General features: G+C 66.3%; 5 protein-coding genes across 8 annotated transcripts; 2 read left to right on the top strand and 3 right to left on the bottom strand.

Moving 5' to 3' along the window:
* Positions 1–1,069: 1,069 nt before the first annotated feature.
* IGFN1 (immunoglobulin like and fibronectin type III domain containing 1) lies at positions 1,070–25,807 on the top strand (the record flags this gene model as incomplete). Its single annotated transcript, XM_081114505.1, has 26 exons — positions 1,070–1,079; positions 2,474–2,521; positions 3,125–3,238; positions 3,905–4,044; positions 4,823–4,922; positions 5,408–5,452; positions 5,919–5,964; positions 6,379–6,550; positions 8,353–8,466; positions 9,555–9,723; positions 10,297–10,569; positions 12,718–13,292; positions 13,935–14,029; positions 14,765–15,936; positions 16,408–16,532; positions 17,396–17,537; positions 17,980–18,279; positions 18,843–19,142; positions 19,453–19,626; positions 20,837–20,965; positions 21,543–21,845; positions 21,956–22,044; positions 22,568–22,763; positions 22,879–23,178; positions 23,986–24,312; positions 25,342–25,807. The coding sequence occupies 26 exons, from the start codon at positions 1,070–1,072 to the stop codon at positions 25,353–25,355; spliced, it is 5,472 nt and encodes a 1,823-aa protein (XP_080970631.1). The 3' UTR covers positions 25,356–25,807.
* Positions 25,808–40,429: 14,622 nt separating this feature from the next.
* On the top strand, positions 40,430–65,864 carry PKP1 (plakophilin 1; the record flags this gene model as incomplete). The annotated part of the gene is made up of 14 exons (XM_081114556.1): positions 40,430–40,631; positions 48,038–48,138; positions 55,995–56,386; positions 57,186–57,330; positions 58,040–58,247; positions 59,160–59,337; positions 60,353–60,467; positions 61,166–61,321; positions 61,714–61,890; positions 62,089–62,242; positions 62,714–62,900; positions 63,537–63,621; positions 64,011–64,116; positions 64,329–65,864. The coding sequence occupies 13 exons, from the start codon at positions 40,430–40,432 to the stop codon at positions 64,083–64,085; spliced, it is 2,175 nt and encodes a 724-aa protein (XP_080970682.1). The 3' UTR covers positions 64,086–64,116; positions 64,329–65,864.
* A 3,175-nt stretch (positions 65,865–69,039) lies between these two features.
* TNNT2 (troponin T2, cardiac type) lies at positions 69,040–78,881 on the bottom strand. Of its 4 annotated transcripts, none has more exons than XM_081114539.1 (13): positions 78,658–78,881; positions 77,162–77,224; positions 76,309–76,413; positions 75,691–75,726; positions 75,062–75,095; positions 74,104–74,164; positions 73,760–73,876; positions 72,712–72,789; positions 72,379–72,489; positions 70,489–70,598; positions 69,726–69,816; positions 69,506–69,546; positions 69,040–69,278 (listed from the first exon to the last, which is right to left on the bottom strand). In XM_081114539.1, exons 6-13 carry the CDS (start codon positions 74,155–74,157, stop codon positions 69,233–69,235), a joined length of 648 nt encoding a protein of 215 aa, XP_080970665.1. In that variant the 5' UTR covers positions 74,158–74,164; positions 75,062–75,095; positions 75,691–75,726; positions 76,309–76,413; positions 77,162–77,224; positions 78,658–78,881; the 3' UTR covers positions 69,040–69,232. The 4 variants fall into 4 exon arrangements, with proteins under 4 accessions (XP_080970665.1, XP_080970666.1, XP_080970668.1 ...); XM_081114540.1 differs by having other exon boundaries at positions 77,162–77,228; positions 78,658–78,700; XM_081114542.1 differs by lacking the exon at positions 78,658–78,881 and having other exon boundaries at positions 77,175–77,782.
* A 1,615-nt stretch (positions 78,882–80,496) lies between these two features.
* LAD1 (ladinin 1) lies at positions 80,497–91,528 on the bottom strand (the record flags this gene model as incomplete). The annotated part of the gene is made up of 10 exons (XM_081114504.1): positions 80,497–81,003; positions 81,412–81,486; positions 81,732–81,818; positions 82,320–82,463; positions 82,574–82,637; positions 84,577–84,620; positions 85,161–85,271; positions 85,663–86,683; positions 87,745–87,894; positions 91,494–91,528. The coding sequence occupies 10 exons, from the start codon at positions 91,526–91,528 to the stop codon at positions 80,998–81,000; spliced, it is 1,737 nt and encodes a 578-aa protein (XP_080970630.1). The 3' UTR covers positions 80,497–80,997.
* A 4,406-nt stretch (positions 91,529–95,934) lies between these two features.
* On the bottom strand, positions 95,935–100,152 carry TNNI1 (troponin I1, slow skeletal type). The gene is made up of 6 exons (XM_081114526.1): positions 100,129–100,152; positions 99,275–99,406; positions 98,901–98,990; positions 97,930–98,106; positions 96,911–97,020; positions 95,935–96,189 (listed from the first exon to the last, which is right to left on the bottom strand). Exons 1-5 carry the CDS (start codon positions 100,135–100,137, stop codon positions 96,913–96,915), a joined length of 516 nt encoding a protein of 171 aa, XP_080970652.1. The 5' UTR covers positions 100,138–100,152; the 3' UTR covers positions 95,935–96,189; positions 96,911–96,912.
* Between the last annotated feature and the right edge of the window lie 1,820 nt (positions 100,153–101,972).

The following is a 101,972-nucleotide window of genomic DNA, read 5'->3' as shown; positions in this document are numbered from 1 at the left end:
ATCGCTGACCTCCGGGAGGGGGGGCCCTACGCCTGGGGGGCCTTGTCCTGCCAAGCCCGGCTGGAGGAGGAGGAGGAGGAGGAGGAGGAGGAGGAGGAGGAGGAGGAGGAGGAGGGAGGCGGGGCCAGTGGGAGGGGCCGAGGAAGCCCAAAACGGCTGGCCGGCCGTTGGTGACCTACATCTGCCCCAGCCCTGCCTGTCCACCTCAGTCCCTGCAGAGCCCCAGGCCGGCGCGGCAGCTGGACGCAGGGGAGGAGGACGTGGAGGAGGAGGAGGAGGCGGACCGGAGGCAGGAGGCCAGCTGTGCGCACAGGTGAGTGGGTCCTGCCCATCTAGGTGCCCCGCTGGGGTGGGGGCTGGACACCGAGGCGGACGCCTGAGTGCTCGCTAGCTTGTCCCCTGGCGAAGGGGCGGGCAGAGGGCAGGAGGTTCGCCCGGGGACATCCCCTGGCGACCAGTCACGCCCCGGGGTGCGTGGTCCCCCTTCCGGGCAGCGGTCCGGTCTGGGTGCTCCCCTCCGGGCTCCCCGTGGCTTAGGGCGCGAAACGGGGAGCAGGTTAAAGGTCGGGCGAGCTGTCCAGCATGAGGAACCGGGGTCGGACTCGGGACATCTCCACGCGGCCGAGGGCCCCCAGCTGAGGAAGCAGAGGCCGCGGGAACCTGGGTCCGAGGGCTGAAGCCGCCGGGCGAGGGCAGGGGGCGGAGGGAGGGCCGTGGGTCCCGGTCCCGGGGCAGAAGCCTCATTGGGGGGCTGGAATGTGGACATGAGGGTTCATCCCCCCCCCAAACGGTCCACTGGCTCCAACCAGCCAGCCAAGCTCTCGCCCATGTGGCCTTGACCTTGCACCAAGTCTGGCTTCTTCCTGAAGAGAAGGGGGCTCCCCAGGGTGACCCGGCTTCACGTGGGAACCCCCCCGATCCCGTGCGTAGGGCTCGGCGCCTCGCTCCTTGTCGGCTGCGCCCTAGAAGCGGGGAAGGGGGGGTGGCGAGCGGCTGGGGGGGGGCAGCTGGGAGCCGGGGCTGGGTTAGCACCAGCTCTTCACGGTGACTAACGGCCAGGCTGGTGGCGATGATGACAGGTGAGGGAGGTGACAGCTAGGAGACCCGGGCTCCAGGGTGGGGTCCCGGCCGGGGGCCAGGTGGCCCTCGCAGGCGGGGGTGGGACGGGGCCCGGCTGCCAGCTTGGCAGCCGCCCTCCGCCCTGGCGCTCCCTCGTGACTCCCCGCCCGCCCGCGGCTCACACGGTGGTGGTGGCCCTGTGACCGGGCCAGCTCACCCTGGCGCACCGCGGCATTCCTGCGTGTCGGGGCCGGCGAGGCAGCGGGTGGGCAGCTGTGAAAGGGAATGGGCCGCGTGTGCAGGAATGTGCCGTGTCAGGCCGGCCCACCCCCAGGACAGGGCTCCCGGCAGGAAACGGCATCTGGGGAACGGAACGCTGTGGCCACCGAGCAGGGACAGCCCCGTCGGGGGGCGGGACCGCTGGGGAACCCTTTCAAGACGGCCCCTTCCCTCCATTCAGGGGTCTCTCCCGGCCCAGAGCCTGTGCCCTCTCCCGGGGGGCACTTCCCCGCGGCCACGATGGACCGGACCGAGCGAGAGGAAGCTGGGGGGACGGGTGGTGGGAAGAGGCTGGGGGCACCTGTCCTCCTGACGTGATACCTCGCCGGCCTCGGGGGGCAGACGGATTCACGGGGACCAGGGCCTGGGGGCAGACAAGTGGGGGGCTTCCTGCAGGCCTGGCCCTCGACGGGCTGAGCCCAGAAGGGCTGAAGGCGGGAGGGAGGGGCTGCCGGGCCCCCTGGGAAGCCTGTGTGTGTCCCTGAGAACGTCACGCCCAAGGTCAAGGCCGCCAGCCCGGCCCGTGTGGCTCAGTGGTTGAGCATCGACCTTGGACCCAAGAGGTCGAGGTTCAACTCCTGGTCAGGACACAGGCCCGGGTGCGGACTCGATCCTCAGGAGGCAGCCGGCCCATGATTCTCTCTCATCATGGATGTTTCTCTCTCTCTCTCTCCCCTCCTCTTCCCCCTCCACCCCCACACCTGCTTCCTCTCGGAAATCAATAAAAGTATATTTTTTAAAAAAAGTCGAGGGAACCAGGCTGTCGGAGCAGGAAAACCCTGGAAGCCGGGGGCTTGGGCTCCTGAGGCTTGAGGAGGGGCCTCGCCCTGGGCTTCCCCCCGGGGGCCAGGCCACCGCACGGGGTGAGAGCTCAGCCCACCTGTCTCCCGTGCCTGGGCCACTGGGCAGCATAGGAGCCCCCCAGCCTCCGGGAGATGGGTGTCGCCAGGGCCAGGGACCTGCAGGAAACCCATCGGCAGCGTTCGTTGGGGTTGGACAAGCTTCTGGGGGCAGCGGCAACTGGACCCGGGTCCCCCCAGATACGGGCCGGTGCCCTGATGCTGTGGGGGGAGGGCGGGGGGGAGACGTGCCGACCGCCTGCCCGCCCAGAACCAATTCCTCCTCCTGTTCCCAGGACCCATCGCCCGCCACCCTCAGAAGCCCGGGAGCCAGACCATGGCAGGTGAGGGGCGGGGCGGGCGGGGCTCAGGGCCCTGGGAGCTCACCTGTGCCCACAGTTCCACTTGGGGTTTTGAGTTGTTTTCCTGAATAAAGGGTCCCCCTGGCCGGTGTGGCTCAGTGGTGGAGCATCAGACCGTGAACAGGAGGTCACGGTTGGATTCCCGGTCAAGGGCACACGCCCGCGTTGCACGGGATCCCCAGTGGGGGGCGTGCAGGAGGCAGCCGACCCATGATTCTCTCATCATGGATGTTCCTCTCTCTCCCTCTCCCTTCCTCCCTGAAATCAATACAAATATATTCTGAAAAGATAAAAAATTAAAGGGTTCAGAGCCCCGCCCCCATGCTCCCCCACCTCCCCATGCAGGTCCTGCTTCCCGGCCAGGTGCACCTCCCCCTCTCCTTCTCCAGCTTCTCCCAGGGACACTCCCGGGGGCTCCCCAGGGGTCCCCTAAAAAAGTCAGACGTGCCTCCCACAGGCTGGAGCTGCGCGTCTGTCCCGCCCAGCACGGGGCCAGGGAGCCTGTCCGCCATCCGTTCTCCCCTGTGGGGAGGGCCCCTCACGAAGGGGGGCGCAGGCCCATCTCCCTGTCTCCCGTGTCCACAGGGAAGTCGGTCAAGAAGCACGGGGTGACCACCCGGCAGCTGGTGGACGAGGTCCCCGAGGGGTGCAGCCTGCCCGACTTCGAGCAGAAGCCGGTCACCATGGCGCTGGCCGAGGGTGAGGCCCGGTGTCGGGGGGGGGGGCCCTGAGGGAACCCCGCTCCCGCCTCCAGCGTGCACAGCCCCCGTCCCCAAGTCCTCACCAGCCAGGCCACATCTGCCTGCACTGGGGAGGGGAAGGGGGGGCCTGCCTGGGTCCCCAGAAGGCGATGTAAGGGTCTAGGGAATGGACACTGGGTGGGGGCGAGCAGAGGGGGCCTTGGGGGAGAGCTGCCCCAGCTTGGGGTCTCCCTGAGGCCCAGGCCCCGTGTCTCAGGACCAGCGCCTCCGGGCACCCAAGAGCTACCCCTTCCTGTGGCTGTCCCTCCCGCTCAGAGAGTGACACGGACCCACAAAAAGACCCACCCCCCCAGACTTGGGAGAGTCCTTCAGGCCCAAGAAAAGGTCCTTCCCTCCCGGGCCCTGTTCACTCACCGTGGCCTTCAAGGCCCCCCGGCTCTTGCCAGGCGGGGACCGGGCACCCAGGACTGGGCATGGGGACTGGGCACTGGGAGCCTGCTCGTGCCCTTGAGTCGGGGACGTTGGCCAGGCCCCCTTCCTGACACGGGGTGCGGGGGGCGGGCGGGATGCCTGGAGCCTTGAGGGTAGCACACAGCAGGCAGCTGGATAAAGCAACCGTCCTGTCCCCCCCCCCCCCCGCCCCCCGCCCGCTGCTCTGGCACAGGGAGAAACGCCGTCCTGCGGGCCGTGGTCTGCGGGGAGCCCGTGCCCCAGGTGCGCTGGCAGAGCAGCCAGGGGGACCTCAGCAACTCCAGCAAGTACCAGCTGCTCTCCGCCCCGGGCAGCAGGGAGCACGCGCTGCAGGTGAGAACCACCCCCCGTCTCCTTCGGCCCCTCCAGGGGCTCCCCGGCCTCCCCCGCACCCCCAGTCCCCAGAGGAGGCTGCGTCCACTCAACTCCCTGCGTCCAGGAGGCCGGACTGGGCTCTGAGGCTCCAGGTGGCCGGAGGCAGGTGTGGGCCGGGCAGGCTCGCAGTACCTCCCCCGACCACCTGGGGGCGCTGTGACCGACGCATGAGGAAAGCTATGGAGTCAGGTGGCCCGGTGACAAGCCCAGGGGCACCCCGTCTTTGATTGACAAGCTACTTTCTTTTTTCTTTTTCTTTTTTAAATATATTCTTATTGATTTCAGAGAGGAAGGGAGAGGGAGAGAGAGAGACAAAAACATCCGTGATGAGAGAGCATCATGGATCGGCCGCCTCCTGCACGCCCCACTCTGGGGATCCAGCCCGCAACCCGGGCCTGTGCCCTGACCGGGAATTGAACCCTGACCTCCTGGTTCCTAGGTGGACGCTCAACCCCTGAGCCACGCCGGCCGGGCAATTTGGATCTTTATAACATCGTTCGTGGGCCGTACGCAATGATCCGCTTAAAAGCCAGCCTGCCCTGCGTGGTCAAATACTTAACGAGCTCACGTCTAATGCCTTGGCGGGGCCAGACCCAATGATTTCTCGGGCCTCATATGGCCCTCGGGCCGACGTTCCCCACCCCTGGGGGGGCCTAGCCCACAGCCAGGCCGAGTAACAGGGGAGGGGGAGTGCCAGCCCCCCACCCCCCATCCCCATGCTTGGCACCCCCTGCAGATCAACAAGCTGACAGGCGAGGACACGGACAAGTACTACTGCGTCGCCGTGAACCCGTACGGAGAGGCCGTGTGCTCCGCACGGCTCACCGTCATCGAAGGTGGGGTCCCCCCCCCGCACCCCGCCTGCCTCATCGGTGCTCAGGCCCTTGGGGTGCCCAAGAGGAGTCAGAGGCCTCGCTGTTGGGGAGATGGGGGAAAGGGGGGGCGTAAGTGATGGAGACGGGGGTTGTGAATGGCTGCAGGTCCAGCCACACAGCTGGTTGGCAAAGTGGGGCCTCACCCTGAGATGGCAGCTCTCAGGGGAGGAGAGAGCAGCTGCCCCTCAGATGGGGCTCAGCTGTGGCCCCAGGGGTCCCTGGCCCCTGAGGGAGGGGTCCCCCTGAGGCTCTGGGGTATCCACGTGTCTGACGGGCAGGCCCTCCATCCCGCTCATCCCAGCTGCTGGGCTGTCCCCACGCCTCAGGGGATGGGGAGGGGGGTCGGGACCCTGGCCGGTGCTCAGCCGTCTTGGGGAGACCATCAATGTGTCTGGCTTCTCCCCTCCCTGCCCACATGGACTCCCCGCTCCTCCCCGACGGTGCAGTTGGCTTTCGGAAGAAGCGGAAGAGAAACACGGAACCCCAGGAGGGTAGGTCGAAGGATTATCCTTGGGGCTTTTGGGGGGTGGGCTATTCCTTGCCTGGCGCCCCCCCCCACTTGCCTGGGCCCCCCACAGAGGCCATAAGGGTCCAGTCCACAGGAGGGTGCCTTTTGATCTTTTAAAAATATAGATTTTTTTTTATTGATATCAGAGAGGAAGGGAGAGGGGGAGAGAGAGAGAAACATCAATGAAGAAAGAATCATGGATCGGCTGCCTCCAGCTCGCCCCCTCCTGGGGATGGAGCCCGCACCCGGACATGTGTCCTGACGGGGAATCAAACCGTGACCTCCTGGTTCACTGGCCATCACTCAACCACTGAGCCACACGGGCCGGGCCACGTGAGGGCCCCTTTCCACAGCTCCGTGTTGTTGGCCACGGACCACACGGCCTCCGCCCATCCCCTCCTCACCCGCCCGCTCCCTGGGGGCGGGGCCTCATTGCCTTCCTTTTGCAGACCTCAGTAAGGAGCTGATGGACTTGCGGAGGACGCTGAGGAAAAGGTGGGTGTGGGGGTCCGTGCGGGGGGGGGTCCCCATCCCCAGCTGCCTCCATGAGCACTTGGGGCTCAGCCCTCGCTCAGCCCTGAGCAGGGGCAGGGCGGCTGGACCGCAGGTAAGGTGGGAAGAGGGATGCTCACTGGTGGGCACACGGGGTGCCCTTCTGCCACTTCTGAGCTCCCCTCTGGGGCCTGGTTGGCTCGTTGGGGCGACGGGGTGGTCCGCCAGGAGAGTGCGTTTAAAGCAATAGGACCATTGCCCCCAAAGGCATCTCGCGGGATCCTCCCAGGAAGCTGGAGAGGTGGTGGGTCCCAGGCCCCAGTCTGTGTGTCCCTTTCCCGGGGTGCAGGGAGGGCCCCTGGGGGTGTCCGCTCCTGAGGCTCCCCTGGCCTCTGACCCGCCGGCCCTGCTCCCCAGCGCCCCGCCTCCCAAGAAGAAGATGGACCCCGAGCAGGTGTGGCAGCTGCTGATGTCGGCCGACCGGAAGGACTATGAGCGGCTGTGCATCCAGTACGGCATCGCGGACTTCCGCGGCATGCTGCGCAAGCTGGAGAAGATGCGCCGGGAGCGCGACGACAGGATGGCGCAGGTACCCCCGTGGGGCCCCCGGAGCTGGGCCTGCAGCCCGGCCGCCCGCCCTCACCGAGCCCTCCCTGCGGCATCTGGCCAGGGACCCAGGTTTCCGAGCCTACGTCCTGGCCTTGGACCTGCCCCGATACTAACTCTGGGCTTTGGAGAAGTGAGGGCTGCTGTGTCTTGGTTTCCTTGCTGGTAACGGGGGTGTTAGGGTCACAGGTACCTCACAGGGCTGTGGAGAGGGGGTGCGAGAGGGGGCGCTGGACACACCTGGCTGAGTGCCCGACACATAGCAAGGGTTTCCTGGGAGCCATCACCACCATCACCATCATCACCACCACCACCATCACCACCACCAATATCACCACCACCATCATCACCACCACCAATATCACCAGCATCACCAGCATCATCATCAATATCAACACCACCATCATCACCACCATCACAATCACCATAATCATTGTACCCTCACCATTATCACCACCATCATCATCACCACCACCATCATCACCATCATCAACATCACCACCACCATCATCATCACCATCACAACCATCATCACCATCATAACCACCATCATCACCATCACCACCATCACCAACACCATTACCACCATCACCAATATCACTACCATCACCATCGCCATCACCACCATCACTGTCATCATCACCACCACCATCATAACCATCACCACCATCACCATCACCAATATCACTACCATCACCATCATCACCACCATCACCATCACCAATATCACTACCACCACCATTATCACCGCCATCACCATCATCACCACCATCACCATCACCGCCATCACCATCATCACTACCATCACCACCACCATCATCACCACCAATATCACCATCACCATCATCACCATCATCACTACCATCACCATCGCCATCACCACCATCACCATCACCAATATCACCACCATCACCATCATCACTACCATCACCACCACCATCATCACCACCAATATCACCATCACCATCATCACCATCATCACTACCATCACCATCGCCATCACCACCATCACCATCACCAATATCACCACCATCACCATCATCACTACCATCACCACCACCATCATCACCACCAATATCACCATCACCATCATCACCATCATCACTACCATCACCATCGCCATCACCACCATCACCATCACCAATATCACCATCATCACCACCATCACCATCACCGCCATCACCATCATCACCACCATCACTGTCACCATCACCATCACCATTTTCCCTCACCATCACAGACCTTGGGGGCCTGTCTTATTCCCAAAGGCTTCCCGTGCAGGGAATTTTAGTTCCCATCGGCGCGCTCATTCCGGCATTTACAACCTGTTCAGGAAGCTCTTTCCCGAGTCGAACCTACCTGGAGTCCAAACCTAATGTTTCCTCTGGAAACACAAAACACGTAGCTTTCATCCTCCAGAAAATGGCCTTTGATCAGACCTCCCGCCTGGGGCCTCAGCTCGCTTTCCTCCACGCTCTCTCACCTGCTTCAACACCGGACCCAGCACAGGGCTTTCCCCCCAGGAGGTGCTCAGCTCACTTTTATTAGATGGATCCACTGATGAACACCAAGCCCTTCTGTGTCCTCGGCGCCCCGGACACCTGGGTCCCTTCTTGCTCCCCTCCCCAACCTGCTGTCGAATCTCGGAGAAGTCCCTGCTCCACGGGGCTCACGCCTCCCCCCTGCGAAGCGGGACATGCTTGTTTGCCTGGGATTTGGGGGGCCCGGGGCCTGAGGGGTTGCAGTGCCCTGAAGAGAGCTCCCCGGTGGGTCTGTCTCCCCTAGTACGTCAACGCCGTCTCCAACACGAAACAGATGAAGGTCACCAAGGAGGGGGTGGCGTTCTTTGAACTGGACCTGGACCTCAAGGACCCCGAGAGCAATGTCTACCTGTACAAGGTGTGGCTGGGGGGCCGCTGGCAGGGGTCTGCGGGTCCTGGGGGCAGGGACTGTGGGTTTCCTGCCCCCCGCCAGGAATAGCTGAGCGCACAGGTGTGAGCCCCGTGTCCCCTGGAGTTCCTGCTTGGAGTCGGGTCCGACCTTGGTGTAGACTCTTACTCTCATGGAACCACTGGGTTCTCCAGCCAGGACACGGCTCAGTGGATAGAGCGTCGGCCTGCGGACTGAAGGGTCCCGGGTTCGATTCCAGTCAAAGGCCACACGCCCGGGTTTCGGGCTCGATCCCCAGTAGGGGGCGTGCAGGAGGCAGCCGATCCATGATTCTCTCTCGCCGCTCCAACGGCGGAGCCAGACGGCCAGGGCAGCTCTACCTCGTTCTAACGTCCATTGTATTATCTACTTACTCGTGGCCCGGTGCACGGATTCGTGCGCATCGAAGATCCGTGCGGTAATTACATCGCTGCAAAAAACTACATGTCAAAGCAGTACATAGAATGCAGTATTATAAAATCAAAATACAAAATATTTTAATATCGCTCTTTGCCAGCGAGAGCTTTACATGGATCGCACATGCGCGAGTCAACGTTTATTTTAAATTGCCAGCGCACGTCATGTGTGCCGGCCGGCCGGTCGGACGGACGGTTGGACGGTCGGACAGTCGGTTACTTAGCCTTTTATATAGATAGATGGTGCTTAGTGTCTCCCCCATAGAACTTCAGCTCCCTGGGAGCAGGGACCCTGGTCTGTTTTATCCCCTGATGGTCCGTCCCAAGCCCCTAAAACAGTGCCCGGCCCCCCGTGGGCACCTAAGTGTTAGGTGATTCTCCAGCAGGTAATTTGCCCTGTGGCCCGAGTCACGCACCTTCGTGGACGGTTTAATCCCTCCCGGCCTGCTCTGCACGACCCCCCCTCCCCCCGGCCCCCGGCTCTCCCCCTGCCCCAGCCCCTTTAAGTCCCGGGAATATGTCGTCCGGGCCAGTGCCTGGGCCCGTGGGAGACAAGTGCCGGCTGCTGCCAGGGTGGGGGCGGGACAGGAGGTCGTGGGGACCCGCGGAGGCCCTGAACCCCCTCTTCCTCTCCTGCCGCAGGACGGGGAGATGGTCCCCTACAGCTCCGAGAGCCAGGCCAAGCGCAGCGTGCGGCGGCTGGGCAAACATTACCACTTCCAGATCCAGGACCTGTGGCCGGAGGACGCCGGCCTCTACCAGGTCAAGGTGGAGGACGCCGAGGTCTTCTCCACGGAGCTGGAGGCCAGCGGTGAGCGGGCCTGCGGGAGCCGGGGCGGGCGGGTCGGGGGGGCCACGGCGGCGCCACGGGCGGGGGAGCTGAACGGGACGATGATCGCGGGGTGGGGACCACACATCCGAGGTCGGTATTCTCTCTCTCTCTCTCTCTCTCTCTCTCTGTTAATAAATTTTTATTGATGTCAGAGAGGAAGGGAGAGGGAGAGAGAAACATCACTGATGAGAGAGAATCATTGACAAGCTGCCTCCTGCACGCCCCCGACTGGGGTCCGAGCCCGCAACCCAGGCCTGTGCCCTGCCCGGGAATTGAACCTGGGACCCTCCAGTGCACAAGCCGATGCTCTAGCCACTGACCCACACTGGCCAGGTCCCATCTTTCTGTTCACAGGCTAATGGGAACCCCTCTGACCCACACGGGGGTGCCAGGGGACCCTCTGAGATGACGTGTGTGTGTGTGTGTGTGTGTGTGTGTGTGTGTCTGAGCCGCCTGGGTTTCCGACGGCCGGCCGCACCCGGGCGGGGCGGTCACACCTGCCACAGGGCGGGCGGGCGGGCGGGCTGACAGCCCCGTTCCCGCTCCCCCCAGCCATCCCGCCCCGTGTGCTGGTCCCGCTGTCCGAGGCCCGCTGCGAGGAGCGGGGCGACGCCGTGTTCGCGTGCACGCTGTCCAACCCCTGCCCCCAGGCCGCCTGGCACTTCAAGCACCAGCCGCTGCAGCCCAGCGACAAGTACGAGGCGTCCGTGTCCCCCGACGGGCTGACCCACCAGCTGGTGGTGAGGGGGGCCCGGCTCTCGGACATGGGCCCCTACTCCCTGGACACCGGGCTCCACGTCTCCAGCGCCTGGCTGGTGGTTGAAAGTGAGTGGACCCTCCCCCACCTCCATCGCGGGGGGTGGGGCGGGGGGACGTCAGGCCCAGGAGGGCACCGGGGGCGGGCGGGGATGTGCCGCCACCCACTGCGGTTGGGCCCTTCCCAGCCAGCCAGCCCCTCTCAGCTGCCTCTGGGCCTTGGGGTGACTCAGTGGCCCTGGGGGCCCAGGTTCGGTGGACGAGGAGCCCCTGGATGAGGCCATAGAACACCTGTGACCCGCCCCCTCCCAGGGGTTTGGGGTTCCAGGGGGTCCCAGGGGACGGTAAACTGGACAGGAGACGGTAAAATGGTTAAGGCCCCAGCAGGGCAAGTAGGTCTTTTATTTTTTTATTATCTCTGAAAACTGGTCAAATGCCATGAAACTCTTTTTTTATTGATGTCAGAGAGGAAGGGAGAGGGAGCGAGAGAGAGAAACATCCACGATGAGAGAGAGTCGCTGATCGGCTGCCTCTCTCACGCCTCCTACTGGGGATCGAGCCCGCAACCCGGGCATGTGACCTTGACCGGGAATCGAACCCGGGACCCTTCGGTCCGCAGGCCGAGGCTCTATCCACTGAGCCACGCCGGCCAGGGCCACGTAGGTCTTTTAACAAACTACGCCGCGGCTCTGCCTCCTGACAGTTTGATAAGCAAGTGACTCCGGCTCCTGCATTTCCCCCCCAAATCCTCGGGGGCCACTCGGCTGTGGGGGTGGGTGCGGGGCTGGGAGCAGGGGTGGCGCGTCCCCATCACTGCCTGGCCCACCGGGCTCCCTGCTCCGACGGGCAGCCGGTCCCTCTGCCAGGACCTGGGGGTCAGGACAAGCAGGGGTGTGGGGACTGCTGACCGTCGGCCCCCGTTAACAGCCTCCTCTCTCTCTCTCTCTCTCTCTCTCTCTCTCTCTCTCTCTCTCTCTCTCTCTCTCTCTCTCTCGGTGGCGTCCACAGCTGGGCAGGATCAAGGCCCTCTGACCACCAGCGCTGACCACCAAGCTCAGGGGCAAGGAGCCCCGGCCTCAGACGCCGAAGGGTCCAGGCGGGCCAGCGGCCAGCGGGGGGTTCCCAGAGAGCGGGGGGGCGCCCCCGGGGGGGCCGGGCGGGATCCTGGGCGCCAGCTCCCAGCCGGCCTGGACGGAGGTGGCCTTGGTGGGCACAGCTACCCCTCGATGGGGGGCGAGGGGGCAGCCGGGGCCGCCTGGGGCCCGGGGCAGGCGGGGAAGGGCTTTCTGGAAGCGGACAGATTCACGGCCACTGTTTCCGGGGACAACCAGCTCGACGGGGAGGGGGGCTGGGACACGAGCCTCCCGGGGGGGCCCCAGTCCCAGGGAGAAGGCACGGGGTCAGGGCTGGGCCTCACGGGAGGTCACGAGCTCGACGGTGGCAGAGACGGCGATGGGGACAGAGGCGGCGGGCCGATGGGGGGCTGGGGGGCGGGAGGACTGGGGGGCCGTGGGGAAGGACAGGAGGACAGTGGGGACAGCAGGGGACAGCTCTGGGGTGCTCAGCTGGGACCCGGGACAGGCAAGGGGGCCCTGCAGGGGCCGCGGTCGGGCCCTGAGGGGTCGGGGGCAGAAGGGGAAGGCATGGAGAGCTTCCTGCAGGGGGAGAGCCTGGGCGGGGGCAGGGGTGAGGATGCTCTGAGCCGGGAAAGGGGGAGCGGAGCGGCCTGGGGCGCCGGGGGCAGCGGGGCCGGCCTGGGGGGGTCTGGGGACGGCAGTGTGGCCGGAGGTCCTGGGGCCCTGGGGTCCCCCAGCTCCGAGGCAGGCAGAGGCCCTGGGTCCTGGGGCTCCGGGGGACGGGGTGATGAGGACTCCGTGGACGCCAGGGGTCTCGGGGGACCATGGCTGTCTCCAGGACAGATGCCCGCAGGCCAGGGCTCCCAGGGCCCCGTGATACCTGGGGGCCAAGACCCCCTCTGGGGGCGCGGGGGTCCTGAGGGTTCGAGGCAGGAGGGAGGCCCAGGAGGTCCCGGGGGCTGGGGAGGAGAGGGCCAGGGGCCAGGGCCTTGGGGTGACATGGGGTCCAGCCTCAGCCAGGCAGGGGCCCACCCTGGGCCTGGAGGAGGGAGAGGGGGTGTGGGTGGTACCCAGGCGCCCGGGCTGATGGGGTCTGGCCAGGGGGGCGATGGCAGCAGCCACGGGCTTATGGGGGCTCCAGGCCGGGGTGCTCAGGGGCCCTGGGGCACCCAGGGAGGCGCGGAGGGAGCAGGAGGCCCAGGGGCCACGGGGTCTGGACCGGATTTCTGGAACGGGGCTCAGAGCTCCAGAGAAGGGGGGCCCAGAGGTGAGGGGGGTGCCGAGGCTGGCTTAGTGGGGTCCCGGTACGGCGACGGCTCGGGGTATTTCAGGGGAACAGGCCCTGGAAGTGGGGCTGGTTCCGGCGATGGCTCGTGGGCGCCGGGAGAGGCGGGCTCTGCGTGGGGTGTTGGGGCGCCTGGGGGGGCAGAGGCTGAGGAGGGGGGCGCTTACAGGGGCGGCTCAGGCGGCCCTGGGGGAGGGGGAGGGGAGGAGGCTGGGGTGCGTCCCGAAACCTGGGGCGCCACATCCGGAGGCCCCGGGGAGGCCAGCCCTGGGGGCAGGCGACGTCCCAGCGGTGGCCTTGGGACCTCCGCTACCGTGGGGGCCGGAGGGGAGGGGCATGTGGGAGCAGATCGAGGGGCGAAGGGGGCTCCTGGAGGAGGCTGGGCAGATGGCTTTGGGGGTCCCGGCGCCACGGAGCCAGGCTCTCTGAGGGCGGGGGGCGGAGGGGGCGGAGAGGGCGGTTGGGAGGGGACCCGGGGCCTTGGCTGGGACCAGTCCGGGCACCCCAAGGCCCAGGGTCCTGGCAGCGGGCCGGGTTCTGACCGGGGTCACAGGGATGGACCGGGGATTCTGGGGCCTCATCACCATGGAGGCGGAGGGTCAGGGGGGCCTGGGTCTGGGGGGATGGGGCCAGCAGGTGAGGCGGGCTTTAGAGACGGCTCAGGGGGGCTTGGTGGCATGGGGTCAGGGGCCCAGGCAGGTCATAGGGATGGGATTGGGGGTGTTGGGGGGATGGGGTCAGGGGGCCAGGCAGGTTATAGGGATGGGATTGGGGGTGTTGGGGGGATGGGGTCAGGGAGCGAGGCAGGTTATAGGGATGGGATTGGGGGTGTTGGGGGGATGGGGTCAGGGGCCCAGGCAGGTTATAGGGATGGGATTGGGGGTGTTGGGGGGATGGGGTCAGGGGCCCAGGCAGGTCATAGGGATGGTTTGGGGGCTCCTGGGGGGATGGGGTCAGGGAGCGAGGCAGGTTATAGGGATGGGATTGGGGGTGTTGGGGGGATGGGGTCAGGGGCCCAGGCAGGTCATAGGGATGGGATTGGGGGTGTTGGGGGGATGGGGTCAGGGGCCCAGGCAGGTCATAGGGATGGGATTGGGGGTGTTGGGGGGATGGGGTCAGGGGCCCAGGCAGGTTATAAGGATGGGATTGGGGGTGTTGGGGAGATGGGGTCAGGGGCCCAGGCAGGTCATAGGGATGGGACTGGGGGTGTTGGGGGGATGGGGTCAGGGGCCCAGGCAGGTCATAGGGATGGGATTGGGGGTGTTGGAGGGATGGGGTCAGGGGCCCAGGCAGGTTATAAGGACGGGATTGGGGGTGTTGGAGGGATGGGGTCAGAGAGTGAGGCAGGCCACAGGGATGGGATTGGGGGTTTGGGGGGGATGGGGTCAGGGAGTGAGGCAGGTCATAGGGATGGTTTGGGAGCTCCTGGGGGGATGGGGTCAGGGGCCCAGGCAGGTCATAGGGATGGTTTGGGGGCTCCTGGGGGAGTGGGATCAGGGGCCCAGGCAAGTCATAGGGATGGGATTGGGGGTGTTGGGGGGATGGGATCAGGGGCCCAGGCAGGTCATAGGGATGGGATTGGGGGTGTTGGGGGGATGGGATCAGGGGCCCAGGCAGGTCATAGGGATGGTTTGGGGGCTCCTGGGGGAGTGGGATCAGGGGCCCAAGCAGGTCCTAAGGATGGTTTCGGGGGGCCCGGGGGAGTGGGGTCAGGGCTTGAGGCAGGTCACAGGGGAGGCCCCGAAGGGTCTGGGGAAACCGGGCTGGGGGGTGGCCCCGGGCGCCGTGGGTCAGCAGGCGCTCTGGCCTCAGCGGGACAGGAGGGGGGACCCAAAGGCCGAGAAGCCGGGGGGCCTGGGGCGGGGTCCGGGGCGGCCTCAGAGGGGCCTTACGGTGGCCCCAGCTCCGAGGGGGCCAGGGCACCGGAGCTGGTGAACGGGGCTGGCCCTGGGGTGGGCTCGGGGTTGCCCGGGGCGGTGGGCGCCGGCGGCTCTGCCTCCTCAGGGGCCCCAGGGGCTCCCGGGGACAGAGGGGCCCCCAGCGGGAAGGGCGGGTCTGCAGGTCAGGCCGGGGGCGTGGGGGCTCCTGGCTGCCTTGATGGTCCGGGGGCCGTGGAGGGCGAGGCCTGGGCAGGGGCAGGGGCACTGGGATCCAGGCGGGAAAAGGGCTCCGGGAACGCAGGGGCAGGGGCGGGGACAGCAGACAGGGGTGGAGCCGCTGTCCAGGGGGGACCAGGGCCTCAGGGCGTGGGGGACCCCCTGCTGGGAGGTGGGGGGGTGGCGGCCGCCTCGGGGACAGGCACAGGCGAGGCCCAGGACGGAGGCCGGAGACCCGGGCAGAGGGGCAAGTCCGCGTCGGCATCTGCCGATGGGCCGGGGGTTAGCCGAGCTCGGGCCCCAGGCCGGGGAGACCAGGGTTTTGACGGAGGCCGTGCAGGAGCCGGGAGCCAGCCCCCCGGCTCCGGGGTGGACGATGCCGCTTTCGGGGGGACCCAGGAATCGGGGGGACCCAGGGACCGGGCAGGGGCTGCCGGCCCGGGAGAGGCCGGTGGGAGGCAGGGCCCGGGGGTGCGGGACAGCAGAGGCTCAGGGGCCGGAAGCCGCCGGCCCGCTGGCCCCCGGGACGTGGACGGAGCCGGGAGCGGCCTGGATGGCCCCCTGGGCAGCAAAGACTCTGGAGACAGACCCACGGACGTCGGGGGCCCGGGGGCCCCGCCGGGCAGAGGACGGAGAGGAGGAAGGGGGCCCCTGGGGGCTGAGGCTGACAAGGCCCCGACGGAGGACGAGGCCCCGCGGGGGAGCAGGTCCCGCACGCGGGCGGGGGCCACGGCTGGAGGCGCGGAGAGGCGGGCGCAGGAGGAGGCCGGAGGCCGGGGGCCGCGGCCCGGAGCAGAGGACGGAGCAGAGGACACGGGGAGCTCCGGGGAGACCCCGCGTGAGGACGGGAGCCGAGCGGGCAGCAGGAGAGGCGGCGCGGAGGGCAGGCCGGGCGGCGGGGGCCACGGGCAGGACGCCCCCCGGAGCCCGCGAGGCAGACACAAGATCGGCACCGGCTGCTTCTGCGAAGAAGCCCGAGGTAGGTGCCCAGCCCGGCTGGCTCCCGCGGGGACCCTGCCCGCCAGGCGCCCGCTTCTCCCAGGTCCGCCTCCAGCGCCAGGCATCTGTCCCTGCCGGTGCCCCCCAATTTGGGGGCATCTCCTCCCGGGCCAGGAAGCAGCCGCCTCCTCCTTGTGCAGGTGGGATCCGGGCCAAGGGGCTTCGGGGTCCCCCCCACCCCGGGCATCCGTCCGGACACACGATGTCAAAGCCCAGGGCAGTCCGACTCACGCTGGGGGTCCCCCAGGCTGTGGGCCTCCCGTCTCTGTGACTCGGGGGCCCTCCATCCACCCTGCACCCCAGATGCCCAGCTGAGAAGAGCGGGGGCGTTGGGCAGAGGGCAGTTGGCAGGACCCGGGGGCCCCCAGGGGCCATGCAGGCCAGGGCCTAGGAGGCTGGGCCGTGGGGGGTCCCTGGGTGACGGCCCCAGCCTCTGTGTGTGTCTCTCCAGCCCCCCAGGGCCACTTCTCCCGGGAGCTGGCTGACACGGAAGCGCGGCTGGGGGAGGCCGCCACCCTCTCCTGTACCCTCAGCCGGGACCTGGGACCGGGCGCCTGGTTTAAGGATGGAGTCCAGGTACTGCCCGCCCCCCACCACCCCCGCCACCCCCAGCCGGGGGCAGGGCCAGAGGGAAAGCAGAGAGCAGGCCAGGCCCACGCGTCCTTCTTCGTCTTCTGAATGCACCTGGGAGCTTAGCCCACCGCCCAGTGTGTTCACAACACGCAGGATTGCAGACCCACTGTGCGCCCCGACCCCTGCCCCCCACGCGCCCTGCTCTCAGCCGCCCCCAGTGCGGTTTCTGTCCCAACAACGCCTGTTGAACTCGACGTGTCCTTTCGTTTAAAATAGTTTTTAAATTGATTTCGGAGAGGAAGGGAGAGAGAGAGAGAGAAACATCAATGATGAGAGAGTCATGGATCGGCTGCCTCCTGCACGCCCCCTCGTGGGGATCGAGCCGGCAACCCGGGCCTGTGCCCTTGATCAGAATCGAACCCGGGACCCTTCAGTCCGCAGGCTGACGCTCTATCCACTGAGCCACACCGACTAGGGTTCAACGTGTCCTTTAAGGCCACGTACAAAAGCCACTTTGTCCGCCTCACCAGGCAAGACCCCTTGGCCCCGGGATGACCTCTGAGCTCTGGGGAGGGAGCGTGTCCTGGGGCTTCAGAGCTCAGGCCTCTGGTTTCACCTCTCACGTGGGCTGATGACGGGACCTCCTGCGAGAGGCTGTAGGGACCACTCAAGGAGGTGGCGGCTCACGGGGTGTGAGCACGTGGCTGGCCCAGGACCACGTTCGATGCTGGCCTGCCCGTCAGGGTGGCTCCTGCGATTGCATTGGTGACGGCCCCCGGGGTGGGGTGGGGGACGGGGGACGCCCGGAGGAGCCTGGGGGCGGGAGGAGGGGGGGCTGACCGGCTCAGCTGCTGGCCTCTTTGCAGCTCAGCGCCCAGGACGGACTCGTCTTCGAGCAGGAGGGCCTGGTGCGCAGGCTGCTCATTGCCCACGCGCAGGGCACCCACGCCGGGAGGTACAGCTTCGTGGCCGGCGACCAGAAGAGCGAGGCCACCCTGACCGTCCGAGGTGAGGCCCTGCCCGCCCCTGCCCGCCTGGCGGTCAGCGCCGGGCGATACGCAAGCACCCGAGGGTGAGGCTGGTCTGCAGCCGGTGTCCAGCCCACCCTCCATCTGAGAAGATGGTTGTATTTTCTTTATTAATTAACATATTTTTAATTGATTTCAGAGAAAGGACAGGAAAGGGAGAGAGAGAGAAACAGGAATGATGAGGGAGAATTCATGGATTGATCGGCTGCCTCCTGCAGCCCCCTACTGAGGGCCGAGCCCACCACCTGGGCATGTGCCCTTGACCGGAATCGAACCCGGGACCCTTCTGCTGCAGACAACCCCCCCATTAGCCCTCAGGTTCCTCACTCTTAGCCCAGACTTCTGTCTCTGAGCCCTGCTATGCCCCCCCCTGGCTCCTGGAGCCCCGGTCTCCTTGCCCCCTTGCCCTGTGTCACCCCTAGATCCGCCCGTCATCGCTCCGGACGTGATGGAGAGGCTGCAGGAGCCGCTGGTGGTCAAGGCGGGGAAGCCGCTGAGCGTGAAGATCGCCTTCGAGAGCCGCCTCCCGGTGCAGGCGGCCTGGACCAAGGACGGGGCCGCGGTGGACGGCGCGGGGGGCCGAGGGGCGCAGGTGGCCCTGGGCGACGGCTTCGCGCGGCTGTGCGTCCCCAGCGCCAGCAGGAGGGACAGCGGCCAGTACAGCGTGACGCTGCGCAGCCAGGGCGGCTCCGTGCAGGCCGGGCTCACCCTGCACGTCATAGGTGCCTGCCCAGCCTCCCCCAGGCCCGGGGCCCCGGCGCTGACCCTCCCGCCCCCCAGCCCGCTGGCTGTTTAAGATCAAAGCAGCTGCCCCCCCCCGCCCGTTCCTTCCGCAGCCTGGGGGGGGAGCCCTAGACCTGAGGAGGGCTCTCCATGGCACCTCCCTGGGCATGTGCATTCATATGTGTGAGCGTGTGCATATATGCGTGTGCATGCATATGGCGTGTGTGCACATGTGAGTGTGCATATATGCGTGCGCACATATGCATGTGACATGTGTGTGCAAACATAGGTGCGCACATGTGCATATGGTGTGTGCATACTTGTGTATGTGTGTGTGACTACATACACACATGTGTGGCTGTGTATGTGTGTGGCTGTGTGTGTGTGTGTACATGTGTCTGTGTTGGGGTAGAGACCAGGGACACCTCTAGATCCTACCTGGGCTTCTCTGGGGGTTCCCCCCAACAGCAGGCTTATTTGCTGACCGGGGTGGGGGGTACAGCAGGCTCCCCCCCAGCTCTCCTCACGCCCCTTCTCTTCCTGCTCCTCCCCCGGGTCCCAGACAAGCCCCAGCCGCCCCAGGGCCCCCTGGAGGTGCAGGACTGCCGGGGGGCTGGCGTCTGCCTCCGCTGGGGGCCCCCCCGGGACGACGGGGGCCGGGCCGTGGAGCACTACGTGGTGGAGCGGCGGCAGGCCGGCCGGAGCACGTGGCTGAAGGTGGGCGAGCCCCCCGCCGACGCCACCAGCTTCACGGACGCGCAGGTGGAGCAGGGCAAGAAGTACGCCTTCCGCGTGCGGGCGGTGACCTCCGAGGGGCCCGGCGAGGCCCTGGAGTCGGAGGAGGTGCTGGTGGCTCCCGAGGGTAAGAGGACGGACGTAGGGGGGTGGGGGGGGCTCGGGCCAGGCTGGGGGCCGTCTCGGGCTCCCCACTGTGCCGGGGGGGGGGGAGGGACTGTGCAGGGTCGTGAGTCCTCGGCGGGCACCGTGGAGGCGCCCCCTCCCCGTGTCACTCAGGATCCGGAACAAGATGTGGGGTCTCCTCCCAGCCAGGGCTCTGCGGACGCAAGGGACCCTCATGCGAGCCCGGGTGGGGGGCCTCGTGCCCCCCCAGACGCCCCACTGGCCCCCTGATCCTTCCTAAGCCTCCGCTGACCCTCCTCCTCCGCCCCCAGCGCGCCCCGGGCCCCCCTCGGCCCCCGCCATCCTGTCCGCCTCCAGCCAGAGCATCACCCTGAGCTGGACGGCGCCCCGAGGCCCCGGCAGCGCCCACATCCTGGGCTACCTGGTCGACAAGCGCAAGAAGGGAAGCAACACGTGGGCGGCCGTGACCGAGCAGCCGGTGCCTGGTGAGCGGCCCCCCCTCGGCCTCCACGGTCCCCCGGGCGCCCCCTGGCTCCGAGGTCCTGGGGTGACATCGGGCCAGATGGGCCCCGAGCCGTGGGTCTCCCCGGGGGGTGTCTGCCCCTGGGGACGCGGGGAGAAGGTGGGGAGGGGCGTCCAGGGTGAGGGGGGCAGAGACGCTGCTCAGCACCCACGGCACCAGGACGGCCCCCTCTGCCCGCACCCCCCCCCCCTCAACAAGGAATCGTGTGGCTACAGTGTCCATAGCTCAGAGGGGAGACCCGGGCTGGGGGGCATCTTGGGGTGGAAGCCATTAGCCTGTCCACCCCTGTCCACCCTTGACCTTGGGCAGCTCACCCCCTGCCCAGGTCTGAGCGTCTCATCCACAGGGGAGAGGTTTAGCCCGGCCGGCGTGGCTCAGGGGCTGAGCACCGACCTAGGAACCAGGAGGTCAGGGTTCGATTCCCGGTCGGGGCACAGGCCCGGGTTGCGGGCTCCATCCCCAGTGTGGGGCATGCAGGAGGCGGCCGATCCATGATTCTCTCTCATCACTGATGCTTCTCTCTCTCCCTCTCCCTTCCTCTCTAAGATCAATAAAAATACTAGGTGTACCGGTTAGTAATGCGGGTTTTGTCATCAAAGAAAACACGGTAATTTCAAGAGAAACATCAGAAGTGCTTTGTTCAAAGTCACGCCCATCACTAGCTACACATTTCCCCCGTCTTTCGGGTCATTTGTGGAGACCGTCCCAGTAGAACTTTTCTTGTTTTGAGGCAGACCATTCAGAGACCCCATTTCCCACGTCTTCGCACGTTTTGAAGGGCTGCTCAGAAAGTGCGGGTGCCGTCGGTCGGGACGAGTGGTCACCTGAGGGAGCAATACAGCCACATAGCACACACATCAAATCGCATACATGTCCACACGTGTGTAACCCCTCTATTGAGAAAAGCCCGCATCATTCGCCGGTGCACCTAGTATAGTAACACAAACAAACAAAGATAACAGGTGAAGGCGCTTGCCCATGGCCACCCGGCCAGCCAGTGGCAAGGATCGGGGGCCTGACCCCTGAGCAGCGCCCGCTGCGCCTTGGCGAGGTCTGGGTCACCCCCGCGGGCTGGAGGGCAGGCCCGTGTGGGGCCCCGGGACGCCCAGGCACTGTCCGTGTCCCATCGCCTGGTCCCGCCCCCCATGGCGCCAACGTGCGGTCTCTCGCAGAGCGGAGGTGGACCGTGACGGACCTGCGGCCCGACTGCCAGTACGAGTTCCGGGTCACGGCCGTGGCTCCCGCCGGCCCCGGGCAGCCTGGGCCCCCCTCGGACCCCGTCTTCGCTCGGGACCCCATGAGTAAGTGAGACGGCAGCCCTCATGGGAGGAGGGGGGTGGAGGGGAGCCGGGGGCAGCTCTGAAGCCGGGGGACAGGAGAGGAGGCTGCGGGTCAGGGACCGTCGGAAGGGAATGGCCAGGCCCGGCCAGTGTGGCTCAGTGGTTGAGCGTCGACCTGTGAACCAGGAGGTCAGGGTTCGATTCCCGGTCGGGGCACAGGCCCGGGTTGCAGGAGGCAGCCGATCCATGATTCTCTCTCATCATGGACGTTTCTGTCTCCCTCTCCCTTCCTCTCTGAAATCAATACAAATATATTAAATTTAAAAAGAAAAGGCCTCGCTGAGAGGCCTGGGAAATGCAGATCTAGATGCTTCCGTGAGAGGCAGTGGTGGCGAGCAGCTCAGAGCTCAGGACAAAGACATACAGGATTCTCGTCTCTGGGATCCTGGGGATGGAGAAGTCACCCGCGGAAGTCCCAGGTGGCAGGAATCATGGGGATGGTTGGGGGGCGGGGGGCAGGTTGCTGAGTGAGTGGAGTAATCAGGGGAGGCTCCCTGGAGGAGGTGCCACGCCTCACGCCCCCCCGGTGCTCGGCCAGGACCCCCCGGGCCCGTGAGGGACCTGCAGGTCACGGACACGTCGCACACCAGCATCAGCCTGCGCTGGGCCCCGCCGGACACTCAGGACGCGGACGAGGCGCAGGGATACGTGGTGGAGCTGTGCCCCTCGGACAGCCTGGAGTGGGCCCCGTGCCACGCGGGCACCGTGCCCGGCACCACCTACACGGCCAAGGGGCTGCGGCCCCGGGAGGGCTACTTCGTGCGGGTCGTCGCCGTGAACGACGGGGGCCGTGGCCAGCCCGCCGCCCTGGACGTGGTGGTGCAGGCCATGCCCACCCAAGGTGAGCGCCCCTCCCTCCGCGCCCCCCCCCACCCGCCGCTCCCCTGCCCGCCTGGCTGGTGACCGTGACCGGACAGCAGAGGGGGTGACGGGCCGTCACGTGTGTTGCAGTCAGTCCCAGGTTCCTCGTGGACTCCAGCGCCACGGACACCCTGGTGGTCCGAGTGGGGGACACCATCCGTGTGCCCGTTCGCTTCGAGGTCAGTGTCTTTGCCGAACGGGGTGGGGAGGGGCCGTTGCCAGCGACCGAGGGAGCCAGGCTCGGCCCTCGGTGCCCTTCTGACCGGGGCTGGCGCTGGGCCTCAGGCCACAGGGAGGGAGGGAGGCCTTAGCCAGTTTGGCTCAGTGGGTAGAGCCTCGGCCTGCGGACCAAAGGGTCCCGGGTTCGATTCCAGTCAAGGGCACGGACCTCGGTTGCAGGCTCCTCCCCAGTGCGGGCCCTGGTCGGGGCGCGTGCAGGAGGCCACCCGTCCATGTGTTTCTATCACATCGATGTTTCTCTCGGTCTCTCCCTCTCTCTTCCATTCTCCCTAAAATTCCATGGAATAATGTCCTCGGGGGAGGATGAACAACCCAAAAAAGGAAGTTAGGGGTCTCCTCGAGGGCCCAGCCCCGCCCACACCCCTCCCAGCCCCCTCTCTGCCCCAGGTCCCCGCAGGCCCTGCCCACAGGCCATGGACACCCCGGAACGATCCCTTCCCACGCTCCCCTCTCGTCCCCCAGGCGGCCCCGCTGCCCGAGGTGACCTGGCTGAAGGACGGCCTGCCGCTGTCGCCACGGAGCGTGACGTCCACCAAGGACGGCCTCACCCAGCTCCTGGTGCCCGTGGCCGGCCTCTCGGACAGCGGCCTCTACTGCGTGGTGCTGAGGGGCCCACAGGGGCAGGAGGCCACCCACACCTTCGCCCTCCGGGTGGCAGGTGAGGCTCCCGGGCCCCAGGCCCCAGCTGTGCGCCCCCCCACATACACCTGGCTGTGCGGGGACCGCACCCCAACCCCCCCACCGGCTCGTTCTTTATTTTTCTATGAAAACAGCAAGGCCGCAGGCGCCGGGGCCGGTCCACCTGCAGGAGAACGTGCCGGGGACGGTGACGGCCGAGTGGGAGCCGTCGCCGGACGAGGCCCGGGGCGTCCCGCTGCACTACGCGGTGCTGATGCGCTCCGCCGCCCACGGGCCCTGGCGCGAGGTGGCCGACCGCGTGCACACCACCCGCTTCACCTTCCTGGGCGTCGTCCCCGGCCACGAGTACCACTTCCGCGTGGTGGCCAAGAACGAGCTGGGCGCCAGCGAGCCCTCGGACGCCAGCCAGCCCTGGTGCCTCCCGCGGCTGCGAGGTGAGCCCCACGTGCACACGGCACCATCCGGGGGCCCCGGGCAGCTGGGGGTGGGGTCTCCGTGTGTCGCCGGACCCGGAGTCCAGCGGGCGGCCTGGAGCTGTGGCTGCCCCTCTCCTGGCCGCCCCCTGCCCCCCAGGCACCGGGTCCTCTGAGTCCCTGGCTCGGGGTGGGGGTCCCACCTCCGTGGGGAGAACGCAGGGGCTGTGGGTGCCTGGGAAGCCAGATGCCCTCGGGGGGCAGGCAGTGAGGTGAGCGGCTCTCGGAAAACCCAGCCAACCAGAGGAGACCTTCGATGCAGCCCCCTGGTGTCAAAAGCAATGATGGAATCGGGCGGATTTTCTACAGTTGAGACATGCCCAGAAGGTTCCACCCCAAAAAGCCAGGCTATGCTGGCTTGCCACGCGTTCTCCTGTGACTTGCTCTGTGTCCCCAGTGGACCCGTGTTAGCTCGCGGTTAAAAGAATAAAAAATCCCTCCTGCAGCCGGCGTGGCTCCTATGAGCCAGGAGGTCAGGGTTCGATTCCCGGTCAGGGCACAGGCCTGGATTGCGGGCTCGATCCCCAGTGGGGGGCGTGCCGGAGGCAGCCGATCCATGATCCTCTCTCATCATGGATGTGTCTCTCTCTCTCTCTCCCTCTCCCTTCCTCCCTGAAATCAATTAAAATATTGGTTTCTTTTTAATTAAAAAAAATAAAATAAAAGCATGAGGCAAGCCTGGGGCCCGCTTTGCAGGAAGGACACGCCTGTCCCCCGCCGCCTGCCCCCCTCTGAGCCCCCCGTCTGTCCCCGCTGCTTCCCTTCCAGACAAGGTCCCGGCGAAGCCGGCCAGCTACCGGGAGCCGGACCGCAGCCAGAAGCCCTGGTTCCTGGTGGGCCTGCGCTCGCACCTGCTCCCCGCGGGCTGCGAGTGCTGCATGAGCTGCGCCGTGCGGGGCTGCCCGCCGCCCCGCGTCACCTGGTTCCGGAACGGCGAGAGCCTGGAGGGCCGCCGCGGCGCGTACAGCACCGACACGCTGGGCGTGTGCTCCCTGGTCATCCCGGGCGTGGGCCCCGAGGACAGCGGCCTGTACAAGGCGGTGGCCGAGAACGCGCTGGGCCAGGCCGTCAGCACGGCCACCCTCCTCGTCACAGGTACCCGCCGGCCTGGCCGAGGCTGGGAGAGGGGAGGGGCGGGAGGCCGGGGGGTGGCCAGCTGCCTGCAGGGGTCCCCCGGGGGTGGCTGGCCGCCGTGGACTCGGCCTGGGACCCGGCCCTCGCTGGCCCCCCACGGCCCCCGGTCGGCGGGTCTGTAAGGTGGTCTTTGGGCCGTGTTGTGGATGAGCGATGCTTGGCGTCGGCAGAGAGAGAGAGAGAGAGAGGCTTTGCGTGGTGTGTGCCCCGCAAACATGCCCACATTCGGCGTCGGTGCCCGAAGCCATGGCGGCTCTCTCGCTGGTAAACCTCTTCATGGTGACGCAGATCACCTAGGTTACAAAGAAAACATTTCTCGCCCTGGCCGGTGTGGTTCAGTGGGCAGAGCGTCGGCCCGCGGACTGGAGGGTCCGGGGTTCGATTCCAGTCAAGGGCACGGACCTGGGTGGCAGGTTCCCCGGCCCTGGTCCGGGCGCGTGCAGGAGGCAAACGATCGATGTCTCTCTCACACCGATGTTTCTCTCTGTCTCTCCCTCTCTCTTCCACTCTCTCTAAAAATCAACGGAAAAAATATCCTCGGGTGAGGATGAACAAAACACACACACACACACACACACAATTTCTCCCCAGTAATCTCGTAGTTTGAACATCTCATAGTTTGAACAGCCAAATCAATAACCCTAAACACTTCTAATTATTCAGAATTTTCCTTGGTACAAAAATGGTCCCTTCAGCTCCGGCCCAGGCACCCCCTCCCCCCTGCGCCCTCTGTGCCAGGCACTCAGGGGGCCCCTCAGCAGCCCCACTGACAGAGGTGCCTCCTGTCTGGGTGCTGAGGGCGGCCCGGGGCCCGGGAAGGACTGGCCTGAGCTCAGAGAGCACCTTGTGGTTCTGGATTCGAACCCACGACCCCCGTGGCAGAGCCCAGGCCTAACCCCTTTGCTGTAGGAGCATCCCACTTAGCGGGTGGGGGGCAAGGGTGCTGCCCCTCGGGGACCAGCTGGATGCCCTGGTGTCCGTGCCTTGCAGATCCCAGCTCCTAGCCCGCCTCACCCTCGATGGCCCTGCCCGGCCACCCAGCCACGGAGGACAGACGCCGCCCGCCACGCCGGCCGGGGAGCCAGTCCTGAGGGTCGGACGGAGGAGGGTGGCACCGGAGCCTAGGGGGGGCTTCTGGGAGGTTCCCCCAGGAAAGAGGAGGAACGGGGGACACCCAGCCTCCGGCCCCACCCACAGGCTGACCGACAGGCTGAAAGCGAACTCCCCCTTCCCCCTGCTGCTTCCTTCTCCCCCCCCCCCAAAACACCCCCAGGGGAGCCGCCTGCAGGGGGGAGGCCGGGCCCTGGGAGGGAAGAGCTGGGCCGCTGCGACCCCAGGGAGGGGACAGGAAGGAGGTCCCAGGTCCTGGGTGGGCACAGGGCCCGGAGGGCACGTGGGGGGCTGGGGGGGCTGCTGTCTGTGCTTTAACTCATTAAAACATTGGGCGACCAGCTGCCGATGGCCTGGAGGTGTGTTTGGAGGGAGGCTCCCAGCAGAGCCTGGAGACGGGGCTGTGTGTGGGGGGAGGTAGTGGGGGGTTCTGGGTTGTGGAAAGAAGGGGGTCACGAGGCCAGCACAGTCCAGGGGGGAGGGGGGCCCTCGTCCTGAGTGTGTCTCCTGTGGGTCAGTGTCTCCAGGGCACTCGGGCCGTGCTGGGCCGGGGTCCCCCCACATGCATGTGAGGATGCACCCCAGCTGTGAGCTCTCCTGTCCCAGCGAGACTCCTGCCCTCAGAGGGGCAGAGGGCCAGGGTCCAGGGGGCCCAGGGGTCCGGGGGGCCGGGGGGAGGGCGGCAGGGGACAGAGCCTTTGAGTCCCATCCCCCCAGTCAACCAGCCTGCCGTTCCAGACCTGACCACCAGGTGGCGCCGCAGGCCCTGCAGTGGCTAGGAAGGTGGCAGGCGTGAACTATGGGCCCAGTCCCGGGCTGTCCGGCCCCCCTGTCTCCCCCAGGTCTCTCGGGGGGGACCTGTCTGCTGGGCAGAGGAGCCCTGGACGGGCCTGGAGGAGGGACCTGTGTGGCCGCCTCCCTCCCACCCTCGGGGGCCTCAGCCTGGCCAGACCCTCAGCCCGGGGGCTCCTGGAGGTGGGGCCTGGAGCTCGGGGTGTCACTGAGAGAGCCCTCAGCGGGGAGGTCCGGAGGCAGGACCCTTGGGGCCTGGGGGGCCTGGACCGCCTTGGTGTTTGGGTCCTGGGTGGGGGCAGGGGCGGGGCCACCAGGCCCTGACTGACAGGTCGTCTCCTGCTCGGCTCTCTGACATCCTCAGCAGCTCGGACACCCTCCTCCGACCTGCTGGACCTGGAGGCCAGCCCCCCCTCCCCCAGCAGCCCTCCCCTCTCCTTCCTGAGACAAAGCTGGGGTCCCTGAGGTCAAGGAGTGGTGTGGGGGTGCAGCCAAAGTGACCCCCTCAAGGATGGCCCCGCGGTGGCCACGGAGGAGTGAACTGGCCGGTGCAAGAGACGCCGAGGCCGGACGGGGCCAGGGGCTCAGACCCGGCCGGGTGTCGCCGCTGGACAGCGGACGGGCCTCTCTCCCGCCCCCCTGTGCCCACCTCCCGGGCGCGGGCAGGCCGGCCGGGCGGGACGACCGACCGCAGGGCGCGGCCGGGCTGCTGACAGCCTGGGTGTCCCGGGACGCGGTGTCCTGGGTGAGGTGCTGGGATTGGGGCGCAGGCTGGGGAGGGTGGGGCCCCCAGGGGCCGGGGACAAGCTGACATTTGGCTGCTGCTGATGCAGGAGCAGGGATGGGTGCGCCCTGGGCCCTCCTGCCAGCCCCCCGCCCCCCCCCCGAGGGTAGCCTGCCCCCCCAAACCCACAAAGCCCCTGCTCTGCAGCCCACCCCGACTGTCCCCTGTGGAGCCTTCCTCCCCTGGGGTCGCCCTGAAACTCAGCCTGTCCCTCCGTCCCGTCCCCTCCGCTCCCAGCCCCATAACAGTTCCCACCCCCAGGGGCCTGTTCTCCAGGCTGGGGGTCTCCAGGGCGCCCTCCGGGGCCTTGAGGGGGAAGCACAGTGTCCCTAAGGCAGGACCCCACCCCACCCGCCTGCCTGGGGCTGTCCCTCCTCAGGGGACCCCCTGGGACCAGGGCCGAGGGAGGAGCAGGTCTGACGCCCTCAGGGCAGGGGACTGGGTGCCCCCTCCACCCTGCTGTCCCGTCCAGCTTGGCCGCAGCCTCGGCCAGGACGGACCCTCCCGGCCCAAACGCTGGGGTGACACGGGGGCTGGACCGGGTGCCATGGGGGCAGCAGGCCTGGCCTTCGCTCCAGGAGGGGGAGGGGGGGTGAAGGGCGGGGGGGGGGGGCAGGGCGGGGGGTGGGGGAGGGGAGCCTGCAGGCTCAGGCGTGCCCTCCCTCGGCCTCGCCTCCGAGCCTCCTGGGGAGGGCAGGTCCCCGTTCTGCTGAGCTGCCAGTTTCACTCTCCTGGGAGCCTGTGCATATGCGTGTGCTCATGCGCATGTGTATGTGTGCGCACACGTGTGTACGTGTATGTGCATTGTGTGTATGCGTGCGTGCGTGTGCGTATGTGTGTGTACGTACGTGCATGTGCATTGTGTGAGTGTGTGTGTGTGCGCACATGTGTGTGTGCGTGTGTGCGTGTGTGTATGTGTGTGTACGTAAGTGCATGTGCATTGTGTGAGTGTGTGTGTGCGTGTGTGTTGGCGAGGCTGCTGGCATCACCTGCCCCTGAGGCTGGGCTGCCTGGGACCCCGCTTCCCCTCTGGTGGGGAGATGCGGGCCTCCCCCTGGGTCTGGGGGCGCTGGGCTCGTCCGTTCCTGGTTGGCGGCCCGTCGTCGGCCCATCCGGGAGGTTGCAGGGGGTTAGAAAGGGCAGGGAGGACTCAGGCCGGGTGGGGGGCCCCTCCTCTGGTGCAGGTGAGCCCGGTGTGGCTTTGCTGTTCCCCCAGGGCCTCAGCTGGGGGACCCCCTCTGCCTGCCAGGCCCGTGCCGTCCATTAGGTGCCAGGCCCCGGGGGGCGGGGGTTTGCAGGGTCTGAGGCCTGAGGAGAGCGCTGGGTTCGTGCAGCGCTCACGGGGGCTTCCCCCACCCCGGGGCCCTGGAGGCCGCGGGTTACGGTGGCAGCTGGCCCAGCCTGGAGAGCCTGCTGTTGCCCTGGCAGCCCCGCCCCTGCCCCCCACTGCCCTCCCACCCCCCCCACCCCCCGCCTGCGTCAGGGGAGCTGTCCGCGCTTGCACTGGCTTCCCAAGCGATGAGGCAGCACCCCACCCGCCCCACGCCGCCCGGGCTCACACCCTGTCATTCCGGCGGCCCAGCCCCTGCCGGGCTCCAGAGACCCCCCCTCAGGTCCCGTGGCGCCCCCCCCATGTCCCCAGCAGGCAGTGCCCTTGGAGGAGGGGGGCCGGGGGGCAGAGGGACTGGCCGGAGGGAAGGGGAGCTGCAGGTGGACGAACCCTCCGTGGGTCTGTGCTCAGCTCACGCCAGGCCCCGAGGGTGGGGCTGAGGACAGGGACCGGGAGGCAGCAAGCCCGGCCGGGGGTGGGGGGGTGGGGGGGCTGGTGTGGCCTGTGCCGGGCAGATTCTGGTAAAAATGTGCACACGGTGGGGGGGGGGCAGCCTTGTCACTCCCCCGGCCGCTGCTGGGACAGGAGCCACCCACACCCGGTCCCTATGGCTGCCCGCGCTCCCAATTCCCGCCCTCCGCTCTCTCCCTGGTCGACGTGCGGCCACTGAGGCACGTTTTATTTCCATTTTTTAAAACATATGTTTGTTGATTTCAGAGCGGCAGGGAGAGGGAGAGAGAGATGGAAAGATCAAAGATAAAAGTCGTGGATCAGCTGCCTCCTGCACGACGCCCCCTGCTGGGGGGGTGAGCCCGCAACCCGGGCACGTGCCCCGACCGGAATCGAACCCGGGACCCTTCAGTCCGCAGGCCACGCTCTATCCACTGAGCCACACCGGCCAGGGCTGTTTGCCGCCCTCCAAGCCCCTCTTCCCTCCAGTCCCTCCCGCCTCTGTGTCTTCTCCTCGCGTCAGATGCGGTGGTTTCGAGGGTTCCTGCCGTTCTATTTTTAGCCTCAGGTGTTGCTGTTTCTCAACGTTTTATTAGACGGAGCGACTGCATCTCATTCTCCCTTTGTTTCCCTGAGCGGCCACCTCCCTCCGTCTCGCGCGGTTCTGTTATGATCCGGCCCGGATTCCCACGGCGGGAGCAGGGGAGGCGGGCGAGGGGCCGGCTACCGAATCCTCAAGCTTCGTTCTTCCTCCCGGCCGGGCCCTGCCCGCCTCCCGGCCCCGGGGCCCCGCGGGCGTCTTCCTAGCTGCTGCGCTGTTGCTTTTTCGTGTGACGGATGCCGACACCAGCAGCTCTGTCCGCACCCTCTGTGCGCGCTGGTCCCAGGCAGGTGAGTCACACCTGCTCGCCATTGTTCCCGGGATTGCCTCACGCATGGCGAGCCTGCCCTCCGCCCGGGGCGTCCCAGGGACGGGGCCCTGCTTCATCCCCGGGCCCCTGTGTGCGGCTGGGCCCAGCCCTGCGTCCGTCCACCCTACAGCCCCCAAGTGGCCCCCAAGTGGCCGCCAAGGGTGGGCTGGGCTTGGAAGAGGTTAGAAAGGGCAGGGTTAGAAGTGAGAGAAGGGGTCGGGATGACCCAAAAGGGTTGAAATCGGGGCCCCAGCTGGTGCGGCTCAGTGGTTGAGCGTCAGACTGCGGACTGCAGGGTCTCGGGTTCGATTCTCGGTCAGGGCACGTGCCTGGGTTGCAGGCTCACTGCCCAGCAGGGGGCGTGCAGGAGGCAGCCGATCCATGATTCTCTCTCATCATGGATGTTTCTCTCTCTCTCCCTCTCCCTTCCTCTCTGAAATCAATACAAATATATATTTTTTAAAAATAATTGAAAACAGGGACTCGGACAGGGACCCCCATGTTGCCAGCAGGGTTGTTGACGGGAATCTAAAGGTGGGAGCCACCGGGCAGCCCTCCATGGGTCAGAGGGCAGACACGGCGAGTTCTGTGCGAACAACAGCACGTCGCCCAGCCGTGGAGGGGAAGGCGCGTGGACACGGCCACGGTCCACGGGATCCTGGGAGCCACTGTGCTCCGTGGAATGGGCCAGCCCCCAAAGGACACATGTGGTTCCACGTATGGAACCCGGAACAGCCCAATTCTGAGGGACGGGGTGCGGTGGGGGGCGCCCGCGGTGGGGAGGACACCCCCTGGGGGTCTGTAATGGGGTGCAGTGTCTGTCTGGGAAGATGCCAGCGTTCTGGGGATGATGATGGTGGCGATGGTTGCACGACCGTGGGAAGGCGCTTAATGCCTTATTTTTCTTTTTTCGCTAATCCTCACCCGAGGATATTTTTCTATTGAATTTTTTTAGCGAGAGTGGAAGGGAGGGGGAGAGACAGAGAGAAAGAAACATCGACTGGGGTTGCCTCCCGCACGAGCCCCGACCAGGGATGGAGCCTGCAACCCAGGTACGTGCCCTTGGCCGGAATCGAACCCAGGACCCTTCAGTCCGCAGGTTGATGCTCTCTCCACGGAGCCACACCGGCCAGGGCTGCTTAACGCCTTCCAACTGGACACTTGAAAGTGGTGAAAATGGCCCATGTTTGCCCCGGCCTGGTGGCTCAGTTGGTTGGAGCGTCATCCAGTGCAGCAGGAAAGTTTGGGGTTCGATTCCCGGTCAGGGCACATGCCGAGGTTTCAGGGGGCAACTGGTCAATGTTTCTCTCTCTCTCATCAATAAACATACCCACAGGTGAGGATTTTTTTTAAAAAGACAAATGTTATGCGTTATGCCCTGGCCAGTTTGGCTCAGTGGATAGAGCGGCGGCCTGCAGACGGAAGGGTCCCGGGTTTGATTCCGGTCAAGGCCACACACCCGGGTTGCGGGCTCGATCCCCAGTGTGGGGCGTGCAGGAGGCAGCCGATCCATGATTCTCTCTCATCATGGATGTTTCTCTCTCTCTCTCTCTCTCTCTCTCTCCCTCCCTCCCTCCCTCCCTCTCGTTTCCTCTCTGAAATCAATAAAAATATATTGTAAATAAAATAAAATAAAAACAAAGAGGCCCATGGGTGTGTGTTTTATAAACATGACGCGTCCACCAAGCTAACCCTTCAGACCTGGAAACGCAGCCGGAGACCGAGGCTTGGAGCAGGGAGGGGGCCCGGTTCAGACGGGACGAGGCTGGGCACCTGGGGTCCCTCAGGGCCCCTCTCGGGTGGCCCCGGCTCTGGGCGCCCCGGGCTGCTGCCGGGGGCCAGTCTGGGTGACTCAGGCCCCTCCCCCTGTTAGGCCGGTGATGACAGTGAACTTCGTACAAACAGCAATTAGGGTAATTGTTCTGTTTGGACGTGACCGGATTTCATGGCGCGGTGGGACCGGCCCCCGGCAGCCTCTTTGGGGGGGACGCTCACCCTGCGAGGGGCCCGTGGTGGGGGAGAGGGCGGGGTGCTGGGGGCAGGGGGCACAGCGGGGGGACGTCCCCGTCCTGGAGGTCTGGAGGCTCCGAGTGTCCCCCACCCCCCACCAGGATCCAGCAGGCACCCTGCCTTCCACCACAGACCTCGTCGCCATGGAGACAGACGGCTCCCGCCAAACCCAACTGATTTCCCAAGGGAAATGCAGCTCGGATCCCTGGATCCCAGCCCACGGGTCTCCCTCCTGCTGAGCCTGAGCTCAGGCGGGGAGCTCACAGGCTCCCCAGGCCGCACTCTCTCGGGGCAGCTGCCCGTCCCGCCTCTGGGATGGTAGGACCGAGGGGGAGCTGAGCCGCCAACGTGCTGGGTGACTCTGGACAAGTTGCTTGCCCTCTCTGGGCCTCCGTTTCCCGCCTTGTAACACGAGGGGCTGGGGCCGGCGCTCGAAGCCAGTGCCTCTCACACCTTCATGTGGGTGCATCCCCCGGGCACCGGGGAGGTGCTGGGGCACCAGCCTGGGGCGGGGCTGAGGCCCCATTTCTAAGAACCTGCTGCTTCCGGGGCTGCGGTCTGAGGGCCAGGCTCAGGGCCGCGTCTCAGGGCCGGTCGCCCACCCCGACCGTCAGCGGCCACCGGCTCCTCGTGCCCGCCCGCCACGGGGGCGAACGCCAGGCCCCGTGGAAATGCCGCGTTTCGGAAACATCGCCAGCCACGTGGAAGGCCTGCTGTCTGGAGCGCAGGCCGTGGGCCAGGCCTCTCCCCAGCACGGGGCGCGGGCATTTCTCTGAGCCTCCGACGTGGGGGTGACAGAGCCCCCCTCGGGCCCGTTGTGAGAATTCAACCCAGTAAGGTCGCAGAGCGGACAGTGGGCCACCCTCCTCCTCCCGGCCGCTATCCCACCCCCAGGGCGGACGGTGCGGGGTGGCGGCCCCTTCCACCCTCACCTGCTTCCTCCTTCTCTTCCTGGGAGTCCGGCCGTCCAGGCCACCGTACAGAGGCCTCTCCCTCCCTCCCCAGGGGGCTCAGAGCTAATGGGGGAGCCAGGGGGGCCTCAGAGCTAATGGGGGAGCCAGGGGGGGGTGCCGGGGGGGGGGGGAGTCCAGCCTTCCAGGCCACTGTACAGAGGCCTCTCCCTCCCTCCCCAGGGGGCTCAGAGCTAATGGGGGAGCCAGGGGGGCCTCAGAGCTAATGGGGGAGCCAGGGGGGCCTCAGAGCTAATGGGGGAGCCAGGGGGGCCTCAGAGCTAATGGGGGAGCCAGAGGGGGTGCCGGGGGGGGTGGAGTCCAGCCTTCCAGGCCACCGTACAGAGGCCTCTCCCTCCCTCCCCAGGGGGCTCAGAGCTAATGGGGGAGCCAGGGGGGCCTCAGAGCTAATGGGGGAGCCAGGGGGGGTGCCGGGGGGGGGGGAGTCCAGCCTTCCAGGCCACTGTACAGAGGCCTCTCCCTCCCTCCCCAGGGGGCTCAGAGCTAATGGGGGAGCCAGGGGGGCCTCAGAGCTAATGGGGGAGCCAGAGGGGGTGCCGGGGGGGGGGTGGAGTCCAGCCTTCCAGGCCACCGTACAGAGTCCTCTCCCTTCATCCCCCAGGGGGCTCAGAGCTAATGGGGGAGCCAGGGGGGCCTCAGAGCTAATGGGGGTGCCAGGGGGGGGTCTCAGACCAATGAGGGAGCCAGGAGACTGATTGATGGGTTGACCGTCACCCGGTCCAGTCCTCCCCCTGGCCGGGGCCTTGGTTAACCCATCTAGGAGCAGGGTGCGGGGCCTCGCAAGCTCCCATCATCCCCCCCGCCCCCCACCGCCCCGAGCTCCCAGGACAAAAGGCCCGCAGACGGACAATGTCCACTGTGTCTCCTGGCCGAGGGATGGCCGCCCGGCGGCACCTGCCGAGACCGCGTTCATTGAGAAGGAATGACAATGAGAGTGACCCGTCGTCAGAGGCCGGGCCGACGTCCTGGCTTCGTAAATTCCTGCCTGGAGGGTGACGTCACTGTGGCCACTTCCTTTCCCACGGCCGCCAGCGGGCCCTGCCTGGTGCGTGTCTGAGGGGCTGTGTCATCCTGGCGTGCGCCCGGCAGCCCCGGTCCCGCCCCCTGAGCCACACGCCGGTGGGTTCGCTGAGAGCGGCCCCGGCTCCTGCGAGGCTCCTGGCGGTTTTGGGGGTCGTGGTCCTCTTTCCCGGGGGGCCCACAGCCTCAGCCCCGGGGGTTCCGGCCGGGGCTCCGGGCAGGGGCCACGCTCCCCGGCGTCGGCGTCCAGCCTGGTCTCCCTCCCCGTGGCTCGCCCGCCTCAGGCCTCCCGCCTGCTGCGAGGACGCTCCCGTGGGATCGAGGGATCGAGGGCAGCCCCCCACCCGCTGATCTCGACTTGAGCCCTCGGGGCTGCAGGGACCTTCTCCCAAATATGGGCACACACACAGGTCGGGGCTGGACCACGGACAGCTCCTGGGGGGCGGCCACCACGCGGCTCCCACGTGTCCTTCCCGAGACCATGCCCGTTAGCGGCTCCCTCCACCCAGAAACGTCAGGTGGTGTGTGCGTGTAGTATGTCATGTGAGGTGTGTGATGTATGTTGTGTGTGATGTATGTTGTGTGTGTGTGTGGTATGTAGTGTATGTGATCTGTGGTGTGTATGTCATGTGTGTGGTATATGTCATATGTGTATGTGGCGTGTGGTGTGTAGTATATGTCACGTGTGGGTGTGTATGTGATGTGTGGTGTGTGTACGTGGTGTGTGTATGTGGTGTGTGGTGTGTAGTATATGTGATGTGTGGTGTGTGTATGTGGTGTGTGTATGTGGTGTGTGTATGTGGTGTGTGTATGTGGTGTGTGGTGTGTAGTATATGTCATGTGTGGGGTGTGTATGTGGTGTGTGTGGTGTGCGGTGTCATGGAACCTCCTCCCCCCCCCCCCCAGTTCCTCACAGCTCTTTGTGGAAATGGGCCCAGGCCCAGCCCAAAGCCCCGCCCACCGAGCGCAGCCCTGGAGGGGCCCGGCCCACCCGGTGATGGGCGCTCCCCATAGGAGGGCACCGGGGCCGGGCTGCCATGGAGGCCCTGGCGGGCGATGGGGCAACGCAGACGGGAGGGAGGCGCTGCCACTCAGCAGCTTCTTAGCCCGGCCCCGGCCTTGGGGCGTCTTGGCTCCCCGTCTGTGCCCATCCAAGGCCTGGCAGGCGGCCGGCGCAGCAGCTCAGAACAGAAACACCGTCCGGGATGCCAGCTGCCCTGGGTGTGGCTGCCCCGTCTGCCGGCGCGGGTGGGTGACTCATCAAATTACCACCAGGCCATACAGGGCCGGGGCTGGGGTGCGCAGGTGACCGAGAGGCGGAGAGGCCGAGAGCGCAGGAGCCTGCTCAGCTCTTTGGGGTGCACACCGCACGCTCCTGCCGGCTCTGCGGCCCCCCCGGCCTTCCCCTGGGCCCCGCTCCACCTCCTCCAGGAAGCCCTCGGGGATTTCTCTCCCGCCTGACTGCCCCTCAAGCCTCAAGCCTGTCACTGGCTCTCCACCCTCATCCTCCCCCAAGGGAGAGGGTACCCATGCCCCCTCGAAAGGCCTTGTCCCTGTGCCTCTTGGTGCTCAGTTCATCTTCTGACTAATCGGGGGCCCAACCAGTGGTCTGTGAGCCCCCGGCCCCGCCCCTGAGGTTCTGAAGTGCCCAAGGGCAGTCCTGCTGGTGGACGGCTGGCCTGGGCTGGGGCAGGAGGAGAGGCCGCTGGGGAACTGGCCCAGGGGGGCGGGCAGCGAGGAGACTCGGGGGTGCTGCTGGAGCGAGGGAGTTCTTTTGTTTTTTGTTGTTTTTTTAAAATATATGTTTACTGATTTCAGAGAGGAAGGGAGAGGGGGACAGAGAGAGAAACATCCGTGATGAGAATCATGGATCCGCTGCCCCCTGCACGCCCCGCACTGGGGATGGAGCCCCCAAACCGGGCCTGTGCCCGGATCGGGAATCGAACCCTGACCTCCTGGTTCCTAGGTCAACGCTCACCCACTGAGCCACGCCGGCCGGGCTGGAGCGAGGACGTTCTGTCTGTTATAAGCTCCCACAGTGCACCCAGCACCAGGCTAGACACTTAACATGTTTTTAAATATATACGTACGGCCGCAGCACCACAGCGAGGTGTTACTAAGCTGACAAGTGAGGCGCGCAGGCACAGAGAGGGTAAGCAGCTCGCTCCCGGCCACACAGCCAGCCGTGGGAGAGCTGGGCCCACGCCCGCTCTCGTTTTCCCGGCCACCGCCCTGGGAAGGCCCTGGCGTCCGAGCCCGAGAGCCATCAGGTCCCACCGAGAGCTGGAGGCTCCCACCGGGGGGGCGGGGACAGGCGGAAAGGCAGGTCCCAGGTATGCCCGCGTCCAGAGGGCAGAACTGGAATTTTGGGTTGGCGGAGGGGCGGGGCGCCGAGTGCTGAGGCAGCCGGTTGGGATGGGGCTGGGCTGCTGCCCTGCTATGCATCACTGTCCCTGGCCGCCCCACCCAGCCCGCCCAGCGAGACCAGAATGTCAGCTCGGGGAGAGTCCTGGCCTGTCGGAGGCCTGGTGCACTCCCTGGCCTCGCCCCATCGCCGGCCCAGCCCGGCCCAGCCCGGCCCAGCCCGGCCCGCCTTGGGCTCATCCAGGTCCCGGTGTCTGGGCCAGGCCCCACCTCTTTGCTCTCTCTCCGCCCGCTGCCAGCCTTGCCCATCGGCTCCCAGAGCAGAGCAGGCTGGTGCGAGTGGGCCCGGGCCCCTCGAGTCCCAGCCCTCAGGCACGGGGGGCCACAAGGTCATGAGCGCTGAGCTGCCAACCCAGGTGCCTGCCCGGAGCTTGGGGCAGGGCCTCCGTAGGTCACTCCTCCATTTCCTGTTCCCCATCCAGGGCTGGGAGCCGCTCTGTGGCCCTCCGGACCCTCCAGGCACCGTGGCCCCAGCCCTGGGGACATAAGGTCCCAGCAGGCGTCAGGCTGGGAGTCTCGTCCATTCCTGCCCCGGTGCCTGGAGGGCAGCGAGGGTCAGAGGTCGCCATACATCCTTGGGAAGGTGACTTCCCTGATGGGCTCCCCGGAGGGGAGCAGGCCAGGGCAGGGGGCGAACGGATTCCGGCTTCCTGATGTGAATTCCCCGTAGGAAGTGAGCGGGCAGACTCCCCCTGCGCCCGGGGAGGCCCCGAGATAGGGGGGGAGGCGGGTCGTGCATTCCTAGGGTGTCCCACCAACAGGAGACGGGACACAGGTCATTGGGGACACTGGCCTTCAGAAAAGCGAGGGCGGAACCAGGACGCCCCACTCGTCCGAGTGACCTCGAAGAGCCAGCCAGCGCCACGCCCAGTCGTGGGGGCCCAGCACATGCGGGCCTTTGTCAATCTGTCGAAGGAACCTCAGTGTCCACGTGGAGCAGACACGTCTGCAGAAACCGAACTCCGGCCCGGCCGGCGGGGCTCAGCGGTTGAGCGTCGACCTCTGAACCAGGAGGTCACGGTTCGATTCCCGGTCAGGGCACAGGCCCGGGTTGTGGGCTCGATCCCCAGTGGGGGGCGTGCAGGAGGCAGAAGGCCCATGATTCTCTCTCATCATGGATGCTTCTCTCTCCTTCTCCTTCCTCTCTGACATCAATAAGAATGTATAACCAAACGTCATACCTGGAGACAATTTTCAAGGAAACCCGCGTCAGCATCCAGGGCCTACGTGTGGCCTGTATAGCCGCACGGGCCGGTCCAGGCACCTCCTCCAGGGCCCTTCTCTAGAGACGTCGGTACCATGCGCTGCGGCCGGCATGTCAGGTTTCAGAGAGGCCGGGGGCGTGACACCATGGCCCTGGATTCTCACGTGCTGGCCGGTGGACTTTATGGTTCTCTGGGGCCCTTACGTAACTGTGAGCACAAGGCACTTTAGTGCCCGTTTTATGGGCCGTTTATAAGGGAGGCGGGGGCGTGGAGAGGAAGACGGTGGCCGGGGAGTCCCCAGGGCTGATGAGGCGGCAGCCACGTGCCAGCTGGCGACCCCAGGCGGGCCACCTCCTCTCCCCCGCGGGGGGCCGGGCGGGTGGTGTCCAGGGCTCCGGGGACCCTGGGGGTCCAGGGCCGGCAGCCGCGTCTCACATGCTAAGGTGATGCCGGAGGCTCCCGGGCCTTGGGCTTCTGTATCTGGGACGTCCCGACGGTCACATCTCCGGTTTATTGGGCGCTGGGCTCTCGGCACCCGGCCCTCAATTAGGAAACTATTTCTATTGGACACTATAACGTGCTTTACGATGCTCTGCCCAGCACGTGGCTGCCGGGAATGCCTCCTGGGGAGACGCAGGGCTCCCCGCATGAGCACCCACTTCCCGGGAGGCGAGCGCGTGACCGCACGTGGTTCCCGAGACAGCCCCTGGGGCTGCTCCCGCCTTCCTCTGCAGGTGACGAGGGGAACCTCAAAGGTCAGTGTGAGCCCAGCCTGTGTGGCTCAGTGGACAGAGCGTTGGCCTGCGGACCGAAGGGTCCGGGGTTCAATTTGTAGTCAAGGGCACCTGCCCGGGTTGCAGGCTCCATCCCCAGTAGGGGGCGTGCAGGAGGCAGCTGATCAATCATTCTCTCCCCTCATTGACATTTCTCTTTCTCCGTCTCCCTTCCTCTCTGAAATCATTAAAAATATATTTAAAGAAATAAATAGCCCGGCGGGCGTGGCTCAGTGGTTGAGCGTTGACCTCTGAACCAGGAGGTCACAGTCTGATTCCCCATCGGGACACACGCCCGGGTTGTGGGCTTGATCCCCAGTGGGGGGCGTGCAGGAGGTAGCTGATCCATGATTCTCTCTCATCATGGATGTTTCTCTCTCTCTCTCCCTCTCCCTTCCTCTCTGACATCATTAAAAATATATTTAAAATCCTATATCATAAAGAGCTAATATGCTCATTAGACCGAACAGCCGGGCGACCTTCGGACAAAGCTGGGGCTGTGAGGGCCGAGCCTTTGCACTAATTTCACGCCAGGGCCTCTGGGAAATAAACAAAAGGCGAGTGTGAGAGCTGTGAGCAGTGGCCACCAATGACAGCATGAACCCGAAACCTCGGGAGCCGGCGGGCTGCACGATGCCACGGCTCGGACCGACGTCCGCAGGGAGAGTCCCGGCTCACCACGGAGTCCGAGTCCGGGCGACGCGCTCGGGGTCCTGTGTGTAAGGAGGCCAGGCCGGGCCTGAGGCCTTTTACGAAAATCTCCATCATCGTCGTTAAAAGAGGCCTCAGCTCCTGTCACCCACCCCATCAGCTCGCGGGGGCCCCCTGGGCCTGCGGGTGGTGCTCCAGAAGGAGTCTCACCACACGCGTGTCCCAGGCGTGAGCGTGGGAGAACCCGCACCAGAGCCCTGGCTTCAGGGGCCCATCCTGGGGGCGTGTTAGGGGCGCGGCCGACTGGGGTCGGGGTAGGGTTCACACTGGACTGCACTTACCTTAGCCGTCGGCCACTCAGAAGTAATTTTTAAAATATGTTTTCATGGATGTCAGAGAGGAAGGGAGAGGGAGAGAAACGTCCATGATGAGAGAGGATCATGGATCGGCTGCCTCCTGCACGCCCCCCACTGGGGATCGAGTCCCAAACCCGGCATGTGCCCTGACCAGGAATCGAACCCCAACGTCCTGGTTCACAGGTCGACGCTCATCCACTGAGCCACGCCAGCTGGTCAAAAAGTATTTATTTATTTTATTTTGGGTAATCCTCACCTGAGGATATTTTCCGATTGATTTTTAGGGAGAGAGGAAGAGAGAGGGAGAGACAGAGAGAAACATCGATATGAGAGACACACATCGATGGGTTGCCTCCTGCACGTGCCCTCCACCAGGGCCCTGGCCAGGGACCAACCTGCAACCCAGGTCCGTGCCCTCGACCGGATTCGAACCCGGGACCCTTTGGTCTGCAGGCCGGCGCTCTATCCACTGAACCACACCGGCCAGGACCAAGCGCATTGTTTTAATCGAGCCCCTCCTGTGTGCCAGGCTCCACTTTTCGGGGCTGAGTCTGGCGCTTCCAACGGATCCACGCGTGCTTTGCGGGGGCGGGTGGGTCCCCACGCGAGACAGGTGCCCCGTTTCAGGCCTCATGCCCCACCCCACTCTCCGCGGGGAACGGCGTGTCCCACAGGAGCGCTTGGGACCCGGCACGCACGCGCTTCTGCCTCCAGCCGGGAGCCCTCGCCCGCCGGGGCCCCGCCTGGACCTGGGGCGCGGAGGGGGCTGGGCCGCGCGGGCCACGTCCAGGACCAGGAGCCGCCAGACCATCTCCTGGCCCCAGGGCCCGCGCTGAGCACAGAGTTTCTCCCTGAGCGGGAGGAACGGGGCCGGGCCGACGAGGGGCGGCTCCCGGGAACTCACCCGCGCGTGGAGGGTGGAGGGGGCAGGGGGTGGAGAGGACGGGCCCGGTCCCACGCGCAGGAGCGCCCTGCCCCCCAGGAGCGCGGCTCGGACGGCACGGGCTCGGACGGCGCAGTGGGCGGCGCGGGCGGGGGCGGTATATCTGGCGGAGGGCGGGCCCGGCCAGAGCCCGGAGCTGCACCAGCCGCGCGGAGGCGCCAGGAGCAGTCGGAGCAGCCGCGCGCACGCACCGCACCGAGTCTATGGGCGCCGGGAGCCGCTGAGCGCCGCCAGCCCGCCGCCGCCCCGCGCGCCTCCCGCCCGCACCTCGCGCCGCCCGCCTCCCGCCTCCCGCCTCCCGCCTCCCGCACGCCCGGCCCGGCCCGCGCCCCCGCCGCCGCCGCCGCCATGAACCACTCGCCGCTCAAGACCGCGCTGGCCTACGAGTGCTTCCCCAACCAGGACCACTCGACGCTGGCGCTGCCCTCGGACCAGAAGATGAAGACGGGCACGTCGGGCAAGCAGCGCGTGCAGGAGCAGGTGATGATGACGGTCCGGCGGCAGAAGTCCAAGTCCTCGCAGTCGTCCACGCTGACCCACTCCAACCGAGGTACCGGCTCGTGCGCTCGAGCGCGCGCGGGGCAGGGGAGGGAGGGGGGGAGTGCGCGCGCCCCTGGCAGGAGGCCGCGACGGCGCGCACGGCCCCGGGGGGCGCAGGGGGACCAGGGAGTGTGGCTGAGGCTGGGGCTAAGCCGGGTGCAAACCCAGAGCTCCCCGACCTGTCCCGACGACGACGGGGCGGTGGAGGGGGGGGGGGGCGGGGAGCAGCGGCCCCCTCCTTCCGGGCCCCCGACGGCTTTCTCCCCCCCTCCCCCCGCAACCCTGCTCCTTTCCTGCCTCGGCTCCCCCAGGGGCTGCGGCCGCTGGGTTCTCCCTCACCGGGGGTCCCCCCATCCTTTTTGGGCGGCGCAGGAACGGGGCAGCCAGCGCCCAGGCGGGTGGGATCCGGTCCAGGCGGGGCAGCGCGTGGATTCCAGGGAGCCAGGGTGTCGCCAGAACCGAATGGGGGACAGGAGAGGCGCTGCGGGGCGGGGACAGGCTCTTGTTGCCGCAGCAGCAGTTTAGCGGGCACCCCCGCCCCCCACTGTGCTCCCTGGGGGGGGGTGTCCAGGCAGATCTGGGGACCAGAAGCGGGTCTGGGGACGCCCTCTTCCCCTGGGAGCCAACGGGAACCCCCGTTTCCCACGATTCTCCCTACTGCCCTCAGCTTGGCTCATGGTGAAGAGGAGGGACCCAGGTTGGCAATTGGGGGTCCCCCTGGGCCCCTGGCTGAGCCCTCATGGGGGCGCGTGTCTGCTCAATCTGGGTGCTCGTTTGACCAGGCAGCCCTCCCCATCCCCAAAGTGCCCAGACTGGGTGAGGGGGAGAGGGTAGGGTCCCCCGAAACTCAAGGAGGGAGATACAGTGTATCTGATGGGAGGGAGATACAATGTCTCTGACGGGAGGGAGATACAATGTCTCTGACGGGATGGAGATACAATGTCTCTGACGGGAGGGAGATACAATGTATCTGACGCGAGGGAAGTACAGTATCTGACGGCGCTTGTGGAGAAACTTCAGGCCAAATGCTTTCATACAAAGAATCACACACCAGTTCGTGAGCCTTTGGTTTTTTTAGTAAAAATTGAGTCCAATGGGAATAAAGACGAAGGACCGAAAACCAGGATGTGAGGACGGGGCCCAGGCCTCACGGGAGAGAGGGTGCTGGTGAACAGGGGCCGGGGGAGGGAAGTGACTACAACCCCTTCCCCCAGGTCACTGCCCGCTGCTGGCTTCTGTCCTCTCACTGTCCTGTTGGAGGGAGAGAAGTGGCTGGCTGAGGGCCCCCCAGGACCCCAGATCCTCAGCCCCGGGCTGGGCCCCTGGCTCCTCTCCTGCGACCTCCGCCGGCCTCCGCTCAAGGTCACGCGGCTTCCAGAGCCTCTGTCTCCTCCTTTAGTGGGTGCCCCGCTAGCTGCTCACTCGAAGGTTTGGGGTAACAAAGGCCCCATTTCTGGCCTCGGCCCAGTCACAGCTGCGGCCAATCTGCTCCGGTCCCTGCACCAGGCTCACCTGTCCCCCTTCCCCTTTGGCCTCAGCTCCGGGCTCGCAGCCCCAGAAAACCCTCAAGGCAGCCCCGGTGCCCAAACCCTCCCCTTCCCACCATCACGGGGTCCCCCAGAGGCCTTCGGCCAGGGAGGGCTGACCCTGGTGGCTCATGGGTACCTCTCCATACACGGGGCTCCCGGGCCTGCCCCTGCTGCAGGTGTGTCCCGGGCCCCCACCTGCGGCCAGGTTCCCACAGGGGCCAGGCCCAGGCGGCATCGGCACTGGCATCAGCTTCGGGGCTGGGAGAGGCGGTGAGGTCAGCCGAGCTGGTGCGTCTGGTTGAGCGGCTTTGTTTCATCAGCTCGCTGTCCGCCCCGTCAGCTCCACCCCAGCCTCCCCTGCTCATCCCAGGCTGCTGGCTTCTCTCCCTCTTCCTCGAGCTCCTTTCTATCCCGGGCACCCGCTCTGGCGCCTGGGAGGGGGGCTTGGCGGCGGTGAAGGGCCACACTCCCCCCAGGACATGTCCCAGGTCCCGCTGGACAGACTGGGATCCTGATTCTGTGTGATCCATGAGATTCTCCAGCCCCTGGGGCCCATCAGGGATCTCCTAGTGAAGAATTCGGGGGCCCCCCGCTCCTAGCACCCGGGGAGCATCTCAAGGGAACCCACAGTTCTCTCTGTCTTGTCCCTGGAGGGGAGCGCTGGGGAAGGAGCCTGGGCCCAAGGGCCTGTCCATCAGGGCCTCCCAGAAACTCACCCCCGAGCCGCAGTGGGGGGGAGGGTCTAGGGCCTGGAGACCCCCCGGAAGGAGGCTGCTCAGAGCCTGTCAGCCTGGGGGGCTCTTCCCCTGAACTGGCCCAGAGTGTTGGGGACAGGGGATGTGGTGCCCACAGGGATCTCGGCCGGAGCCCTGGCCTGCAGAGATGGGCTCTCCCTGCAGGGGTGCTGACCAGGGGCTGGTGGGGGGTTAAGGAGACACTTGTCCACACGGGGGTTCTTGGTGGCTTTTGAAGCTTCCCCAGATCCCATCTGACCCGACCCCAAGCCCCGCTGCTGCTCCCGGGGAGATGGGGGGGCCCTAACCCCGTAGCGCCATTCGCCAGGCGTGTCTCCTGCTGCTGGGACAGCTGGGACTTTTACCTTCAGCCTCGGGCCTCCCTTCTCCCACCTCCAAAGGCAGACCCGTCCCTCTCCCTGGGCAGATGGGGGTGGGGCCGCAGACTGGGGGTGCCGTCTCCCTGTCAGTCACAGGGCACAGGGACTTGAGGCCTCCTGGGGGCAGGCTCGGGCTAGGCCCCCACTCCCCCAGGCCCAGGGGGGGCCCTCCCGGACCCCAGACCGTGCCCAGACAGCCCGTGTGGGGCCGTGTTTTCGGGACCGAGGCTGGGGCGGGGGCTGGTAAGAGGCAGTTGTGCCTTAGCTTGCTCGGCGGCGAACCACTAATTAAACTTCAAATGAACCAATTTTGGCTTCTTTACCGCGAATCTTGGCTCGAAGTGGAGTTTGAACCAGAATTTCCGCCGGCCTGTCGCAACGCATGCAGCAACGCGGGCATTCCAGGGGCTCACACGGCAACCGCCGCTGCCCTGGCTCGGCTCATTGGCGGAGAGTTTTTTATAAACACACACACACACACACACACACACACACAAACAATTCTCTCCGCACCCACAAAACTGTGAATCCCCACCAGCAGTCGTCCTAACTGTGCAACCTGGGAGCCACTCCTGGGATGGGCACGACACCCAGAAGGTGTGTGATGGCCTCATGTGGCCTTATCTGTAGGTACATCACACGCACATGCACACACACGTGTGCACATACACACACATGCACATGCACACACGCGTGCACATGCACATGCACACACACGCATGCACACACACGGCATGTACAGGAGCCACGCTCCAAGGAGCCCTGGAGCCGCTGGGCAGTGGGCAGTGGGCAGTGCGCAGGGATTCTGCCGCGGGGTTTGCCGTGCCCAGAGCTGGGCGGGGTCACCTCGGGGAGGTGCAGCGTTTGAAACGTGGGGAGAGCGCTGGGCTGGGAAGGAGAGAGACAGGGAGACGGCGCAGGTGGGGTGGGTGTGCCGCCTGGGGAGCTGGGGGTGAAGGATGAGTCACCTCGGCAGAAGCCCGCCTGTCCCCACGGGAGGACGAATCCATGTGCCCTAGCGAGGCAGGCAGCCGACGCACCCTGCAAGCTTCTGCAGGTGAGAAGGCCTGGCGGCTCCCAGGGTGCAGGGCTGGGCCTCCCCAGGGGCCGGTTTCCGATTGGCTGGGGCCAGGTGCAGGGTGTGGGCACAGCAGCTGATGCACTAGGGAGGCACCGCCCCCTGAGACACTTGCTGTTGGACCTGGGGTTCCGGGGGGCGAGGCCACCTGGGGATGGTGCACAGGTCGGGGGGCAGCCAGGTTCCCCGAGGAGCGCCACCCTTTGCCAGGGGCGTGTCCACCCATCTGGAGAGACAGTGGGATGGGGAGGGTCACCTGGAAGGCGGGGTGACTCCCTGGCCACCCCTGGACCAGGAACCCCACCTCAAGGAGGCGACCTCGGCTCTAGAGCTGCGCTCAGCTGCTCTCTCTCTCTTCCTGGTTTCCCTGACCAGCCAGCAGGGGGCCTGGGGGCCTTCCCTGGGAGGGCTGGGCAGGGGCACCACCCTCACCATGCCCCGTACAGAGAAGACCATCGGCCCCGGGTGACGGGATCGGGGTGAGGTAGTCAAGGAGGGCTTCATGGAGGTGGTGAGCTCTAGAGAAGCTGGGGACCGGGCGGAGGGGTGAGAGCGGTCGCACCCGCCCCCTTATTCTCATGGAGAAGCCCCATGCCTGGCTGTTGAACTAATTTCGAGGCTAATACTTACCAGCCAGACCCCCCATCCGCCCCCCCACACCCCCAGGCTCAGGAAGGAGAAAAGTCGCTTTCTGTTGTGCGAGCAGCTCTCGTGCAAACAGAGCTCACCTCCCGCCTGCGCCCTCTGACCCCAAGGCCCACCGCCAGGCGTGAGCCCAGGTGCGCACGGCTCTGGCCTCCTCCCTCCCTCACAGCCTTGGGCCGGCGTGATGGCAGCCCCGTTCCCGCAGGGAAGGCGAGCCAAGCATCTCCGGCGGGAGTCAGGTGTCTCCCCCCAAATCCATTTTTTTTATATATTTTTATTGATTTCAGAGAGGAAAGGAGAGGGAGAGAGAAACACCAGTGATGAGAGAGAATCATGGATCGGCTGCCTCCTGCACGCCCCCTACTGGTTGGGGATGGGCATGTGCCCTGACCCTGAATCGAACCGTGACCTCTTGGTTCCTAGGTCGACCCTCAACGGCAGAGCCACGCCAGCTGAGCTGACCCCCAAATTCAGGACCCTTAGGCCTTGGCCCGACCGGAAGTGAGAGTTACATGCCCACCCCTGTCACCCCTGGAGAGGGGGGCTGGCATTCCAGGGCTGGCCTCGTCCCCCCCACTCGCACCCCCGCCTCCACGGCAGAGAACGCCCACCAGCCGCAGGAGAAGAGCGTGAGAGGGAGGCGCAGGCGCCGCTGCGAGGGAGGGACGCTCCCCCATGTCCGAGGGGTGGTGACCTCACCGCTGACAGGTCCGTCTGGAGACGGGCGGAGGCCGTGGGAGCCTGCGCTCCCCGCGGGAGGCCTCCTGGGGCCCCGGGACTGTCCGTCACCACCCAGAGTTTCCATCCGGGAGCCGCTGGCTGACCCACGCCTGCCCTTTGGCGAGAACTGCCTGTGCGTAGGCAACAGCCAGGTGCACGGGGCCTGCCAAGCCGGGCAGGGAGTCAGGTGCGCGGACGGAGGGAGGAGATGGGACGGGCCATGCGCCTGGCCCCCTGGACGCCTGGCCGCAGCCCCTCCCAGGCCCCTCCTGACAGAGGCCTCCTTTATAGGGGGGGAGGGGCAGATTCTGGAGAAAGGGGGGCAGCAAGCCACCCCCACTCAGCAAGGGGCTCGCCGTGAGTCGGGGCCCCCAGGACGAGCTGTGGACTCGGGGACGGGCGGCCCGGGGAGACCAAGGCCGGCGGCCAGGAGGCTGTGGGTCGCGTAGTGAGGGCGCCTCCTTCGTGTGCTGAACCCTGACCCTGGAGAGGAGAAGCCGGCGTCCCTGGAGGCCAGCGGGCACGTGCCACTGTAATCACCCCCTCGGGCCCCGGAGCCCTGAGGGCCTTGGGGTGCACAGAGGGCACCCCTTTTTATGGAGGAGGAAGCTGAGGCCCACGTGGCTCATTGCCCAAAGGCCGGAGACCAACCAGTGTGAAGGCCTCCCGGCTCCTGGGGCCGAGAATGGCCAGTGGATCGGCTGTGATCGGGGAACGGGGTCAGGGGTCAGTGTCCTGGCCTCTGAGGTTGGGGGGGGGGGGCAGGTGGCATTGCACAGAGGAGGTGGCACCAGGCAGGAGCACTTGACACCTTTTTTTTAAAAATTTTTTGTTTATTGATTTCAGAGAGGAAGGGAGGAGGAGAGAGAGAGAGAAACATCCATGATGAGAGAGGATCATGGACCGGCTGCCTCCTGCACGCCCCCCACACTGGGGATGGGGCCCGCAACCCGGGCCTGTGCCCTGACCGGGAATCGAACCCTGACCTGCTGGTTCCTAGGTTGACGCTGAACCACTGAGCCACACTGGCCGGGCCACCTGCCACCCTCTGAGGCTGCTCCCCCTACTCTCGCTCATGGTGCAACCCCCCCTCCTCCTCCTTCACCCCTCCCCAAGGCTTGGGAGTCTGAGTGGGGGTGGCAGGTGGGGTTGGGGCTCACCACGTACCAGGTGAGCCTCCAGCAAGCCCCGCCCCCTAGACAGAGCCTCGAGGCTGCCGCCCCGGCCGACCCCTGAGGAAGACGGGGGGCCACCCCCCTAGGAGGCTCTCAGAGGCCCCTGAGACCGTCACTGGACTAGACGGGGGCCCAGTCTTGCTCTGGATGTCGGGGTCACGGGCGCCCCTCGCACGGCAGCATTGGGAGCGGGACTCTGGGCGGGGTGCGACTTGGGCCCAGACGGCAGAGGAGGCAGAGGTGGCCGTGGTCGGTCAGGACAGGCCTCCTGGGGGAGGACACCTTGAACTTGGCTCTGAACTGGTGAGGCCGATGGTGGAGGCCGATGGTGGAGGCGGAGGAGAAACAGCAGACAAGGCGTGGGAGCAGGGTCCCCACCTGTCGCTGTGAGCCTGTCTCAAGGACCGTAGGGGCTGTCCTTCAGGCTCCCCGCCCCGGCCCCTGCCATCTGGTGAAGGGGCGAGGAGAGAAGGGGACCCCCCAGGAACCCCAACCCCACGCTGCTCCGCGATGCAAAGCCATCTGCCGCTAATGACACCGCCGCCCGAGAAGCCTGTCATTGCGGGGCTCGGGGCTCACAAAACAGTAATTAATCCTCACCCCCCTCTCCGGCCAGGGATGCAGGAAGGGGCGGGAGGTCCCCCGAGGGGCCGGGTGGAGGGCGGAGCCAGCGTCCTGCCCCCAGGTGGACTCCAACCTGCAGAGGCTGCTCTGCGGCCCTGACCTTGAGCTCCGGCCGGCATGTCCCTCTCCCGCGGGCCCTCCCCGAGCCGGAGGCTCATCCTTCTGGGACGCGGGGTCCTGATCCCCTGGAATGGGACGGCGCTGCTCCAGGGCCCCCCGGGCCAGCTGTTGGCCTGTAGGTGTCAGCCGACGCCACCGGAGAGCCCCAGGGGCCCCAGGAGGGGGTCGCCCGAGACTCTCTGTCCCAGCTGCTGTCTGCAGGCCCTGGCTGGGGGGGAGGGGGAGGAGGAGGAGGAGGGGGAGGAGGGGGAGGGGGAGGACAGCACAGGCCCCTCTGGTCCCTGCCTCTCCCACGAGGTGCAGACCTGGCCCCCTCGGCGGGCGTCTGGCCCTGGATGGAGGCGATGCCCGACAAGGAGGGTGGGGAGGAGCCTGGCCAGCCACACGGTCCTAACCCCTGCCTTCCCTCAGGTTCCATGTATGACGGCCTGGCTGACAATTACAACTACGGCACCGCCAACCGGAGCTACTACTCCAAGCTGCAGGCGGGCAGCGGCTCCTGGGGCTACCCGGTAAGGAGCTCAGGGGCGCCGAGTGTCTGCGGGGGGTGGGGGGTCGTCTAGGGTGCAGGAAACCGCACGGATGCAGAGGGGGGACCCCCGGCTCTGAGCAGCAGGGCCCTTGGCGCATCTCCTGTCTGGGCTGAGGGGATGTTTCTGAGTGCAATTCTTCAAAAGCATCAAGAAAATATCTTTATTTTTTAAAATCCTCACCCACGGATATTTTTCCATTGGTTTTTGTCAGAGTGGAAGGGAAGGAGGGAGGGAGGGAGGGAGGGAGGGAGAGAGAGAAACGTGGATGTGAGAGAGACACAGGGATGGGCTGCCTCCTGCACAGACCCCCAAACGGGGCTGGGGATCGAACCTGCAACCCAGGTACATGCCCTTGACCGGGAATCGAACCCGGGACCACTTCGGTACAGGGGCCGGCGCTCTGACCACCGAGCCACACCAGCCACGGCCGCAGGGGGCTCTTCATCCCCCCCTTGTGTGGGCTCCTTGGATATTTCCGAATGTCTCCAAGGAGAAACGTTCTTTAAAAGCGTCCGCCAAAGGTCCCTTTTTCGAGTCCGCTTGGCAGCGTCTGATTGGGTCGCACGGCGGATGTGAGCTCTCTGGGGTGCGTTTGTGGTTGGAGCGAGACCTAAGGTTTTGTTGTTGCTCAGTTGACACAGGTAGAGATGATTTTAGATCCTGTCCTCCCAGCCCAGGGGTCCTCGAACTACGGCCCGCGGGCCACATGCAAATACAAATACTGTATTTGTTCCCGTTTTGTTTTTTTACTTCAAAATAAGATATGTGCAGTGTGCATAGGAATCTGTTCATAGTTTTTTTTTAAAACTATACTCCGGCCCTCCAACAGTCTGAGGGACGGTGAACTGGCCCCCTGTTTAAAAAGTTTAAGGACCCCTGTCCCAGCCCCTTGCCGTCTTCCCACATTTCTATGGCTTCCGTTGATGTCGATTTCAACAAGTCTGTACTGTTGTTGGAAAACTCCTTTTCGAGGCCCTGGAAGCATCGTGCGGGCGGGAGTGGAGGCTGATTTCCGTGGGGGGCTGGGCCCCGTCTGCGAGGGGCTCATGGCCCAGTGACATCACCCCCTGGTTGCCGGGTCCTGGGCAGGAGAGACGGCGGAGGTGGGGGTGTTTATGAGCCAGGAGTCCTCTTGTTGTCAGCGTGTTCCTTCCTCCTGAGCTTCTCGTTGGGGCTCATTGAGGAGGCCTGGTGTTTGGTGTGTGTTTGTTTGTTTGTTTGTTTTTGCTGAGGGACTAAAGGGAACACGAACCAGGATCTGCTGCAAACCCAGGTCCCTCCGTCCCTTTTTTCTGATTCTTTTTTTTAAAATATATTTTATTGATTTTTTACAGAGAGGAAGGGAGAGAGATAGAGAGTTAGAAACATCGATGAGAGAGAAACATCGATCAGCTGCCTCCTGCACACCCCCTACTGGGGATGTGCCCGCAACCCAGGTACATGCCCTTGACCGGAATCGAACCCGGGACCCTTCAGTCCGCAGGCCGACGCTCTATCCACTGAGCCACACCGGTTTCGGCAGCTGATTCTTAATGTCAGTTGATACCCTGGGTGCAGCGTGAGTCCAGGGGACAGACCCTAAGGGGACGGGGGGTCAGGCCCAGGTGTGAATCCAGAGCTTTGACACAGAGCAGCGACCAGCCAGACAGGTGGGGTCGGCGAGAGCCAGGAGGGCGGGGCGCTGGGTGGGACCCGCAGGCAGGCGAGGGGAACAATCTCGCGGATGCTGACGATGCAGGTGGTACCGGGAGGCTCTTCCCTGCTGGGAGACTCCAGATAAACCGCCCGACGCCTCTGGGTGCTGCCCTCCCATCTGGGAAACGGGGGGCGGGGCCACCGGGAGCCGACGTCACTCACAGGTTGATACATTGTTGCAGCCGGCGCTGCGTGTAGCCGACTTGGTTACAAGCAGGAAACTTTGTAACCAGGCGCCGTGGGCATCGCCCTTGGCCCACCGTGAGCATTGGCTCCAGCTCACCGGCTCCCAGTGCACCCCCCCTTCCCCCCATGTTCTGACCACCAGGGAAAATCCCTTCTCTTTCCCGCACCCCAAGGCCCACCCTCCTGCCCCTCCCTCCTTGGCAGGGCCTCAGACATGACTCACGCCAGGGCACCTGCCGGGGCACGTCCTGTCTCCTCTCAGCTCTGCGGAGGCTCTGGGAACGGCAGGGAGCTGCGTGCACACGGGGCTTTGGCCAGGGAGGGCCGAGGAGGAGGAGGAAACGGAGTCATGCCTATTGGAGCCAGGCCCGCCGGCAGATGAGCGAGGGCTGGGCAAGGGGGGGCGGGGAGCAGCAGGGAGAAGGAGAGCAGGGGGAAAGGGAACAGAGGTTGGGGCCCAGCGGGTCCCCTGCCTGGGGACCTCCTGGCCGAGATCGGACACACACAGGGGCCGTGGGACCCCCCTCCCACCCCTCAGTGGGAGGGAGAGAGGCAGGCCTCCCTCCCCTTCTCTTTGCAGAGAGCCAGTGTGGCCCCATCCAGCAACCACCTGACTGAGCACCATCCCCGCCCCCCCAGGCTGACCTCCTCCCGGCTCACCCCCCTCAGCTCCGAACGCCCTTGCCAGATGTGCCCGTGGCTCCTCGGGCCACGCCTGGCGGGCCTCTGCCTGCTCCCGGGGTCCAGGGGAAGGAATTGAGGGGCCACAGCTCCCCCCCCGACCCCCCGCAGGCCTGGCTCCGGCTCCCAGAGCGAGCGAGGGAACGATGGGTGTGTGTGCCAACTCCGTGTCCCCGTGCCAGCCGTGACTCACTGCCACCCGCCCCGGGAGATAGGAGGGTCCCAGGGGGGCCCCAGGCGCTCCCCCAACAAGAACAGACGGCATCGCACTTGCCGAGGGACAGGACGTGCCTGAGAGCGAGGAGTCGGGAGCTGCAGGGACGGGCCGCGCCCAGGCCCCGCACCCACCCCACCCCACCCACCCCCACTCCCACCCCCACCCAGAAAGCACAGCCGGCTCCCAGCCTGTCCTCACAGACACCTGGCTGAGCCCAGGACACTCCCTGTATTTAAACTGTGGCAGAATCCAGCGGCAGGCGTCTCTGGCTGGGGTGCCCCCCAGGGATGAGCCCCCTCCGTAAGCTCCTGCCCTTCGGGGTGGTCGGCCTCCGGGGCAGAAGCGCCTGCTGCCCAGGGCCCGGCTGCGTGGGAGGGGCTCCCATTCGTGCTGATTTCCCTGCGTCTCAGAGGCCTGAGGTCCCTCCTCCAGGCCGAGGGGTGGGTGAGGCCTGTGTGCAGACCAGCTCCTTGCGGTCCTGACGTCCCATAGCCTGTGTCCTTGCTCAGAGAAGTCGGAGAATACAGCCCCGGCCGGTGTGGCTCAGTGGGTAGAGCGTCAGCCTGCAGACCAAAGGGTCCCGGGTTCGATTCCGGTCCAGGGCACGTACCTGGGTTGCAGGCTCCTCCCCGGCCTGGGCCCTGGTCGGGGCGCGTGCAGGAGGCAACGCATCGATGTGTTTCTCTCACATCGATGTTTCTATCTGTCTTTCCCTCTCCCACTCTCTCTAAAAATCAGTGGAGAAATATCCTGGGGTGAGGATTCACAGATAAAAAAATAGAAAATAAATGGTGGTGGGACCAGATGACCCCCGAGCCTTGCCCTGCCCCAGCCCAGCGCCAGGCCCACCCTGCTCCTGGCCACAGGGGAGTCTGCCCAGGAGGAGACAGGGACAGGCACCCCCACACCCCACCCCTCACCCCACCCCCAACGCCAAAGTCCCACCTTTGGTGACTCAGGCCGTGGCTCCCACGCTCCCTCCCTCTGCTGAGCCAGCAGGCTCCCTGCCCCCCTCCCCCCCAACCCCAGCGCCCAGCCCTGGGCCTCGAGTGCCCCCTCCCAGCAGCCTTTGCTGAGAAAGGGCCTGTGCTGTCCAGACCCCTGGTGAGGGTGGGGCAGAGCTGCCCGCCACCTGCCCGGTCCCCCTGCCACCGCTGACTGCCCAACCCTGACCCCAATCCCAGGAGGGTCCACGAGGCGCTGAGGGGGTCAGCGGACAGTAGATCCCGCCCCCGGGCGCTCCCAGGCCAGACCCCTCTCTCGCGAGAGCCCTCCCCGGGCCTGAGGGGCACGAGGCCGCCTGGCACTGCGTGGCACCGTGTGCAGGGCTCCCTGGGAAGGGTGATGGAGGTGGCCTGCCGGGCGTTGCTGGGTGTGCCGGCCGGGAGGAGCAGGGCGCGCCCCGGAGAGCCGGTCGGGCCGGCCTCACCTGGCTGGTTTCACACGGGCTCATGGCCGGGACCAAGGCCTTTTCATCCCGGCAGGCCCAGCACGTCCCTGGCTCCCAAGGGGTCGGGCAGCTTCGGTCTGGTCAGCCACGGCCCCCCAGCTGCTGCCGCCCGGGCAAGGGCACGGGAGGCTCATGGACCCCGACAGCTGGCCCCATGCTGGGCCCCCCACCGCCTGGCTTGTCCCCAGAGAGAACACCCCGCCCCCCCCATCAGCTCCTGGAGCGGCCCGAGGCGCCTTGGTGCCCACAGTGGCCCCGGGCACCCCGTGCCAACCGCAGCCGAGTCTCCACCTGGCACAGATGCCCTCACATCGATGTTTCTCTCTCTGTCTTTCCCCCTCTCTCCCACGCTCTCTAAATTCAGTGGGAGAACATCCTCGGGAAGGAAGGAAGAAATGCAGGCTGGGAGCGGAGGGCGGCAGGATGGGGGGCCGTCCGAGCAGAAGCGGGGCTCCTGGGCCGGGGGCTGGGAGGGGCGCGTGTGGTGTCCGCGGCAGAGACACTGCGGGCTCCCGGGCGGACTCCGGCTAGCGACGCTTAGTCTGAGGAGGGTCAAGGTTGGCACCCCCCGGCAGGCGCCAGGCCTGCAGACAGGGCGGGGCTGCGGAGGCCCCGGATCTGGGCCTGGGCCGTGGAGACCCATGAGCCGGGCTCAGCCTGGGCACGGGAGTGGAAAGGGGGCGTCGGAAGATCCCCAGATGGGGGGACACGAGAAGCCGCCCCTTCCCTCCCGCCCGGGGGTCCCTGTCCCGGCCGATGGCCTCGGGTGCTGATTGGGGGCCTCAGACGGGAGGGCAGGGGGGCTGTGCTCAGCCCTGTGAGGCCCCGGGCTGACGCGAGCCCTGCTTGGCTTCGGTCTGGTCACCCCGTAGAACTGTCCCCTCGCCCACAAAACAGTGGGGGTGGGGGGAGCTCTGGGAGGGAAAGGAAAGGAGGGAAAGGAAGCCAGGCTGGCCAATGTGGCTCAGTGGCTGAGCACCGACCTATGAGCCAGGAGGTCAGGGTTCCATTCCCCATCAGGGCACATGCCCGGGTTGTGGGCTCGATCCCCCGGAGGGGGTGGGGGGGCGTGCAGGAGGCGGCCGATCCATGATCCTCTCTCATCACTGACGTTTCTGTGTCTGTCTCCCTCTCCCTTCCTCTCTGACATCAATAACATTATATGTTTTTTAAAAGAAAGAAAGAAGGAAAAGGAAGAGAGACGCGGGCTGGGGAGCTCCCGGGGGGGTAAGGGCGGGAGGAGGGCGGAAGCTGGGTGAGCCCCAGCGCCCCGTCATTAGCAGAAAAGGGGGCAGCACGGGGCCTGGGGCGGGAGAGACCCTGGGCTCCCCCTTGGAGGACAGGCAAGGTGTCGCCTCCCCAAGAGCCCCATGGTCTCCTGGGGGGAGGAACACCTCCCGGGCGCCCCCTGCTGTCCAGCCCAGTCCTCTCTGTGATGGAGGGGTCGGCTGCACCCCCAGGAAGTCAGGTTCTTGCCTTTGGAATGTTCTATGACCATCGCAGCTGCGGCTGGAGGTTCCCAGGGAGGCCGGAGAGACCCAGACAGGGGGGTGTGTATTCAGAAGAGGCTTGGCCAGCAGATCGCTATCTGTGTGTGTGTGTGGGGGGGGGGGGTGCCTGGGAGCCAGCTCTCCTATCTGCTGGGCCAGGTGTGCATTCCCGCCGATGGGAATGGAGGGGGCATCCTCGTTGTCGCGGTGACTGGGAGGCACTCCTGGCTTTCGGGGCCCCGGGGCTGCCAGGCTCCGGTCCCTGCACAGAGGAGGATTGTCCTCCCGGGATGCCAGCCGCGCCCACGCCGTTCCTCCGGGTGCCAGCTGGCTGGACCACGTGCCTCTGCTTTTATGCAACTACGAGGCCTTACCTGTGGCCCTGGGGGGAGGCCCCCAGTGCGGACCCCTTGCCTGGGCTGTCCTGGCTTCGGGGTTCACCCCCCTCTTGTGCCCACCTGGCAGCCCCTCTGGGGGGGCGGGGCTTTGGCTGTCAAACCTTCAGCCGGGTCCTGGGGGCTGCCGGCCTGTCCCCATTGTGGGCGTCAGCGGGACACGGATGTGCACCACCCTACGTGCTCCACGGACATTTGCTGGCTGGGTCCTCCGGGGGCACAGCGATTGTCCCACCAGCTTTACAGACGGGGAAACTGAGGCTCCTGGGTGTCCGTGACTGGCCGGAGGCTGCCCACCGGGCCAGGGGCCCAGAAAGTGCGGCTCCAGAGCCTCCCCACTGCCCATGTCTCAGCCCAGTGAGCCCGAGGGCTGTGCCTGGAGCCCGCGGTGGCCGCGCCATGTGACTCAGATAGAAAAGGGAGAACGGGCCGGCCTGCGTGGCTCGGGGGTTGAGGGTCGACCTATGAACCAGGAGGTCACGGTTCGATTCCCGGGTTTCGGGCTCCGTCACCAGTAGGGGGCGGGCAGGAGGCAGTTGATTGATGTTTCTCTCCCGCTCTCCCCCTTCCTCTCTGAAATCATTAAAATTATGTGTTTTTAAGAGAGAGAGAGGGGGTGGGAGGAAGGAGAGCAGTCACAGGCGCTAGCTGGGACACAGGCCGTCTGTACAGGGAGGGCTGGGCCACCCCAGACAGTACCGCCCACCTGCCCCAGGCACAGGGGAGCTGGGTGGGGTTCCCAGAAATGGGTGAGGCTGCTGGAATGTGGCTGGTGGGAGGCTGGGAAGTGCAGTCCACAGGGGTGTCCCCCCAGGCCCCTGGGGACCCACCAGTACCCCTCCCCATGGCCTGGCTGCCCCTACTCCTCCCCAGCCGGGAAAGCTGAGCCCCAGAGCCCCTTTGTGAGGCTCCCCCCGTGGGGTCCCAGGGGCACTGGGTCTGCACCAGGATGAGCGCCCGAGTCCTCGTCAGGTGACAGATGACGGCGGGCGTGTCCTGTGGGGAGAACAAGGCGCTCCTGTCCCTTTTCCATCTAAGGCTGCGGCTTGGGAGTCACTGGCTTTCCCTGGGAGAGTGGATGCGAGGGGGCGGGGCCGAACTGCATAGTTGGCGCGTTATCTGCAAGGTGTGCAGTCAGGCCGTCTGGGCGCTCACCACGCTGCCCCCTCCCCAGCCCCCTGCCCCCTGCCCCCTGCCCGTCCCTGCTCACTTCCCTCCCAACCCCCGCACCCCAGCTCCCCCAGGGCAGGAGGGTTGGACCCAGTGTGGGGAGAAGCCCGCCCCTGCTTCGGGGCACAGCTGGGTGCGTGGGTGGCATTGGCGAGCGCCATGGCCCAGGCCCAGATGGCGGTGGCACCGTCGGCTCTAGGCACAGCCCCCAGGCTCCAGGGCTGAGACCTGGGCAGCGGGGAGGGGGGGTGGCTCTGGACCAGTGGGCAGCCTGGGCATGTGTCCTGACGGGGATTCAAACCCCGACCTCCTGGTTCATAGGTCGGCGCTCAACCGCTGAGCCACCCCGGCCGGACTCGAGTCTGTTCTTTAAAATGATGGTCACGGCCGCTAAACTGGTTTCATCATCCATAATGGGCGGCAGCCTCGAGTTTGAGAAATAATATGTCGGACGCCGGGTCAGGCTCCCGGGCCTCACACCCTGTGGGGCGCCGCGAGCATCGCTTGGGGCCGGGGGACCCTGCCCTGAGCCGCCCCCCTCTCTCGGCCAGCTCTACAATGGGACCCTCAAGCGGGAAGCCGACAACCGGCGCTTCAGCTCCTACAGCCAGATGGAGGGCTGGGGCCGCCAGTACCCCCGGGGCGCCTGCCACACGGGCGCGGGCAGCGACATCTGCTTCCTGCAGAAGATCAAGGCCAGCCGCAGCGAGCCCGACCTCTGCTGCGACCCGCGGGGCACCCTGCGCAAGGGCACGCTGGGCGCCAAGGGCCACAAGACGGCCCAGAGCCGCTACAGCTTCTACAGCACCTGCAGCGGCCAGAAGCCCGCCAAGAAGTGCCCGGTGCGCCCGCCCTCCTGCGCCTCCAAGCAGGACCCGGTGTGCGTCCCGCCCATCTCCTGCAACAAGGACATGTCCTTCGGCCACTCGCGGGCCAGCTCCAAGTGAGTGCGGCTGGGCGGGGGCGGGGCCTCGGCGGGGGGCGGGGCCTGGGCCAGAGAGGAGAAGGATGGAGATGGCGATGGGGCCTTGGCTGGGGGCGGGGCCTGGGCTGGGGGCGGGGCCTGGGCCAGAGAGGAGAAGGATGGAGATGGCGATGGGGCCTTGGCTGGGGGCGGGGCCTGGGCTGGGGGCGGGGCCTGGGCCAGAGAGGAGAAGGATGGAGATGGCGATGGGGCCTTGGCTGGGGGCGGGGCCTGTGCCAGAGAGGAGAGGGATGGAGATGGGGATGGGGCCTTGGCTGGGGGCGGGGCCTGGGCTGGGGGCGGGGCCTGTGCCAGAGAGGAGCAGATGGGGAGGGACAGGGTTGGCTGGGGGGGCGGGGCCTGGGGCTGACAGGGGCGTGATCTGAGCTGGTGAGGGTGGTGTCTGGGTGGTAGGCGGGGCTTTGGTGGGGCGTGGTCTGCGCTGGGAAAGGAAGGGGCCAGGGAGGTACAGGATGGTGGTCATCCCCTGGCCCCTCAGGGATGCTCACGGAGCCTCCCCCAGGGTGACCCTTTTCCCTCCCCTGGAGGAGCTGTTGCACAGAGATGTCCCCAGGTGGGCTTGTCCCCAGGTGGGCTTGTCCCCAGCTGGGCCTTGTCCTCAGCTGGGCCTTGTCCCCAGGTGGGCTTGTCCCCAGGTGGGCCTTGCCCTGGCTCTCTCCAGGGCAGGTGTAGCTGTGCCAGCTTGGGTGTGCAAAGATGACGTCCCAACCCCTGCCCCAGGGCCCCTGTAACCCACCCCCACGGCCACTCCCCACAGGATCTGCAGTGAGGACATTGAGTGCAGCGGGCTGACCATCCCCAAGGCCGTGCAGTACCTGTGCTCCCAGGATGAGAAGTACCAGGCCATCGGGGCCTACTACATCCAGCACACCTGCTTCCAGGATGAGTCGGCCAAGCAGCAGGTACCTGGCTGCACACTATGCCCCCCCCCCCCGCCCCTGCCCCCACTCCCACCATTGGTCTGGGCAGGGCCTGGCTGGCATCCGCCTGAGCCTGCATTTACAGATGGGGGGCGGGGGGCACGGTCGGCTCCCTCCCACCCTGCCCAGCTGCCTGGGGCAAGCAGTGTGCTTGGCATTGCCCAAGGTCAGAGCTTGGGCAACTTGACCTTCTGTGCAGAGCAAAGTCTTCCGTTGCATGGACCTTTCCCATCTGGTCTTCACCACCGAACCCCAGGGGAGGAAATGGGGCTCAGACAGGAGGGGGCCCCCCTGAGTGTGTCTGCCAGGAGGTGGGGGCGTCAGGATCTGAGTTCCCGTCTTTTTTTTTTTTTAATATATTTTTATTGATTTCAGAGAGGAAGGGAGAGGGAGAGAGAGATAGAAACACCAATGATGAGCGAGCATCATGGATCGGCTGCCTCCCGCACGCCCCCCACTAAGGATCGAGCCTGCAGCCGGGGCCTGTGCCCTGACCGGGAATCGAACCCTGACCTCCTGGTTCCTAGGTCGATGCTCAGCCACTGAGCCACACCGGCCAGGCTCAGTCCCCGTCTTGGCTCCTGGTCTGGCCCGTTCCCATTGGGCCACACCGCGCGTGCATGGGGGCTGGCGTGCAGGTCTCCGAAGGGAAGGTAGGGCCTGTGGTCTGAGCCGCCTCCCTGTCCCCCAGGTCTATCAGCTGAGCGGCATCGGCAAGCTGGTGGACCTCCTCCGCAGCCCCAACCAGAACGTGCAGCAGGCCGCGGCCGGGGCCCTGCGTAACCTGGTGTTCCGGAGCGCCACCAACAAGCTGGAGACCCGCAGGCAGGGCGGGATCCGGGAGGCCGTCAGCCTCCTGAGGACCACCCGGAGCACGGAGATCCAGAAACAGCTGACGGGTAGGCAGCCTGGCCACGGGGGTGGAGGGCAGGGCGGCTGGGCGGGTCGTCCCCCAGGGCGGGGCCACCCACAGGTGCAGGCTGCTGTCCTGGGCACCCTTAGCGCCAGCTGTGGCCGGGCTCCTGGGGGCCGATGGTGACCCTGGGCATGGTGCATGCTCGCAGGGGTCCAGGCCTCCGGAGGATCATGGGCAAGGGGTGGAAGGTTGCTGTCCAGGCAGGACCCCCCTCCAGCAGGCCTGGGGGTTTCTAGGCGACAGGGTCAGGGGCCAATAGGTCTCCAACATCTCATCTCCCCCGTGTCCAAAAATACGTGCTGACACAGAGGGCCGGGCCCAGAAACCCGTCACTACGCAGCCTCGATTGGACAGGGAATGTGAGACCATGTGGGACAGGGATGCGTCTTCCTGGAATGACTCTCAGGTAGAAAACATAGACCAGTGGGAGACTCTGAGTGTTATGATTCCGATTGAAAACCACCCATCAATGGATTTTCTTGTTGTTGTTGTTTTAAACATTTTTATTGATTTCTGAGAGGAAGGGAGAGGGAGCCAGCGAGAGAAACATCAATGATGAGAGAGAATCATCACTCGACTGCCTCCTGCACACCCCCTACTGGGGACTGAGTCAGCAACTCGGGCCTGTGCCCTGACCGGGAATCGAACCCTGAGCTCCCGGTTCATAGGTCGACGCTCAACCACGGAGCCACGCCGGCCGGCTGATCCGTGGTTTTGGATCACCGTCCCTGTGCGTTAATTTTGAGCTTCACAGAAAGCTCGGGAAACGATGGGACCGGAGATTTGATTGACCAAGTCTAGCTGCATGGGACAGTGCAGTAGGCTCGTTGGCCAGAACAGGCTGAGGGGGCCCCCCTGAGCCGGCTTGTGACGGGGCCACTGTCCCCACCCCCAGGGCTGCTCTGGAACCTGTCCTCCACGGACGAGCTGAAGGAGGAGCTGATCTCGGACGCCCTGCCCGTGCTGGCCGACCGCGTCATCATCCCCTTCTCCGGCTGGGGCGACGGCAACAGCAACCTGTCCCGGGAGCTGGTGGACCCCGAGGTCTTCTTCAACGCCACCGGCTGCCTGAGGTGAGAGCAGAGGGCATCCGCCCGCCTACCTGGGGCCCTGGGGTTCAGCCGCACACCCTGCCCCCCTCCCTCCCCCGGGCAGCTCCAACTCAGCCAAGACTCACTGGGCCAGGGCACAGCCGCACCACCCCTGGCCTCGGGGGCCGGCTCCGGGGCTCGGCCACCTCCCCACTTTCCTCGCCTTCTCTGAGGGACCCCGGCCGACACGGGCAGGCATCTCAGAGCGGGAACACTGGGTCTGCCCATCCAAACGGGCCCTCCCTCCTCGGCCCCTGGAAAAATGCGTCTCTTGTCCCATCTTGAAGAGCCTGCTTTTAGACAAAAGTCTATCCCAGCTGCTCATGAGTCACCTCCGGGCTGCGGGCAAAAACCCTCCCCGACGTTCATCATTGGCATGAAGTTGGCGCTTCTTGGCCTCCGTGGGGTGTGGCGAGGCCCCTTGGGGCGCTGGGGGGCGGGGCCTCACTTCCCCACAGCTTTAGGAGCTGGGAGTGGGTGCCAGGCGGGGCGGGGCGGGCGTGGTGGAGCAGATTCCTTAAGGGGGGTCACACCTGCTCCCAGGGGGTTGTCTCCCCCAAGCCCTGGGGGCCCTCACAGGCTGGGGTGCCGTTGGCAAGGGGCTCTGGGTCTCAGCTCCCCCCCGGCCCCCCAGCCAGCCGCCCGGGAGCAGAGGCTGGAGATGAAAGACCAGCCCAGGCTGCGGGGAGGGACCTCTGGCTCCCTCCCCAGATGAGCACCCGCCCCCCAGCGCCCCCAGAAAGAGATGGGCAGGCAGGCAGGGCTCCATCCAGCCCCTGGTCCACCGGTGCCCGGGACCACAAGAGCCACGGATACGCGGGACCGTCGGGCTGGTGGACTCCGTGGGCGGACAGAGAGGTGGAAAGGGCCTCGCCGCCAGAGCCGGCCCCTCGGCTTCTCCTTCCCTCCTCCCTCCTCCCTCCGCTCCCCTGTCCTCTCTGGGCGCCCCTGACCAAGCCTCCTGCAGGCGCCCACCACCCCCTTCTCGGTCCCTCAGGAACCTCAGCTCGGCCGACGCGGGCCGGCAGACCATGCGCAACTACGCGGGGCTCATCGACGCCCTCATGGCCTACGTCCAGAACTGTGTGGCCGCCAGCCGCTGCGACGACAAGGTGAGGGCGCGGCCCCGGGGGCACCACCGTCGGAAGGGACAGCAGGGCCTGTGGACAGAACCTGTGCTGGGCTGCTCAGCCTGGTCCCAGTGGGCATCTTGCTTTTTTATCTATCTATCTATCTATCATCTAACTATCTAAATACCTATCTATCTATCTATCTATATCTATACCTATCTGTCTACCTACCTATCTATCTATATTTTTTTTATTGATTTCAGAGAGGAAGGGAGAGAGAGAGAGAAACATCCATGATGACAGAGAATCATGGATCGGCTGCCTCCTGCACGCCCCCTACTGGTTGGGGATGGAGCCCACAACCCAGGCGTGTGCCCTGACCGGGAATCAAACCAGTGACCTCCTGGTTCATGGATTGACCGGGCTCGGTGGCTTTTGAACCTACAGATGCCAGGACAGCTCCCATAGCCCTTCTGACCCCGGGCACGTTGGCCGGAGCAGTAGACACACGCCTCTGTCTGCTGCCCTACTAGGTGCTGGGCCCCTGGACAGGCACCTTCCACGTGCAACCTTCCCAATAGCCCAGAGCAGGTGACGTCAGCCCCATTTTACAGCCGGGGAGACTGAGGCTCCCAGAGCCAGTCTGAGCAGCCAGAAGGGGAGACAGGCAGCAACCCCCCTTGGGCCTCGAGCCCGGGCAGCACCCACCGCGGCTCAGGCCCACGCTCTGTCGCCCCCAGTCCGTGGAGAACTGCATGTGTGTCCTCCACAACCTCTCGTACCGCCTGGACGCCGAGGTGCCCACCCGCTACCGCCAGCTGGAGTACAACGCCCGCAACGCCTACACCGAGAAGTCCTCCACCGGCTGCTTCAGCAACAAGAGCGACAAGATGATGGTGAGGGGCCCGGGGCCCTCACTGTTGTTACATTTTTTTAATTGATGTCAGAGAGGAAGGGAGAGGGGGAGGGAGAGAGAGGAGCATCCATGAGGAGAGAGCAGCATGGAACGGCTGCCTCCTGCACGCCCCGCGCTGGGGCTCGATCCCGCAACCCGGGCATGTGCCCTGACCGGGAATCGAACCCTGACCTCCTGGTTCATTGGTCGACGCTCACCCACTGAGCCACACCAGCCGGGCCTCCCTCACTCTTTCTCGTGGCCCCAGTGAGGGAAGGGGCCCTGGGTGGGCGCCAGGGCGGGAACCAGGCCCTGAGGCAGGGGGAGCCGGGGTGGGGGTAGCTTGGGTTCCGTCCCTGCAGAGGCGCCTGCTGACCTGCCCTTGGTCCCCAGAACAACAACTACGACTGCCCCCTCCCCGAGGAGGAGACCAACCCCAAGGGCAGCAGCTGGCTGTACCACTCGGACGCCATCCGCACCTACCTGAACCTCATGGGCAAGAGCAAGAAGGACGCCACCCTGGAGGCCTGTGCGGGGGCCCTGCAGAACCTGACGGCCAGCAAGGGGCTGGTGAGGAGGCCCCTGCCCTCCCTGCCCCCTGGCCTCAGCCCCCTGCAGGCTGCTCCCTGCCCCTCCCCCCCCACCCCTCCATCCTGAGTCCCGTGCAGGAGAGGAAGGGCCAGGCCTCTCCTTGGGGTCCCCCACCCCCTCCTCCTCAGCCCTGGGGCCCCGGGAGCTCAGGCCGGCCTCTCTGGGTCCTCTGTCCAGATGTCCAGCGGCATGAGCCAGCTGATCGGCCTCAAGGAGAAAGGGCTGCCGCAGATCGCGCGCCTGCTGCAGTCGGGCAACTCGGATGTGGTGCGCTCCGGCGCCTCCCTGCTGAGCAACATGTCGCGCCACCCGGCGCTGCACCGAGCCATGGGTGAGCAACCCCCGACAGCCAGGCCCCCCCCCCAGCCAGGCCGCCCCCACAGCCAGGCTGCCCCCGCCCTCCACAGCCAGGCCCCCCCACAGCCAGGCCCCCCCACAGCCAGGCCCCCCCCCACAGCCAGGCCCCCGCCCAGCCAGGCCGCCCCCACAGCCAGGCTGCCCCCGCCCTCCACAGCCAGGCCCCCCCCCACAACCAGCCCCCCCCCGACAGCCAGGCCCACCCCCCACAGCCAGGCCTCCCCCCCGACAGCCAGGCCGCCCCCCGCCCCCCACTCTCCGGGGCCACTGGAAGGTCACCTTCTACCCGCCTCCCGGGGCAAGCCTCCAGGAGGGACGCTTGGAGGTGGGAAGGAAGGGGCCGGTCACCTGGGGTGGACAGCAGGTGTGGGAGGCCCCACCCGGGTCCCCAGCCCCCCTCTCCCTTAGTCCCCTGACCGCCCCCGCCCGCCCCCCTTCTCTCCAGGGAACCAAGTGTTCCCCGAGGTGACCCGGCTGCTGACCAGCCACACGGGCAACACCAGCAACTCGGAGGACATCCTGTCCTCGGCCTGCTACACCGTGCGGAACCTGATGGCCTCGCAGCCGCACATGGCCAAGCAGTTCTTCTCCAGCAGCATGATCAACAACGTCATCAACCTGTGTCGCAGCAGGTGCGCCGGGGGACCCACCCGCCCCCCACCCCTCCCCCTGCCCCGCCCCCAGCCTTCCGGAGCTCAGGGTCCAGCAGCCGGGCCCCAGGGCAGCGCCTTCTCGGCCGGGGTCACCCGGGGACACCGCATCCTCAGAGGGTCAGGCCAGCAGGAGGCAGGGGCTGGGCGGGAGCCTTCTTCATTTTTTTTTTTCCAAATATATTTTTATTGATTTCCGAGAGGAATGAGAGAGAATCATGGATCGGCTGCCTCCTGCATGCCCCCGACTGGGGTCGAGCCCGCAACCCGGGCCTGTGCCCTGACCGGGAATCGAACCCTGACCTCCTGGTTCACGGGTGGACGCTCCACCACCGAGCCACGCCGGCCGGGCTGTGTGGGAGCTTTATTCTCTCTCCTCCCAGCACAAGGGCCGGGGTGGGGACTCGAACGGAGGTCCCCGGGGAGAACCGTGGGGGCAGCTCCAGGGGGCAGGGGCGGCGGGGTGGAGTGACAGCCGGATGCCGAGCGCAGCTCCTCTCTGGTGCTCCCTGGGGTGGGTCCCCCGTGTCTCCAAGACCCAGAGGTGAGGGTGGGAGGGAGGGGGCTGACCGCGTGTCCCCCGGAGCCTCGACCACAACACACTTCCCGCCTGCGCAGTGCCTCCCCCAAGGCCGCCGAGGCCGCCCGGCTGCTCCTGTCTGACATGTGGTCCAGCAAGGAACTGCAGAACGTCCTCCGACAGGTAAGGCCGCCCCCCTGCGGGCCGGGCGCCCCGGAAGCCCTGGGTCCGATGGCTGATGTCCCAGTGACCTCTGAGGTCACCCTGGCCCGGCTGGTGGGTGGGGAGGAAGTGGTGGCCGAGGGTGCACCTGCCGCCGCAGTTTGGCTCAGAAAGAAGGGAGACGGAGGGTGTGGAATGACGCCTGTGTGACGACCGGGTCCGGCATCTCTGCAGAGACGGAGGGAGGGGGCGGAGCAGGGCGGGGAGGGGGGGTGTGGGGGGGGCGGTGAGACGGGAGGACGGGGTCTCAGAGGCCCGAGAGCCTCCAGGTGGGGCGGGAGAGGAGGCGGGCGAGCAGGCCTGCGGGGGCACGGACGCGGGGCCCACACGTTGCTGTCCGCCCTCTGCAGCAAGGCTTCGACAGGAACATGCTGGGAGCCTTGGGCGGAGTCAACAGCCTCCGGAACTTCACCTCCCGGTTCTGAGAGGGGCTGCCCGAGCAGGCTCGGCTCGCAGGTGAGGCTCAGCCCTGCCCCCGGGTCAGGGGGGCCCTGGGACCCCTGTGGCCTTGGCCAGTCTCAGGGCGAGGGGCCGGCCCCGAGCTCCCCGAGCATCCTCACCGGGGTGCCCCTGCCCTTACCGGGGTGCCCCTGCCCTCACCGGGGTGCCCCTGCCCTCATGGGGGTGCCCCTGCCCTCACCGCCTGCCACGACCTCCTCCCTTTGCAGAAACGACACGACCCCGCGGAGGAGACCTCGGCCTGGCCGGAGGGTTGTTCTGCCACCTGTGCAGTATTTGGAAAAGTTCAAGCAACCGAGAGCAAAACCTGAAAACTGTGGAAGACGGAGAGATTTTTAGATTCTTTTTTTTCCCCTTGGCAATGGGGGCTGGGGAGGGTTGGGGGGGGGCCTTTCTTGAGTTAAGAGCTTTTTCCCATGTCCATACTTCCTTTGCTGAGAAATGGTATATATATATATGTATAACGTAAGTGTGTGTGCACGCGTGTGTGTGCATGGGTGCGTGTGTGCACGTGTGTGTGGGTGCGTGCACGTGTGTGTGTGTGTGTGTGTGTGTGAGCCTATGGGCTTGGCCGTGAACCACAGGTGCTAGGCAGCTGTTGATGCAGCTCAAAGGCGGAGGAGGCTCTCCTGTGTCTTACCCTGTGCTTTGTGGGTGCCCCCGGGCTTCCCCCCAGGGCCCTGCAGGGGGACCGTCCCCCAGGGGCAGCCCTCCCCCCTCTGGAGGCAGCTTGGCAGGAAGGAGGGGGGCTGGGTGTTGAGGCCCGTGGGTCTCATGGGTCAGTCTGGGTGCCTGACAAGGCCACCGACCCGCAGAGCCACGGGGCTGGGCTGGGCGGGGGCGGGGCCTGGGCCGCGGAGAGGGCAGCCACACCTGGTTCGCCGTGTGGGGTCCCTCCTAGGGGAGTGGGGCTCGGGGAGAGGGGGTCCCGTGTCCGTGGGCTCAGCCTGTGAGTGTCATCCTAGTCTCCAGGGGCAGGCAAGGCACCAGCTGCCGGAGGAAGACGGGAATGCGGGGCTGGGAGCCACGGGCTGGCCAGGGAGTGACCGGCTGTTTGCCCTTCATCTGCCCTGTGGGGAGGGGCCGGACAGGGGCCATTTCAAACTCCCAGGAGGTGCCTGGGAGACTCAAGTGAGGGCGGGTGTGGGGTTTGGGACACACGGAGGAACGGCAAAATAGACCAGCAACGGGACTGTCCCATCAGGCCGCTGGCAAGCCCCCGCCTTGGCCAGAGCCGCCGCCCCCCGTCTCCTGGGCCCCAGCCGGCCTGACTCCACCCGAATGAGACAGAAGAGACCCGTCCGGGGCTCCGGCACCCCCAAGACCCCACCTCAGGTGCATTTCAGATGGGAAACCGCAGGGCCTCCTGGGAAGAGCTGGCTGGACACAGGCCCCCGTGTGCTGTGGCCGGAGCGGACCTCAGGGGCCAGGGGGCCAGGGGGCCCAGGTGTTCCTGCCCCAGCCCCCGCCTTGCTGGCCCCCCGTGGGGCCTCAGGCAGGAAGTCCCTGCGGCCCATGTCCTTCTCTGGGCCCTAGCCCGCGGAGCCTGGCGCGGAGGTGGGACGGCTGGGGTGGCAGCAGCCAGGCTGTGGGAGGGGCGGGGGTGCTGGGAGCTGTCTGGCGCCCGGTCCCCTGCTCCGTGTTGGTGTGAGAGCTCCGCACTGGCCTGGCCGGGCCCCGTTCGCCTGTGTGATACGCTATGTATTTGCTTTTTTGAAATCAATAAATCGCTGGCATTTCTGTGACCTTTCCAAGCAGTGGATTATTGGGGGGGGGGGGCCCTCTTACTGACCCCGAGCCAGGCAAGGCCCGAGAGTGCCCCTGTAGGGATGGGGATGCCCCCACACACACACCTGCTCCGTGTCCGGGGTCCACAGGTCCCCCCCGGGAGGCCGGTATCACCCCGACCTTCCAGACGAGGGAGCAGGGCCCAGGGAGGGAGCAGCATGCCCGCGTCACCCAGCCAGTGGCCGTGCAGGGCGCCTGCCGGAAAACAAGCTTCCAGGGTCCAAGGCACCCCAGTTCCTAAACGAGGACACGGGGACCCAGAGGCAGGAAGTGATCTGCCCAGTCCTGGCCGGGGTGGCTCCATGGATGGAGCCTGGGCCTGTGGACCGGACGGAAGGGTCCCGGGTTCTATTCCCGGCCAGGCCGCCTGCCCAGGTTTCCCGGCTGGATCCCCAGTGGGGGGCGTGCAGGAGGCAGCCGGTCAGGAGTCTCTCTCATCATGGATGTTTCTCTCTCTCCCTCTCCCTTGCTCTCTGAAATCAATAAAAATTAAAAATATAAAGTTCTGCACGAGGCCCCGGGTTCAATCCCCAGCACCTCCACCAAAAAATAAATAAAATAAAATAAAAAAAATAAAGTTCTAATATCTTTAAAGAAAGAAAAAACGCCGGCCAGCTCCCACTTTCCTGCAGCGAGAATTCTCAGCGGTCGCCCCGCCCCCAGTCTGGCCCCGCCCCCAGTCTGGCCCCGCCCCCTCGCGGCCCCTCTCCTCCCCGGGTTCCCGCACACCCTGCGCCGACCAGGCTCGGCATGTCCCGGATGTCCCGGAGGCGTCGCGCCCGTAGAAGCCCGTGTCCTGCCCGGCCCCGCCCTGCCCGATCCCCGAGGCCGCGAACCTGTGCCTCCTCCCCGGCCCGTGGAGGCCGAGACCCGCCTGAAGGTGGGGCTCCCACGGGCTGTGCTGCGCGCAGGGGACTCGGGTGCAGAATCCCGGGGTCCTAAGTGGATCGGACCTGGGATGCTCGCGGCCTTCCTCCCTCTCACCAACCCGGTCCACTGACCCCGTGCAAGACCCGTTCCCCCGCCAGGACCCGCCCCTGACCCCGTCCAAGACCCGCCCATCGACCCATGCAAGACCCGCCCCCACCCCGTCCAAGACCCGCCCCTGACCCCGTCCAAGACCCGCCCCCACCCGTCCAAGACCCGCCCCCTGACCTCGTGCAGGACCCGCCCACTGCGGGGGATGCCCTGCTGTCAGCGAGTGCGGGGAAGGGGGCCGGGGTCTGTGGATGAACAGGCAGGGGGTCCCGCCCCAAGAAGCACCCGGTCTGGCCCGCGAGAAGGTGAGAAGGAGGCCTGTGTTCATTAGCAAGTTGTTTTATTTTTTATTTTTTAAAAAATATATTTTTGTTGATGTCAGAGAGGAAGGGAGAGGAAGAGAGAGAGAGAAACATCCATGATGAGAGATAATCATGGATGGGCTGCCTCCTGCACGCCCCCTACTGGGGGATCGAGCCCACAACCTGGGGGCATGTGCCCTGATGGGGAATCGAACCCGGGACTCTGGAGGCCAAGGCTCTATCCACTGAGCCAAACCAGCGAGGGCTCAATGTCTTATAAGATGTGCTTTTCCTTGTTTCTACCAGATACCCATTTAACTTGGTAGAAAGTGTATCAAGCAAATTAAAAAACAAATAAACACGTAATCAGAACAATCAGGACCCTACACTATGACCTCAGAGGTCACCTCCCCTCTCCTAGCCTTGGTTTACTTGTGTGTGAAATGGGTTGTGTCTGCAAGGCCCTGACTCTGCTGTGGTTAGAGGATGTGTGTAAGGTACTCAGTGCAACGCCGGGCGCACAGTAGGGCAAGGGCGCACAGTAGGGCTACTTGGTGGCAGATATGGGGCCGGAAGGGTCCCTGTGTCAAGTTCAGGGGGGAAGAACTCCTCTTGTCCTTTACCCCCAGCAGCAACCAAGTGACCTCCTGCCTCGTGCGTCCCCGCGGCCGGCTCCTCTGGGAAGTTGGCAGGGGAGGGCTGGGTGGGGACGGGACAGGGGTGAGGCCGCTTGTACTCAGCAGGTCTCTCTGATCCCCATCAGTCAGAACGGCGTCAGCACAATCTCATCCCGGAGCCGCCCTGGGGACCGCACCACCTCCCACCGCCCTCCATCCAGGTTCCTGAAAAGCAGTCATAGAACTCCACGCCCCCCCACCCCCCCACCCCCCGCCTTCAGCTTTGCACTGCCCCGGCCTGATTTACCGGGGAAGCTGCTTTGGGATTAGGGTGTGGGGAAGGTGTGGCTGGTGTGGCCAGGGCCTGAGCGCAGGGCCACGGGCAGGGTGCCCAGGGGTGCCCGCCCCCGTGTGGAGACAGTCCTCTCAGTGGCCAGCAGTTTGCACCCCCACAGCTGCTGGGCTAGGGGCTGGGGGCCGGAACCCGGGAGGAGCCAGTGGACGGGGACAGGAGGGAGGGCAGGCTGGCGGGGCACCCAGACCTGGTTTCTGGATGTATTGCCCGTGGAAGCCATGGACACTCAGAGGGCCCCCCAAAGACTTCTTGGGAGATCCAGGACTCGAGCAGCCCTCGGGGACGGGAGAGGTAGGATTCCAGGGAGGGGAGGAGGGGCTTTCTGGGTTAGGGAACAGCAGGGACACGGACTCCGTGGGCTGCCCTGTCCTCCAGCCAACCCCCACCCACCCTGGGACAGGACACCCAGCCCCCCCCCCCCCCCCCCCGCCCAGGGAGGGACCTGCCCCACCCTCTCCAGAAACCGGCTATGGAGTCAGGGGTGGGGCCGCCTGGGAGTGGATGCTGCCACCTGGGTCCTGCCCTGGCACCGACGGGGCAGCCACGGGCGGGACTTGACTCTCTCTGGACCCCTTTTCCTCTAGAGCCCTCGGTCGTGCCCCCCCAACCCCAGCCGACCAGGTGAGACAGGGAAAGTGACGGACGCCCTAGGGCCTAGCCGGTTTGGTTCAGTGGGCAGAGCGTCTACCTGTGGATTGAAGCATCTAATTCGAGAGCACGTGATAGAGGCAACCAATCGATGTGTCTCTCACATCGATGTTTCTCTCTCTTCCATTCTCTCTCCAAAATCAATGGGAAAATATCCTCAGGTGAGGACTACCAAAAACACACACGAATAAAATAAAATAAAATAAAATAAAATGAAAGAAAGAGACGGCAATGGCAGTGGGTGGGCGGTGGCTTTATTCCTGGCGTGGTGTGGGCATGTGGGTTGCCCCCGTGTGTGGCGGTGGCCAGCTGGGCCCTCCCGGTGTCCAGACAGAACCTGCTCCCCACCCGGCCCCGTGCCAGGAGGGCCCAGGAGCCGGGGGCCTGCAGGGCGGGCAGGACGCGGCCAGGAGCGGGTCTGGGCCTCACTTCCAGCGCCCTGTGACCTTGGCTTTCCCCCGGGTCTTGGAGCTGAGGGAGAAGCAGGGCCCAGTCGGAGGGGACACAGGCCGGGCAGGAGGCCTCCCCAGGGTGGGTGCTGAGAGTGGGAGGGGCAGCCTGGGTGGGCAGTGGCCAAGGGGGAGGGGACAGGGAGGCCCTGGAGGCCAGAGGAGGGGGCCTGGGCGCTGGAGGAGGCCACCAGGCCGAAGCCGAGAGGGAGGAGGCTGGGCAAGGGGAGGCCCCACCCAGAGACTCACACTTTCTGGTTGTCATTGATTCTGTTTCGGAGCACGTTGATCTGTAGGAGGCGTGGGAAAGGCCGAGTCACGTGGGAGCTCATGTGGCTCACGTCCCAGGTGGCTGGGGTGTGGGGGAGTGGGAGGGGGCGGGGAGAAGGGGTCCCAGCCCAGCAGCAGGGTGGACCCGCTCCAACCAGGGGGGCCGGGCTGGGGAGGGGCGCGGCGGGCAGGGGCTCACTTCGTATTTCTGCTGCTTGAACTTCTCCTGCAGGTCGAACTTCTCAGCCTCCAGGTTGTAGATGCATTGCCACAGCTCCTTGGCCTTCTCCCTGCAGAGGAGAGGGTGGGGGGCCAGAGTGGGGGTTGGGGGGCTGAGGACAGCAAGGACAGGCTCCTCATCTGCCTTCACCTCATCCTGACCCTGTCCCCAGGGTCTCAGACTGGCTTCCCACCTACCCACCTGCCCACCCGTCCACCCACCCACCCGCCCACCTGCCCACCTGCCCACTGCCCACCTGCCCATCTGCTCACCTGCCCACCTGCCCGCTGCCCACCTGCCCACCTGCTCACCTGCCCACCTGCCCACCTGCCCACCCGCCCACCTGCTCGCCTGCCCACCTGCCCACCTGCCCACCAGCCCATCGGGCTCAGCACGGGCCCAGAGAGCAGGTACCCAGTGCTCAGGTCTGCGGCTGCCAAGACCAGGTCCTGAGGACACGGGGGGAAGGGAGAAGCCCTCTCTCCTTGTGGAGCATCTAGTTCGACCCCCTCCCCACCCCCTGAGCGCAGAGGGCAAGGTGCGCCCCGACAGGTGAGCTGCTGTTCAGCCCGCAAAGCCCGGCGAGGAGTCGGCTGCACCTGCTGCCGCCAGTCCCACCCAACGCGCCCCGGGGAGAACGTGTGGGGCGGCAGCGACCCCTGGTGGCAGCGGCGAGCACGCGCCCTTGCCGGCGCCCGCGCGGTGCGCATGCGCGCGGCCCCAGGCCCCGGGCCCCGCCCACCTGAGCTGATCTTCATTCAGGTGGTCGATGGCCAGCACCTTCCTCCGCTCGGCCAGGATCTTCTTCTTCTTTTCCCGCTCCGTCTGCCTCTTCCCGCTTTTCCGCTCCGTCTGAGGGGGTGGCAAGCAGGGGACCGGGCGTTCGCTGGAGGGCACCCCTCCCCCCTTTACCCAGCCCCCCTCCCCCAACCCCAACCCCAAACCCAGGGGGGGACCACTTGCTCATCCTCTTCCCACAACACCCGGCCCATCGCTGCCCGGATCCCCCGGGGAAACAGGCCCGTCTTCCTTGGCCGCCCACCCAGTCCCATCGCCATGACCCTCCCTCCAGGGAGCCCCCAAAACTAAGAGGAGGTTTGGTACCCACCTGCGCCTGCTAAACCAGGGAACCATGACAGACAGACCCAGAGAGAGAGGCGGAGAAGGTGGGACAGAGACAGAGAGAGGGCAGGCAGGAGGCGGAGGACGGACGGACGGACGGACGGACCAGGCAGAGAGAGAGACGGGGACAGGGAGAAGGTGACTCAGACGCGCCCCCTGGGGGCGACCTCGGTCACCAGGACGGAGGCGGGGCGGGGGTGGGGGGTGGGGGCAGGGCTGGTCTGAGAGCAGGGCAGCCAGAGTTTGGCCGCGGGGTCACTGCGGGGCCGAGCGGGGTGGCTGGCCTGGTTCTGAGCTGGGGACCGAGACAGTCCTGTTGGCCATTGCCCTCCTCCCATGAGGACGGGCGTGGGGCGTGGAGGTCAGGCATCGAGGGCGAGCTTCCAGGAATAAGCCACCTCCCCAGCGTGGACCCCCTTGACCTCCGAGCAGCGGGACACCATGTTAAGCCCATTTTACAGACGAGGAAACTGAGGCCCCACACAGCTGTCTCCAACCAGAGCCTCCAACTGGAGCTGAGTCTGGGCACAGGGCTCCGCCCGCTGTGTCCAGCCCGCGTGGTCTGGGGGGGGCGGGGTGAGGGAGGAGAGGAGGCTCCTGGGAGGCGATGAGGGGGACACAGAGGGGCAGCCAGCTATCCCAGTCTCGCCCGCAGCCCCGATCCCAGCAGGCCCCTCCCAGGGAAGCCGCCACCTGAGGCGGCTGGAGGGCTGGAGGCTGCAGCCTCACCCACAGCAGCTGGGAGGTTCCCCCCGGACCCCTGGACCCTCAGATCCCTCAGCCCCCAGGACCACCGCTGCCCCGCCCACCGCCGTGCTGCCACGCCCATCTTCTGGATGCCCCGCCCACCTCCCGAATGCCCCGCCCACCTTCCGGATGCCCTGCCTGCCTCCTGGATGCCCTGCCCACCTTCTGGATGCCCTGCCTGCCTCCCGGATGCCCCGCCCACCTCCCGGATGCCCCGCCCGCCTTCTGGATGACCCGCCCACCTCCCGGGTGCCCCGCCCGCCTCCCGGATGCCCCGCCCACCTCCCGGATGCCCTGCCTGCCTCCCGGATGGCCCCGCCCACCTTCTGGATGCCCCGCCCACCTCCCGGGTGCCCCGCCCGCCTCCCGGATGCCCTGCCTGCCTCCTGGATGCCCTGCCCACCTTCTGGATGCCCTGCCTGCCTCCCGGATGCCCCGCCCACCTCCCGGATGCCCCGCCCGCCTTCTGGATGCCCCGCCCACCTCCCGGATGCCCCGCCCGCCTTCTGGATGACCCGCCCACCTCCCGGGTGCCCCGCCCGCCTCCCGGATGCCCCGCCCACCTCCCGGATGCCCTGCCTGCCTCCTGGATGCCCTGCCCACCTTCTGGATGCTCTGCCTGCCTCCGGATGCCCTGCCCACCTCCCGGGTGCCCCGCCCGCCTTCTGGATGACCCGCCCACCTTCTGGATGCCCTGCCTGCCTCCTGGATGCCCCGCCCACCTCCCGGATGCCCTGCCTGCCTCCCGGATGGCCCCGCCCACCTTCTGGATGTAGCCCCCGAAGTGCATCATGTTGGAAAGCGCCTTCTTCTTACGGGCCTCGTCCTCCGCGCGCCTGCGGTTCTCCTCCTCCTCCCGCCGGGCTCGCTCCTCCTGGTGCAGGGAGTGGGGGGCAGCCGTTAGGGGCGGGGCTGGACCTGGCCCGCGGGGGTGGGAGAGCTTGGGTGGGTGAGTGAATGAATGAATGAATGAGACTGACTCCTGCGCGGAGGCCCCATCGCTGGTGGGGGGGGGGGGCGGGGGCAGGTAGCGGGGCGGGGGGACGGGGCGGGGTGCCTCCCGGGGCCGGGGTGCCTCCCGGGCCGGGTCACTCACCGCCAGGCGGTTCTGCCGCTCCTTCTCCCGCTCGCTCCGGATACGCTGCTGCTCCGCCCGCTCCGCCCTGCGCTTCTCCTGGGGAGAGAGGCCGAGGCCGCCCCGTGTGCGCGTGCGCGCGTGCGCGTGCGCGTGGGGAGGAGGGGGGAGGGGAGGCAGCACAGGAACCCACGGGACGTCCCCCTGAGCCTGGGTCCGGCCGGCCCAGGGACACCTGGCCAGGTGGGCAGCGCTCAGCCCAGTCCTGCCTCCATGCGGCCGGGCCCGCCCCCCACGTGCAGGTGACCCCGCCGAGGAGCACCCAGCGCGGGACCGGCCTGGATGATCTGAAACAGGACAGGTAGGGCTCTGTCTCCCCTGAGTGAGACCCCTCCCCGCCCTGGCCAGGCTCTGTGCTCGGATGGACGGCCAGGCCCCCGCTCCCAGCCACAGCAGCTGGTCCGTGCGGAGAAAAAACAACCAGCCGGCCCGTGTGGCTCAGTGGTTGAGCCTTGACCTAGGAACCAGGAGGGAGGGTTCGATTTCCGGTCAGGGCACATGCCCGGGTTGCGGGCTCGATCCTCAGTGTGGGGCATGCAGGAGGCAGACGATCCATGATTCTCCCTCATTGTGGATGCTTCTCTCTCTCTCTCTCTCTTCCTCTCCTTTCCTCTCAGAAATCAATAATAAAAAGAAATTTAAAAATTTCAAATACCCCCACTCCACAGTGATGTAATGGCAGGGTATCCCTGAGTCACCACACCTTCACTGCCCTGCAGGGGAGTCGTGCCCAACGGGAGGGAGGCAGGGCCAGGACAACAGGCACTGACCAGTCCCCCCAAAGCCGGGCCCCTGGCTGCTCTCGGCTCCAGCCCCCAAGGAGTGACTGTCCAGGCTGCTGGGGGATAGGATGGGGCCCCAGGAAGCCAGGGTGCGGGTTTCCTAAGGAAGAGTCCTCTCCCAGCAGGTGAGGGGCTTCCCGGAGGACTGCCTGGAGGAGGCGAGGCCTAGCTGGAGGCGTGCGCACAGGGAAGGGCCTCGGGAGCCCGGGTGGGAGGCGGGCACCTACGATCCTGTCTTTGAGCGAGACGAGCTCCTCCTCCTCCTTCTTCCTGTTCTCGAAGTGAGCCTCGATCAGCGTCTGCAGCTCGTTCAGGTCCTTCTCGATGCGCTTCCGGTGGATGTCCTGCCGGACAGGGCTCCAGGGTGGGCGGGCGGGCACACCGCCCTCCTCCCTGCCCAAGGCTACTGGCAGGGCCTGGGCCCGCGCCCAGGGCAATGCCAGCCTGGCCCGGCTGGACCCCACCCCGTGCCGTCTCCTCTCAGCCCACAGGAGTCAGGGGGCCTCCCTCTCTCCTGAGGGCCACGCCCACCACCCCTGCTCGGGCCTGCCCACCCCGCTGCCCCACTCACGTCGAAGTCCACCCTCTCTCCGTCGGGGATCTTGGGCGGCACCAGGTTGGGCATGAAGGGCCTGTCAGGGAGAAGGAGGATCGGTGAGCGCCAAGCGCCCCCGTGGGAGGGGCTGGGTCCTGGGGCAGGCCAGCCCCGGCCCCTGCAGAGCGTGGCCACCTCTGGGTCACAGCGGGCTCGGCACCCGGAGCACCCACGGCTCTCACAGGTCATTTCTCTCCGTCCTCTCTGTCCGGCGAATCCCAGGTGGGAGCCCTGCGGCTCCGAGAGGCAGTGACCGGCTCAGAGCCAGGCTCCAGGAAGTGGAGAAGGGGCGACGGGCTTACCTGACTCCAGGTCTCTGTGGGGTACCCCACAGACTTGCCCAGGAGCCCAGGAGGCCTGCGGTTTGGCCCCTGGGTCACACACACACACACACACACACACACACACACACACACATGCTGTGATGAAAAGGCCCCGGGGGCCCTGGCCAGGTTGGCTCAGTGGATAGAGCGTCGACCCGTGGACTGAAGGGTCCGGGTTCGATTCCGGTCAAGGGCACGTACCTGGGTTGCAGGTTCCCCGGCCCTGGTCGGGGTGCGTACAGGAGGCAACCCATCGATGTGTCTCTCTCACATCCATGTTTCTCTCTCTCTCACTCTCTCTTCCTCTCTCTCTAAAGATCAGTGGGGAAATGTCCTCGGGTGACTAACCAAAAAGGCCTGGGGGTCTAGTCCTCATTCCCCCGTCGCCCACAGGTCTGTGTGGGGCTGTGGACACGCAGGTGGCCGGGGAGGGAATGGGCTGGACGCAGGACGGAGCTGGGGAGTCGGAGCCGGGCCCGTCAGTCTGTCCCCCTGAGCCGGGAGGTGTCCCCAGTGAGCGTGCCTGCCACCCCCGGCCCATGCCCACCGCGCCCCCCACCCCCCCGCTGGCCCTCTGCTCCCGGGGCCTCCCACAGGCACGTCCTGCTCACCTGGGCTTGGGTTTGGACTCCCCGACGGGGCCATCTGCAGAGAGACGGGCACAGCCAGGGGTCAGGGGGCCCCGGATCCGGGCCCAGCTCTGTCCCGAGGGGGTGGGGACCCAGGGCCTCCGTTTCCCCGTCCCCTCCAGCCCGGGACTCCCAGTCCCAGGAGCATTGGGGAGAATGAAGGCCCCGTGGGCTGCAGACCCCACATGCCCTCTGGAGCCCCTGGGGGCGGGATTCTGAGTCCCTGCTGGCTGCCCCTCCCCCGGGGGCGTGGCTGCGACCACAGCAGTGACCACCACGTGGACGGCGAGGTCTTGGGGTTTTGCCCACGGACCCCGCACCCTGTGAGTGATTAGCCTGAGCTCCAGCACCTCGTGTGTGGCCGTGACAGCGGGGAACCCTGCGCACCGTGGGGACAGGACACTGGTCTCCCCCCTCCACCCCCCGCTCCCCCCAAGGCAGTGTCTCTGGATTGAGGGGCAGAGGGTGGAGCCTAGCAGCCCAAACCCGCATGGGCACCAAGTCTGTCCAGTCCCCGTGGGCCCTCCCCCCCCTCCCTGGGATCCGCCTCCCTCAACGGGCAGGGTCCCCCCACCACCCCAAACCTCTCGCCTATGCCCAACCGCCCTCACCTTCAGCCTCTTTCACTCCCTCCTCTTGTCTGTCGTCTAAACAGAAGGAGAAACGTCAACCAAGTTCCGGTTCTAAGCTCAGGGGCCCCCTGCCGAGAGCCCCCCACAGACAGGACATGACCCAGTGCGCCTGCTGAGTTCCAGGGTCACGGAGCTGTATGTTCACACACATGCACACATGCACGCGCACGCAGTCATGCATACTCACACGTGCACACATATATGCACACACGGCTATACGTGCACAGTCACACACATGTACACAACCTCCGCACGTACACACATGCACTCACACATGCACACAACCACACATATATGCACATACATCTGAGCACACGTGCACAGCCACATGCACATACACAGCCCACACATACTTTCACATACGTGTGCACACATGTGCACACACATGCACACCGAGAGACATGTGCCCTGGGCCTGGCCTCCGCCCGACACAGAATGCGCTCGTGGTCCCAGCTCCTCCGTGGACAACTGACCGCTGAACCCCAGCCCAGATGGAGGCGCAGCCACACGGGCTGGACAGCACGTCTGGTGGGTCTTTCCGGCCACAGGAGTGGCTGCAGGCTCTGCCCCCACCCCGCGCCCTCCCCAGAGCCCCACCGTCTGCGTTGGTCTCGGCCTCCGCCTCGCCCTCAGCCTCGCCCTCAGCCTTCTCCTCCGTTGCCGCCTCCTCCGCTGCCTCCTCTTCTGCGACCTCTTCCTGCTCTGAAGCGACAGGCAAGCAACAGGCACGGTGAGCGCCAGGCCCCGCCTGCTCCTGCAGCCCCGGACCCGAGGGGGGCGCGTGGGGGACCAGGAGCCAGGAGCCGCAAGCTCGGACCCGGTGTTTCCTTCAATAGCGCAGCCATTCATCAGGCCACGGCCCTGCTGCAGCCGAGTGGATGGCCCACAACCTGCAAAAGTCCCTCCCGCCTGTGCGCCGGGCAGAGGGCGGCCAAGGTCAGGGCGGCCAAGGTCAGGGCGGCCAAAGTCAGGGCTGACCCTGTGTAGGGGGAAGGGCTTCGCTCAGCTGAGAGGGGGGGACAGGGACAGGGACAGGGACAGGGACAGGCTGCCCAGGAAATCTCGGCTCCTGGGGTTCCCCCTGCCCCCCTCCATCAACCCAAGCCCCGTACCTTCCACGGCTTCCTCTGCTCGGACACGGCCACAGCCGCAAGAAAGGGGACAAGAGGCGGGTCAGTTTCAAATCAGGCGGCCTCCACCCGCCCGAATGAGGGTGCAGGTGTGCGCTTACCTTCCTGCTCCCTGCAGGGTGGAGGGACACGGTCAGGAATGTGAGCACGCACACACACTCTCACACACTCTCACACGCACTCACACGCACACCCATCCTCCTGCTCCCAGGGCGACTCCAAGGGTAGGTGGAAGGGGCAGCACAGGGACAGGTGGGAGAGGGCAGGTGGGACAGGGCAGGTGGGACAGGGCAGGTGGGACAGGGACAGGGCGAGGGGACAGGATGCTCTGGCCCTCACCCCTCGTACTCCTCCACCTCTTCTGCGTCAGACATGGCCTCTCTCTCCCTCCGAAAGAGAAAGATGTCAGTGTGGGCCAAGGGGGGACCCGGCTTCCTCAGCTCAGCCCCCTCCTCGGTCCGGGGACCCGCCTGGCGGCCGTCACAGCGTCCACATCCTAAGGGTGACCTGCAGCATCGCTGCCCAGATGTTACCGCCGGGGACCCTGCAAAGCCACCCTGCAGCGGCCTCGTTTCTCACAAATGCTTGTCCTTGGGATGACTGACTGTCGGAGAGGGGTCCCCAGGTCCGGTGAGGAGCCTGTGGCCCACAGCACTGCCCGCACCCAGGGGAGCAGCCGGACCGGTGGCTTAGAGCTGGGGAGGCTGCTGGGCGGAGTTTATCCCCTTAGGGAGGGGGTTGTGCACGGCCAGCCTGGAGCACGGGATCTCAGCTCCCCTCTCCTCTCCTGCCCCACCTCCCACCTGCTTGGAGCCACTGGCCCTAGGGTGCAGAGGAGGAGGGAGCCCTCCCCGCTCCTGGGAGCCCCACCCGGCTCCCCAAAATAGCATGCCAGCCCCCGGAAGGTGGGGGAGGGCTCTCAGACCAGGCCCGTTGGCCCCAGGCCAGACTGAAGAAGAGGTTGGGGCAGGCTGAGCTGGGGGCTCCAGCTTGGGAGGCAATCAAAACCCTGCCCCCCCTCCCCCCCGCCCCTAGCAGGTGTGATAATGTCCCAAAACAGCTTCTCCTCCCACCTGCCCCCTCTCCCCAACTGCTCCCACAGCCCAGAGATCAGGGTCCACTGGCCATGAGGTCCAAATGCGGGTTTTGAAAACCGGGTTTTTGCTGTGGGACCTTAGTTCAGCCCCTTAACCTCTCTGGGCCTCCATCGACCCCTCTGTGAAACGGATGAGCTTCCAGTTCTAATCCCGCAGAACGGCTGAGCTTCTGAGGAATGTAGCCCTTGTCCCCGACGCAGCTGGGACATCCCTCCCTGCAGCTGTCAGCCCCCAGGGGAGCCAGGGGACAGGGCATGGGCGGGGGAAGCTGGGGGCGGAAGGGAGGGGCAGGGGGCAACTTGATCCCCGCAAATGCCCCTTCTCCCCAGAGGATGCGTCAGAGGAGGGACTCCCTGGGCCTGGAATGTGGTTGAAATTCCTGACCCTCCTGGCAGCCCTTCCCCCAAATATTTTCTCCGCCGGCCGGCCGGAGCAGGAGGAGCTGAAAAATCAAGGGGATATTTCTCTGTGGGCGCTTTGGGGGGACGAGGGGAGCCAGGCTCGGGAGTGACCCTCTAACCACGAGCTGGGCTCACACCCCGTGAAATGACCTCCCAGCCGGGCTCTCCGGGGCCTGGCCCCTCGTGGAGGGAACATGGAGCTCCGTCCACTCCCACAGTCCCCAGAGCGGACGCAGGCAGAGCCGGGCGGAGCGGCCAGGACGCGGGCCCGTGCCCTCCACGCTTCCCCCGCCTCAGCGCCTCCCCCCGCCGTCTTACCTCCTCACAGGAGCTGAATGAGGTGCCTACTCAGCCGGGCAGGGACTGGGCGAGGGCAGGGCAGGCAGGGCTTTAAGCAGCGGGGGTGTCGGGGGGCTGGGCCTCCAGAGCCAAGCCTCACGGTGAGGAATGTGCGGGGAGGGGGGCCGGGGGGTGTTGGGGGCTCTGCTGGCAGGTGCCGGGAAGGCTGACGGCCGTGTGCTCAGCACCATATAAGCCCATGTGATGGTCCAGCTGCAGATACGCTATTTAAAACCGGGACAGAGCTGCAGGGGACAGAAGCCAGCTGTCCCTCCTGACAACCTGATAGAGCCGGTGCCAGAGGCCGGGCCGGGGCTGGGGGCCGGTGGGGGCAGGGCTGGGAGCAGGAGGCCACCCCCATCACACTCCTGAGTGCCCCTGGGCCACGGCGACCTCGAGGCCACAGGCTGCGGCCCCGTGCGGACATCTGTCTGCAAAGCGGGTCTCCATGGCCCCAAGCCCCCGGGCAGGGACCCACAGGAGGTCAGACGGGGAGAACGGACTTGCAGGAGTGGGTGATGGCTCCGGGACAGGCGCTGGCTGCGTGGGGACCACTGCTCACCCTCTAGGGCAGCGGTTCTCAACCTGTGGGTCGCGACCCCTTTGGCGGTCGAACGGCCCTTTCACAGGGGTCGCCTAAGACCATCTTGCAGATCAGATATTTACATGATGATTCATCACAGTAGCCACATGACAGTGATGAAGTCGCCACGAAAATAATGTTATGGTTGGGTCACAACATGAGGAGCTGTATTGAAAGGGCCAGGAGGTTGAGAACCACGGCTCTAGGGGTTTAAAATGAAGCTGCCGGCCGTGTAGCTCAAGAGGTCAGGGTTCGATTCACAGTCGGGGCACAGGCCCGGGTTGTGGGCTGGATCCCCAGGGTGGGTGGGGTGTGCAGGAGGCAGCCGGTCCATGACGCTCTCTCATCATTGATGTCTCTCCCTCTCCCTTCTTCTCTCAAATCAGTAAATACCTATTTTAAAATAATAAATAAAATGAAGCTGTGATCTGCTGAGCCTGCTGGACGCTGAGACCCGGGGGCTCTGCCGTCTGCTGGTGGCGTCTGTCGCAGCCCAAGCACGGTGCCCGGGGGGGGGGGGGGGCAGGGCCCCCTGAGCCACCAGAACGAGCGGCTGGAGGAAACCACGTCTCCCGGCAGCCGAGCCGGCTCTCCCCTGGGCCTCGGACTCCTGCAGGCCCGTCCCAACTCCGAAGCAGGGCCTCGTCCGGACCAGGCTCCTCCTCCCGGTGCCCCGAGCCCTGACCCCTCGGCCCCCAGATCTTTTTTAAAATATTTTTATTGAATAAACTAGTAGGTTGGTTTGGCCGAGGTTCTCAGATGGCTCAGGACCTCCAAGCTTCCAGGGGCCGCGATGCTGGGGGATTGGAAGTTGGGAGAGTGTGTTTGAGGGGGGCGGGCCGTTCCGCCCCCTGGAATCACGACGTAGGACAACAGGATGTAACCCACCTTCGTGTGAGGAAAAGAGGGGGTGCTAGGAAAACGATGATGGACGCCCCCCCCAGCCAGTATAATCCACACACACCCTCCCCCCGCACACACACACACCCCCACACACACCAACACCCCCATATCCCCACACTCCCCCACATACATACCCCTCCCTTCCCACACACCACATACAAATACATACCACACACACACACACCACATACACACACACCACCCCCCACGCACGCATGCACACACACACACACAGACACACACACACACACACGCACCCCGTGCAGACGCCGCCGTAAGAAAGCAGAGCCCCCAGGGCGGGTCGATGGCTGGAAGGCGCTCAGTCACTGACCCTGAGAGTGAATGAGTTTATCAATCTTTCCTGAGAACAAGGCGGGGGGGGGGGGGGGCACAGAGAGGCCTGAGCTCTGCAGGGGTGAGGGCGGGCGAGGCGGGCAGGAGCACGAGGAAGGCCCAGCAGCTGGGACTCAGCCAAGGGGTGGGGGCCCAGGGGAGGTGGGGAGACCCCTGCCGGGGCGGATGGGACAGGTGGCCCTGGCAGGAGCTGGAGACGGACACGCGTGTGGACGGGACTCAGGCCAGGGCACTGGCAAGAGCCCGCGGTGCCGGGCTGACTTGGGTCGGGGCGCTGCTGTGCCCGCAGGGGGACGAGACGGAGCCTGGGCACACCCGCCCCGGGGCTGCCTGGGAAGGAGCTGCCGGAGCCCCGGACGTGCCACCTGCCGGGCCCAGGTCCAGAGGCAGAAAAGGGTCGGCAACGGGGGAGGGGAGGGCGCGGCTGGGGAGGCAGGGCCTGGCGTGAGGGAGGCAGGACTTACAGCTGCCTGGCGGCCTCACACCTGCGGGACAGAGAGCTGTCAGAGCAGACCCACAGACAAGGGGAGGGTCCTGGGCTGGGAGGGAGTGGGGGGGTCTGCACAGGAAGGCAGCCCTCTGCCCAAGCCCCTCCCCCCCATCCCCGCACCCACACCCACACCCACCTCCCCCCCCCCGGCCCAGCCCCCTAGTCTGTGGGGCTGAAGGGGCGCAGCTCACAGGGCTAAGGGGGTGCAGCCAGCTGGGCCTCGATCAGGGCTCGAGGTTGGGGCACCCCAGCCTGACAGCAGGACCAGGGCATTCTGGGTACTCGGACTGGGCCACTGCAGGCCAGTTCATGGGTGCGGGCGCAGGGCGGACACGGGGCGGGCGCGGGGCGGGTGTGGGGTGTCTCCGGGCAGGTGTGGGGCGCCCCCCTCCGCTGCCCTCACCTCGGCATCCAGGGTGGAGCCCGCTCTCTTCGCCAACTGGGTCCGCTTGGTGGCTGCCGCCTCTTTCTTCGCCTCCTGGTTGGGGGCATCGGGGAGGGGCCCAGGGACTAAGGGGCCTGCGGGGGGCTCGGGCCCTCAGCCCTTCCCTCTTCCAGCCCCGCCCCTTCTCTCTGCTGCCCCCCGACCCACAGGCCTCTGCCCAGCCCTCCCCAGCCCCACCGTCCACTCCTGGGAAACCCCCTTCATGCCCGGGGTCCCCCTGATCCCCGTCCTTCCACCACCCAAGGGCCCATGGTCAGGGGCCAGGCAGGGCCCGGTACCTGGGGGTCCTGCTCCCCCGACTCCTGGGTCCTGCTGATCCACAGGTTGAGCCGTGAGGTGACCACCCCCGAGAGCTTCAGATTCTCCTGAGAGAGGGGCTCCGTCAGGGCTGGGGGGGGGGGGTCAGGGGGGCACAGGACAGAGCCCCCCACGTCCCCTGCAGCGCCCCGTAGACCTGAGGGCCCCTGCCCCACCCCCACCCCCACCCACCGGGAGCCGCGGGGACCTGGGCTCAGGACCCAAAGGGTGACTCAGGTCAACGGCAGCCTCGGCCCAAATGGACACATGCAGCCCGGCCCGTGGCTCAGTGGTGAGCGTCGACCTAGGAACCAGGAGGTCAGGGTTCGATTCCCGGTCGGGGCCCAGGCCCGGGTTGTGGGCTCAGTCCCCAGTGTGGGGCGTGGAGGAGGCAGCCGGTCCCTGATCCTCTCTCATCATGGATGTTTCTCTCTCTCTCTCCCTCTCCTTTGTCTCTGAAATCAATAGAAACATCTATTTGTTTAAATGGACATTTGGAAACACGGCGTTTGGACCAGTGCCCGGCCCAAGGCCGTGGGTGTGGGGTCCTCAGGGCCCGCGCCCCTCACCTTGCGGCTGGAGGCGGGCTCTGGTCGGCTGGGGCCCTGGCCCGCCAGCTCCTTCTCGAAGAGGTGACGTCTGCTGGCCACGCCCACGGGCGCCACGAAGACCTCGGTGCGGGAGGAGCCGGGGGACTTGACGGACACTGACCTCTGGGGAGAGAAAACACAGGCTGACCCAGGAGGCGGCGGGAGGCCAGGGGGCACCCCACACCCTCACCCCCTCACCCGCGGGGTCCCCCGCCCCTCCCCGCCCCACCCACCTGGATGGCCGTGTGGTATCTCTCCAGCTTCTCCCCTAACTTGACCGGGAGCCTCACGCTGGCACTGCCGGGCAGAAGGACGGGATGAGACCGGCCCGTGAGGCCCTGCCCCCCGAGACCAGGTGTGCACCCCTCCGTCCAATGGCCCCCCGTCCCCTCCCTCTGCACCCCCTGCCCGGTCCTGTCACTTCTACCCAAACACGTCCGTCCCGAACCCTCCTCGCCATCTGCCCCACCCCTGCGGTCCCCTCCACACGCCCACCCCCAGCTGACCCCTGACCCCGCACACGAATCCCACCCTGTCCTTCCACTGCAACCCTCAGGCCCCAGGACCGAGACCAAACCCCGGGCCTGGTCCCTGTCCCCCCCACCGGACCAGTGCCCCGAAACCCCCTTCTTCACCTGCTTGTGTACCCCGAACCAGACGTGGTAGGCTCCTCACACTCAGCCTTCCCACAGGCTCCCCCCACCCCCCAGTTAAGAGGCACCCCCCACTTCCCGTCTGGAAATCTTCAGTTCCACCCGGAGTCAGCTGCTGCCCTCGGCACATTCCCCGGCCCCCGCAGGCCGACACCTCCCGCTGGGCGAGGCTCGGGGTTTAACTGCCGGATGTGAGTCACGGAGGGCGGCACCTGCCTCATGTCCATCTCTGTACCCCAGGCCCCCCGACCCTGAGGGCCTAGGGTGGCAGGTCTCAGCGAGGGTCCCGTGTGTGAGCTGTGAGCCCCTAAAGTCCCTACCGCTCCAGACGCCTGCTTTTCAGATCTGATTTCCGGGGGGTTTTCAACACGCAGTCCTCACACTGTTCCCACCGACATTTGGGGGCACGGGGTGCTCATTAAGCACCCGGCCGGGGTAGCTCAGCTGTTGAGCATCAACCCGGGAACCAAGAGGTCACCAGTTCGATTCCCGGTCGGGCACATGCCCGGGTTGTGGGATTGATCCCAGTGGGGGACCTGCAGGAGGCAGCCAATCGGGGATATTTTGCTCTCATTGATGTTTCTATCTCTCTATCCCTCTCCCTTCCTCTCCCTCTAAACCAAGCATGTCAAACTCAAGGCTTGCGGGCCACATGGGGCCCACAACGAATATTGTTGCGGCCCACCCAATATAACGGTGCATAAGCAACGTTTTAATAAAAATTTCGTAACTTCATTTTTACAGTCTCCTGTTATACATCATTATTCATAACGAACCACAACGTTCGCCAATGACTGATGACTATCATCGTGTTGCATTCATTTCCCTGACGCACAGGCCCACCATTTCTCTCCACGAATACCAGCAGCGAGGATTTTAGCAGCCGATGGCCACGCCATTCGTCTTGGACTGCCTTGTGTGGTGTGCGCAACAGGAAATAGTTCGCTCTCGGAGAACGAGAAAAATAGGTTTATTTGCATGACGCTCATTCGTTCGTGCAGTTATCCAGTGTCCGGTAAGTGAATGTTCAAGAAAAAAATACTAATTTTTACTGAAATGTTCTATTATTGTATGTTAGCGATGACTCACTTATTTCAGCCCTTTGTACTCAGCACGTCTCCATCGAAACAAACCTACGTTTCTATGAAAACGGGAGCTTTTGGTTTTTTGTGGCCCACGGGCACTTACACCTGGTTTATTTGGCCCGCGTCAGCCTTTGCGTTTGACATGCTTGCTCTAAACACTCAATTAAAAAAACAGATATCACACACACACACAAAGTAAAATAAAATAAAATAAAATAAAAATAAACACTCAGCTCTGCCCCTACTTCAAGCTAAACCCTCCTCTGACTTCGCAGCCCCGCCCACGCCCGCCTCCTCTGGGAAGCCCTCCCTGATCCGCCCCTCAGGCTGCATCTACCCGGCCTCAGTCCCTCCTGTGAACCCAGCCTCCCAGCCACTCTGGGGCCCTGGCTGAGACGGCGCCCCCCCACCCCGCCCCACCCCTCCCCATGTGCCCTGCGGCTCAGCAAACAGGCTGACCAGGACCCGACAGGACAGCCAGGCCCTCCGGCCCCTGACCTGCGGGTGAGGGTGGTTTCCGAGTTGGTGGTCCGGGGGCTCATCTGGAAGGAGAGAGAAAGGCACTGATGAGCGTGGGTGGCAGGGGGTCCCATGGAGGCTGCGGCCCCCCTCAAGGAAGGGGCCCCACTCTCAGACGCTTCCTCCTCGCACCTCCCACCCTCCACTGCTCAGCTCCCAGCCAAACCTCCATGACGGTCCCCCGTCTTGTCCAGGAGACACCTGCCCCCCCCACCTGCCAGTCTGGGGAAAAGCCTCTCCTTGGGCCCCTGTAGGTGTTTTGGGGGGCACCTGCCACCACCTGCTGCTGTCCTGTCCGCCCCCCACCTGCCCATGGGCCCTGTGGGGGCCTCCAGCTTTCTTCCTGCAGTTCCGGATGGCACCACCAGGTGGGGCCGCTCCTGCGTGCCCATATCCACCGTCCAGCGCCCCAACCCGCCCTCATGTAACTCCACCCACCAGGGGCACCCAAAGGCCCGCTCTGTCCTCCTGGTGTCGGACCCACGACCTCTGCACTGTGACGGAGGCTGGTGCCCTGGGCTGGGCCTGCACGGTCAGGCTGGACGTGCCTGGGGGTGGCTCACCCGGAAGGAGATGGTCCTGGGGCTGGACCTGCGGAGGGAGCTGCTGTAGGTGGCCCCGGTGGGCGAGAAGGCATCCTCTTCCTCCTCCTCCTCCTTGCTGGGAATCTTCACCTGGATGGAGGGGGCGTGTCACACCGGCTGCCACGGGGACCCCAGGTGGCCCAGCCCAGCCCAGAAGCCGTGGGAGGAAGTGGGGGGCCATGGGGGAGGGGGTCCTGGGCCTGCCTCTGCTGTGGGGATGGGAGACACTGTTCCCTGGAGCCCAGCCGCCGGGCACAGCTGCTGGGAGAACTTCCGGGGGGACCCCGAAGGCCAGGGCCTGGGTGGGGATTCGCTCCTGTGACCCAGCTGATGCCCCTGCCGTGGTGTCCCCTGTTCTGATGGTGACGGGGAGCAGGGAGAGAGAGAGGACACGGCCCGAGCCAGTCTGAAGATGGGGGACGGGAGACGGCAAAGGGAGCCACCGGCGCCTGGTAGGATTGGGGGCGGGGGCACTGCCCACCTGGAGTGTGATGGGCCGGAGGCGGGAGGCCACGGTCGGAGGGGTGCACCCCCCTGGCTCTGCCGAGGGCAGGCGGCAGTGGGCCCTCACTCTCTGGCTTCCCCCAGCCACGGGTTGCTCCTGAGCCTGGGGCTTCTCCTTGGGCTGAGGCTGCTCCTCGGACTGAGGCTTCTCCTTGGGCTGATCCTGATCCTGAGGGTGAGGCTTCTCCTTGGGCCGAGGCTGCTCCTGGGACTGAGGCTTCTCCTTGGGCTGAGGCTGCTCCCGGGGGTGAGGCTTCTCCTTGGGCTGAGGCTGCTCCTGGGACTGAGGCTTCTCCTTGGGCTGAGGCTGCTCCCGGGGGTGAGGCTTCTCCTTGGGCTTCAGCCGCTCCTCGGGCCGGGGCTTCTCCTGGGCCTGGGGCTGCTCCGGGGCCACAGCCCTCTTTGGGACCAGCTTTGTGTCTGAGACCTGTGGCTTCTCAAAGATCGACGCTTTCTCGGACACCCGTCCCCTCTCCGAGCCTGCCGCCTTCGCTGAGAGGGGCTGCTTCTCGGAGACGCCGGCTCTCGCTGGACTCGGTCTTTTCTCCCACACGTCCGTCTTCTCCAGCACCGACTTCCTCTCGGAGACGGGCGTTCCCTCGGAGCTCGGCGTCTTCTCCAGGCCGGAGGGCTTCTTCTCGGAGCCCGGGGGCTTCTCCGGGACCCCCCTCGGCCTGCCCCCTGGCTCTCGGGCGGCTTCGCTCTCGTCCGCCCGGACCCAGGGTGCCTGCTTCTCCTGGCTCAGTCTGCGGCGGGGCGGGGCGGCCACCTCCTTCGTGGGTGTGAGGGACGGCCGGGCGGCCTGCCCAGGGCCCAGGCTGTCCCCGCCCTCCTCGGCCTCCAGCCGCTCGCGGAGGGGGGCCTGCGCGGCCTCCACCCCCTGCCGCCGCTGCCGCCGCTCCCTCCGCGTCCTGAGGATGGCCTGCACCTCCTCGCCCTCATCTTGGGGGGATGCGGGAGGTGCTGTGGGCACCTGGGCTTCCTCCACGCTGGGCAGCCTGGGCCAGAAGACGGGAGGGAGGGTCAGAGGGTGTGGTGTCTGAGGTGGGAGAGACCCCTGGCCACCCCACAGCCCACCATTACTCAGGGAAGGATCACACCTAGGGCGCCCGAGGTGTCATTTCTACAAGGCACCCTGTCTGGCCGGCGTGGCTCAGGGGTTGAGGGTCAGCCTATGAACCAGGAGGTCAGGATTCGATTCCCGGTCAGGGCACAGGCCCGGATTGCGGGCTCGATCCCCAGTGAGGGGCGTGCAGGAGGCAGCCGATCCATGATTCCCTCTCATCATTGATATTTCTCTCTCTCTCTCCCTCTCTGAAATCAATAAAAATAATTTTTTTTTTTTTAAAAAAGGGAGACATTTGGTTCACCCTGGGCCCTTCTCTTCCTGGCCCTCAAAGCGAGGTGGCCAGACCAGCCTCCCCTTAGAAGGGGATTTGAGGGTCCGGGTTTGGGGGCGCAGGCTGGGTTCGTGGGGACAGTACGGCCACAGAGCCTGACAGAGCAGACAGACGTCCCGGCCCTGCCCCCTCCCCTCCAGGTGGGTCACCATCCCCTGTGGACACTCGGACTCAGTGTGTCCCCCTGTGAATGGGTCCCGGGGTCTGTCCGGGGGAGACTGTAAGCACCGAGGGAGTCATGTCCATCCAGGACCCAGCAAAGCCCGGCTCACGGATGGAATCAAGGAATCGTAGCACCTGGAGCCGTAGCACCTGGAGCCGTGAAGGGGGCGGAGCCGGGCGGGGTCCAGCAGGGGCTCGGGGCGGGGTCCACCAGGGGCTGGGGGCGGAGCCGGACGGGGTCCAGCAGGGGCGGGGGGCGGGGTCCACCAGGGGCTGGGGGCGGGGTCCAGCAGGGGCTGGGGGCGGGGTCCAGCGGGGGCGGGACCCAGCAGGGGCTGGGGGCGGGGCCCAGCAGGGGCTGGGGGCGGGGCCCAGCAGGGGCTGGGGGCGGAGGGGCACTTGACCTGCCTGTGCCATGGGCCCTGCGCGGGCCTCATGCTGCCCTGAGACGGGGACCCGCGAAGGATGCGCCACCCGGCCCCACGCTGACCGCGCACCTGTCCGGGGCTGGCCGCCCTCTGTTCTGGTTCTGGGCGAACCGGGCCGACCTGTCGTCGTCCTCAGACGTGGAGCTGAGGTTCCGGTGGCGTCGCCGGCGCTCGCGCTGCTGCTCCTCCTCATCCTCCAGGCTCCACTGCTGGGCCAGGCTGGGGGGGGCGGGAGGGGGACAGTGGGGGGCGGGGTCAGCGAGGCCCAGGGGACCCAGACCCTGGACGGCAGCCAGTGGGCTGGGGGGGGGGGGGGGGGAGACCTCGGCCTCTCGGTGGCGCCCTCTACAGGTGGCTACGGGCGCTGCACCCACATGCGGTCAGCGCGTGGAAAGTGACAGGAAAGATAGAACCTAAGTCCGGCCGGCCTGGCTCAGGGGATGAGCATCGACCTGTGAACCAGGAGGTCCGGGTTCGATCCCCGGTCGGGGCACAGCCCGGGTTGCGGGCTGGATCCCCAGTGGGGGGCGTGCAGGAGGCGGCCGGTCAGTGATCCTCTCTCAGCATGGCTGTTTCTCTCTCCCTCTCTGAAATCAATTAAAATACTAAATAAAAAAAAAGGAACGGAGACTCTATCCCAGGACAGAACCTCAAAGCCAAACGCCAGAAACCGGTGCTGGGCCGGCCCCCCCTCCGCCCCCCCCGCCCTCCCCCAGCGGGAGACGCCGCCTCCCGGGAGCCCCCAGCTGCGAAGAGGAAGGAGGGAGCCTGGGGGTCACCGAGAGCGTGGGGTTCCCCGCCCAGGAGCAGCCGGGAGAGCAGGTTTGGGGAAACCCCGTGGCCAACCCACTGACCTCTGGGGCTCCAGGCCAGGCCCAGGGAGGGGCCTGTGGTTCCCCCATCCGGGCGGCCCAGCCACGCTCACCAGCGGACGGCCACCCCCTCCCTGCGACACCCTCCCTCGCCCACCTTCATTTGGGGACAGGCACCCCCCCTTTGCCTCCCCGTAGAGCTACGAGCCCGGCCAGTGTGGCTCAGTGGTTGAGCGTCGACCTATGACCCAGGAGGTCAGGGTTCGATTCCCAGTCAGGGCACAGGCCCGGGTTGCGGGCTCCATCCCCAGTGGGGGGCGTGCAGGAGGCAGCCGGTCCATGATTCTCTCTCATCATGGATGTCTCTCTCTCTCTCCCTTCTTCTCCCTTCCTCTCTGACATCCATACAAATATTTTTTAAAGGAGGGGCAGGCGCGAAGGCTCCCCAGGGCTCCGTGTGAGGGGACAACACGCAGGCACTGGCCGTGTGACCTTGGGCCAGTCCTCAGCCTCCGAGGGTTGCACACCATGAGGGTCCCCCTTGGGGGTCACCGAGGCCCCTCCTGGCCCTGGTGGTCTGGGGACAGGTGTCCGGGGAGCCCGAGGGCGGCCCCAGGAGGTGGGGGGGGGCTGCTGGGAGGAGGGCTGCTGGGGGCTGGGTGGGAGAATGATTAACCACATGCTGCTGGGCCGGGAGTTCTCAAATCCACCTTCACCCCCCGCAGCCGGGCCCAGCCCAGCCTCGCCCACGACGGGCCGGCCAGGGAGGAAAGGACGAGCTGCTGGCCAGGCACCCGCCAGCGGCTCACCGCGGCCCCCGCACCAGAGCCGGAGCGTCTGAATTCCACCCCGTGCCGGGGGGCTGCAGAACGGGCCCCCAGCTCCCCCAGCTCCCTGCCGGGGCCACAGGCCTCACAGCCTCCTCACGGCTCCCAGCGAGGGCTGTGACTCAGCGCCCCCCCCCCCACCCTGAGGCTTGTTCCCGGGAGCCGGGCAGGAGCCGCGTCAGGATGGCAGCTGGCGGCAGCTGCCCACGGGCTCTCCCAGGGCCGGGCTGGCGGGGGGGGGGGGGGGGGGGGAGAGGGGGGCAGAGGGCCCGTCCAGGATGCCTCCGCAGGGCCGCCTGGACACCGTGTGCCCAGCAGGACAGGCTCCCTTTGAGCAGGGGACACGCTCAGGCCCCACCCCATGCCCAGCTGGGAAGTCGCGGCGCCCACTGCACACACACACACCCCCGGGGCAGGCGCTCACAGCCACGCCCGTCACGGCGGCCGGCGCCCAGGAAGCAGGTCTGGTTGGTCTTTTTAACCAGACGCTAGGTCCACGCTGCGGTCTTCATCGACACCCAGACGGAACCTGCTCGGACCCCATCCCAGCCTCAGCAACGGGGGAACCTGCTGCCCACACAGACACCTGCTCACTGCACAGGCCACAGGCACGCCTGCACACACATGTGAGCACACACCTACAGACACAGACACGCCCACTCCACAGGCCACAGACATGCCTGCACATACATGTGAGCACGCACCTACAGGCACAGACACGCCCACTCCACATGCCACATACACACCTGCACACACATGTGAGCACGCACCTACAGGCACAGGCATGCCCTCTCCACAGGCCACAGACATGCCCACAGACCTGTGTGAGCACATTCATAGGCACAGACACACCCACTCCACAGGCCACAGACACGCCTGCACACATGTGTGAGCACCCATGCATAGGCACAGGTATGCCCACTCCACAGGCCACAGACATGCCTGCACACGTGTGTGAGCGCCCATGCATAGGCACAGGTATGCTCACTCCACAGGCCACAGACACGCCTGCACACATGTGTGAGTACCCATACAGAGGCACAGGTATGCCCACTCCACAGGCCACAGACACGCCTGCACACATGTGTGAGCACCCATACAGAGGCACAGGTATGCCCACTGGGAGAGCAGGACACACCCACATGCAGCCCAGGCCCAGCGACCCACAGGCAGAGTCCAAGGCCACGGGCGGCCCCACCCGCAGCGCATACCTCCCCTGGGGTGTGTCCCACCTCTGACAGCCCGGCTCCTCCCAGACTCTGGGCTCCCTCATTCTTGGGGCCTCGCTGCCCCTGCAGACCCAGGGTCCCTCCACACGGGCTGCCATGTAACTGTGCTCCCCACCCCACCCTGCGGGAGCGAGTGGCTGGGGGACGCCAAGCCTGAGACCCCGAGAAGCTCTGTACCCCCACCTCCCGGAGGAGGGGGAAAGGGAGGGGGAGGGGGTCCCGGGGCACCTTAGTGGGGAAGGCCCTGGAAGCACACCTGTAATACCCCAGTGCCCACCTGGGAGGGGCCCAGCTGCTACCTCCTACCTGGCTAGAGCCTCAGGTCCCAGGAGGAGGGGCCTGGGCCTGAGTTACTTGAGCCTCAGTTTCCTGGGGGGTAAGGAGGTGAAGGGGCTCATGGGGGCACTTGTGGGGTGGGCAGGGCAGCTCCGAGAGGGGTCACCAGGAGGGGTGCCGCCTCGGGGACCAGCCCCCCCTTCTCTGACCCTCTGAGGGCTCCACTCCCAAAGAAAGCCGAGCACAGAGAGGGACTGCGTCTACCCTGAGGCAGCCCAGCCCAGACTGCACCCAGAATGCCATTCTCAGACTCGGACCCTCAACAGCCCCAGGGGATCCTATGCGCCCCTCCTCCTCCCCCTGCCCGGGGAGAGGCTACCATGCGCCCAAACCCAGCGTGAGAAGGACTCCACTCCGGACCGAGGCTGGGCCACACCGGGCACCTCCCAGGCCCCAGAGCTGGGATGGTGCGACGGGGGGCTCCCCAGGCCAGGGACCAGCCCTCCCCAGGCGCCCCCCCCCCGCCATGAGCCCCTCCCAAGGGGAGGACAAGAGGCCGTGGGAGAGCAGGAACCCCACCCTGTCCCGAGGGCTCCCCAGTTTGGCCCCAATTCTGACCCCTAAGGAGCAGCGCGGCCAGTCCGGCCTCGGGGTCAGGCCCGCGCCGGGCTCACCTGGACAGCGCCGACCAGTCCTTCCTGCCGGACATGCTGCCGCCGCCGCCGGGACCACGCGCTCACTCGGCGGCCGCCTCACCTGCGCGCCCCTCCCCCGCCGCCGCGCAGGGAGGTCACCTGGGCGCCCCGCCGCCCGCGCCGCGCGCTGATTCGCCGCCGGGAGCGCCCCCGGGTGTGGGCGCCCCGGTCGCCGCCCCGGTCCCCGCCCCGGCCTCCGCGCGCCGGACGCTCGGCCGCTCGGACCCGGACCGCCCGGCAGGCGCGGGGCTGGTGTGCGGGCGGCCCGGCGGGGCGAGGGCGCCGCTTCCTGCTCAGAACCAGTCGGACCAGCTCCGCGCTGGGCGGCTCCGCGCGCAGGTGCCGCGGCCGGGGCGCCGGGCGGGGGGCGGGACCGCGGGTCGGGGTCAGGCGGAGCGCACGGCGCCCGGGGCCGACTCCCCCGAACGCACGAAGGGACCCTGGGCGGGAGGCCGGGCGGGAACGGGGCGCGCCCGGCCCGTGATCCCGGGGGCAGAGCGCGCGGCGACCCCGGGGGCCCCGGGCGCCCCGGGCGCGCGCTCCTCACTGGCCGCGGCTCCGGTTCAGCGAACCCGGACGCGCCCCGGGCGCCGGGACCGGAAGGCGCGGGGGCTCTGTCCTCCGCGCTGGTGCTGGACTTGGGGCGGAGGCGGTGAAGGCCCCGGGGGCTCCGGCTTCCCCCGGGTCACGAACGGGGCCCGGATGGGGGGCAGCTGGAGGCCGCTCAGCGCCCCCGGCGCCACCTGGCTCCCTCGCCTGCAGCTGCTTCCCACCCGGGCTGAGCGCGCGGAAGAGCATCTTCCAGGTGGACCAGAGTTGCCAGGAGGCCCTGGGGCCCGGCCCTCCCCGGACACCCCACGAGGCCAGGGGTCAGTCCGCATCCAACAGTCCAGACAGAGGCTGCCCTGGCCGGCGGCTCCGCTGGTTAGAGCCTCGGCCGGATAGGCCAAGGCCGCCGGTTCGATGCTGGGTCAGGGCGCATGAAACACTCATCCGTGAATCGATTTGCATCCATGAGAGGAACAACAAATCCATGTTTCTCTCCTTCTCCTTCCCCTCCTTCTCGCTCAAATGAATCAAGTACAAATTTAAAAAAAATAAAAATCTAAAATCCAACGCTCTCCCTGCGGCTATAAAAACTCACAGACAGCCCGGCCGGCTGGTGTGGCTCAGTGGTTGAGCATCGACCTATGAACCAGGAGGTCGCGGTTCGATTCCCCGTCAGGGCACAGGCCCGGTCTGTGGGCTCCATCCCCAGAGTGGGGCGTGCAGGAGGCAGCCGGTCCGTGACTCTCTCTTCTCAGTGATGTTTCTCTCTCTCTCCCTCTCCCTTCCTCTCGGAAATCAATCAAAACAAAACAAACAAACAAAAAACACAAATAAGTAAACAAATGGGAACAAGACACAAACTCTCGGGCACGTTCTCCTTCGAGGGAGGGAGGGCGATGGGGAGAGGGGCCCATGGAGCCTACTCAGTGTGCGCCCCCCTGTTCTTCCGACGGGAGATGTTCCTGTGAAATGCTTTCCGTGGTCCGTGTGTTAACCACACCAGGTTCACTTCCCCTGGGCGTCCGCGAAGACGCCCGTCACACGGAAGTCCCCGGTCGGGACCAGGGGTTCCCGAGACTTCCCAGCCCGCACCCCAAAGGGGTCACCTCCTGCTGCCAGGGCAGACGTCAGGCCCTGGACTTCCCCGCCCTCATAGGGCAGCTGCTCCTTCCCCAAGGCGGCCCCCGTGGGGATGGGGGGGCAAGGGGATTCCCAGCCCCCAGCCAGCTGGGGTGGGAGTCACACCTGATAGCCACAAGTCCCCCCCCCACACACACTCACACACACACACACTCCTCCCGGGGCTCCCAGCTCAGAACACCTGCCCCGGCGCCCAGGTGAGGCCCTACTTCTCTCCTGAACCCGGAGCACAGGGCGGGGTCAGCGCTGGGCAGGACCGGCTCAGACCCCGGGCCTGGGCCTCTGGCTGGGACCAAGCACTGCCCACACCCAGGGTTCTCAGGGGGCCTGCGTTTTCATCCTGGTTTAGGTCTGTGATCTTTTTAAAATATTTGTATTGATGTCAGAGAGGGAGGGAGAGGGAGAGAGAGAAACATCCATGATGAGAGAGAATCACGGACTGGCTGCCTCCTGCACGCCCCACGCTGGGGATCGAGCCCACAACCCGGGCTTGTATCCTGACCGGGAATCGAACCCTGACCTCCTGGGTCATAGATCGGCGCTCAACCACTGAGCCACGCCAGCCGGGCTGGGTCTGTGACCTCGAGGAAGTCGCTGTCCCTCTCTGGGCCTGCCGACCTTGACTGCAGCGCTGAACCGGGCTTATAGGCTGCTCAGCTCAGGCTCAGGGGACCCCCAGGCCAGCTCTGGGGGGGGGGGGGTTGTGGGAGCGAGAGCCTTGCCCTCACGTCACGTCACAAGCTGTGGGGCTGGCGGGGAGAGCCTGGCTAGGCCAGGAGAGGAGGTTGCCGTCTGTCCACACGGGTCCCGGCCGCCTGTCCTGGGCTCGGTAGCGGCTCACCCACCCGGAACGAAGCTGCCCCTCTGGCTGTCCAGCCGGAGTCTGCGGGGAGTCTGACCGGCTTCGCAGGGGGCCATTGGGGCTAATGTTTAACCGGCTCCCTCCTCATCAGGGCACTTTAGCCCCGGCAGTCCTGGGGTGAGGGGTGGGGGGCGGGCGCTGCGAGGCAGACACCAGACAGACAGTGCCCACGCCCCACTCCCACCCCCCCAGGAAGGGACAGCGTGGGGAGGGGCTGCAGCCGGCAGGCAGGGGAGTGGCAGGTGGCACCAGGCCCCTCGCCAGCTGCAGGCGGGAGCTCCCAGCTGCCGTGTGCGGCTTTGCCACGGACACCCGGCTGGTCCACGCAGGGGCCACAGGAGGCGGGCTCGGCCAGCCTTGTGTGGAAGCAGGAGGACCCGTGGCCCTGGGCGTGTGCAGCCGGCCCCACCTCCTCCGCCCACGGGCTCTGCACCCAGGTGTTTGTTTTGAGTCAGGCCGGGGCTGGTCTCCCGTTTTTGTAGGGCAGGGCGGGGAGCCCCAATCTGCCGGGGCCCCAGGTTATGGGTCGACGGTAGCGCTGAGATTGGGCTTTGGGACGTGGGGCCCGGCTCTGCCCGAGGGCCGAGCAGAGGCAGAGAAAGCAGGGAGACCGGGCCGGGGACCCTGCCAGCGGGGAGGAGCCCCGGGAGGCAGGGAAGGGGGGTTGCTGGGGCTGCCTGGGCACAGAGCCCCACCCAATTCCTCTGTGGCGTGGAGGGAACGCCCATGGGGGTGCGTGGGTGCCTGAGGCATCTGGGTGAGGTGAGAATTGTGTCTGCGTTCGTGCCCACTGAGCTGTTTGTGTGTTTGTTTGTGTGTTTTTGAGTCCTCAGCTGGGGGTCGTTCCCATTGATAGAAGGAAGGGGGAGAAACGAGAGAGGGAAACATCGATGTGAGAGAAACACAGGGATTGGTTGCCTCCCCTACGTGCCCCGACGAGGGCTGGGGATCGAGCCTGCAACTGAGGTGCTGCCCTTGACCGGAATCGAACCCAGGACCCTTCCGTCCTCAGGCCGACGCTCTATCCACTGAGCCACACCGGCCAGGGCCCCACTGAGCTGTGGTGAGGAACCCCGGCACGTCACTACCCCCACCCCCACCCCCGTCCCCCACACCCATGGCCGGCCCTCTCTGCTGGCGGCTGCCTGGCCCCGGGTGCCAGACCCTGCCCCCCGGGAAGAGCTGGCACTGCCCTTTGCACCCGCTTCTGGCTTTTATGGCAGACAATACGCCCGGGGCAGAGGGCAGGACGGGGACAGGCAGGGGTGTCGAAGGGGGCCCCTCCTCTCCTGGGGCAGAAAGCCAGGGGCCCCGGGGACGGGGACAAGAGCCTTAGGGGGGACTGGGGAGGCTGGCATCCTACCCGGGCTTTGGGTCCAGATGTGGGCGGGGGGAGGGGGAGAGGAGGAAGGTCCTGACCCAGAGGACAGGCCACTGCTGCCCCCCTGGAGCCCAGGAGGGAGAGGGGAAGGCGCCACCTGGTGGCCAGGTGCGGAACTGCCCTGTGCCTGCAGCACCAGAAAAGCCCCCCACACCCTCCCCAAAGCTCCCTGCCCTCCCAGCCCAGAACAGGCAGGAGCCCCAGCGGCACAGGGAAGGGGGGCCAGGTGTGCAGAGGAAGGGGCTGTGGATCAGGCCGAGGGGTTCGGAATGCAGAGGCGCCCCTGATGGCTGGAGTCTGGGGGGCGGGGTGAGCTGTGCCTTGGGAGGTGTTGGGGTGCTGTGTGAGGGCACTGGGCCTGAGCAGAGGGGTCCCGGGGAGAGGGGGTGTCTCAGCAGGCGCTGCGATTCCTTAGCCCTCGTTCTGATGGAGCTGAAGACGGGAGCCACCCCCCACCCCCGCCCTCTGTTCACAGAGCCCCCCAGACGCTGGCGACATGGATTTTATTGGGGTGGGGGGGGCCACTGGGTGTCATAGCAGCAGCGAGGGAGTGGCGGGCGAGGGGAGGGGCCCCCCAGGCTGGGGGAGGTCTTCAGACTGGCGTCTCCTCTGTGTCTGCTGATCCCAGTCCCGTGGACGCAACACTCAGGGCGGAGGGGGAGGGGGGTGGGGGAAGGGGTGGGGGTGCAGGGACGGGCAGAGGAGGGGCCGTGCAGGCGCCCAGAGCCAGCGCAGCGAGCAGCCTGTGGGGACAGAGAGGCGGCGGCCGTCAGTCCAGTGACCTGGGTGCATGTCCCCCTGACTCACCCCGAGCACACGCATCCCCGGGACCTCACCCCAGCGCTCCCCGGGCTGCACCATCGCCCACGGGGGCTCCCACAAAGCATCCACTCCAGGCCCTCCCCGCCCGTCACTGCTCTTTCAGGGGGACCCCTCCACCCCTGGCCTTCCTGTCCCTCCTGCCTGGCTCACTCACCCCCCTGCCGTGCTGGGACCCGCACCTTCCAACGCCTGCCCGTCACTCCCTGGGAGCCCACCCCTCTGGAACCCAGGCTCTGACAGGTCCCGGACCCCGCCCCCTGGCACATCCCCCCTCCCAGAGGGCCTCATGGGGCTAATTCAGCTGCTTTGCTGGAGCCCACGGGCCCTCAGGGGTCCTGGAATCCAGGGGTCCTCAAACTCCTGGATCAGGAACACCTAGAGGGCCGGCCCCACCCGACTTCCCATTCAGTGGGCCTGGGGTCGGGGGGGCCAGTCATTGGCACCCCACGTGGCGCCCACACGCTGGTCCCAGAACCACTGATCCGATACAGGCTCCCCTTATGGGCGAGGGGACATCTGTGGGTGACATGCCTGAGGTCTCGGGGTGCTGGGCCAGGTGGACCCCACCCTGCACCACCCCAGCCTTGTCCCGGGTCTCCATCACCCCTGAGTCCCAGGTGGGCCCCAGAGGGGGGCAGGTACCTCTACTGCGAGGTGGGAGATTTGGCGGCGTCGAACATCTTCTTCCGGCCCTCCATCCCCGACATGGCCTCCACGTTCTTCCTCCAGTCGCCCACCTCCACCGGCCGCTCCTGCGGGCGGGCGGGCGGGCCAGCCCCGGTCAGCCTCACCTGCACTGGCCAGGCCGAGGCTCCCCCGACAGGTGACTGTGGGGTCACAGGCCCGGTCCCACCCAAGGCCCGGCGCCACCCCCCTGGTCCCGCTCAGCGGCCGGAGGCCACCTCCTCCGGGAAGCCTTCCTCCCGCTCATCGGCCCCCGGTCCACCTGCCAGCCTGCCGCCTGCTCCACCCCGTTCACCGCGAACCTCCGGGGCCACAGACCACGTCTTTCCTCCACGTTGCTTACTGACCCCTCGCTTCTGGCCACGGACGCCGTGGCCTCGGCCAAGTTTGCGTGACTTGCTCAGTGAGAGGCCTAACCCGGCCCCTAACCTCTGTTCTCCGTGTGCGGGGACCGTGCCCGCCTGCTATCTCTGCCGCGTCCCCTGTCGCCCTGACCGCCACGCCCTCTGGGTGTTTCCTTCCTGGTTTTTTTTCTTTTTTTAATGTTTTTAATGATTTTGTAGAGAGAGAGAGAGGGGAAGGGAGAGGGATGGAGAGGCAGACACATCGATGAGAGAGAAACATCATCGATCGGCTGCCTCCTGCACGCCCCACACGGGGGCTCGAGCCCACAGCCCGGGCGTGTGCCCTGCCCGGGAATCGGACCGCGACCTCTAGGTTCCTGGGCCGCTGCTCAGCCGCTTGAACCGCACGGGCCGGCTGGGTATTTGATTCCTCGGCCTGGCTTTTCTGGGTCCCCGCGTCCCCCTTGGACGGGGAGCAGTCAGGGCAGACACCAGGCCTCCTCTCTCGCAAAGCAGAGTAAGACGTCATCCCTGGCCTCCCGGGAGGTTCTAGAACGTGCCACCCAGAGCTGGTGGGCCGGCCTGGGGCGGGGAGGGGCGTCCGGCGAGGGCGGGGGGGCCCCGGGACCTCACCTTCTCGGTGTCCTCCTTCTTCACCGACTTCAGGTTGGCCCGCAGGTCCATGGACACCTTGTGCTTGGAGCCCAGCAGGGCCCGCAGCATGGCGTCGGCCGAGACGCGCACCCGGCGCAGGGGCGGCCGCTTGAACTTCCCGCGGAGGTCCAGCACCTTCAGCTTCAGGTCCTTGATCTGCGGGCGGGAGGGCGCCAGGGCGTGCTGGGGGGTGGGGTGGCGGGCACCGCGGCCCCCTTCCCGGGGATCCCAGCCAGAACTGCTGCACCCCAGACTCTCCGGACCCTGCGGGACACGCAGACCCACCCCTCTCTTTGCAAATAGCCTCGTGTGTTTGTCCATAAATGAACGACCAGTAAATGCACAGATAAAGCCACCCCCCAACCCCACCCTTCCACCCCCGTCTCCCTGCCTCTATGGCCGCGAATGGCACCTAGCTCGCCCCTCCCCACCGAGCCCTCCAGGCAGCCCGTGGAGGGCACAGCCTTGGTCCCAGAGGCTGGATGAACCCCAGGTCCTGACCCCTGAGGACATCGCTTGGGTGTGATCTCTGGGGACCTCCCTGCCCCTCCTCCACTTGAACCAGCGCCAGAGGCAGCAGGAGCCGTGCCCTCCCATGCCCTGAGCAGGGGCTGGCCGGTCAGGGAGCGCTAAGCCCTGGAGTGTGTGACGGGGGCCACTCTGAACCTCAGAGTCTTCCTCTGTGCGGTGCAGATAGTAGCACCGACTTCCTCCCCAGGCGGTGGGGAGGGTCGGAGGCCCTGAAAGCCGCTCACAGAGGCAGGGGGCTGCTCCCGGGCACGGGAGTCTGTGTGGCGTCCTCCCTCTCCAGCCTGCGGGGCCAGAGCGGGGACGGGGGGGGGGGGGCAGAGCATCCCTCTGAGTGGCCACCTCCAGCCCCTGCAGAAGGAGGGGGCCTGGCCCATCGGCGCCCCCGCCTCCCCCACCCGAGCCTGGCCAGCCCGGCTCACCTCCCTGGTGTTGTGGAGGCATTTGGCCTCGATATCGTATCTCTCCTCGTCCACCACCTCCACCTTGGCGTGCAGGTCCCGGCACAGGTCCTGGGGGAGCAGGGACGAGAGGGTGGGAGGGGGCCTCCCTTGCCTGCCCCCCAACCCCGGGCCCCCTCCCAGCCTCTTCGCTGAGACGCTTGGCTTCCTGGATCTGTGACACGGGGTCTGACCCCAGCCCCGCACGCACGGGGCTCTGAAGATGGAACGGGGAGCGAGCTGCTCGTCAGTCACAGAGCGGGGAGCCCTGTGAGATCAGACCTGGGCCACCCGGTCCATGGCGTCCCCCCTCGGGTGGCCCCCAGCCCCACCCCCGCCCCCCAGGCCGGGCTCACCTGCAGGGCGCTTAAGGACAGGCCACGCGTCTGCAGGGTCGGGATGCGCTCGGCCAGGTAGCGGGACTTCTCAGCCTCGCGCTCCTCCAGCTCCTGATCCCAGCACTCCTTGGCCTTGGCCAGCATCAGGCTCTGGACGGACGGATGGACGGACAGACGGACGGAGCCCGGTGAGCAGGGGGGACAAGGGGGAGGCCCGGACACCCCAGCTCCCACTGGCACTGGGCCTGAGGGAAGGGGGGCCCAGGCCCGGCCGGCTCTGGCTTCGGCTGGCCCTCCTTTGGGCTCCGTGTCCTCACGCTCAGGGAGCACGGGACCAGGACGGTGGCCGAGCGCGGGTGGGCGTGTGTGCGCTGGCCGTCCCCCCCCCCCGCCCCCCAGCAGGTGGCCACACCCCCTCGCGGTCCCTGAGCTGACCTTCCCGCCCAGGCCCCTTCGACTCCCTTCCCGCTGTTTTGCCCCCGAAGCTCCAAAGAGAGAGAGACTCGTATCAAAATAAAGCACGTCCCGTCCACCCTGCGTGGCTCAGGGGGTGAGCGTCGACCTAGGAACCAGGAGGTCAGGGTTCGATTCCCGGTCAGGGCACAGGCCCGGGTTGTGGGCTGGATCCCCAGTGGGGGGCGTGCAGGAGGCAGCCGATCAATCATTGATGTTTCTCTCTCTCTCTCTGTCCCTCTCCCTTCCTCTCTGAAATAAAAAAAATATATTTAAAAAATAAAAATAGAAAATAAAGCCAGCCCCTGGGCCCACCCTGGCGCCCCGCCTGCTGGCCACCGGCCCCTCTCAGCTGCCAGGCCCCCAGTCCCGCCCCCCCACCCCCCCACTGCCCCCCCCCAACCCCGGGCCCAGCTCACCTTCAGCATGAGCTTGCGGGAGGCGGTGATCTTGGATTTTCTCTGGGGGTGAGAAGCGGGGAGACAGGTGAGGCGGGGGCTGCAGAATGGAGAACCCAGCCCGGCCACGGTCACGGTCGGCCCCCTGAATCCTCTGGGGGTCCCTTCTCAGCTCCTCGCGGGGATTTGCCCGAATTCTCAGATCCAGAGAGGGCGGCAGGGAGCCCCCCTTTCTGCTCTGGCTCTGCTGCGGCCGGGACCCCGGGAGACACGGGGGTCCCATGGCACCTGTGGGCCCCCCTCCTCACCTGCTGAGACCCCCCCCCCGAACCCAGTCCAGGGTTATCACAGACAAAACAGGATGGCGGCCTGGCCGGTGTGGCTCAGGGGCTGAGTGTCGACCTAGGAACCAGGAGGTCAGGGTTCGATTCGCGGTCGGGGCACAGGCCCGGTCTGCGGGCTCCATCCCCAGTGGGGGGCGTGCAGGAGGCAGCCGATCCATGATCCTCTCTCATCATGGATGTTTCTCTCTCTCTCTCCCTCTCCCTTCCTCTCCGACATCAATAAAAATAGTTTAAAAAAAGACTGAACCAGCACAGAGACCCCAAACCTCACTTACCTCGCTGCAGGCACCCGTCACAGGAGGGACCAGGGAGAAGGACCAGGCAGAAGGCGGAAGAGGGAGAGTGGGAACGAGATGTTATTCACTTATTCACGCAGCCACAGGACCGGGGGGCAGGTGTGGGCCGGGAGGGGTGGTGACCACAGGGAACCGGCAAGAAGCCAGGCCTCAGGCCGGGGTCCCAGTCAGGGTCCCAGCAGAATAGAATACGATCCCGGGGCTGCTGGAGGCTTTTGGGGGGCGGTACCCTGGTTGGGGGGGTCAGGGATGCCTGGACATGGGGTCCTGCTGGGAAAAGCTCCCTTCTCTGGGCTTGAGGTAAATCCCCAAACCTCCGTGCATCTCTGGGGCAGCGTTAAGCCGGGGCCTGGCACACGCGAGTCGCGGGATCCGTGCAGACACACGGACTCCGGAACAGGCCAGAAAAGTCAACCAGGGGATGTGGGTTCTGCTCCAAGACCCGGAGGATGTCTGGGGACACGGGGGGCCCCGGCACCCAGGACCGTTCCTGTTTGAGGATCCAGCTTCAGAGGAGCTGCTTGTGGTGGGGGGAACCCCACTCTAGGTCTGGGTTCTGCCCCAGAAGGACCTGTCGTCCCCCCCCCGCCGCCCACACACAGGGTCGGGGGGCTACTCACACTTCCGGCATGGCTGCAGAGGAGACAGGCAGCACCTGGGGGCAGAGAACACGAGTGAGGGAGGTCACAGCTCCTGTCCCCCAGCCCACGGGTTGCGGGGGGCGGGGGGCAGAAGGTGGGAAGGAGAAACCAGGCAGAGCGGGGTCCCCATGGGTCCAGATGGGACTGCCCGGCCAGCGTGGCTCAGGGCTCAGTGGCTGAGCATCGACTTATGAACTACGAGGTCACGGGTGGATTCCCAGTCGGGGCAGGTGCTGGGTTGCAGGTTTGATCCCCACACCATGCCCGGTCCGGGGCCCCTCTGGCTCCAGCTCTGCCTCTGCTTTGTGGGGGGGCTAGGGGGTGCGGCCTGGGGGAGCAGGGGGTGACCCCAGAGTCTCAGCTGTCACCCTGGGCACGGAGGGGGAGGTGGGCGCCCATCGGGTCTACGTTCCCGAGATGCTTGGCTGAAATTAGAGCTGTCACCAGCTGTTGGTTCTGAGGCCCCCCCCACCCCCGCCTGCCCCCCGAGAGACTGAGAAAGTCCAGAACGAAACACGAGCTGGGAAGGCTCGCCCCGTCCGTGGGTCCAGCATCCCTGCCCCCCCCCACCCCCCAATGCCAGT

This window comes from Myotis nattereri (assembly GCF_964212035.1).
Source record: "Myotis nattereri genome assembly, chromosome: 20".
Lineage (NCBI taxonomy): Eukaryota > Metazoa > Chordata > Mammalia > Chiroptera > Vespertilionidae > Myotis > Myotis nattereri.
This window is presented reverse-complemented; position numbering and strand designations above follow the sequence as displayed.

Bases quoted from the DNA above. Each gene is read 5' to 3' on its own strand.
- TNNI1 (XM_081114526.1), bottom strand. The intron at 98,991-99,274 runs GTGAGCCCGGCC...CTGCTCCCCCAG, and splicing joins TGTCCTTAAGCGCCCTGCAG to GACCTGTGCCGGGACCTGCA. The intron at 98,107-98,900 runs GTGAGCCGGGCT...TCCCGCCCGCAG, and splicing joins GCCTCCACAACACCAGGGAG to ATCAAGGACCTGAAGCTGAA.
- TNNT2 (XM_081114539.1), bottom strand. From the start codon at position 74,157: ATGCCCAACCTGGTGCCGCCCAAGATCCCCGACGGAGAGAGGGTGGAC. The intron at 73,877-74,103 runs GTGAGTGGGGCA...CCTGTCCGGCAG, and splicing joins GAGAGAGGGTGGACTTCGAC to GACATCCACCGGAAGCGCAT. The intron at 69,279-69,505 runs GTGAGTCTCTGG...CTTCTCCCTCAG, and splicing joins ATCAATGACAACCAGAAAGT to CTCCAAGACCCGGGGGAAAG.